Source organism: Pinus tabuliformis, chromosome X, assembly GCF_031772625.1.
Source record: "Pinus tabuliformis cultivar Carrire ecotype Pingquan chromosome X, CPIR1, whole genome shotgun sequence".
Classification (NCBI taxonomy): Eukaryota; Viridiplantae; Streptophyta; class Pinopsida; order Pinales; family Pinaceae; genus Pinus; species Pinus tabuliformis.
Genome location: NC_142308.1, coordinates 1,592,826,872 through 1,592,971,050, shown reverse-complemented (window position 1 = coordinate 1,592,971,050; position 144,179 = coordinate 1,592,826,872). Strand labels below are relative to the sequence as shown.

At 39.0% G+C, this 144,179-nt stretch overlaps 1 protein-coding gene and 1 pseudogene across 2 annotated transcripts; one reads left to right on the top strand and one right to left on the bottom strand.

Annotated features, from left to right (window-relative positions):
- The window catches only part of LOC149146115 (uncharacterized), a 3,837-nt pseudogene extending 2,362 nt beyond the window's left edge, over positions 1–1,475 (bottom strand).
- A 60,154-nt stretch (positions 1,476–61,629) lies between these two features.
- Positions 61,630–138,252, top strand: LOC149146114 (GDSL esterase/lipase At5g45910-like). Of its 2 annotated transcripts, none has more exons than XM_089448172.1 (6): positions 61,630–61,951; positions 62,078–62,272; positions 62,405–62,553; positions 62,798–63,074; positions 63,393–63,615; positions 137,763–138,252. In XM_089448172.1, the coding sequence occupies exons 1-6, from the start codon at positions 61,696–61,698 to the stop codon at positions 137,860–137,862; spliced, it is 1,200 nt and encodes a 399-aa protein (XP_089304298.1). In that variant the 5' UTR covers positions 61,630–61,695; the 3' UTR covers positions 137,863–138,252. The 2 variants fall into 2 exon arrangements, with proteins under 2 accessions (XP_089304298.1, XP_089304297.1); XM_089448171.1 differs by having other exon boundaries at positions 61,632–61,951; positions 62,051–62,272.
- The last annotated feature ends 5,927 nt before the right edge of the window (positions 138,253–144,179 follow it).

The following is a 144,179-nucleotide window of genomic DNA, read 5'->3' as shown; positions in this document are numbered from 1 at the left end:
CGCCGAATGACCCATTTTTCTTCGCGAAGCTTGCCAGAAGGAGCAGAAAGCAGTTTTGAAAGAAACAGAGGCTGAACAGCGGCCATTAATTTGTGAAAAAGACCCACAGCACGCCAGAACAACATCAAAGTTATTGGAAAAGAGTATCAGAGGAAGGAGGAGAGCCAAAGAGTATCACCCGAAGATTTTTTAGGGGCTCGAAGCACTTAAACATTGATGAGCCCCCCAGAAAGTCAAATCAACAGGAGTAAGCCCATCCTAGCTCTCAAATCATAGTCAGAGGCATTTAAAACCACCGAACAACAAGGGTACAAAGACCAATGCACAGTTATGACAGATGAAAATCACAAAGCCACAAGAACAGATATTAACTCATTTTGATACAATTGCCCCCAGCAAAGCTCAAAGATATTTTTTGGCATTTATTTCTGGATAGGATTAGGTTAAAGTAATCAATTTTCTGTCAGACCTGTTAGGTCGGTTGTAATAGATAATTTTGGATAAATCTTCCCTATATATACCACCCTCTATTTTGTTTAAAGGGTCGGTTGGTTTATAGTTTTTTCGGTGAAGACTCGCACTGTATACCTGATATGTTCTCTGTAATCAAAGACTGCTGAAAAGCTTGGAGGAAAGACTATCTGCTTGTGTTTAATGGTTTGAAGAAGTGAATCTGGAATTCATGTGCTGCAACATGACTCAATAAGTTTTCCTATCTCTGTTTTTTCCATTGATATACCGTCTAAATAGCAGAAAGAAAGAATAGTCTAGAATTGGTGTAATTGCCCTCTATGCTCATTTTCTGTTGTTTCTTTATGTTTTCCTCTGGATCAGTCATGAATATGAATTCCTTTCGGCTCATATTTCCCCTAATCCATTCATCTTTGACAGTTGTCTAGGAATTCTTAACTGCTCCTAGATAGAGCTCATTCACCTTCCCCCTTTAAGCATAGTGAGAGATTCTTTGTTGCCTCTCATTCCTTATCCCTCATTCCATCCTTTTAAGCTTTAAGTGTTGTTTCATGAGCAGCTACCTTGCTCCTTATTTCTCTTGTGACCAAGAAAACGCACCAGCAGTCCGACTCCTTGACTCGACGCCCAATGGTTTGAAACTTACCGGACTATGTTTTGCCTCTCTACCTGAAAACATCATCCTTCCTACCAAAAAACAAAACAAAACCCTTGAACTCAATAACTAGCCTAAAATCATTTTAAACAAAGCTAAATCATAAAGAGAGAGCCCTCTCTGATTGCAGGTTGGCTAGAACCTGCAGTCCAAAGTTGGTATGTGGTTACCTCGGCCGTATCCTTTTTCGGAGCTTAAGGACAACCTGAGTGATAACACTCGCAAAAGACCGCCCCAACTTTGTAATCTTCCCAAAAGCTTTATCGATCATAATCACATCCCCGCTCTAGACCTTCTCCTTGCTCAAACCTTCGATCATCTTACTCCCCAAATCATGCACAGTCTCCATCTCTGTCGTCTATCTGCTCCTCGAATATTGCCATATTGACATCAATGACAATCTGTGTCCAATAGTAGCCTCAGCTTGCATTCATTTAGACTCCCTTGCTTCTACTACTTTGGGGTGTCTTCCAAATGCACCAAAATAATCATCATAATGAGAACATGAAACTAAAGGATCACTGACACTATTTACCTGAGTTGTAGATTCTAGAGTGGGTGATGATGGTTTCACTAAGCCTGCTCTGCACCACAACCTTTCCAAGGCCTCTTTGGTGGCTTATAACTAAAGTTGCAAGCTTTGCTTCTCCGTTTATACTTCTTGTAGAAGTCTTCTCAGTTCAACATTCTTTACTTGAATGCTCTGGTGGTGGTGGTTCAAATTATTAGGAGAGTATGACGAAGAAAAACATTCACTTGAAGATGGAGATGGAGGTTCTCCTTCATTTACCAAAGTGTTTTCCTCTGCTTCCTCTTTTTTCTTATTCTCATTCTTTGTTATTTTCTTCTCATAATCTACAAATAATATATCTACAATGTCTACCATCCGATAAAAATCATTGTAGATATCTTTGTTATTGTCCATTTTCCTTCTTTGTGCTGCACGTTCAATCTTTGGTTATCAGTCACACTCGAAATTCACATAAGCAAGAAGACCACTCTAGTACTAAACATGATCCAAACTCTCTGATTTACTTGCATTATCCAAGATCTTTTCTTCAGTTGATGTTAGTCGAATTGAATGAAAGAGCATGTAAAAACCATGTAGAAAACACTTAAAGAAGAAGCAACATAAACAAGACCATAAACATAATGCAAACAAAATTTTGATAACCGAGTTCATTCAATGTGGATTATGTCTCTGGGATCTGCTTTAATAGTGGGGAGGTTGCTTCATTCATCTCATCAAAAGAAAGGCAAGTACATAACAAGATACATCCTTATACCTTCATTCATAGGAGTGACTTGAGATTTGTCTACTCAAAACACAACAATCACAACACTAGCAAGTTTGTCTCGTCCTCCTGATACTTTTGACTATAAACATGACCCACTTCTTGAAAGATGCATTGTTTTCTTAAACTTTGTGCCCAACAATTAATGAATAATGTGGGTTTTTACGATGACCCCTAAAAAATGTTTCTTAGATGCAAAATATTAGTGCACCATTGTGGTCCTCATGAAATTCCAGTTAAAATGAGTATAAAATTGACTATATTCCATCGCCTATAATTCTGGCCCCATAGGGAATCTTTTAGATTCCTCACAAATTTTCCATGGGAATATTCCTTCTTGATCTATGTGCCCATAACAGGGTTCTTCCTACAAGGTTCCCATTCTCGTGGTTCCACTATTCTGAGTTCCTCTCATTCTCCACTCTCGGTCCTGTTGGCCTCAAAATGCAATTTGCATGGGTTTAGAAATGTTTTGTATGAGAAAATATACCAAGAAAAATAGTTGGCATCTTGGTTGGCATGGATATAATAAGTTGTTTGTTGTTGAGGGAGGTCCATGGGTCCCTCCCTTTTTGGTTTGTAAATAAATATATATTGCATTAAATATATATATGAAATTAAGAAACCATATATAATCAAAAAAGTATGCCCATGTGATAATAAACCATATAGAACAAAAAATATGCCCACATGACCATAACATGCGACAAATTTGGAGGTTGTGCACATCCCAAGGCCACTTGGCCTATTTAAGGTGACACATGGCACCATGTGATTGGGCTATGTGGCATGCTCCCATTGGTCCAAAATTGCCCAGTCAACCTACCACATGTGTGCCCAATTAGTGGTCCTCTACCATGTGTTAGATCATCATGCTTGCATGTCAGTTGGATAGTCACTTCCACATAATGCCACATTACACTCTCTAGATGGTGCCACATGGTGTGCCTTGGTGGTGCCACATGGCATGCAATGATGGTCCCACATGGCACTTTTCTACTAGTCCATTTGGAAGTCAAAAAATGCCAAAAATAGGTGACACATGTCACACCCCAAGTTGCTACGCCATCTTTTTTATGTCAAAAATAGAAATTGTTGATGTCATAATCTCACTTTGACTTTTGCCTAGTTTGACTAAAACTTTAATTGAGCATAACTTTCACATATAAATTCAGATTGAGACATCGTTTGCGTCATTGGAAAACTTGCGATGAACTCTTGTATCCAATTCTAGTTTTCCTGAGCTTCAAGAACTTTTATTTTTGAGGTTTTCTATAGCCATCTGGATCACTATATGTTGTGGATAGTTTCTATACTTAAGGTTATTATCCATGTAAACCATGGTATCCTAAGTTTTGATCGGTGTGTGTGTGTGTGTGCCTTAAGGTGTCCAACCTATATAAACATACACCATTTTCAACCATTTATCACAATAATTAGGAACTTAATTCAAATCTCAATAGGAATAGCTATTTCTTCTAATATTTTCCATAACATGACCATAATAATAACATCACAAACTTTTCCAAAATTAAACGGTTGTTCATCTCTAAAGTCCTTTGAACAATAATGTCAGAGTATGCACAACAGAAACAAAATAAATCATACACACAGCAGAAATCATGAGACAACTAATTTAACTTGGTTCACCCAACCAATCTGGGCTACATCCACCAAATAGAGGCATCGGAAATCTTATTATTCAATAGGAGATTACAACACATAATTCCTCACACCCTCTTAGCACAAATATCCTCTACGGGCTTACATTTTATAGCTGGGAGTAGAAAAACTGAATCATAAATTCTCTCACAACAAATATAGGATGCAATAAATCCTCCTCAGGAATAACTGGAGCTAACTTAGCAACAAATCCTATTGTTGTCACATACATGAGATTTTTTCCAAAATTAATTAACAAAAAAATCTCAAAAATCTCCACCTTGACAACAATTAGCCTGATACCCTCTTCCTTTATTATTTTATCTTTTCTGCAAGCCAAGAGAAGCCAGACACCAATGTAGCTTCTCTAACAAAACTGGCTTCGTGAACATGTCTGCACAGTTTTCCTTTGTATGCACTTTTTCAAGAGAGACGCCCCTTTTAGTGATAACCTGTCTTACAAAATGGTACTTAATAGGTATATGATTTGATTACTATGATAAACCGGATTCTTAGCCAAATGAATTGCACTTTGACTATCACAAAATAACTTGATGTTGTCCTGTAACCTACCAAACTCACCAAACAAACCTTTCAACCAAATTGCCTCTTTGCAAGCATGTGAAGCAGCTATGTATTCTGCTTCAGTAGTGGATAAAGCAACAATGTTCTGTAGGTTTGACATCCAGCTAATAGCTCCACCTGCAAGAGTAAAGACATACCCTGAAGTTGACCTTCTCTTGTCCAAATCACCTGCAAAATTGGAATCAACATATCCGCAAACAAATTCACTACTCCTATTATAAGTGATACAATAATCACTTGTGCCTCTCAAATACCGAAGCACCCATTTCACTGCTGACCAGTGTTCTTTTCCTGGATTTTCCATATACCTGCTGACAACCCCAACTGCATGTGAAATATCTGGTCGAGTACAAACCATCACATACATCAAACAACCTACTATATTGGCATATGGAATTCGAGACATATATTCTTTTTCTTCATTTGTATTAGGACATAAACTAGAAGAAAGCTTAAAATGGGAAGCTAAAGGGATTGAAACAGGCTTCACATTGTTCATACCAAACCTCAAGAGTATTTTCTCAATATACTTCTATTGTGATAGCCACAGCTTACCATTGCCCCTGTCTCTGAAAATCTCCATGCCCAAAATCTGTCTTGCTGCTCCTAGATCATTCATATCAAATGTCCTAGCCATCTGAGCCTTTAACCTGTTGATTTCTATTATGCTTTTGCTTGCTAAAAGCATATTGTCAGCATACAACACTAATATAATGAACATGCCTTTACTTAATTTCTTAAAGTAAACACAATGATCATATTCACTTCTTATATAATTTTGAGTCATCATGAAAGAATCAAATTTCTTGTACCATTGTCAAGGCGACTGCTTCAGACCATACAATGATTTCTTGAGCCTACAGACAAATTTCTTGTTGCGATTTTGAACAAACCCTTCCAGTTGTTCCATGTAAATCTCCTCATCTAAATATCCATGTAAAAATGCGGTTTTAACATCTAGTTGCTGTAATTCTAAATCAAGTAAAGCAACTAATACTAATACAATTCGAATTGAAACAATTTTTACAACTGGTGAAAATATCTCATGAAAATCAATGCCTGCTTTCTGAGAAAAACCTTTTGCGACCAGCCTTGCTTTGTACCTGTCCTCTGTATCATCAAAACCCCTTTTCAATTTGTAAACCCATTTACATCCCACAGTTTTTCTATCTTTAGGAAGTTCTACTAGATCCCATGTGTCGTTCTTGACTAATGCCATCATCTCGTCCTTCATAGCTTCTTTCCACTTTTAACTGTTAGAACCTTCTACAGCTTCTTGATAGCATAAAGGTCCATCATCATTAGCGGTTAAAGCAATTGAAGTAACATAATCATCATACCTCTTAGGAGGACGTTTGATTCTTGTGGACCTCCTTAAATATGTTTCTGGTACTTCCACAATTTGCTGATTATTATCTGTAGGAACTTCTTCATGATCTGCATATAAAACATGTTCATGATCTGCATCTGAAACGTGTTCATGATCTGCATCTGAAACTTTTTCATCTTGACTATCATCAGTATTTGAACTGGTTTCAAACTGAATGTGTTGAAGCTTAGATGCATTATCCTGTTTCAATTTATCATCTACATCTGGATTTTCAAGAGAAGATTCATTAAATTTAACATCTTTGTTAATGATGATCTTGTGAGTAGTAGGATCCCACAATCTGTATCCCTTAGTCCCATCACCATATCCAACAAAGATATATATTTTTGATTTAGGATCTAATTTAGAACGCTGATGTTTCGGAACTAAAGCATATGCATCACAACCAAAAACTTTCAGTTTAGAATAATCACAAGCATGACCTTTCCATACCTCTTGAGGAATTTTTCATCATATTGCAGTTGATGGTGATCGATTTATCAAATAGCAAGCTATAGAAACCGCTTTTGTCCATAATTCCTTCTGCAAATTGGCGTTACTAAGCATACTTCTTGCTCTCTCTAAAAAAGTCTTGTTCATGCATTCAACAACTCCATTTTGCTGAGGAGTATATATAGTGGTTTTATGTCTTTCGATCCCAGCGTCCTTGCAATAATTATCAAATTCCTTTAAAGTAAACTCACCACCATTGTCAGTTCTTAAACATTTAATGGTTCTTCCAGTGATGTTTTCAACTAATGCTCTAAACTGTTTGAAAACTGTGAATACATCAGACTTCTTCTTTAACATGTAGACCCACACTTTTCTAGAGAAATCATCAATAAAAGATACAAAATATGATGATCCTCCATATGAGGTTGTAGGAGATGGACCCCAAACATCAGAATGGATATAATCAAGGATTCCCTTACTAGTATGTTTTCCAGTTTTAAACTTCTGCTTGCTTTGTTTCCCAAATAGACAATGTTTGCAGAAATCTAACTTAACAGACTTTAAATTAGGAAGTAACTTACGATCAGATAAAATCCTTAAACCTCTTTCGCTCATATGGCCCAACCTTTGATGCCATAAACGAATAGAATTACTGTCGTTTCAGATACTGTAGAAACATGATTTGACTCTGTTCTTCCTTCTAACTAAAAAAGATTTCCAACCTTCTTTGCTTTCATTACTAGTAAAATTCCTTTATAAACTTTCATTACTCCACCTTGAATAAAAGTTTTATATCCATTAGTGTCTAGTACTCCTAGTGAAATGAGGTTTTTTCTTAGTTCAGGTACATGTCTTACATCAGTTAGAATTTTATTTTCCATCAAACATTTTAAGCTGGATGCTTCCAATTCCCACAATGTTACATGTGACATCATTTCCCATGTAAACTACTCCATCATTGATTGATTTATAAGTTTTAAAACATTCTCTATGAATGCACATGTGATTTGATGCACCAGAATCTAACAGCCAACGTTGATCATGATTAGACAAACTAATTGATAACACTTCATCACTCATACCTGAAATGGATGTCAAACATGTATCTGTCGTGTTTGCTTCTTTCTTCTTTGTCGAAGAGTCTTCTTTGGATGTTTGTTGTCTCTTCCAATAGTCCTTCTTCAAATGTCCCATTTTGCCACAAAACCAGCACTTTACCTTACTCTTCTTCCCTTTCGATTTTGAACGCGAGTTGTTATGCTTATTGAAGCGTCTTTCTTTAGAATGACCTCTAACCATCATTGCTTCTGATGTAGAGGTTTCTAAATTTGACCTCTTCCTTGTTTCTTCGGACAACAAAGCTCCAACAACATCATCAAATTCAAGGGTTTCTGATGAACTAAGACTTATAGAAGTAACAAAATGATCCCATGACTCGGGCAACGAGCATAATAAAGTTATAGCTTTATCTTCTGATTCAAATTTTACTTCTATACTTTCTAACTGCACCAGGAGAGTATTAAAGGTATTCAAATGATCAGTAATAGATGTACCTTCCTTCATGCGCAAACTGTATAACTGTTGCTTCAGAAGAATCCTATTGGTTAAGGATTTTGTCATGTACAACTTTTCAAGCTTTGTCCACAAACCAACAACAGTTTTCTCTGACACGATGTTAAACAAAACATCATCCACCAAACACAGTGGAATGTCGTTCAGTGATCTTTCATCCAAGTCACTCCATTCATCATCTGTCATGGTGTAAGGTTGTTTGGCTTTTCCCAATAATGCCTTCGCTACGCCTTGTTGCACGAATAGATCATACATCTTCACTTTCCAGATATTGAAGTTGTTTTTTCCATTGAACTTCTCGATCTCAAATTGAGCACTTTGAGTTTTTGCCATGTTGTGTCACACAAAATCTCCAATTCCAACTTTTAATAAATGAAGTTTAAAAAAAAAAATTACCCTTCATACAAATCGTTTCTTTTTTGTTTTGTAAAAAACAAAAACAAAAAACATTTCATAACACCCGTCTCACCTTTTGGCTTCATTCTTAGCTACTAGCTCCATTCTTACTAATTATGTGAACATATATTGTAATCTTTGTAATTATGTGTTTGGTTCCCATTTGAAAATCGTACCCCGAAATTTCAAGTCATCTTCCCATATCAATAAAACAAAATGCAAGGGAGCCACATTGATGTAACAAACTTCTCGAATAAACTTTACTTTGTTACCTTAAATTAATGGATAAACATTACTCTGAATCGTAGAAGATAGTGAAATTCAGGAACATAACCAATGGTTGAAATCGTTTTTCAAACCTCCATCGGTTGCCGTGCCACGCAGTTCCAACCTCCAGTCCACCACCCTGATCAACGCTCAGTTCAACGCGCTGGTCCAACACACAGGTAGTCTACTGCTCCAACGCACAGGCAGTCTACTGCTCCAACGCACAGGCAGTCTACTGCTCCAACGCACAGGCAACAAACGCCACGGTATTGTGTAGTCGCTCAGCAGACTTGGCCTCTCAGGCTCTGATACCAATTGTCAGAGTATCCACAGCAGAAACAAAATAAATCATACACACAACAGAAATCATGAGACAACTAATTTAACGTGGTTCACCCAACCAATCTGGGCTACATCCACCAAACAGAGGCATCGGCAATCTTATTATTCAAGAGGAGATTACAACACATAATTCCTCACACCCTCTCAGCACAAATATCCTCTACGGGCTTACATTTTATAGCTGGGAGTAGAAAAACTGAATCATAAATTCTCTCACAACAAATATAGGATGCAATAACTCCTCCTCAGGAATAACTGGAGCTAACTTAGCAACAAATCCTATTGTTGTCACATACATGAGATTTTTTCCAAAATTAATTAACAGAAAAATCTCAACAAATAATTTTAAGGACTATAAAGATATCAATAGTAGCATGTTGATTTATAAAACCAACATGTCCTTTAGCCCTCTTATTCTTATCCTTAATTGGATGAGGAATAAAGTCAAATAACTTTATTTGTTATACTCTTGAGCTGCGAGAAATCCATAATACCATAAATACAAAGAAATATAGCCCAAAACACAAAATTATCACATGAAATGAGATAAACTACAAGATATTTTTTATTCATAAGCATATTACAATGTTCACTTGCCTCTTCAAGGGGGAAACCTCCAACAGAGCATAACTCAATTACAATAAGACACAATGATCTTTCCCTCACTAACTAGGACTATTTATAGCTTAATGACTTCCAAAACCCTAACTACTAGTGGTCCCTTGCATAACATGTGTTAACCACTTTAGTTATTAGCTATGACTCATTTACAACTAATTGTGGTCCCTTTTCTATAATGCAGGTCAACCACTTACAATTATTATTAATGTGGGCATTATTGACTCTTTAACTAACTATGACTCTGACTCAGCCCCTTGGGCTTATTACATAAATAAATGGGTTAGGGTTGGACCCTAACATGCCCCCCCCCCCCCATTAAAAGAAACCTTGTCCTCAAGTTTGAAGCTATGGAAACTACTGAAGAATAGTGGTTGGTTCTCAGGTTGCATCTTCTAGAGAAGTGTCTTTCCATTTGATGAGGACTTCCTTGATCATGCATCCATGGAGATTTCTTTCACAAGTATCGAGGACCTGTTCTGGTCAAAGCCAAAGTGAGCCTTCCTCATCCAATTCAGGTAGACTTTTTTGAACCCTGCAATTGTTCCCCACCTCTTTCTTGAAGCACGATACATGGAAGACTAGATGGATTCTTGAAGTAGGTGGCAAGGCCAGTTTGTAAGCAACTACTCCTATGTGCTGAAGTATTTGATAAGGCCCATAGAATTTTAGTGCTAGTTTATGGCAACCCTTCTCTTTGAGAGATGTTTGCTTATATGGTTGGAGTCACAGGAATACTTGATCCCCTTCTTGAAATGAGAACTAAGAACGATGTTGGTCAGCATATTGCTTCATTCTATTCTAAGATTGATGTAGATTATATTTGAGATGAGCGCTCATGGCAGCATGGTTCTGTAGGAGTTGATCAACTGGATGTACTTTAGAACATATAAGGATATAAGAAATTGATGAAGGTGGGAGTTCATCATACACTGCCTCATATAGAGTCATCTTGGTAGATTCATGATAGTTAGTATTATACCACAATTCAGCTAAAGGTAACCAACATACTCATTGATGTTGCTTGTCTGAAGTGAAGCACCTTAGATAGGTCTCCAAACATTTGTTAACCGCTTTTGTTTGACCATCGGTTTGGGGATGATAAGTGGTACTTAGTTGGATTTGCATGCCCTGTAGCTTGAAAAGTTGTTGCCAAAATTTGCTGGTGAAAGTGGGGTCTCAATTAGACATAATGGAAGTTGGCATGCCATGAACTTTGAATATATGGTCCAAGAAAAATTGAGCCACCAAAGAGGGGGTATATGGGTGTGGTAGAGTGAAAAAATGAGCATATTTGGAAAGCCTATCAACAACCACCATGATGACTGATTTGTTTCCTGACTTTGTGAGACCAATGATGAAATACATGGAAACAATCATCTCTATAGAAGTAGGGAATGGAAACGGTTGTAAAGTTCCCAGTAACTTGATTTTTTCCCCTTTTTTGTGTTGGCACACATCACATTCAGCTACAAAAGTAAGAATGTCGTTCTTCATGCCAATCCAAAAGAAAGAACGATGTGGTCAAGCATAAGTCTTCTGAAAGCCTGAATGTATTGTAATCAAAGATGAGTGCAACTCGTCCAAGATGCAGGTTTTGAGGGTGGACGTCGGGGATAACACTACTCGATCCTTGTAGGAAAAATCTCATCCTTCTAAGAGTAGTATGATGAGGAATTATGATCTTCTCTTAAGTTATTAATGAGTTGGGATAGAGAGGGGTGGGAAAACCATTCATTGCGGGCCTTTCAATCCAATTTGGTATGGGTAGAGAGAGTGATAGAAGGTTCTCTCATCCTCAAATTGGCGTGATAAGGCATCAACCACTACATTTCCATTCCCCTTCTTTTGAATTATATCACAATCATATCCTAGCATTTTGGCAAGCCACTTATTTTGTTGTGGCGATGATAGACTCTGCTCTAGAACATATTTTAGGCTATGATAATATGTGCAGATTTGGAAATGTCACCCCAATAAGTGTGGTCTCCATTTGTCCATTGCATGTAAGATGGTCATCATTTCTTTCTCACAAGTAGATTGACCCATATGTTTTCCATTGAGCTATTCACTAGTGAAAGTCAATGGTCTACCGTCTTGCATTAATACAACACCAATACCCGTACCTGAAGCATCACATTCAATCACAAAATATTTGGTGAAGTCGAGTAAGGCCAATACGAGAGTGGAGAACATGGCCCATTTGAGAGCCGAGAAGGACTGTTGAGTTGCATCAGTCTAGAGAAATGAATTTTTCATCATAAGATTAGTGAGGAGTCTATAAATGCATCCATAATTGCAGACAAATTTGCGATAGTAGCCAATGAGACCCAAGAATCCCCTCAAACTCTTCAAAGTTTTTGGTTGGGGCCAATCTTACATTTCCTGAATCTTTTTCGAATCAAACCTCACTCTTTCATGACCCACAATGTGTCCCAAGTACTCTCCTTATTCCACACCAAAGGAGCACTTGGATATTTTGACAAATAGTTTGTGCTCATGGAGTAGTTGCAATATCTAGTTTACATGCTGAAGATGTTTGTCCCAGGTTATGTTGTATATGAGAATGTCATCGAAGAATACCAAGACAAATTTTTTGAGATATGGTTTCAGAAGGTGGTTCATGAGGATTTGAAAAGTAGATGGAGCATTACAGAGACCAAATGGCATGACCAGGAATTCATAATGGTCTTCATGAGTTTGGAAGGCTATCTTGGGAATGTCTATTTCCTTCATGCGTATTTAGTGATAGCCCAAGCGGAGGTCTAGCTTGGTAAAGAATTTAGCACCATGCATTTCATCAAGCAGATCATCAATAACTGGAATAGGAAATTTGTCCTTGATAATGAGCTTGTTAAGGGCCCGAAAGTTCGCACACACGCGCCATTCTCCATCTTTCTTTAGATCCATGACCACTGGGGATGAATAAGGCTTGATGTTGGGATGAATAACATCGGCTTCGAGGAGTTCCTTAGTGATTTTTTCAATTCCATTCTTCTGCGAAAAATAATTTCGATATGGGAAGACATTAGGCAGCTAGGAACCCAAGTCCAAAGGGATGCTATGATCATGTTCACCCCTAGAGGGTGGAAGCTATTTAGGTTCTTGAAACACTTATTAGTGGCGATCTAATACCTGTGGCATATCAGGATGAATATGAGGAGTACTGGATTCAATGGCCTGGATGGCATTAAATTGGTCGACTACTCCTTGACGACCCTTTCTTAAAATATTCAACATTTGATGTGAGTCGATGATAGTAGGAGAACCTACCTGGAGTCCCCTCAATGTATGAATGTGGTCGTTCTACTTAAAGCTCGTATATAACTCTTGGAAATCCATTGTGATAGGGCCTAGTGTGTAAAGCCATTCAACACCAAGGACAATGTCTGATCCGAATTTAAACAAGAACACAAAAAATTATAGATATATTCATAAATACAAAGATGCAACAGAAATAACACTTCCTTTAATTAATGTCAAATAATGAAAAATGCTTACAAACAGAATGGAAATGAGACTAGCTCAGGTGATGGTAGCTTATCTCTAAGAAGAGATGTGGTAGCTTCATGCCTCTGAACTAAGTTACAGTGAGGCTCAAGGGCCTTTCTATTATTAACAATAAGAGAAAACCCTAAAAAATCAAAACCCTAATTCGAGAAGATGTAACACCAAGAGTTTATGGGCCCCGTTGGGGTTAGTTGGGCAACCAAATTCCTGGGGTCGTAACTTGGTCATATTATCTCCGATTGACACGCATGATAACTTGTTCGAAATATCTCTCCGAGGAATACAACTGAAAACATGATTTCAATGAAATCCCCCAAAGGAATATTGCCAAAAAAACGTCATTTAGGGCCTCAATATGGCTCCGGAAGTTCAGGACCCGAAAAACTACCAAGAATAGTAAAATGTGCTACAATTAAGGAAATTGAAAAAACAAACTGACAGAACAATGGTGAAGGTCCAAGTGGAATAGGTGGGTGGCTACCATATCCACCTGGATTATTCCTCCCCACTTAGGAAGCAATGGCCTCCATTACGTTGAGTTCCTCCATGAGATGAGGAAACTTCTACTGAACTTGGACCCTAGTTAGCCATTTTCCTTGGTGCAGGAGTTGGCCGGCTTTGACAACTCAAAATAGTTGGATCTTCTGTTGGTGAATGTTCTTGATCTATGTGTCCATGATCCGATTAGTTTTAGCTTGTTCCATGCAGTCTGGATTTAACTCTTTTGCTGTGAGTTATTCTGCAATGTCAGATGTGTCCAGTAATGGTGGAAAGTATGGTCGAAGGCGATCCACATTGAACACTTGCTGCAAGCCAATAAATGGGGGAATGATGAGCTCAAAATCATTATCTACCATAGCCTTGGTGATGGTGCATGGCCCATATCGAAGACGACGAATCTTGCAGTGGGGCCCAGTGAGGTGCTCCTTCTGCAAATGTAGCCAAACTTTTTCGCCCACCTGGAACTTATGTGGCACCTGATGTTGATCATGCTACTGCTTGTACTTAGCATTATATGTGTACAATATGTCATGGAACTATTGGCGGATGTGTTGAATTTAATTAATGAAGTTATTTTCCTTGTCAGCTTTAGACTCGACATGAGCCGAATCTACCGAAGTCGCTGCAAATGGTATGGCCACATCAATGGACATAGTGGTTGGAATCCCAAGCCCACCTGAAAAGGGTTGTGGCCAGTCAAGATGTGGAGAGCCTAGTTGTAGCTATGTTGGACATAGAGGAGGCTCTCATCCCATGTGCATGGATGCTTTGAGTTTTACATGCGTAGAATGTGTACGATCATCATGTTGACGACCTCTCTCTGGCCATCTGTTTGGGGATGGAAAGTTGTGGACTTAGTAAGCTTGGTGTCCAGCATCGATCAGAGACTGGACCAAAGTGTATTGAGGAACCTGCTATCCCGATCTGAGATGATAGACTTGTTAGAGTTGGTCTGGTCAGCCCTCCATCAGAGATCAAAACTCTTTGTGCATTTCAATTTTAGGTGTCCCGCTCCATTCACTTAGCTGCGTTTCGCTAGAGACATGCCATGATCTGACGGAGAAATTCATGCTAGTCATTTTCCCTCATGTCTGGCTCCTGCTGGCTCAGGTCTTTGTCCATAATCACCGAAGCTCATGACAGTCAAGGTCTGGTCCTTTACAGGACAAAGTCATTTTTATGTTTGGGTCTAGGAATTCATCAATTTGGTCTTTGAAAACATGTCCAGAACAAGCCATGCAGGCCAGAGGGAGGCCTTACACAGCTATGGTTCAGAAAGCTTCATCATCACCTGGAGAGACATCGACTCTTCTTCAAAACTCTATTTAGAAGAAAAGTCAAACAAGGTCAATTATGACAAAATTTTCCAAAAAATAACTAGTTGACTTTTCAGATGCAATTACGATTTACATGGCCAAATGCTCTGTCATACAACCCCTATAAAGAGGTGCCGAAAATTTCATCATTTGAGCCAAAATGTCAAAGGGAAAGTGAAAATCAATGTATTTAAAGGTCAATGAAAAAGAGCAAAACTCAACATTAGAAAAGGGGTTTTCAAAGAGACAAAAATCAAACCCATCTCCTCCAAGGCTATAAATACATGTTTTGACCCAAATCAAAAGCATTGTGCTCTTGCAAGACTTGGAGAAAGCATTTCAAAGGTGTGAGGCTGAGATTGGAGAAGTTTGAGTGAGCGGAAGCAGGTTTTGGGAGCGCACGGCGCATATAACCAGGGGCGCAGCGCACCCACCGGGTGCGACGCATACGCAGCCAGCCCGTCATTGAAAGATTACACGGGCGCGGCGCATACAAGGCGCACGACGCACTGGGAATTCTGTGTGGCGCACACAGTCAGCGGCCAAGAAACGGTGCCAAACCACTTCAAAAGTTGGGGAAGGCTATCAAATTGAGAGGTAAGCCTTATGACGTCACCTACTCATCAAGTTTTGTCACGTATATGGTGTTTTTGAAGAGGTCGAATGTCACCCAAAACGCATAATGTCACCCATGAGAAAATCAACAAGAAAACGAAGGCTGAGGTTATAAATTTGTGTTGATATTGCCAAGGTTTCACTCCACCCACTTATTTCCCTCACCTATCATTTTTCCCCATCCTCCCTTGTCATTTTTCCTAAACCCCTGCCCTAAGTCACTATCAAATACCCTTCCTTTTCCTCCACTGTTTGGTTAATGCAAAATCACCATAGGACCAGCTTATTGGGCAAGCAAAGCTTTGGGAAAGGGATGCATGGTCAAAGGGTCGAAGAGTTAAAGATTAGGAGAAAATTTGAGTGTTTTCATAGTGCGCGGCACACACACCAAAGAGCGCGGCGCACTCATTGTGCGCAGCGCACACAGGGCCCGCCCACTGTGTAAATACAACACTGGCGCGATGCATACCCGACGCGCGGCGCACTGGGCAGAGCACGCGACGCACAGAAATACAAGGCCAAGAAACTATCTAATCTACCTAAAAACTTTTGGATGCTCACCAATTTTGAAAGGTAGGCCACCTACCTCCATTCTTGCACAAAAATTGAAAGGGATAGCATGGTTGTAGGGGTAGAAATCAAATGCAAATTTTTTTTTGTAAAACAAACAAAAGGGAAACAAAGAAATCATTGATCCTAGGGTTTATGCTACAATGATAAAGCTGCGGATATATTTCAAACCCTACCCCATCAACCCTATACCCAAACTAGTCCCAAATCCCTGATAAATCTCTCCCTTTAAACCCCTATCCCTATTTTATCATTCCCCTCTTAATACTCCTTGTTTTATTGTCCCCTTGGTGGCAGATTTTCAGGGCAACTACCAACTTCATTAGAATTTCAAGGGCAGCATAAAACTCAGGGTACAAATAGCAGTAATGGCATCCGAAGTTTCATCAGAGTATGAGGAGGAGACCCACAATGACACAGCTTCGGGAGAAAGAGCCCAAAGGAGACATCACTGGAGTGGCAAACATCTTAGAGACGAGCCAAACACCCTCATCGAGTTGCAGGCATGCCCTCTTGCTATGTCTTGCTTCCAACACTTAGCATGTTTCGAATTTTGTCATACGGTGGCAAATGTCAGAGTTCATCATGAGTTGGCCCGACTTTTTGCACTTCACCTACATGGAGGACATTCCATCTTGGCTGGGGTCACTTTCACATTGACACCCGAGACCATATCAGTGGCAATAGACATACCAAACATTGGAGAGCAGTGGCATAAGAAAAAGAAGGTAGAGAGGTATCATTATGAGCCTTACATCAAAGACAACTGTTTGAGCCACCTCACGAGAGTTTTTCCGTTTAGATTTCTGAAAGATGAGTATGCCCCGCTCATGAAATTGATCATGAAATACTTCAATTGCGAGGGGAGGTTTTCTAACCTTTATGCCTATCACATCAGGTTGCTCATGCACTTTACCAGGGTGCGGATGATGAAGCTCCCATTTTTCATCTGTGGGAACATAGAGAGGATGAGAAATTTCATGCAGCACAAGACCCCTCGACTGCAGCTCAACAGTGTGTATCACTTTGCCCTTATTCGAATTTTGGTAGACCATCAGTTGGGATTGCAGGATATTGCTTGGGAGGACTTCATCTCCCGTGACTTCTTCAGCACTCCATAGGTGGTTTCAGAGGTAGAGCATGAGGTAGGGGGCCCATCTCATCAGTATGAGTGACATGAGACTGCCACTATGCCAGTATACATCACCTATCAGAAAGGCCGTAGACCCTATTTGCAGTCGCAAAGTGAGTGTTATCTCCAACTGGGGTGGAATGGGCCTCGTTTCTAACATCATCATCAAAGGAGCAGGGTAAGGGTAAGGACCCAGTGTAGGAGGAAGGGCCATCAGGTGAGCGAGAGACCGAGTTTGTTCTCCTCCAGGATGATGAGACAGATGCAGAACCAACAAATGAGGAGCTCACAGAGATCATCCAGGAGTAGCAGTCAGTGATTGACTCCTTGTCCCTTGACTTGGAGAGGGCCAAATGGAACATGAACTACCTGGAGCAGAGAAACAAACAGCTTGAGGACCAACAGACAATCATGGAGCTGCAGAACATCCGTGAGCATCACCAGGCTGCTCAAAGAAGAAGGGTTGCGCTCACATCTTTGGAGCAAGCAATCAATGAGGATCGGGAGGCCAACCTTGAGAGGGTCAACATTCATTTGGAGAGACTGCTAGACAAAGCCGACCAGGACCTTGCTCTATTGAGACATATGGTTTTCCGTTACAGGGTGCGAAACATGAGTGCACAGGCCCGGAAAAAGAACTTGAAAGCAAAACTGAGGAAAGCAACAAGAAGGGAAAAACGGGAAAAAGAACAAGATAGGCTTAGAATCTTGGCTGAGGCTTCCTTGGCTCAGCATGGCACCCCATAGAGAACTTCCAGCCCAAATTTCAAAAAAATTGGGCAATTTTTGGTCACAAGGAAATTTTTTGGGCAAAAAACAGGGATTTTCTCCCTATGCGGCGCGACGCTAAAATTCTAGGGCTCCAATTGAGAAATGGCTTGCAGATTTGGATTCAACATCGAAAATTATGACTACTGGTGTCCAGGCAAGAGATTTGGGCAAGATCTGTGTCTCCTAAAGGTCAAAAAACACCCAAAAATGGCCTGTCTGCCAAGCAGTCTTGGGAGAATGAAGATTTGGAAGGGCAAACGAGCACCAAATTTGAAAATTCTAGTTGGGTTAGGAAGTAGACAGGACAGGCTTTCCAGCAAGGCCACTTGGTCACATTTTTGACACCTAAAAGTGGCCCAAAATAGGTCCCAAAGTAGCGCGATGCATAGAGGAAAAAATTGCCAATTTTCTTCCGTTTCGCGAAATTTCGGTTCGCGACTTCTCCAAGTGGGCCTGATCATCTACACTTCGGTTTTTTGGCACCAAAGGCGGAATTTAAAGAGTTTTTTCTCCAGATTGACTTCTATCCAAGTGGCGAAGGAATACAAACGGTCACCCACTGCCAAATGTCATGTTTGCAACGCTGCACCTGTAGCTGATGGTTGGCTCTCCATCTCCATTTTGTAATGATTCGAGTAACTTCCCAACCCCTGGACGTTCTATCTCTTCCTCACACATTCTATATATTGTATGCAAGTTATTTGCAAAGGGTTGGTTGGCTTGTAACTTCTGGGAGACTGTGGGCAAGAAACTTTGTTTCTTCACTGTGTATTTTTGACAGAGAATTAATGAAAGGCAGCGGCTCTGTTTCATGAGATTCTTGTGGTTGTGAGTGTAAAAAATGTGTCTCTTATGTTTCCATATGTATTTCGTTATGTTTCCTAATTCGATTCATGTTCATTTCCAGTGAAATTTTCTGAGTGGGATTAGGTAGAATTCAATTTTATTGCTCTGCCTGTGGGAAAATTTCATGTTCAGTGTTATTCTTCTGTTGAAAGGGATTCATGTCACTATGGCCTTTTCACTTTCTTTAGCAATATTTTCATGCCACGGTAACTCAAACTAGCCTGTTACATTTTCCGCCTACCTTGCCTCATGGAATAATCTGTGCCTTTGTATTAAATTCTCTGTTCTTTGTTGAGCGCCAGTCCCATAACATCCCAGAAGCTTGGTCATTTCATAAAATTGTCTCCAGAATCCCTATTCACTTACTAGCCTAAGGTAAATATTGCATTGTAAGTCATCTCAGATCGTTTTCGATTATCTATTCACTAAGCGTGACTCAGAGAGAGCCCTCTCCTGCTCTGGTAGGGCTTGCTACCAGACTGAGCGTGGTTTGTGGTTACCCTAATTTTTTTCTTCCTTCAGCCTTAAGACAGATTTAGGTGCTAACATAGTGGCAACTCTGCTGGGGACAGTTGAAAATCAAATCCCCTTGTTTCATAATAATTCTAGGCTTCCGGATGATGAGCTTAGGATTGGAAAGGCTGAGTAAGTTGGTTGTGTCCTGTAATTTTTCTCAATAGCACAATGGCTTCGAGACGATATACCAGAGAAAATCTAGACCCGAATCCTCCTCATATTTACGAAAACCCAATTTGATCCCAAGACTCCTTCATCAAGAAAGTACCATAACTCCCGTGTTCAAATCCCATTCATGTCCCGACATTTTTTAGTATCTTGAAGAGCTTGAGTTTGACGAATGATTTGAGATATCATTGTTTGAGTGATCCAGGTGGATATTGGTGGCCACCTGCCAAGTCCACCTGGACCCCCCACCATTGTCTTTATCAGCATTTTCAGTTTCCTTAATTGTAGCACAACTTACTATTTTTAGCAGTTTTTCGGGTCCTGAACTTCCGGAGCCGTTTTGAGGCCCTAAACGATGTTTTTTGGGGAATCCGGGGGCAACATGGGTCCATAGAATGGACCGATGTTGCCCGTTCCAACAATGATAGTGCTCGGATAGATCTTTCTAATGAGCTATTGTACGCGTCAAACGGAGATCATATGCCAAAGTTACGACCCCGGGAAGTTGATGTACCAATTTACCCCAAACGGGGCCCACAGTTTGGCGTTTCATCTCCTAGGGTTAGGTTTTGGAATGTTAAGGGTTTTTCCATTGTTTCTCAACAATAAATAGGCCTTCGAGCCTCATTGTCACACAGTTCAGAGGCATGTAGCCATCACATCTCTTCTTAGAGATAAGCTACCATCGCCCTAGCTGGTTTATTTCCATTTCTGGTTGTAAGCATATTTCAGTATTTTCCATTAATGAAATGAAGTATTATTTCCGCTGCATCTTTGTATATATGGTTATCTCGGTAATTTTTTGCGTTCCTATTTAAATCCGGATCAGTGGTATCAGAGCGGTCTGCTTTTTCTCTGTTTTTCTTTGCCTGTCCCCAACAAAGTCGGGATATAAGGAGTTAGGGCTTGAACTGGTTGAACCTTTGCAAGACCAGCCTCACAAATCCCGACGGCCTCCCATGGCGGACGAGAAGAAAGACGAGGGGGCAGGAGATCCCATCAAAATCTTGCTCGAAGAAGCCCTCGAGTGACAACGGAACGCGATGATGGACAGCTTTGCCCAGATCCTTCAGCGGCTACCCAAAAGCGGCGCATCGGCTTCCAGCAGCTCCTCTGGAAACGCCACACCCTTTAAGGTACAAGTTAATTTTGAAATCCCCATATTCGAGGGTCAGATAGACGCCGATGCCGTAGATAAATGGTTAAATCTGCTAGAGGGTTATTTTTCTGTTCATAAATTTTCGAGTCGGGAAAAGATTGTTTTTGTTCTTCTCAAAGCAGCCCCCCACGTCAAGGACTGGTGGGAAACCAACTGCGAGCAGAAGGATGAAAGTACTGGCTCACTATTTTCAGCCGCACCCACCTGGGATTCGTTCCGGGATGCCATCAAGGAGCAGTACTACCCTGTCGGAAGCTATGAGGATGAATACATAAAGTGGACCACGCTGCGGCAGGGAAGGGACCAAGACATGCCGGAGTTCACCAATCTTTTCCATACCCTTCGCACAAAGTTGGGTATCAAGGATTCAGAGCAACATTTGATACTCAAATACCGTGGCTGCCTGCACAAGTACATCCAGGAAGAAATACAATTCCTAAACATCCCCTCGCTCAGCGCAGCATACCGATATGCCATCAAGGTCGAGCAGAAGTTTAAACAAAAGAAGTGAGACTTTGGATCTGTGAATCCAAAGCAGGGGAAAGGTGCCCCTAAACCACAGAACAAAGGACAGAGCCAAGGTGGGACAGCCCAAGACAACCAACCGAAGCTGCAAGCAAAGAACAACGCCGCGAAGCTGAGAAAGGACACTGGAAAATGGTGCGAGTTCCATAAGAGCTCCACTCACAACACAAGTGAGTGTCGGGCCAAGCAGTCACTGGTGGCTGAGCTAAAGGTTTCAGAATCAGATGCATGTTCCGACTCTGAGTCAGAACCTGATAAGGGGTATGAAAAAGGGAAGCAGATCATTGATGCGGATCCCAGCGCCATTGTTGCTACCGCAAAGATCCAGAAAAATGAACCCGAAGATCCAGAGGAGGAGGAGCGTCTCTTCCACTCCGAGATGTGGGTAAAGGGCTCCCCGATACAGTTCATTGTTGATACGGGAGTCAAAAGAACCTCATTTTGGTAGAGGTCGTGAAGCGGTTGGGCTTACCGACCACAGCACATCCACAACCATACACCATTGGGTGGCTTCACCAAGGGCGAGATCTTCGCGTGAGCCAGCAGTGTCGCCTTCCATACAACATCAAGCCCTTCACGGATGAGGTATTGTGTGACATTGCTCCCCTTGAAGTTTGTGATGTATTACTAGGACAACCATACTTGTGGAAGCGACATGCTGTGTATGAATCAAGGCCCCGTGCTGTTATTATTACATTGGGAAATAAGTTGTTCAGGATACCAGAGGTAGCACCACCTGCCGCCATCTCTTTGATTACTGCAAAACAATGCAGTAAGATCATTTCCAAAACTAGGAAATTTGTTTTCCTGATGATACGCCCTCAAGGGAAGAAGAAGACAGTGGCCGCGGCCTCCAAACGGGGTCCCTCTGCACGACAGCTACAGATGGACAAGATTGTGGGGGAGTACGAAGACATCTTCACCTCCCCGGTAGGGGTTCCTCTGCACTGTCAAGTCAAGCACTCCATCGATCTGACCCCAGGTGCGCCGCTACCCAATGGACCAATTTATCGGTGCTCCGTTCTAGAGAACAATGAAATCAAGAGGCAGATTCAGGATCTCCTGCAGAAAGGTCACATCCGTCCGAGTTCATCGCCCTGTGGGAGCCCGATCGTGTTGGTACAGAAGAAGGATGGGACGTGGAGACTCTGTATTGACTCTCGAGTGCTGAACAAGATCACTGTCCGTAATAGGTACCCGATCCTGCGGATTGATGACCTCCTAGACCAACTAAAGGGGGCGAAATATTTCAGCAAGATCGATCTGAAGTCAAGATATCACCAGGTACCAATCGAACCCTCAGATGTGTGGAAGACTGCCTTCAAATCCAAGGAGGGCCTCTTCGAATGGTTGGTCATGCCTTTCGGATTGACGAATGCTCCTGCAACCTTTATGAGGCTAATGGATGACATCTTGCGGCCATTCACCAACTCCTTTGTAGTAGTATACTTGGATGACATTCTGATCTTCAGCCAGAGTTGGGAAGAGCACCTCCACCACATCCGACAGGTTCTCCAAACACTGCGGCAACACAAGCTATGTGCCAATTTGGAGAAATGTACTTTTGGCATGACCGAGGTTCAGTATCTAGGATACATCATTGATGAATAGGGGGTGCATGTCGATCCAGCCAAGGTCCAAGTCATTCAGGATTGGCCCTCTCCAACCACTCTAACAGAGCTCCGCAGCTTTCTAGGTCTTGCCAACTTCTACCGCAGGTTTGTGCTGGGCTTTTCTCATATTTCTTGGCCCTTGAGTCAAGTCACCAAGGGAGGGGCGAAAGCGAAATTCTTTTGGTCTGAATCTCAACAGAAGGCATTCAGGGAATTGAAGGATCGCCTCTGCACGGAACCAGTGCTCGCGTTACCAGATTTACAACAACCATTTGAGGTCGAGACAAATGCCTCTGACTATGCTATTGGGGCAGTCCTTACTCAACATGGACATCCAGTGGCATATCACAGTGAAACGCTTTCAGACACAGTCCGGAAGTACCCCACTTATGATAAAGAGATGTATTCCATTGTACAGGCCTGCCGACAATGGAAGCATTACATTTTGGGGAAGGAAACGGTCATCCACACAGACCACCGACCCCTGCAGTTCATACATACCCAAGGGAAATTGCAGAATGATCGCCATCAGAAGTGGTCTACATACCTGCAACAGTTTCACTTGAATATCAAGTATAAAAAGGGCAGCCCCAATAATGTTGCAGATTGCCTCAGTCGACCACCGATCATGGCACTGACCATCGTGCTCAACTCATGTGGGCACGAGACTTCTGATTGGCCACTTCTCTACAAAAGCGACCTAGAATTCGGCCACACATACCAGAAACTCTTGGAGGGTCGGCATGTTCCTTCAAGCGAGCGTGCCAAGATGATTTGGGAAGCGCACTACAGTCGGGCTGCTGGGCATTTCGGGGTCGAGAAAACAGTGGCAGTACTGCAAAATTATTTCTATTGGCCGAATCTTCGACAGGATGTTGGGAAGTACATCCGATCATGTACTGCCTGTTCCATTGCCAAACCGACCATTAAGAAGCAAGGCCTCTATACCCCGTTGCCTACCCCTAGTCGACCTTGGGAATCCATCTCCATGGATTACATGTCAGGCCTTCCTTCCACTAAGCATGGAAATGACTGTGTTTTTGTGGTCATCGACAGGTTCTCGAAGATGGCCATTATGGTGGCCTGCAAGAAGAATATCACAGTAGAAGCCACTGCTAAACTCTTCTTTGAACGAGTGTGGGTGCACTTTGGGATCCCACAGTCTATCATCTCAGATCGGGATAGTCGGTTTCTCAGCACATTTTGGTCCAGTCTCTGGTCAATGCTGGACACCAAACTCACGAAGTCCACAACCTTCCATCCTCAAACTGATGACCAGACAGAGGTTGTCAATAGGATGATTGTGCACATTCTGTGCATGTATAACTCAAAGCATCCACGCACATGGGACGAGAGCCTCCCCTATGTTCAGCACAGCTACAACCGAGCTCTTCACAGCTCCATTGGCCATAGCCCTTTTCAGGTGGGTTTGGGATTCCAGCCACTATGCCCCATTGATGTGGCCATGCCACTTGCAGCTACTCACATGAATTCAGCTCATGTCCAGTCCGAAACAGATAAGGCCACCAGCTTCATTGAGCGCATCCAACATATTCGCCAGCAGGTCCATGACATTCTTGAGAAATCAAATGCCAAGTACAAGCAGCGACATGATCAACATCGGGTGCCACACAAGTTTCAGGTGGCCGACAAAGTCTGGTTGCATTTGCAAAAGGAACGCCTTACTGGAGCCTATCGGAAATTGAGACCACTCCGATATGGTCCTTACACCATTACTAAGGCTATGGGAGACAATGCATTTGAGCTCAGCATTCCCCCATTCCTTGGCCTGCACCCAGTGTTCGATGTGGACCGCCTTCGGCCATACTTCCCACCATTGCTAGACACATCCGACATTGAAGAACAGCTCAAACCCACAGAATTAAATCCAGATTGCATGGAACAAGCTGCAACTGATCGAATCATGGACACACAGATCAAGAACACTCGCCAACAGAATATCCAACTGTATCGAGTTGTCAAAGCAGGCCAACTCCTTCAGCAGGGCAAGTGGCTCACCAGGGAACAAGTTCAGCAGAAGTTTCCTCATCTCATGGAGGAGCTCAACGCAATGGGGACCATTGCTTCCTAAGGGGGGAGGAATGATCTAGGTGGATATTGGTGGCCACCTGCCAAGTCCACCTGGACCCCCCACCATTGTCTTTCTCAGCATTTTCAGTTTCCTTAATTGTAGCACAACTTACTATTTTTAGCAGTTTTTCGGGTCCTGAACTTCCGGAGCCGTTTTGAGGCCCTAAACAACGTTTTTTGGGGAATCCGGGGGCAACATGGGTCCAATGTTGCCTGTTCCAAATGTTGCCCGTTCCAACAATGATAGTGCTCGGATAGATCTTTCTAATGAGCTATTGTACGCGTCAAATGGAGATCATATGCCAAAGTTACGACCCCGGGAAGTTGATGTACCAATTTACCCCAAACGGGGCCCACAGTTTGGCGTTTCATCTCCTAGGGTTAGGTTTTGGAATGTTAAGGGTTTTTCCATTGTTTCTCAACAATAAATAGGCCTTCGAGCCTCATTGTAACACAGTTCAGAGGCATGTAGCCATCACATCTCTTCTCAGAGATAAGCTACCATCGCCCTAGCTGGTTTATTTCCATTTCTGGTTGTAAGCATATTTCAGTATTTTCCATTAATGAAATGAAGTATTATTTCCACTGCATCTTTGTATATATCGTTATCTCAGTAATTTGTTGCGTTCCTGTTTAAATCCGGATCATTGAGTCTAAATCCGAAAGGGCTATTGATTATATGGTCCCCAATCCGCAATTTCTTGTAGACCTCGAAACAGAAAGAGCTAATAGATTGATTGATAATTACATTGCAATGCAGCCCCAAACTCCAAATGCAAGTGCCTTGCAAACTGTGCACACTCCTCCAACACCTCCAAGGCCAAATCCACCAAGAATGATGGCTGCCTGTTTTGCACCCCTTGTTCTACCCCAAGTTCTAGATGATATGCCAATGGATTATCAAAGTAAAATCTCGGTTTTTGATGGCACTCTTAACAACATTATTTCTCAGCAACATGTAGACAAAATGGCAGACTTCTATGAACTTCATGAGATTGATGCAAAGAACGTGGCAATGAGGCTCTTTGTACAGACATTTGCAGGTGATGTGAGGAAATGGTTCAGAGGCTTGACGGCTGCAAGTATCACTACCTTGGCTAAACTACAAAGACAATTTTTTAACCGGTGGGAAGTGAAAAATAATCCCCTTCAAATTCTGGCCAAGTATGAACAAATCAAACGGAATGCCGGTGAGTCGGTCCAAGATTATTGTGTTATATTTAATGCAGTCTACAACAAAATTCCAGATCATCTAAAGCAACCTGTGGGACTAGAAATGATGAAGTTTCCAGATGGTTTTGATGCTGACATGGCGTACCAATTAAGAGAGATAGAACTAGCTACAATGGAAGACATGCAGGAAATTACGGTCAGCGTTGAGGCAAATCTGCTGTCCAAAAGAGCTAGAGCGAAAGCAGAGAAGAAAACCACTGTGAAAGAAGAATCTTCTTCAATGGATCAACTTCTCAAAAGGGTAGAGCAGATGCTTGAAAAGGTAAAACTTGACAAGCCAAAGCCACAAGTTAGGAATCCTAACTTTCATGGCCAGCAACAGCCACAATATAGAATAAGACAGAGAGATTAGTGAACTCAAGAGCAAACAGCACAACAGCTGGTACAAACACCTTTGAAACAGAATTTTGTGCATGGACCAGAGTCAGATGAGGAAGGGAATGTAATAGGCGAAGAAAACCATCTCTTTACTCCAAATGAGCTGCCTACTTACATTACCGAAGAGGAAGAATGTGCAGTGAATTCAGCTGCACACCAAGACATTGATTTTATTCTAGCTAGCGACACCGTGTTGGAAGAAGAATCAAAAGAATATCAAAGGGGGTATATGAATGCTTTTTCCGCACAATAGCAGTGATATTCTCTTAGAAACAAAGATGTGCCGGCCAAACCAATTCAGAAAAAGAAGGAGGGTGAAACAACAAAAAATGATCCATCAGCTACACAAAGAAAGGGAAAGGAGGCGGTTGTTCCGGAGAGCAGCAAATCAAAATCAGCAGAACAATCATAGCAACCAGCCACATCAAAATAAAATGAAAGAAAAGAGATCCCAGTCAAAGAGGTAGAAAAAAATCCTGCTTTTAGCTTAGAGAACGAGATTTCTAAGTTAAAGGTATCCATCCCCTTGACTGAAATAATGAAGAACAGCAGTTATAGAGGACAGATTTCTAAAATTTTGAATTTGGACCCAATTTCCGACATGGTAAATGTAGAAGATGATTAGCTTGAAATGATTTTTGGACCAGCAACGAATGGTGAGTCTCCTGATAGCGATGTGCCACCCTTCTATATCAGTTTACGATTGCATGATTTTGTGTTACACAATGCCATGTTCGATTCTGGAGCTTCTCACAATCTCATGCCCAAGGCTATCATGGATAAGCTTGGTATGGACATCACTCGGCAATATCATGATCTCTATTCATTCGATTCCAACAGAGTAAGGTGTATAGGACTCATCAAAGACTTAGTTGTGAGTTTAGATTAGCTTCCTATGAAAAATGTTTTGATGTATGTGGTGGTAGTAGATATTCCTCCATGGTTTGGCATGCTTCTTTCCAGGTCTTGGGTAGCAAAATTGAAAGGGACACTACAGCTGGATTTCTCCTATGCAACAATCTCGGTGTTTGGACAAATGAGGAAGTTATATTGGGAACAAAAAATGAAATATATCATCACAAGCAAGGCGAAACCTATAAATCATCCTATTAATTATGTACATACAGATTTAGAGTCTTTTGTTTTGTTTTCGGATAGTTTAAATGAGATAGATAGTCAGATAGTAGAAGCAGATGACATACCAGAAATAGCAGAAAATTTAAGAGAAATTTTGAAGAAAGAAGGACAATAAAAGCAGGAAAATGTTGGGCAATCAGCTGAAAGTACTGGACAGCAAGAAGACAAGGCACGACAAACAGATTTCCAGCACTTACAAGAGGAGGAAGAAGGCTTGTGGACCATGGATTTCGATGGAGCAGTAGGGAATGATGGTGCTGGAATTGGAATTTGGGTACGCAGTCCTTTCTCCGCCCCAAAAAAAGTGCTTAGTAGCGTGAGAGTTTGCTCTTACAAGCTAACCTTTGAATGTTCAAATAATGAAGCTGAGCATGAAGCTCTGATTGCTCGCCTGAAGATTCTTAGAAAGCTGAATGCAAAGAGGATTTTGGTATATGGCGACTCCGAGTTGGTAATAAAACAGGTCAGAGGTGAGTATCAAGCAAAACATCCTAGGATGCGGGCCTATTGTAATGCAGTTTTAGACATCTTGAAGTTATTTTCAGAATACACCTTGACATGTGTGCCTCGTATACAAAATAATATTGCTGATGCTCTTGCGAAGGTAGCGAGCAACTTGAAGATCCCCATGAACTCCAACAATAAATTTGAAATCCATGTCAAGCATCATCCAACCATTCCAGACAATCAACGATAGTGGCAAGTATTTCAAGATGATGAGGAGATTAAGGATTTTCTGCTCAACAAAGGCAAGTTCAAAGAAACCTCAATTGATGTAGAAAACGATGAGGGAAAAGGGAACGGTACAGATGAAGTGTAGATCAATAAAATGGACGTATTGCAGCTGAAGGATAACATCATTCCTAAAGGCTTGATACCCCTAGAGAAACTTTTTGATTAGGATGATGTATCCTGCAAGCCAACATTGTAGCCGATAGAGAAGGGTGTAGAAGAAGTCAACATCGGTACAGCTGCCAATCCAAAGTTGGTAAAATTGTCCAAAGCATTACCGCCAAAGATCAAGGACAAATACATCAGTTTGATGGCTTCATTTGCAGATGTGTTTGCTTGGGATTATTCTAATTTAAAGACCTATGATACAAATATTATTCAGCACACAATACCTATCAAACCCAATCAAAAACCATTTAGACAAAAGCTGAGAAGGATAAATCCAAAGTTGTTGCCATCTATCGAAAAGGAGGTAAATAGGTTGTACAAGTCAGGTATCATCGTACCCATCAGATTTTCAGATTGGATATCTAACTTAGTGCCTGTATGCAAGAAGACTGGTGAGATCCGCCTATGCATTAATTTCAGAAATCTAAATAAGGTCTCATTGAAGGACAACTATCCACTGCCCAATATGGACCATATACTTCAGCGAGTAGTGGGGGCATCTCGTATGTCACTGATTGATGGTTATTTCGGATATAACCAATTCCGTCCATGAAGGTGATAGAGACAAGACAACATTCACCACTCCATGGGGAACCTTTCACTATGCCAAAATGCCCTTCGGTTTAAAGAATGCAGGTGCCACATTTCAGTGGGCAATGGACTTGGCTTTTGCAAATGAGAAGGATGTGTTTTTGGTGGTGTACTTGGATGATTTGATGGTGTTTTCCAAATTTGATGAAGAGCACATGCATCACCTAAAGATTGTCTTTCAAAAATGCAGGAAATATGGTCTATCGTTGAATCCTACGAATAGCTTGTTCGCCATGGAGGAAGGCAAATTACTTGGGCACACCATTTAAAAGGATGGAATTCGTATAGACCCAGCACGTGTGCAAGAAATTCAGCAAATCGATCTGCCCAGGAACAAAAAGGAAATACAATCATTCAATGGTAAAATGAATTTTCTGCGTCGTTTTGTGCCTAATCTTGCAGAACACTTAAGAGAAATGACCAACATGCTCAAGAAGGACAGCCAGGTGAAATGGACAGAGGAGGCTGTAAAATCTTTCAACTTGGTCAAATTGGCCCTTTCTTCAGCTCCAGTTCTAGTCAACTCGGACTACACTCATGATTTCATATTGTTTTCATTTGCTTCTGAGCACACTATGGCAGCGGTATTATTGTAGAAGAGAGATGACCATGAAAGACCCATTGCATTCTTCAGCAGGGCTATAAGGGATGCATCTTTAAAGTACAACATCATTGAGAAGCAAGCCCTGGCATTGGTGAAGGCATTGAAGGATTTCCGGGTATATATCCTACATTCTCACATTTTGGCCTATGTCCTAATACTGCTATAAAGGATGTTTTAGTGCAAACCGATCTGGAAGGGAGAAGAGGCAAATGGATTGTAGCCTTGCTGGAATATGATGTGGAGATAAAGCCTACAAATCTGGTCAAAGGACAGGGGTTGGCGAAGCTAATGGCCGAATCAAACTTGCATGCCTTGGACATAAATCTGATCGCTGCCATGTCCGATGAGAATGAGGAAGGAACGTCAATTCAGGTATCCGAAATGTTTGCTTTGTCCCCATGGTATTCAGATATAATATATGTGCTGAAAAATCTATCACCACCGCCCGGCATGACTAGAAACAAAGCGAGAACACTCAAATTGAAGGCTGCCAAGTTTTGTATTTTGAATTCTGCACTGTATTGGAAAGATCCCGGTGGCATTTTGTTAAATTGTTTGGTGGAAGAGGAGGCAAAGAAAGTCATGGAGGATTTCCACGGAGGAGAGTGTGGTGGTCATCTTTTTTGGAAATCAACAACGAACAAAATTTTGAGAGCAGGATACTACTGGCCTACTTTGTTTCTTGATGTGCATAAGATGGTCAAGCATTGTCATAAATGTCAGATTTTCAAAGGAAAACAGAAATTACAGCCTTTGCCACTTAAGCCTATTGAAGTGAGCGCTCCCTTCAAACAGTGGGGGTTGGATTTCATTGGGGAAATTCATCCCGCTTCTTCCGGACAGCATAGATGGATCCTTATAGCGACAGACTATTTCACAAAATGGATTGAGGCAGCCCCTACCAGACAAGCCATGGACACGGTAATCATTTCATTTCTCGAAAATAACATCTTGTCTCGCTTTGGTTGTCCAAACGAATTAATCGCTGATAATGCAACAGCTTTCAAATCGAAAAGGATGGTAGAATTTTGTCATAAATATCACATAATTTTGGGTCATTCAACTGCCTATCATCCGCAAGGCAATGGATTGGTGGAATCTTCGAATAAATCTTTGGTCAACATCATCAAGAAGCTGTTGGAAATAAATAAGAAGAGCTGGAACAAAAGGTTGGTCCATGCGCTTTGGGCAGATCGGATCAGTCAAAAAAAGTCTATTGGTATGTCACCGTTTGAGCTTGTTTATGGAGTTGACACAGTATTCCCCACATCTCTTGCTGCCCCGGTGATCAGATTTCTTCAGGAGGCTGGCAGTGAAGAAGATCCCATGCAGAGAAGGCTTAATCAAATGATCCACTTGCAGCAAACAAGAGAAGAAGTTTTCAAGAACACATCCAAGTTGCAGGAGAAGATAAAGAAAATCTATGATAGAAAATCAAAAGCAGATAAATTTTAGTTAGAGGATGTGGTGTTGAAGTGGGATGCAAGGAATGAAGAGAAAGGCAAGCACGGAAAGTTCGAAAATATTTGGAAAGGTCCTTTCAAAATTGCAGCATATAGGGGTCAGAATGCCTTTCTTCTGAAGGAAATGAACGGGGAAGATTGTCCTGGAGGGCCGATCAATGGTCGGCTGCTCAAGCGGTATCACTGCTGATCTATTAATGCTGCTTCCACTGTCATTGTAAATACCATTTTTATTTCAGTTTGGTTTCAGTCTGTAAAGTTAGTTTTTGAGTTATTTCAATGTCAAGTAGAGCCAATTTCTTGGTCATTTCAGTTTCATAAATAAGTCAGAGTCCTGTGCTGTTTATCGAAATGATGACTCCATAGCCCAATGGACAAAAGGCACTGTCTAGCTCCTCCAGAGATCTGTTGTTCTTGGCACCTCCAAGGAGCTACCATCCCCCATTGGAGCCAATGTTAGAGTCGGTCTGGTTAGCCCTTCGTCAGAGATCAAAACTCTTTGTACATTTCAATTTTAGGTGTCCCGCTCCATTCACTCAGCTACATTTCGCTAGAGACATGCCATGATTTGACGGAGAAAGTCATGCTAGTCATTTTCCCTCATGTCTGGCTCCTGCTAGCTCAGGTCTTTGTCCATAATCACCGAAGCTCATGACAGTCAAGGTCTGGTACTTTACAGGACAAAGTCATTTTTATGTTTGGGTCTAGGAATTCATCAATTTGGTCTTTGAAAACATGTCCAGAACAAGCCATGCATGCCAAAGGGAGGCCTTACACAACTATGGTTCAGAAAGCTTCATCATCACCTGGAGAAACATCGACTCTTCTTCAAAACTCTGTTTTGAAGAAAAGTCAAACATGGTCAATTATGACAAAATTTTCCAAAAAATCACCAGTTGACTTTTCATATGCAGTTACGATTTACATGGCCAAATTCTCTGTCGTACAGTCCCTGCAAAGAGGTGCCGAAAATTTCATCATTTGAGCCAAAATGTCAAAGGGAAAGTGAAAATCAATGTGTTTAAAGGTCAATGAAAAAGTGCAAAACTCAACATTAGAAAAGGGGTTTTCAAAGAGACAAAAATCAAACCCATCTCCTCCAAGGCTATAAATACATGTTTTGATCCAAATCAAAAGCATTGTGCTCTTGCAAGACTTGGAGAAAGCATTTCAAAGGTGTGAGGGTGTGATTGGAGAAGTTTGAGTGAGCAGAAGCAAGTTTTGGGTGCGCACGACGCATATAACCTGGGGTGTGGCGCACTCATCGGGCGACGCATACGTAGCCAGCCCACCGTTGAAAGATTACATGGGCGCGGCGCATACAAGGCGCGCGGCGCATTGGGAATTCCGCGCAACGTACACAATCCAGCGGCCAAGAAACGGTGCCAAACCACTTCAAAAGTTGGGGAAGGCTATCAAATTGAGAGGTAAGCCTTATGACATCACCTGCTCATCAAGTTTTTTCAAGGATATGGTGTTTGTGAAGAGGTTGAATGTCACCCAAAATGCATAATGTCACCCATGAGAAAATCAACAAGAAAACGAAGGCTGAGGTTATAAATTTGTGTTGATATTGCCAAGGTTTCACTCCACCCACTTATTTCCCTCACCTATCATTTTTCCCCATCCTCCCTTGTCATTTTTCCTAAACCCCTGCCCTAAGTCACTACCAAACCCCCTCCCTTTTCCTCCACTGTTTGGTTAATGCAAAATCACCATAGGACCAGCTTATTGGGCAAGCAAAGCTTTGGGAAAGGGATGCATGGTCAAAGGGTCGAAGGGTTAAAGATTAGGAGAAAATTTGGGTGTTAACATAGTGCGCGGCGCACACAGGGCCCGCCCACTTTGTAAATACAACACTGGCGCGATGCATACCCGGCGCGTGGCACACTAGGCAGAGCGCGCGGTGCACAGAAATACAAGGCCCAGAAACTATCCAATCTGCCTAAAAACTTTTGGATGCTCACCAATTTTGAAAGGTAGGCCACCTACCTCCATTCTTGCACCAAAATTGAAAGGGATAGCATGGTTGTAGGGGTAGAAATCAAATGCGATTTTTTTTTTGTAAAACAAACAAAAGGGAAACAAAGAAATCATTGATCCTAGGGTTTATGCTATAGTGACAAAGCTACCGATATATTTCAAACCCTACCCCATCAACCCTATACCCAAACTACTCCCAAATCCCTGATAAATCTCTCCCTTTAAACCCCTATCCCTATTTCATCATTCCCCTCCTAATACTCCCTGTTTTATTGTCCCCTTGGTGGCAGATTTTCAGGGAAACTACCAGCTTCATTGGAATTCAAGGGCAGCATAAAACTCAGGGTACAAACAGCAGTAATGGCATCCGAAGTTTCATCAGAGTATGAGGAGGAGACCCACAGTGACACAACTTCAGGAGAAAGGGCCCAAAGGAGACATCACCAGAGTGGCAGACATCTTAGAGACGAGCCAAACTCCCTCACCGAGTTGCAGGCATGCCCTCTTGCTATGTCTTGCTTCTAGCTCTTAGCATGTTTCGAATTTTGTCAGAGGGTGGCAAATGTCAGAGTTCGTCATGAGTTGGCCCGACTTTTTTCACTTCACCTACATGGAGGACAGTCCATCTTGGTTGGGGTCACTTTCACATTGACACTCGAGACCATATCAGTGGCAACAGGGATACCAAACATTGGAGAGCAGTGGCATAAGAAAAAGAAGGTAGAGAGGCATCATTATGAGCCTTACAAGAGACAACTGTTTGAGCCACCTCACAAGAGTTTTTCCGTTCAGATTTCTGAAAGATGAGTATGCCCTGCTCATGAAATTGATCATGAAATACTTCAGTTGGGAGGGGAGGTTTTCTCGCCTTTATGCCTATCACATCAGGTTGCTCATGCACTTTACCAGGGTGCGGATGATGAACCTCCCATTTTTCATCTGTGGGAACATAGAGAGGATGAGAACTTTCATGCAGCACAAGACCCCTCGACAACAGCTCAATAGTGTGTAACACTTTGCCATTATCCGAATTTTGGTAGACCATCGGTTGGGATTGTAGGGTATTGCTTGGGAGGACTTCATCTCCCGTGACTTCTTCAGTGCTCCACAGGTGGTTTCAAAGGCAGAGCATAAGGTAGGGGGCCCATCTCATCAATGTGAGCGACATGAGATTGCCACTATGCCAGTATACATCACCTATCGGAAAGGTCATAGACCATTATTTGCAGCACCAAAGCGAGTGTTATCTCCACCCGAGGTGGAAGGGGCCTCGCTTCCGACATCAACATCATAGGAGCAGGGTAAGGGTAAGGAGCCAATGCAGGAGGAAGGGCCATCAGGTGAGCGAGAGACCGAGTTTGTTCTCCTCCAGGATGATGAGACAGATGCAGAACCAACAAATGAGGAGCTCACAGAGATCATCCAGGAGCAGCAGTCAGTGATTGACTCCTTGTCCCTTGAATTGGAGAGGTAAAAATGGAACATGAACTACCTGGAGCGGAGAAACAAATAGCTTGAGGACCAACAGACGATCATGGAGCTGCAGAACATCCGTGAGCATCGCCAGGCTGCTCAAAGAAGAAGGGTTGCGCTCACATCTTTGGAGCAAGCAATCAATGAGGATCAGGAGGCCAACCTTGAGAGGGTCAACATGCATTTGGAGAGACTGCTAGAGAAAGCTGACCAGGACCTTGCTCTATTGAGACATATGGCTTTTCGTTACAGGGTGCGAAACATGAGTGCACAGGCCTAGATAAGGAACTTGAAAGCAAAACTGAGGAAAGCAACAAGAAGGGAAAAACGGTCTAAAGAACAAGATAGGCTTAGAATCTTGGTTGAGGCTTCCTTGGCTTAGCATGGCACCCATAGAGAACTTTCAGCCCAAATTTCAAAAAAATTGGGCAATTTTTGGTCACACGGAAATTTTTTGGGCAAAAAACAGGGATTTTCTCCCTGTGCGCCGTGCCACTGGCGCAACGCTAAAATTCTAGGGCTCCAATTGAGAAATGGCTTGTAGATTTGGATTCAGCATCGAAAATTATGACTACTAGTGTCCGGGCAAGAGATTTGGGCAAGATCTGGGTCTCCTAAAGGTCAAAAAACACCCAAAAATGGCCTCTCTGCCACTTTTTTGACACACAGAAAGCAGTCTTGGGAGAATGAAGATTTTGAGGGGCAAATGAGCACCAAATTTGAAAATTCCAGTTGGGTTAGGAAGTAGATAGGATAGGCTTTCTAGCAAGCCCACTTGGACACATTTTGGACACCTGAAGGTGCCCCAAAAAATATCCCAAAGTAGTGTGACGCACAGAAAAAATGGCGCGGCGCACAAAGGAAAAAATTGCCAATTTGCTTCTGTTTCGCGAAATTTCGGTTCGCGACTTCTCCAAGTGGGCCCGATCATCTACACTTCAGTTTTTTGGCACCAAAGACGGCATTTAAAGAATTTTTTCTCCAGATTGGCTTCTATCCAAGTGGCAAAGGAAGGCAAACGGTCACCCACTGCCAAATGTCATGTTTGCAATGCTGCACCTGTAGCTGATGGTTGGTTCTCCATCTCCATTTTGTAATGATTCGAGTAACTTCCCAACCCCTGGACGTTCTATCTCTTCCTCACACATTCTATATATTGTATGCAAGTTATTTGCAAAGAGTTGGTTGGCTTGTAACTTCTGGGAGACTGTGGGCAAGAAACTTTGTTTCTTCAATGTGTATTTTTGACAGAGAATTAATGAAAGGCAACAACTCTGTTTCATGAGATTCTTGTGGTTGTGAGTGTAACAAATGTGTCTCTTATGTTTCCATATGTATTTCGTTATGTTTCCTAATTCGATTCATGTTCATTTCCAGTGAAATTTTCTGAGTAAGATTAGGTAGAATTCAATTTTATTGCTCTGCCTGTGGGAAAATTTCATGTTCAGTGTTATTCTTCTGTTGAAAGGGATTCATGTCACTATGCCCTTTTCACTTTCTTCAGCAATCTTTTCATGCTACGGTACCTCAAACTAGCTTGTTACATTTTCTACCTACCTTGCCTCACAGAATAATCTGTGCCTTTGTATTAAATTCTCTATTCTTTGCTGAGCGCCAGTCCCATAACATCCCAGAAGCTCGGTCATTTCATAAAATTGTTTCCAGAATCCCTATTCACTTACTAGCCTAAGGTAAATATTGCATTGTAAGTCATCTCAGACTGTTTTTGATTATCTATTCACTGAGTGTGACTCGGAGAGAGCCCTCTCCTGCTCTGGTAGGGCTAGCTACCAGACTGAGCGTGGTTTTTGGCTACCCTAACTTTTGCCTTCCTTCAGCCTTAAGGCAGATTTAGGTGCTAACAAGACTGTGGGATCCCAAAGTGTACCCACACTCATTCAAAGAAGATTTTAGCAATGGATTATGTTGTGATACTCTTCTTGCAGGCCACCATAATGGCGATCTTCGAGAATCTGTCAAAGACCACAAAAACACAGTTGTTGCCATGCTTAGTAGAAGGAAGGCCTGACATATAATCCATGGACATGGATTCCCAAGGTCGACTAGGGGTAGGCAGTGGAGTATAGAGACCTTGCTTCTTGATGGTCGGTTTGGCAATGGCGTAGGTAGTGCAGGATAAGATGTACTTCCCGACCTCCTGTCGAAGATTCAGCCAATAGAAATACTTCTGTAGTATTTCCACCATTTCCTCAACCCTGAAATGCCCAGCGGCCTGACTGTAGTGCGCTTCCCAAATCATCTTTGCACACTCGCTCGCAGGAACACAAAGGTGTCTCAGGTGGCATAACAAAGCATCGTGGAGGTGAAAATCTGGAACTTGTTGACCCTCCAAGAGCGTATGGTATGTGTGGCCAAATTCTGGGTCGATTTTGTAGAGAAGTGGCCAATCAGAGGTCTCGTGACCACAAGAGTTGAGCACGGTGGTTAATGCCATGATCGGTGGTCAGCTAAGGCAATCTGCAACATTATTTATGTTTCCCTTCTTGTACTTGATATTCAAATGGTACTGTTGCAGGTATGTGGACCACTTTTGATGGCGATCATTTTGTAACTTCCCTTGCGTCTGTATGAACTGCAGGGGTCGATGGTCTCTATGGATGACCGTTTCCTTCCCCAAAATGTAATGTTTCCATTGTCGGCAGGCCTGCACAATGGAATTGATCCAAAATGGATCCTAAAACCTCTAAGTCTAAGTATTTAAAACTATCAGAAAACATTATTGCAGCAAAAACACTAAGGAATGGCGGAAAAACCAAGTTCAACGGAGAACGAAGTAACGTTTCACAAGAGCCTTCGGATCGGACCGATCAACGGTCCAAATCAAATCGGCGGATTGCATCGGAGGGTTCGGCGATATCGCATCGGCGGAGTGTATCGGGGACGGCCCGAGGGGAAATGCGACTGAGATCAACGACACAGTACGAACCGTTGATCGAGCACGCAGATCAACTACTGTGATTACACCATCGCATCGCAGGTTTCCAAGGGAAGGACTTACCAAAGGCTCGGAGACACAACAATATGCAATTGCGATATATTGCATTGCGACAATCCAAGGGGTGATGCCAATAGGACCGCGGGTCATGCGATACGCGATGGGCCGATATCGGTGTTCGGCGATTGGCGAAGGAATGGGATCATAGCAATACAAAGGGGTTATGCCAATGCGACTTACGATTGCGATCGAGGCAGACTCGAAAGGGTTTATAGATACGGCTTTATAAAATTTGAGTTCTGATGAAGCTTTTGTTGGGTTTTTCGTTGTTTTAATGTATTTATGTATAACACTAAAATAAAATGGAGACCATGGCATATGGGCACTTGCAACTTGCGATAGCGATGCAACAACAGACCCGATAGGATTATAGGTTGGATTCAATATCATTTGAAGTCCAAATTGGAGGAAATTCTCACTGTTTTGACGTATTTCTCTGTGTAAATAGAGAAACATATTCCTGGGGATTTCACCCACGCCAGTAGTCCTTTCCGTTTGAAAACAGGTGGCCACCATACCTTAAGAATTTTACAATGATTGTTTAATGCTCAAGAGGGATTTGAATGGACAGCAGCCAGGAGCCAAAAATCCCAAGAATGGAGCTAAACCGACAGCACCGATAGGCTTAAAAGGAATTCAATGGCAGCACAGAAGGAGGAGGTCAGTTGAAGATAGTCACAAAAAGACAGTCATTCAGTCAAATTGAGGCAGATTGAATAGAGGAACAGGACAAAGCGAGAGTCTGTGCACTCTTTTAGACTCAAGGTTTTCGAGCAGATCCCTCTTTGATGTCACTATTGGTTGAGACTCTGTTTTGAGCTCACCCTTGTAAAAATCTATTCTTAAAGACTTAATATAGAGGTCGACACTAAAAGCTGGACTAGGAGACGTAGCCAGGAAGTCTGGTGAACTCCTTGATTATTTATTGTGTTGATGTGTGTGTCTGTTATGTTTTCTAACTACTCATTGTCTATATTATTCACAATCTTTTCGATCCGTTGCACTAAGTAATATAGGCATTCCTACACATGAGTCTGTAATACCTTAATATTGATTTAAGATCTCATTTTCAAATCAAGTGGTATCAGAGCATTTGGTTTTGGTTTTGTTAAGGTTAGACAAGCTTGTGCTAGATTTTGAATGCTAATTAGATTAAACCTCAAACTAGGAGAAGGAGAACTTGTTGAGGCTATAAAGAGATTGGAAGAGTCTATTCTCAGAGGAGAATGGCAAAAGAAACTCCATTGGGATTAGAATCTCAATTTATAGAAAGTTTTAAGACACTCCAAGCCATGGTGGAAGAGATGTATCTGGAATTTAAGAAGGGTAGAGGTGAAAGCACTTCAACACCTAAACCAGACAAAGGAGTAGAGGAACCTTTTCTAGTTGCCCCTCCAGAAGGCAAAGGGAAAGGGGAAATGCCTCCTCCACCATCTCCTCCATCATCACCTTCATCATCCTCATCATCTTCTAGCTCTTCTAAGAAGAAGAAGAAAACTTCTTTGATTAAATTAGATGTGAAGTTTTATTTTCCAATTTATAATGGAGAACTCAATGCAAAAAAGCTAGATAATTGGATAAGACAAATTGATGTATATTGCAGGGTACAAAACGTTGATTCAGAAGGGAAGAAGATTTAGTTGGCTAGCCTTCGACTTGGAGGAACTGCACTAGTATGTGGTAAGGAAAGACACAAGCTGATCTTCAAAAACATGGTAAAATCATTTCTACCCAGAATGAATTTGTTTATGCTATAAAAAATCAATTATGTCGCTTACATGCAGCAGGCAATGATGAGTTGGAAAACTCTTCGTCAGTTGATGGGTCAAAGTGTAAAAAGTTATACTCAGGAATTCAGAAAGAGATCTTTAACTCTAGGTATATCATTGGACTCACCTGAGACTTTATTGAAGTATATAGGTGGTCTTCATAGCTATTTAAAGCATACTATTCTCATGTTTAATCCCACTAGCTTAGATGATGTATTAGTTCAAGCTGCACATCTAGAAGCTAGAGGTAAGAATATAAACCCAGATGTTGGGGGAACATATAAATATTCTATAAGCAAGAGCAAGGAAAAGAAGAAACTGAAATGGAAGGAGAGGAAAGCAAACACTGTACAGAAGGATAAAGCTTCATGCACTCATTGCAAGAAAGAAGGACACGATGAGGCACACTGTTGGCTTTTGCATCCAGAACGGAGACCTAAGAAGTTCGGTGGAAAGAAGAAAATGAATGTTGCTGCTATTTAGTAGGACTTGGGATTAGATTCAGGTGATGAAACAATAGTTACAGCCACAGGTATTAAAGGTAAATATTCTGAAGCATCCACAAGTAATTTTGCACAATCTGTTGATAATGAAAATAATGAGAGAGAAAGAAATGAGCTTTTTCGTATTAGAGTAATTTCGAAGCATAATAAGATTGATACTTTGTTTGATAGTGGATAACAAGTAAATTTTATTCCTAAAACAATTGTAAAGAAGTTGGGATTACAAACAAAACCTCATGAGAAGCCATACCCATTAGGTTGGGTGTGTGATAAAACAAAGCTACAAGTAACGAGACAATGTAAGCATAGGTTTGCTATTGGATCAACATTTGTAGATGAGGTTGAGTTAGATATAGTTCTATTGGATATATGTGGTATTGTTTTGGGAAGTCCATACTTGTATGATAGGAAAGCTATTTTCTATAGAGCTGAGAATAAGTATCAACTCACTAAAAATGGAATAGAATACATTGTAAGAGCTCATAAACTCAAAGATAACTATTCTCTCATACACTCAGGACAGATGAAAAGAATTGTGAATTCAGGTAAGCAATTTTTACTAATGGTTGTAAAGGCAAAGGATCCTGAAAAATCCAATGCATTTGAAGGCTGTGATTCTAAACAGAAAGTTGATTTAGTTAAAGTTGTTTCAGAGTATGATGTTCTATTTCAAGAATGAAAAGGTCTACCACCCAAGTAAGAAATTGTACATGATATTTATTTGCAGCAAGATGCTCCATTACCTAACATTGGAATGTACAGGTTGTCAGCTTTAGAGAATGCAGAGATAAAGAAGCAGGTACAAGAGTTGCTCGATAAAGGGTTTATATGGCCAAGCACATCACCATGTGGATCTCCAATCGTGCTGAAAGAAAGATGGTTTGTGGAGAATGTGCATTGATTATAGAGCACTAAATAAAATAACGATGAAGAATCATTATCCTATTCCTTGTATTGATAATTTATTAGATCAATTGAAAGAAGCAGTTTACTTTTCTAAGTTAGACTTGCAAAGTGGATATCATCAGGTCAGAGTTGCAGAACAAGATGCATGGAAGACTGCTTTTAAGACAAAGTAAGGACTTTATGAATGGTTGGTTATGCCTTTTGGCTTAACTAATGCTCTTGCTACATTTATGAGAGTTATGAACGATGTACTCAGACCATTTATTGATGATTTTGTAATTGTTTATTTAGATGACATTCTTGTTTTTAGTAAGACATGGGAAGACCATGTAAAGCATGTAAAGTAGGCTTTAGATGTTTTAAAAAGAGAAAATCTCTATGTAAAACTGTCAAAATGTGAATTTGGCAAAACATCTTTAAATTATTTGGGTCATATTGTAGGGGGTGGTGAATTGAAGATAGATCCCTCTAAGGTTGAAGTCATTGTGAATTGGCCTAAACCAAAATCTACTACAGAGGTTAGGAGTTTCCTAGGGGAAACACAATATTGGAGAAAGTTTATTGCTAACTTTTCTTTGATTGCAGCTCCATTACATGCTTTAACAGAATTGAAATAGGTGTTTAAGTGGGGAGGCAAACAACAGAAAGCCTTCGACACCTTAAAAGAGAAAATAAGTACATCACTAGTACTAGCACTGCCAGATCTTGAACATCCATTTGAGATTGAGACAAATGCCAGTGACTATGCCACGGGAGCAGTGTTGATTCAACATGGAAAACCCATATGCTATCATTATGAGACATTTACTTTTGCAGGAGTTAATTATCCTACATATGATAAATAATTGTATGCATTAGTACAAAGTGTGAAAAAGTGGAAACATTACCTAATAGGTAAAGAAACAATCATACATACAAATCATCAACCACTTCAATATTTGCACTCACGAACTAAATTGCAGCAATCAAGACATTATAGATGGATGGGTTTTCTACAGCAATTTCATCTTGTCATCAGATATAAGAAGGGCATACACAATAAGGTTGTAGACATCTTATCAAGACCAATCATAAATGCATCTACTATACTTAAGCATAACTCAGTAATGCATGAAAGTTACATTGAACAATATGCTCAAGATATATATTTTAAAGATGTATATGCAACTTTAAGTCATGGCAAGCAAGTAGAAGACTTGGATTATTATGTAAAGGACCAACTCTTATATCATTTGGGAAAGTTATGCATTCCACAAACTGAAAGAGTTAACATAATTCAAGAAGCACATACTTCTCTTATATCAGGTCATTTCGGTGTAAGTAAAACAGTTGCGCAATTGCAAAGGTTCTGTTATTGGCCAAGAATGCATGAGACAGTTTCTAGATATATCAAAGGGTGTACTATGTGTGCTACAAGCAAGCCCAATAATTGGAAATTATGCTTGTACACTCCACTTCCAATTCCTTCTCGTCCTTGGGAAAGTGTTTCCATGGATTTTGTTGGGGGATTGCCAAAATCTAGGAAAGGTCATGATTATTTGTATGTTGTTGTGGATAGGTTTAGTAAAATGTGTATTTTGATACCATGTACCAAGCAGGTTACAGCTGAACAAACAACAGAGTTGTTCTTTCAGAATGTATGGGTTCATTTTAGGTTACCCACTTCTATTGTATCTGATCAAGATTCTCGATTTGTTGGGAAATTTTGGTCAAATCTATCAGAGTTGATGGACACCAGGTTGAAGAAGAGCACATCATTTCATCCACAAATAGATGGTCAAACAGAAGTGGTCAACAGGATAGTGATCCAGTTGATCAAAGGTTATTGCAGCAAGCATACCAAGCTTTGGGATGAGCATTTGTGTTATGTGCAGCATGCTTACAACCATGCCAAGCACTCTTCTACTCAGAGATCTCCTTTTGAGACTTGTTTTGGTTTTATACAAAAGTCTCCCTTGGATTTTGTCTTTGGTAAAGACATAGTAGTTGATGGACACAGTGATGTGGACAAAGCAACCAAGTTCATTGAACAAATCCAAGGAATTCACCAGGCAGTATAGGAACAGTTGGAAAGAAGTCAAGCCAAGTACAAGGTAAGACATGGCAAGCTTTGAGTTGAGTGTAGTTTTCAAGTTGGTGATCAAGTCTAGCTGTACATCAACAAAGACAAAATGTAAGGTGAAGGTAAGAAGCTAAAACCAATAAGGTATGGACCTTTCAAGATACTTGATAAAATTGGTGAAAATTCTTTTCACCTTGATTTACCAGCTTATATGCAGATCTATTCAGTCGTTAATGTAGAAAACTTGAGAGTGTATGAACCTTCATTGGTTGAAGATCCTAAAGAGCAAAGTTAGTTGCCTTTTATTGAGGATCTGTTGCTTGAGTATCTCAATGAGTTACAGGAAGACACAGTTCTGGACAGGAAGGTGAGAACTACGCGTTGAGGGGATGTTGAGTACCTGAGAGTGGGACTCAAAGGTTCAAATCCAAGCAAGGCACGATGGATAGAAATTGGACAAGTGAGGGAACTGTATCCTCACTTGATCGATGCCTAAAAACCAACTTTTGGTGGTCCAAAAGCTTTTCAGTGGGAAGGCATGATCCAAAATGGATCCTAAAACCTCTAAGTCTAAGTCTTTAAAACTATCAGAAAACATTATCGCAGCGAAAACACTAAGGAATGGTGGAAAACCAAGTTCAGCGGAGAACGAAGTAACGTTGAATAAGAGCCGTCGGATTGGACCGATCAACAGTCCAGATCAAATCAGCGGATCGCATCGGAGGGTTCGGCGATATCACATCGGCGGAGTGTATCGAGGATGGCTGGAGGGGAAATGTGACTGCGATCAGGGACACAGCGTGAACCGTTGATCGAGTGTGCAAATCAATGACTGCGATTACACCATCGCATCGTAGGTTTCCAAGGGAAGGACTTACCAAAGGCTCGGAGACACAGTGATATGCAATTGCGATATATCGCATTGCAATATCACATCGCAACAATGCAAAGGGGTGATGCCAATAGGACCGCAGGTCATGTGATATGCGATGGGCCAATGGCACCGATATTGGCGTTCAGCAATCGACTGAGGAATGAGATCGCAGCAATACAAAGGGGCTATGCCAATATGACTTGCGATTGCAATCAAGGCAGACCCAAAAGGGTTTATAGATGCGGCTTTATAAAATTTGAGTTCCGATGTAAGGCTTTTGTCAGGTTTTTCGTTGTTTTAATCTATTTTTGTATAACGCCGAAATATAAAGGAGACCATGGCATATGGGAGCTTGTGACTTGCGATAGCGATGCGACAATGGAACTAATAGGATTATAGGTCGGATTCAATATCATTTGAAGTCTGGCTTGGCGGAAATTCTCACTGTTTTGGTGTATTTCTCTATGTAAACAGAGAAACGTATTCCCGAGGATTTCACTCATGCCAGTAGTCCTTTCCATTTGAAAATAGGTGGCCACCATACCTTAAGTGTTTTATAATGATTGTTTAATGCTCAACATGGATTTCAATTGACAGCAGCCGAGAGCTAGAAAGCCCAAGAATGGAGCTAGACTGACAGTGCTGATAGGCTTAAAAGCCATTCAATGGTAGCACAGAAGGAGGAGGTCAATTGAAGACAGTCACAAAAAGATAGTCAGTCAGTCAGATTGAGGCAGATTGAATAGAGGAATAGGACAAAGGGAGAGTCTGTGCACTATTTTAGACTCGAGGTTTTCGGGCAGATCCCTCTTTGATGTCATTGTTGGTTGAGACTCTGTTTTGAGCTCACCCTCGTAATAATCTGTTCTTAAAGACTTAATATAGAGGTCGACACTAAAAGCTGGACCAGGAGACGTAGCCAAGAAGTCTAGTGAACTCCTTGATTATTTGTTGTGTTGATGTGTGTGTCTGTTATGTTTTCTAACTTCTCATTGTCTATATTATTCGCAATCTTTTCGATCCATTGCACTAAGTAATATAGGCATTCCTGCACATGAGTCTATAATACCTTAATATTGATTTAAGATCTCAATTGCAGATCAGGAATACATCTCTTTGTCATAAGTGAGATACTTCCAGACTGTTTCTGAAAGTATCTCACTGTGATATGGCACTGGATGCCCCTATTGAGTAAGGACTGCCCTAATAGCATAGTTAGAGGCATCTGTCTCGATCTAAAATGGTTGTTGCAAGTTTGTTAATCTGAGCATTGGTGTAGAGTAGAGGTGATGTTTCAACTTTACGAATGCCTTCTGTTGAGATTTATACCAAAAGAAATTTTCTTTCACTCCTCCTTTGGTGACTTGACTCAAGGGCTAAGTGATATGAGAGAACCCCAACACAAACCTGCGGTAGAAATTGGTAAGACCCAAAAATTTGTGGAGCTTTGTTAGAGTGGTTGGGACTGGCCAATCCCGAATGACTTGGATCCTGGATGGATCCATGTGCACCCCCCGTTCATTAATAATGTATCACAGATACTAAAACTAGGTCATGCCAGAAGTGCATTTCTCCAAATTGGTACACAGCTTGTGTTGCCGCAGTGTTTGGAGAACCTGTCGGATGTGGGGGAGGTGCTCTTCCCAACTCTAGCTAAAGATCATAAGGTCATCCAAGTATACCACTACAAATGATTTATTGAATGGAAGTAAGATGTCATCCATCAGCCTCTTGAAGGTTGCAGGGGCATTCGTAACCCGAAAGGCATAACCAACCATTTGAAAAGGCCCTCCTTGGCTTTGAAGACAGTCTTCCACACATCAGAGGGTTCGATTGGTACCTAGTGATATCTAGACTTCAAGTTGGTCTTGTTGAAGTATTTTCCCCCTTGATTTGGTCCAGAAGGTCATCAATCCATGGGATTGGGTACCTATTCCGGATAGTGATCTTGTTCAACGCCCGATAGTCAATACAGAGTCTCCAAGTCCCATCCTTCTTCTGTATCAACATGATTAAGCTCCCACAGGATGATGAACTCAACCAAATGTGACCTTTCTACAACAGCTTCTAAATTTGCCTCTTGATTTCATCGTTCTCGAGAACGAAGCGCCGATAGATTGGTCCATTGAGAAATGGTGCACCTGGGGCCAGATTGATGGAGTGCTTGACCTAACAATGCAGAGGCACCCTTGCGGGGGAGGTGAAGATGTCCTTTTACTCCTCCATGACCTTGTTCATCTGTTGTTTTCGTGCGGAGGGGCCCTGTCTGGAGGTCATGGCCACCGTCTTCTTCTTTCCTTGAGGGCGTATCATCAGGAAAACAAATTTTCCAGTTTTTCAAATGAGCTTACTGCATTATTTTGCAGTAACCAGAGAGATGGCGATAGGCGGTGCTACCTCCATTATCCTGTACAACTTATTTCCTAATGTAACAATAACAATGTGAGGCCTTGACTCATACGCAGAATGTCGCTTCCACAAGCATGGTTGGCCAAATAATACATCACAAACATCAAGGAGAGCAACGTCACATAATACTTCATTTGTGAAGGGCTTGATGTTGTATGGAAGGTGGCATTTTTGGCTCACATATAGATCTCTTCCTTGGTGAAGCCACCCGATGGTGTACAGTTGTGGGTGTGCTGTGCTCAGTAAGCCCAACCGCTTCACGACCTCTACTGCAATGAGGTTCTTTTGGCTCTCGCTGTCGACAATGAACTATAGCAGGGAACCCTTTACCCACATCTGGGAGTGGAAGAGATGCTCCTCCTCCTCTGGATCTTCAGGTTCCTCCTTCTAGATATTTGTGGTGGCAATGGTGGCATTGGGCTCCACATCAATAATCTGCTTCCCTTTTTCATTCCCCTTGTCAGGTTCTAGCTCAGAGTCCTTATTTGGCTTCATAGTGTTGTCCTTTGCTTGTGGCCTTGGCAAGTGGTCCTGGGTCGTCCCACCTTGGCTTTGTCCTTTGTTCTGCAGTTTGGGGGCACCTTTCCCTTGCTTCAAATTCATAGATCCAAAGTCTCGCTTCTTCTGTTTAAACTTTTGCTCAATCTTGATAGTGTATCAGTACGCCATGCCAAGCGAGGAGATGTCCAAGAACTCCATCTCGTCCTAGATGTATCTATGTAGGAAGCCGCAGTACTTGAGTACCAAATGTTTCTCAGAATCCTTGATACCCAATTTCGTGCGAAGGGTATGAAAAACATTGGTAAACTCTAACACATCTTGGTCCCTTCCCTACCATAGTGTGGTCCACTTTATGTATTTGTCCTTGTAGCTCGCGATAGGGTAGTACTGCTCCTTGATGGCATCCCGGAATGAATTCCAAGTGGGAGCGGCTGAAAATAGTGAGGTCGTATTTTCATCCTTCTGCTCACAATAGGTTTCCCACTAGTCCTTGACGTGGGGGGCGTCTTTGAGAAGAGAAAAAGTAATCTTTTCCCAGCTGGAAAAATCATGAACAAAAAAATATCCTCCTAGCAGATTCAACCATTTATCTACACTCTCTGAATCTATTTGGCCCTCAAATATGGGAATTTCAAAGTTTACTTGTACCTTAAAAGGTGTGGAGCCTCTAGAGTGGTTGTTGGATGTAGATGCGCCACCGGTGGGCAACCATTGAAGGATTTGGGCAAAGTTATCCATCATCATGTTCCTTTGTTTCTCGAGGGCCTCCTCGAGCAATATTTTGATAGGATCTCCTGCTCCTTCATCTTTCTTTTCTTCCCCCATGGGAGGCCGTCAGGATTTATGAGGCTGGTCTTGTAAATATTCGACCAGTTCGATCCCTAACTACTTATATCTCAACCTCGTTGGGGACATGCAAAGGAAAACAGAGAAAGAGCAGACCACTCTAATACCATTGATCCGAAAAGTATCCAATACGGAATGACCCTATCCCACTCTAAGGGTGATAGTACCTCAGCAACAATCAAAGCAAAGCTATCTAAGATTTCTTCTTTATGAAAGTAAAATAGGGGAGAAAGAGATCCACTAACCGATGTCTTTCGCTAATGGTTGATCCAATCTTCTCTCCTTGCTACTTGCTCCCAGCTCCTTGCTCTTTCACTGGCCCCAGCTACACCAAGATCCTGCAAAATGGCAAGAGAGGGAAACTACAAGAAGCATACATTCATAATTGATTCAAGGATTAGAATAAATCAAATACACAAGTATAAAAATACATCATTGAGACACATGCATATAGAAGAACCTCAAATGCTTTATTAATGGAAGAAGTAAAGTTCAGGAAGTGATACAACCATAAGAGGCCCAATCCAGCATCACCTTCCCAGCAAAAAGAAATCTCCTCTTCACCTCCTTCAAAGCAAATCACCCAATAGTTCTAAACTCAAACCAACAGCAATTCTTTACATTCACAAGATTCCAGCCTCCTTAGACCTCATGAGAGAGATCTATATATAGGAGTTTTGGAGAAAGGATGAGTCAGCTTGAGGCTGGCATGAAGCTGACTAGTGTCCTCTCTCACTTCAGTTATTCTTCAGTTCTTGAGTCCACTTGGAGGTTCTTGCTTCCACTTGGAGATCTAGAACCTCTTACTCATCACCAGTCGAATTCCTTGATCCAAGTGTTATTTTGGAAGCTTCCTGGGCATTGACACCTTGAGGAATGACTGTGCCACATGTCCAAACTCGCCCAGCGCAGGTAGCCTTCTTTGCAGTTGACATTCAACGCAGGTAGACAGTGGGGCAGTTGACATTCAGCGCAGATGCTCAGTGGAGCGGTTGACATGATCCAGAATTGCCTTGTTTTTGAGTGTTTTCAGGTGGAGAACTTTTATTCAGTGCTGTGGTCTGCTAACCTTGTTCCTCTAGGGGTAGGAACAACATGTTTAGGAACTTTGGATCCCTTAGATTATGGACATTTCATGCTTCATGCTGTAAGGCACAAAAATGTCTATAACAGTTGCCCCCTAAAGTATGAGGTCGTTTATCGGGTGAAATGCTTTATCAGGAGGATCCGAAGTTCATTCAATTGCTGAGAGGTGACCTGTAATAAGATACAATACAATACATTATTTTTCATACTGCTTTCATGATCTAGCTGAGGCGGGCATTCCCATGCTCAGCTTTATAAATACATTTTTCTGTACATAAAACAGACAATCGTCTGATGGTAGACTGATAATTTTGGTGAAAATTATCATCCTTTGAGTAGGATGATCATCTGCTGCACATGTCAATGTCTTTATTTCCTGAATATATATCGCAGCCCGGATGGATGAAACTAGATCCGGGGTCTTCAAACTCGTTCGATCTTCACTCTAAGTACAAGTCGATCCATGTGAGAATTGCGCTGAAGTCGAACATGGAAAGACATCGCTTGATTACCGGCCAATGATGTAAACCGTTAACAAGCACGAGAGGAATCATCGATAATGATAATGACCCTCAAGGTACTGCAGTACAATTCACGTGGTGTGAATAAAGGACTTGGCGTCGAACACCACGCAAAATCTTCTGGTCGAAGGTCATTGATGTATACCTGTCGCCAGAAGTGAGAAACTTGCCATTGAGGCATGCAAGCTTCAAAGTACTGAAGGGGTTGTTCCTAGATCAACTTCTTGGATAATGAGCTGAAGTCGACAAGAAGCGATCCGTCAAAGGAGGGCCTTAATGAATCCCACATCAGTGACACATAATGGAGCTAATGATTGTGATGGAGGTGAAAACGATCTGTGAAATATGATTCAGGGTGGCGGTCATGAAAGGATGAAAGATGATGTATGGTAGTGGATGGGACACGGTTGAATTTTTCTGAACAACATCTCTTGAACATATAACGACACTGATGCGATGGATCGGTAGCATTACCCCAAATGTGGATGGTTTGGTGAGACCATGGTGATGAGACCGGTGAATGAAACAACCCAACCCGATGTGGTACGGAGGAAAAGTGTCATGTTCAAGAGCGACTTGCTACCATTAAAGCTTTGAGGTTCTCCCAATTTTTCCCCAGTCATTTCTGACCAGTACCTCTTTATTTTTGTCAAGCTTGAGGAGGATAACATATGCTTGTTCTATAACCTGCCCTTCGGGCAAGCCCATCGCTATGTTTTAACGAGCCTAGCGATAGGGAAACTCGTTCTCGTCTAAAGACAAGTTTGTCGCTATTTAATCATTTTAACGAGTCTAACGACAAGGAAAACTCGGTCCTTTTCATTTTTAGAGAGTCTGAAAAGGTACATAAAGTTAACTCCACAATTCCTTTTTCGTCATCTAATCCCTTAAGTCCGAAAAAGTATAAAACAATACAAAAGGGATGAGTTTTCGATATCTTTTAACGAGCCGAATAAAACAAGCGCTCGATCTTTTTGTGCAATAATCCCTCAGGTCCAAAAAGATTAAAATCTAGAGGACGGATAGCTCTTCCGGTCCTTTTAACGAGCTGGAAGGCCAAAACTCGGCAATATTTTCATATTTTACGAGTCAGATGAAAAGAGCTTAAAGAAGACTCGTCTTTTGAGGAACGAGTGATAAACAGGGATAGTAGCAGATTTCAGGTACAGGTTGGAATTTTCCAATCACGGCAGTGTCACAAGGATGGCTAGGTGAAATCACTCTTTGCAGCTGTTCCTCAAAATGGGTAAACAATCGGTGAACGATCGGCCAAATGGAAAGTGGAGGTGGCAGGTGCAAACACGACCAAGGCTTTTATGGCAGATAAGGTTACATACACAATAATCATTTACCGGAATAGGTTCATTTTTTAATGAGCTTGAATGCACCAAACATTGCTCAAGCTTATGTTTTATTTTTTAACGAGCATGAATTCCGCGTTAAAACTGCTCGGATCTTGTGTTTATTTTTTAACGAGCATGAACTTTATGCTAAAACTGCTCGATGATAAGTTTGCATGCCCCCAGCATAATAACGCAAATCGAGGTGCACGCTCCCCAAGCTTCATTGCATTCAACTCAGTGGTTGGAATGAAGGTTTACCTTTGAGAAAGGGGATTTGTTTCATTTTTTAATGAGGTTGACACAAGATAAGAACCGTCCTCGGCGTCCAAATCCATTAGATGTAGAAGGTTTCATATTCCACTGTGGCCACTTCCGCCAGATTACTCGGAGGTGGTAGGGCAAAAGTACCCATTAAGGCAGGGTCTTTTAGGAGACCTACTCCGATATTTTGGAGCGAATGACTGCTTCCATGGATTATCGGAATGCTTCCCGTAACTTGTGAACTGTTGGGGAGAAAAGTTTGTTGGTCGACGATTGTAATTCCTCCTTGGAAGGGAAATGCAATCTTCCTGAAGTAGGTCGACACAACCGCGGCCATGGCATAGATCCAGGGCCTTCCCAGTAGGATGTTGTAATCGAGGTTTCCATCAATTACTTCAACATCAATTCCTACTGTTTTGCCCCCCAGTTCAACTTGCAAGTTACTTAAAATCCCGTATGGAGTGTATGATCGTCCATCAAATGCTTTTAACGTCGTTGAAGATTTCGACAAGGGTGGTGAGCCTAAATCTTTCCAGCAACTCATCGACATAAGACATGTAGATGCCCCCTCATCAATAATTGTTCGATGAACAGTTTTGTTGAGGGCTTTCACTTGAATAAGGAAAGCTAGTTGAGTTGGTAATTGAGGGTCATATCCTTTATGATCAAAGGCCACAAGATTGGAATCTATTGGGCCAATCCCACCTATTGCTGATAATAAAGCTTGCTCTTGGGAGAGGCAATTTTGCGGTACCTCAAGTGTCAACATAGCGGACGGCGATTGGGCCAGGTCCTCTATCTGTGCTATTTTTGCACAAGGATTAAATGTCGATTTGTGTACTGCTCCCTTTTGCGACTTTATCATTGGCTCAGGGACGATGGGTGGCACAACTTCGGTCAAAGTTGTTGTCGAACTACTAGGTTGTTCATTAGCCTTGTTGTTCGACAGCTTTGGATTCCTGTAATCCTTATTCTTCATCAAAGCATCATTTTGCTGCTTTGATACAGACAACATAAGCACTTGGGATCGGGAAGCATTTTGATTAGCAACCAGATTTTGACCTGGGTTGGGAAACGGATCAGTCAATACTGCTGGGGTTTTTGATCTCTTAAAGAGTTTCTTAACTTCAGCTATATGTGGACAATCTTTCGTCCAATGATCCTCATCGCATATATGACACCCTGCCGGGAGTTTCCTTTTTCTCCCTTTCTTTTTCTTCTTGCCCCCTGGTTGCTTCAGTTGTTTGCCCTTGTCGGTCGACATGGCATTTACTTCTGAGGCAAGAAGTTCTTCATTTGCATTTTGACTAGAAATTTTGTGCTTTCTAATCATGCCATCGCTGGTGTGAGAGCCATTGTTTGATTTAGGAGGAGAAGGAATTGAGAATTCCGGTCTAGGGGCGTCAGGTATTTTGTCTTAGAGCGTGCCGGACTGAGTATAGACCAAGTTCAGATATTGCGCACGAGCAATAACCTGCTCTTCCGTTACGACTCCCCCCTTTGCCACATCTTTCGTGATGGCAGGAAGTAATGACTTGATAAACCATTCAGCTAATAGCTGATCGGGAACGTACGTTTTTACCATCCTACGACGACGTCGCCACTCATGTATATGATCAGATATGTGGGTGGCAGTCGTCTATTTGAAGTTGGTAAGGAGTTCTGTTCCCGTTTCATACCTTATTGGTAATTGAAAATGGGTTAAAAAGGTTGTGGCTAAGGTACTGAAGTTGTCGAACGAAGCTCTAGGCAATTCAATGTACCATTTTGCCGCTGGACCCGTTAACGTCCTCTGAAAGAGGCGAAGTCTTATCGAATCATCATTCAGGGTGTTCGATGAACACCATAGATGGAATGTCATCACATGATTCGACGGGTCTTCACCCGGATTTCCATTAAATTTAGGAATATCTGACAGAAGTTTATGTGGAATCGCTGGCCACCAAGGGGCATAAGCAATTGGATCATTCGTCAGCCGGTTTAGATCTGGTAATTCTAGAGTTGCTACAAAGGGCAACTGTTGATTCAGGTTAGGCGAAGCATACCCAGGATAAGATGGGATCGCCTGAGCAATGGGTCTTTGAAAACCAACATAATGTTGGCAACTTTGACAAGGTTGATGGGCATAACCATTATAGTATGTTTGCCCATTACTTACAAAGACTTGTTGCTCAGGTCCTTGATATGATTGTTGGAATGGCGGTTGTTGAGATTGAACCAGCTCTGGTTGTTGGACCATTTGCTGCTGACCAATACTGGATGATTGACCAAGATGAGGAGTCACAGTACTTGTTTGAGCCTGAGTCGCTCCAGATAAGGAGGCACTACCCTGAGATTATGATTGAGTCGTTGAGACAAGAGGCTGTTGTATTGTAACCTGAGAAACCTGGGGTTGACATACAACAGGTAGCGCTTGTACTTGCGACGCATTCACCATAGCAGGTGTAGTGGTAATATTCGACACAGGGTGTACTGGTTGCATTGAATATACAACCCCTGGTTGTTGAGGCAGTATTGGTACCCAACCGCTGGATGTAATTCCAGTTTGACCTGAACCTTGTTGTAAACTCCCATATGGTTGTTCTTTAGGAGGGAACAATGAAAGAGCATACTGCCCTCCATATGGTGGAAATCCAGTACTTAAAGGGTAATTTGGCCTTTGAAGACACATTGGATCAATTTGTTGAGTTTCAACATAAGAAATACCAGATGATAATCCAGATGAAGAAATAGGAACTAACCATGTCGTCGTCCCTGATGGGAGTCCGGCTTGTTGTTGATAACTTGCCAGCTCAAATGGTATACCGACGTACATCGTTGGAGTAGCAGCAGGAGGCTCTGTTGTTGCTGTGTCGGACGACACAGTCCTAGATGTCGACGGTTGTTCAGACATATTGAGTCTATCCAATAGATTGCTTAGCGATTCTACAGGAACTTCACTGGTGATAGACTAACTTCGAAGATCAACGAGGGAAAGGTGATGATTATTCCGCTTAAAATAAATTTTAACGACGCTTGGACACAACTTGCTTTTTCAATTTTAAAGAGTCGAGAAAAAGCTAAAGATGACTCTAGTCTCCTTCGATGTTTTAACGAGCCCGAAGTGACAAATGCTCGGATGGACTTTTTCTGTTATAGAGTCTGAAAAAGGCCAAAAGAAACTGCTTTGGAGTTCTAGGCAGAGGGTGTGCCAAACTTTTCGCAAAACCACAGAATACGTTTTACGGTACGGGTAGTCAATCTTCGTGAATGCTGTGTTCACTACATTGCGATCAGTAGGGCGGCCGACACGTCTTCCTATGGATAAAGGCTTTATTCCTATAGGGGTCTCCCAATATATACGCGACGGTACGTGGGAGCACAAGTCCGTATTGATACTTATCGCTTCACCGTGGAGGAATCACCCAACCACTCAACGGTAAGATATCACGTTTAACGACGCCGGAACACGTCTCTAGCTTAGACCTCTATGTGTTTGCGTTATGTTTCAAAGCGTTGTTATGTAAATTCAATTTATTTTAGGTTGATCTTGTTTAGCAGTTTGCCTTTATGGATCACCACGAGATGTATGGTACAACTCCTAAATGCAGTCTAAAGATGATAAGCAAGCTTTTCAATCTTTTCAACATATGAAAATCTTAACTACTGAGAGAAAAGAAAGACATCATCTTTTCACACAGATCATAGAGCACACACTAATGCACTTTTTCCTAAATCAACATGCAAGCTGTCAAAATGCACATGCACAATGCAGGTATTTATTTTCTCTTTCTTAATGTTGATGTACTACAAAAAGAAAGCTGTTGTATAATTTTGAATTTAATTTCAAGTGAAAGCAAACAAGCTTTTGTCCAAAATCAAAAGACACCTTAAGATTTACTTGTTTCAACACTAGAAATACATAAATTCAAACCATATGGCGAAAGCAAAAGCTCAATCAGCTATGAACAGCAAACAAACTAACTCTTAAGATCAAAACGACACTTATCACAGGTCTAGATCTAAGAGGTCACAGCAAGACTAGTTCACTTTCGTTATGGGAAACTGCAAATGATATAAGAAATACACAAAGAAAAAATACAGTTTCTTTATACAACCGAGGCGGAATAGTGGCAAAGAAAGATGGTTTCAGATAGGTACATTGACTGATAACAGGCAGCAAAAACAGGGATGAAAACAGGGCAACAGAAAGCAGAGAACCCCAGTTGCACAAGGCCACACTGGTTCAGCGCAGGTAGAACACTGTCAGTTTGACATTCAGCGCAGGTAGCCCCTTCTGGAACTGTGATGAAATGCAGACTGCCTTCACAGTGCCTGCAATGAAGAGAGAAACTCTCGTTTCTCTTGGTTTCCGGGTTACAGATTGCTAAAAAATCAACAGTTTTTGGCCAAATAAAAGCTACCAATCAAGTACACACTAAAGGATGAAAAGGAGGATGAAAAGCTATCACTAAGAGCTGTTCAGAGTCCTTGTGGATCAGCTCTTCAAATCATAAACATGCCCAGAAATTGAGCTAGAGTAGCTGCCCTCTACTTTGCATTTGAAAGATCCAAATGCAGTTCGATTCGGTACTCCCTGTGTTTAGGAAATGAATAGCAAAAACACAAACAACCAACAAGATACGATCCCCAGTGGAGTCGCCAATTTGTTGTTGGGAAAAGTATCCAATACGGAATGACCCTATCCCACTCTAAGGGTGATAGTACCTCAGCAACAATCAAAGCAAAGCTATCTAAGATTTCTTCTTTATGAAAGTAAAATAGGGGAGAAAGAGATCCACTAACCGATGTCTTTCGCTAATGGTTGATCCAATCTTCTCTCCTTGCTACTTGCTCCCAGCTCCTTGCTCTTTCACTGGCCCCAGCTACACCAAGATCCTGCAAAATGGCAAGAGAGGGAAACTACAAGAAGCATACATTCATAATTGATTCAAGGATTAGAATAAATCAAATACACAAGTATAACAATACATCATTGAGACACATGCATATAGAAGAACCTCAAATGCTTTATTAATGGAAGAAGTAAAGTTCAGGAAGTGATACAACCATAAGAGGCCCAATCCAGCATCACCTTCCTAGCAGAAAGAAATCTCCTCTTCACCTCCTTCAAAGCAAATCACCCAATAGTTCTAAACTCAAACCAACAGCAATTCTTTACATTCACAAGATTCCAGCCTCCTTAGACCTCATGAGAGAGATCTATATATAGGAGTTTTGGAGAAAGGATGAGTCATCTTGAGGCTGGCATGAAGCTGACTAGTGTCCTCTCTCACTTCAGTTATTCTTCAGTTCTTGAGTCCACTTGGAGGTTCTTGCTTCCACTTGGAGATCTAGAACCTCTTACTCATCACCAGTCGAATTCCTTGATCCAAGTGTCATTTTGGAAGCTTCCTGGGCATTGACACCTTGAGGAATGACTGTGCCACATGTCCAAACTCGCCCAGCGCAGGTAGCCTTCTTTGTAGTTGACATTCAACGCAGGTAGACAGTGGGGCAGTTGACATTCAGCGTAGATGCTCAGTGGAGCAGTTGACATGATCCAGAATTGCCTTGTTTTTGAGTGTTTTCAGGTGGAGAACTTTTATTCAGTGCTGTGGTCTGTTGACCTTGTTCCTCTAGGGGTAGGAACAACATGTTTAGGAACTTTGGATCCCTTAGATTATGGACATTTCATGCTTCATGCTGTAAGGCACAAAAATGTCTATAACACCTAGATAACATTTTTGATACCACTTCCACCACTGCCATCTCTCTTGGTCCAAGTAAAGGGCTCCCACATGTAGTTTGGTCCCATCTTCACAGATATCATTAAGGGAGAAATAATGTTCCATTTGTGCTACCCATACTGCAGGGTTAGAACCATCAAATTTGTACATGTCCAACTTGGGTGTCCAGTAGCTCTAAGAGTGGTGATTTCCATGGAAGTGAATGTGATGGATGGATTATCCTTCTATGCGTGTATTAACACTAGGCTTCTCCCTACGAGACGTATTTATAACTTCTGCCAGTTGTGAGATATGGGAAAAAAAATTCGCCTTGAATTCCTCGAATTTTTTCTCAAGTTTGCCAACCTTCGTGACTACCCTTTTCGCAGCCATAACTTGAAATCTAGTACCTAGCATACACCAGCCCCAGTGAAAATTTTTAGCTTACTTAAGAGTAGTATCCTTGGGAAGAGGGCAAGTTCGGGAGTCTAGTGGAGTGGGTCACTTGAAGCCACATCGGGAAAAAAATTGGGACCGTCGAAAAATTGGGGGCTTATAAGTGAATAGTACCACTGCGACCAGCTCTTCATCATGGGCTAAGTCTCAATACTGCAGTGGCTAAATTCCAGAAAGCTTGATACTGCCAAATATCCGACGAAAATCAGGCCCAGTTTGTAGTAACAAAAACCCCAAGGTCTTCGTACTGTCGAATGTGTTACGACAATCTGATTTGGACTATGGTGGCCAAAACCCTCACTGCATAATGAGTCTGATATGTGTTGTGAAAACCCCAACTACTAAATCTGATCTGTATGGCGGCGGTAGAACCCCAACTGTTGGATCTAATCTAGATGGTGGTAGTCGAACCCCAACAACTGGATATGATCTGGAAGATAAGGTAGAGGGCGATCTTCAAATAACAGAGGGAACTATGGTCATGAGGAGTGTCAGGTGCTACAGATCACAATATAAGCAGGGGTCCAACAATAGTACTCGATCCAATCGTTCAAGGTGCTAAATAAGGAGAATTTACCATACCCTCAGTTGTACTACCCGACTACCCTATTGTACATGCGAGTAATCTCCTCAAGTGTTGTTCTCAGTGTATTGTAGCAACAAGATGTCTGACGACTTATCTAAGGATAGGTTTCATGTTATCATAAGGGGCTTCCGATATACCCAAGGGTACGTGGAAGTGCAGTCCGTGTGCGGTTCTGTCTAATGTGCTACAAATCGAACGGGTACCCATAGGGGTTACAAGGGAGTCCAACAAGCATGACCACCTCGTGTAGTTCTTGCACGCATGCCTCCCCAAATTTGCAAGTTTATGCACTCAATGACAAATCCCATGAATGTCTCTAGCCTAAAAAACCTCTGTGAAAATTGAAGGTACAACTAGCCCTAGAAAGTGCTATGATACCACTTGTTATACTCTTGACCTAGAAGAAATCCAAAATATGAGAAATACGAATAAATATAGCTCAAAACATAGAATTATCACATGAAATGTGACAAACTGCAAGATATTTTATCATTTAGAAGTATATTACAATGTTCACTTGCCTCTTCGAGGGGGAAACCTCCAACAAAGCATAGCTCAAATACAATAAGACGCACTGATCTTTCCCTTACTAACTAAGACTATTTATAGCTTAATGACATCCAAAACCATAACTAGTAGTGGTCCCTTGCATAACACGGGTTAACCACATTATTTATTAACTATGGCCCGTTTACAACTAATTGTGGTCCCTTTTCTATAATGCGGCTCAACCACTTACAATTATTATTAATGCGGGCTTTATTGACTCTTTAACTAACTATGACTCTTACTTGGCCCATTGGGTTTATTACATAAATAAAGGGGTTAGGATTGGACCCTAACATTATTAAACTAATCATGACATTATTTTCAACTTTTGAAAATACTTACAATTAAAATTTCACCCATATAAAGTCTTAAGAGTTTGATTGAAAATATGTTTAACATAGAGTACAATGATATGATTCTTAAACTTTATATTATTTTTTTATTTTATCTTATTAAAAAAAGTAAATTTTCATTTAAAATTTATAAATATAAATTTTGTAAAATAATAATAATTTAATTTAAAGTTGATATTGTATATGTCAAATTGATTGATAATGAATGAAGTTTTAGTTTTAGAAATATTTAAAAAAATTTACACAAATTTTCTCCATTTTTTTTCCTGGATTAGAAGAGCGCTTCATTAATCAAAAAAAAAATTACATGCAGCCTCGCTTTTAAAATTCCAAAAATTATTGTTTATCATAAAAGGATTACAAATATTGGTTTATCAACCAAAAATACTAGCAAATCTACTAATCAAAAGAAAACTATCAGAGATTGACAGTGATAGTAATTATAACAAGAACATACTTATTTTTTAAAGATTCAAATGAAAACTTCAAGTTTTTTTTGGATTGAGGGGGGAATGTCTTTGACATTAGCATGACTTTCAATGCCTTGACTAATTTTTTACCATCTTCGTGGATCAAGACTTTAATGCTTTTGTGTCCTTTTTTCTATCCTTGTAGACCATCTCAAGTGATCTTTGAAAGATTGCATATGAACTCTTCAATAGAGATTTGAAGAACTCAAACCAAATTGAGCATTATCTATATGACCCTTGGATTTGACATATTCTTTGTAAACAATATTGAAATGATGGCCTGACATGGATTGTTGATCTCTATCAAGGTAGGCTTTTGTCAGAGCAATCAATAGATGTGGATCATCCAAGCCCATGTCATTTGGGAGGTCTTGAGTCTCACCGTCTTCCATTATTGGGCTAGTTATCTCCTTTAGTAAAGAATTTTGCTAAATACCTTCTAGATTCTTTTTCTTAGGCTCTGTTGGGGGTGACAAAGATTTGAGAATATTTCTAGGAGTTAGTTGGGGATTGATAGATTATCTTCTTGCATTGGGGTCTCATCTAGAGAGGAGAGAGATGCAAACCTGATTCCAAATCTAGGGTTTTAGCCAAAACTTGGCCTCCCTAAGGTCTCAAATTCCTTTTCCTTTGGGGGATTTTTTCAAAACCCTCTTGCTCTTTATGATTTAATTGATCTGTTGGTAAATTTTTTGTAACCAGAGGACAATCTCTAAAAACATGTCCATATTGTTGACAACACCTGCATCTAAATGAGACATTTTTATAATAAAATGTTTGCTTCCATAGATTATCCCGATAATAAATGTTTACTGAAGTTGGAAGAGGCCACAAAATATCATATAGACATAGATTCTTACACAGGATGTGTATCTCCCTTTCATAATTGCCTCATAAACCTTAACAAAGCTACTGATGACATTGTCAATAACTTCAAGGTTTTCTTCCTCCGAATGTTCCTATGGAAGAGAAAAGAACCAAACCCCATACTAGGGCAACAAGGAAGTTTTCCTTCTCAAGATTGTACTGCTCTTTCCAAAACTACATGAAAAGCCCAACATTATTAAAAAAGTAAGGCCCTCAAGCGAAAACTCTCATTCTATTTTCCAAGCTAGAAAAAATTAATGTGAAGAACCCTTTTACCACTAGTTCCAAATCTTTTTCTCCCTTGAGGTTCCAATTATTTTGGATCCAACCCATCAATGACTTTTTAGAGGGCCATAATCCAATGAATTTGCTTATTAGAGCATGAACCTGCATATATTAGAAGTATTCTACAATCTTGTTGGATTTGATCTCATGCTTTGGATCTTGCACTCTTTTTGGCAAACAATGGCATTCAATTTTATTTTTCCAAAATGCTCTAAGCAATGATTCCTTTGAGTGTTGTCCATGTGCAATAATTCCTTTGAGTGATCTCCATGTCCTCTAGTCAAAGCTTTGAAAAAGACAAGAATGATGAGGAATTTAAGAGATAACTTAGTAATTTAATATTCCTACAAACTCCTAAAACAATCTCACTAGAAAAAAGAAAAAAAAGTTAATCCCCTCTTCAAAATTTATGTAAAAAAAATATTTTTTTAAAAAATTAAAAAATTCTTTAATATTATCTCTCTTTTCATTCTAAATCCATAATCTTTCCTAACATATTCTTATTATTAATTAATAAACATTTTGGAAAAAAAATATACACAAATAAATTGCTCAATTTTATTTTAAAATTCTAAATCCATAATCTTCCAAACATATTCTTATTATTAATTAATAAACATTTGGGAAAAAAAATATACAAATAAATAAGTTGCTCAACTTTATTTTAAATTGATACCAAAACTGTTCTTTTCAATGTGAGGCCAAATCTAAAGGGTGCCTTTCCGTATTTAACTTTAGTGTGGGCCTGGCCTTGTAAATTTAGGAAAAAGTTAATTCATTAATAAATATATTTGGTCAAATGATTCTTGCGCAGAACGGTGCACACATCGTAAAATGGAATCCGTCGCACAAAGTCACATGTTTTCTGAAAGGTAGATATGTATTCCTTTTTTTCAAATATATTTTAATAAAAATATAATAATAATGATAGTATAATTTGAATATTAATATATTAAATCAAGCCAAAGGCACATGTTTGGTGAAAAAATAATATGTAATGTTTTATTTTGGATTATAGTAAAAATAAAAGAATATCTCTGGAATCAGTATAAAAGTTGGGATTTAGTGTATTTTTTGGATTTGCTTAAAAAAATTGAAAATTTGATTTGTCATTTAAATTAGTTTATTTACGGTGTATACTCTGAAATTTTTTTTAGTTGATTTAAATTGTGTAGGGTTATTCATTTCAATAAATTTTCATAAAATTTTAGAAAAATTAAATTCAAGAAGAAAAAAAAAAAAAAAATTAAACCTAAAATAAAAAGAAAATTTCCAAAAAATCTAAAGACAACTGGCAAAACTGGGCTAAATTGAAACCTGAGTCTCACTAAAGACAACTGGCAAAACTGCGCTAAATTGAAGGCTGGGTTAGTTTTACAGTGTTTGGTGCACTGGCCCCGCATGATATACAGGTAATGTATAGTGACTGTATCGCAGCAGAGCATACTATTAGTGGATTCCAGGCACGGCAAATCATTGTCCTGAATCTTGATATAATTCTTCTCATCTTCAATACAATAACGATAGTCAGTGGTTTGAGAGTAATGGAGTTCACAGAGATTACTATTGTATTCTGTGTAGTCATAACATCATGGTCTCAGCTTTCTTGGACCGCTTATGCTTCTTGTTCCACTGCTATTTACAGCTTTGGAGATTCGCTCGCTGATACAGGAAATTATTTAACCTCAATAATATCAGATGGTTCTAAACCAGACTTCGATAATCTGCCATACGGCAAAACATATTTTGGCAAGCCGACGGGCCGCCTTTCCGACGGCCGACTAATCGTCGATTATATCGGTATGTTCTTCGAGCCTTTTCAAGGAAAATTTGTGAATGCTTTACAGATTCATGAACGACTGGCTTACTTTCTTTGGTTTTATTTTTTAATTTGTATAGCAAATGCTTCTGGTTTGCCGCTCTTAGATCCATACCTCAGTAATACGACTTCAACATTCGAATGCGGAGTTAACTTCGCAGTGGTCGGAGCCACGGCCTTAGATCCCGATTTCTTCACATCCAGGAATATTGAGTCGCTTGGGACTACATTTTCTCTGGACACGCAGATCCAGTGGTTTTTATCGCAAAGACAGATATTTTGTGCAACTTACCCAGGAACAGGTTCTCCTTCGTCTTCTTATTAAATATTTTCATTTTGTTTTTGAAATAATCTCATCGGTTGCCTTATTAACCTCCAACTGCTATTCGACTCGATTTCTGACACTTTAATTGATATTATTTTTAAATATGTAGCCTGTAACAAGCATTTTGCAAATGCATTGTTTCTGATGGGGGAGATCGGCGGAAACGACTACAATTATCCATTATTTCAGGGACGGTCGATGAAAGAAGTCCAAACCTTTGTCCCTTTAGTCGTTGATAAAATCATAAAAGCGCTGCAGGTAAGCGACTTTATCCAGGTTACTTCACATAAAGCTTAAGCTAAAATAAGGTCAAGTAACAGCATTTTTTAATTATTTTAAATTTCGAGTTGTATCCACCGCAACCTGCTAAGCTAAATTGAGGTAAAACAATAAAGATTACTTAATAAATTCAACTTTATGTTCTCTCCACGCTAATCTGCTCTAAACTATTATTTTGCTTTGCTGCAGCCCTTGATTGCACTATTATTTTGCTTTGCTGCAGACATTGATTACAGTGGGCGGCGCAAGAAAGATTTTGCTCCAGAACAACTTGCCGATTGGCTGTTCTGCTGCATACTTAACACAATATGCTACAGGACATGGAGAACCCCTGGATGAAATGGGGTGTATGCCGAGATTTAATATTTTTGCACAAAACGGAAACGATCTTCTTAGGGCTCGAGTGGAAGAGCTGCAAGCGAAACATCCAGATGTTAAATTCGTCTTTGCAGACTATTACAACGCAGCTCTCTCAGTCTTACAGTCTCCCCAATCTTTCGGTATGAGATACTTTTGATATTCTTCTGAGTTTTTCAGAAATTTCGGGCGTAGTTTAAGGAAGCAATTTTTGTCCAGGAATGCCGGCCATACGATTTGAGATTAGACGCGATCATGCAATGTTTAGTTATTTAAATTCTGTTATTAATGGAAAATACATTTAATATTTTGGGAAACCTCAAGAATATTTAAATTATATATAAACCTAATAATTTAAAACTCCAATTATTCTGTTTTAATCAAATTTCGAACAAATGCCCGTGCCAATATTTCGACCCTCATGTTTTTTATTTTTATTTTGGGTGAGCTGAACTGTGCAGGATTGCAGAAGAATGTTTTAGTGGCATGTTGTGGAGCAGGTGGGCCGTACAATTTCAATAACAGTATACCGTGTGGCCAGGAAGGAGCCGTTTCGTGTGCAAATCCTCAGCAGTATTTCAACTGGGATGGGGTTCATTTAACAGACGCTGCTTACGGCATGATAGCAAATTTATTTTTGGACGGAACATTCACAAGCCCGCCCCTGAACACGCTCTGCTCAAGGTAGTACACTCAACCCTAAACTAACCAGATATTTTTTTTGTTCAGAACGAAAAAAGCGTCAGAAATATAAGAGTCCAAAAAATTGATACATCTGAGATGGTCTATAGTTTATAAGTCAAATTATGTCTTATATGCTAGTATGATCTGCATCGATGATAAAACGGAATATCAAAATAACTACATAACTACTTATGTCCTATAACCAGTACAAGAACACATACATAAACCAGTACAAGAACACATAGTATAGAGGAGCATTATGAAAAAATAAAATAAAAAAACATATGCAGATGAGACAAAGTTATAAATCATATGAGACTAAAAATCCTGAAATGTAAATTCATGGATCTGGAATGTTACTCCCTCCGAGGATACTAAATTTTTAGCTTGGCGGAATTGTGCATAGGAAAAGGATACTGAATTTTTAGTTTCTCGGAATTGTGGTTAGGTAAAGTATTTTAACATATTTTTTTGTAAGAATACATCATATAGAATAGCTTCATTTGAATTAAAAGAATCGAGGTTCAAAACTTTGGGAGGGTGATGTCTTGGTTGAGCTATAAACCTTTGGGGTGATGTTGATTGTTATTTTGTGCTGGTTTAACTCCTGTCGCAGAGGAGGTAGTTTTTCATCGTGTCCGGTTGGGCGATACCGACATCAACGTTTGGCAGGAGTATTGTATGTGAATGCCAAGTATTTCTGTACAATATTCTACATGACAACTGTTGGTAGTCTTTATCGTTAACGGCCAAGCTCCGCTAGGCACCATACACCTTGCACGTGTGACGTATGTGAAAACTTGCGGAGTTCACAATTTCGCTCATATAAATCATTTTTATATGGAATTTGTTATTTTTAGTGCAGTGTTATTTTTTGGAAGTTTTTTCGATTTAATTTGTTTAAAATTTTGTAGGAATTTATTCAAATTACAAATTTGATGGGTAATCTTTATACAATTGAAGTGTCTTTGAGGTTTTTCAAGGTGCTGAATCCATTTATACAATAAAAAAAACAATTTAAATAACACAAATTAAGATTTTACCTTAAATTTTTCTATTTAATTTCAATATAGAAAAATCCAAAAAATCTCACTAAAAACAATTTTTTTATTTTTAAAAATTATGAATATAATAGTGTTTGAATAGTTTTTTTATGATTAAAATAGATTCAATACTATAAAAAATACCTGACCACCCAAAATCCTGGAACACCCAAAATGTTAAACTTAAACAGCTTTAACCCAAATTTCCTAAAATTTCTACTGAATTTTTACAAAAACATACCCAAATTTTCACTATTTTCCTTACAAAATTGTACAACACTCAGAACACTCTACAAACATACATGACAACAGTCCGTTAAGGTGTATAGCGAACTGTATCGTTCATGACCTTTTGGCAGTGACCATTGACCTTTGACGTATTAGGAAAGTCAGAAAGTCGTTAAACGGTCACATACCACTCTAAAAACATACATGACAACTGTCCGTTAAGGTGTTTGGCAGTGACCATACACCATTGACCTTTGACGTATTCGGAAAGTCGTTAAACGGTCACATACCAAGTTAATTTGGGCATATTTTTTCATGTAGTTTAAAGAGGCTATAATTTTGTTCAAAAAATAATAGGAATTTTGATAAGATTTTAAAAAAAATTGGCAGGATATTTTGAAAATCCAGGTTATAGTTATCAAGTTTCAAGATTTTGGGTGCTTCTGGGGTTTTGGATGGTACTGAATGCATTTCTGGCGTGAAAAAAAAATTTAAACTCCCATGATCAGATTTTCGACAAAGAAAAAAGTTTGTCAGATTTTGGCCAGAAATATTGGCCTTGGTAGACAATGCTATATTTTTCTGTCAATTATGTTGGAAATTGGTAGATATTTCTTAAAATTAAAATTATAGAAAATTAATATGTTGAATAAATTTATACAATTAAAAATAGATTTTTAAATAATTAAAAAGCATAAATTTATCATTAATTTTAAGAAAAAAATCTAAAACAAAATATAGTTATACATAATTATCAGTGAATTTCAAACCCCTGAAAATGCATGAAGGGTTCACCTAAAATTTTGAACAAACATATGTTTTTCAGCACAAAAAAAAAAACTATATATTTGTATTCCATGATTGATATACATACAATGACTATGTAACTACCTGTTGATAAACTGTAGATATAAGACATATCCCAATGTTGATAAACTGTAGATATAAGACATATCCCAACATTGAAACTGACAAAATAATGAGATATTCCAAGATACATACTCGGAAGCTGAGCGGAAAGCTGATTGGAAAACATATGAGATAGAGCTCAAAAAGATTCAAAAAACTGCAGTGTATGATGCGATAAGGAAGAAGTACCTATACTGCAATAAGACTATCAAATATGCATAAGACAATTATAAGATACCAAAATTTCTACCATATGTTAATGCTATATGTCCTGAAAATGGAAATCCTGGATCTAGAAAATATTGTTGTCTGCCTTTATCTGCATTCTCCATAAACCTTGGGGCAAGGTTAGACCCAATTTAGATAAAGCATCAACCTTTTTGTTTTTGTGCCTATTAATATGAGAGATAGAATAGTCCTTCCTGTTATTCCAAAAAGCTGCTATCATGTCCAACCATCCGGCAAGGTGAATGTTTTTTACGTTTTGCTTTGACAAAACATGATCAGTTATTACCTTGGAGTCTCCAAAGATTTGCAGTTTTGGAATATCAAGAAAATTGCTGAAGGAGAGGAGACCCGCTAAAGCCACAGCTTCTGCTCTGTTGTTTGTCCCCGGACCAGCATTCCAATAGATTTCTATAGCTTGTGCATTTGCTAATCTGATGAAAACACCACATGCACAAATACCTTGTTGGGCAACACCGTCAAAAAAAGCACATGGTGTTGTCCAAACAGTGGTCGACTTGGATCTACTTCCACTCTCATACCTGTCGATTGAAGACTCATAATTCCTTCCATTAATGTTGTTGTTCTTTCCATATATATCGAGAGCATTATATAGGGCTATTATAGAATCGGTGACAGAAGAACTTGTTACCACCTTTGAGCTAAAAATTTTGCCATTCCTCCATTTCCATATGCCCCAGATAGCCAATAAAGGAATGGCTCTCCATTCTTTCTTCATGGTGCTCCATACTTTAAATGCTTCAAAAATGGATGGAAAAGAGCCGAAGGAGAAACAAAGAGAGCCGCAAGACTCTGCCAGATTGGCCGCACCTGTTGACAGTTGAGGAATAGAAAATTATTTTCAGAGCTTTCTCTGCACAGCGGACATATGGCTGGCCCGTGCCAATTGCGTTTTTGTAAGTTTTCCCATGTAAGATTCCTATTATAAAATATCAACCAAGCAAAAATGATTATCTTGGTGGGGCATCCCGATTTCCACAGTGTGGGAGGGAAAACTTCCCTAGGGATATCGATCTTAGAACTTAGGAGCTACAGATAAACATGATTTACCTTCACATTCATGGAACCATCCATACCTCCCCAAATGAGCAGGTCTTTATCTGCCAATCGAAAAATCCCATGGCCATACAAAGAGGCTAAAACAAATTCCCACTGTGCCTTCATGTCTCCACAGAGTTGCAATTCTTCCGCGGTTTTCCAAATGGGAATGGCTCCTTCCCATTGTCGGATGGCACTGGCCCAATAGAAAATTCCTCTGTTATGGAGCGCTCTCAACAAGGGAAACTTGAATCTTGCCCGCTCCTCCCACAAACACGTCCCTGCCTATCAAGATCTGAGAGCCTGTCTGAAATTTCCAAATGATGTTCTTTCTAAAATAAGGTTCCAGCCTCTTGAACCCTCTCCAGATAGCCGATCCAAAAGGGGATCCAATATGATTCTTCCTAATCCAGTATGTCATGTCCCTGTTATACATATATTTTGTGCGAATTGCCAAGCTCCATAATGAGTCGCCCATGACAGCCTTCCACATCGATTTGCATAAAAGAGCTTTCCTGAATTGTGCCAATTCTAAAATGCCCCATCCTCCCAAATTTTTAGGCCGCGTTATTGCAGATAGTTTGGTTAAATGAAATTTATTATGATCTTTGTCACTTCCCCAGATGAAATTGGCAATCATCCTGTTCAAATTTTTGATAATAGCAGTTGGAATGAAGAACAAGTGCGCCCAATAAACTATCGTTTGAACAAGAACAACTTGTGTCAGGGTCATCCTACCACCTTTGGATAAGCACAAATTTTCCCAAGCTGCGATCTTCTTGTAAAATCTATCTATAATCCAAGACCAATCCGCCACCCTGTAACCTGAAGTTTTCAATTTAAAACCCAAGTACTTAAGCCCATTCCGAAGTGGAATAGCTTGTATGTTAAAGAGCTGAGAAAGAAATCGGATCAGATCCCCACTTGTATCTTCGACATAGAAGGAAGACTTCCCTTCATTAACAATCATGCCTGTTGCACTTTGAAATCTTCGCAATATTTCATGAAGACAAATCCATGTTGTCCTGCATAACATTGCAGTTAAAAGAATATCATCGACAAAAAAACTGTGAGATGAGTATATACCTCTGCAAATAGGAAGTGGACGACATGGATTTTGTTGGGTCGCCTTCTTGATATGGAGGCTGAGAGAGTCCATCACTAATATGAATAAGAGTGGGGACAAGGAGCATCCTTGCCTAAGCCCCCTGGCAGCTTTAAAAAAAGGAGAGGGTAATCCATTGATTAGAACAGCATAATTAACCTCCTCCACACACGCCATTATCCATCTTGAGCACCTGTAATTAAGACCGATCCTGGCAAGAAGACATCGCATGAATCCCCAATCCACGCTGTCGTACGCCTTTCTTAAATCTATCTTCAATACAACAGCCTCCAATCTCCTTGTATGAATAGAATGAAGTGACTCTTGAGTGATGGCCACCGCGTCCATAATATTTCTGTTCTTGAGGAAGCCGTGCTGCTCTGGGGTTAAATGCATTGATAACACACTTCTTATGCGAATAGCAATGATTTTGGAGATTGTCTTATATAAAACATTGCATAATGAAATTGGTCGATAATCTGAGAATGTTGTAGATAGAGGCTTTTTTGGAATCAGAGCTATGTATGTGGAGGTAATACGGTGATTAATGTAGCCCTTTAATCTTGATTCCTCAACCAAGTGCAGAATGTCATCCTTGAACAAATCAAAAAAATGGATAAAGAATTCAATGGACCACCCATCTGGTCCCGGACATTTATCCTTTTGGAATGATTTCATCGTGGCCAGAATTTCATCTTCAGTGACTTCTGAGAATAGGGTAGCATTTTGGTTTTCATCAAACATAGAGGGGTATAGATCAATGCCCCAAAGGATATCTTCAATGCAACTTCCGATCTCTCTGCTATATGCCTTTTTGAAGTAATTAACAGCTTCCCGAGTTATATCTTCTTGAGTATAAACAGATTTACCAGCATCATTCTTTATTTCCCAAATCATATTAGCCTGCCTTCTTCTGTTTGCAAATCTGTGAAAATACTTTGTATTTTTGTCACCTTCTTTGAGCCATATGGCGCGACTCTTAAGACGCCAAGTGGATTCCTCCTCTGCTAATATCTTTTGCTTCTTTTTCCCAAGTTCCCATATTCGTTTCCGGATATTTGAAGATATGGAATTACTTTTAAAACGAGTGGATAAGATTTGCAATTCTTTATCAATGTCTTTCAGCTCCTTCCTGTTCGATTCCGCTTTGTCACGCTGCCATTTTTTTACTTTGCTGCGGAGAAGTGCCATACGCTTAATAAAGTCCAGAGACTGATGCTGAGGCGAACTTGTGTGATGCTTCCACGACTCCTTAATAAACTGGTTGAAATGTTCATCCAAGAGCCATGTACAGTTGAATTTAAATGGATAGCCAAATTTACATCCGATATCATTCCATTGTATATATATTGGCTAATGATCAGATATGTGCTCAGGGACAATTTTCATCATTGGCGGACCAAATCTTTCTATCAGCTTCCTGTGAATGATATATCTATCCAGTCTTTTAGCCAAGAATGAGTCGCCTGACCGCCCGTTATCCCATGTAGGTCCCCGACATACTAGCTGGATATCTATAAAATTATTTTGGATAATTGCATTTCGGATCATGCGGCCGATCGGATCAATTTTCCTGCCATTGCCCCAGGTTTCGTCAGTACACAAAGTGCAATTAAAATCACCTCCTATCAATAAGGAATCGATATCCATGAGCTCAGATGAAAGAAACTTTTCCCAAAAAGGATAACAATGTCTATATGGGGCGTATATATTTAAAATATGCACCGGTTCATGACAATCTCGAAAATATGCTAAAATTAGAATGCCAGCAAAACAATGAAATGCAACAGCTTTGATCCATTTAGGGTCCCAGATAACCGCTAAGCCTCCAGACAAACCTACAGCGTCGGTAGCCACCATGTGCCAAGAAGGAAACATCCTTCTAAAATAAGAGATGGTTTGTGCTCGATCATGCATTGTTTCTTGGATTAGAAGCATTCTGGATTTAGTGGAGCAAAAAAGGTCCTTCAGGGCCATATATTTCGGGCCGGCACCTAGGCCCCAAATGTTCATGGATAAGATGTTATACATTACAGCCATCAATGGGCCGGCATGCTCTAAGAGGCCCTCTTGTGGAGAATTCTTCCTCGGCAATTTCTAATATAGGAATGTCAATCAGATTAAGTTCTTTGGGAGACATTGCCTTCCTACCTTTTCTCCCACGAAAATGCCTGCTGCCCCGTTTATCTTTTCGCCGGACCGTTATATTCCCTGCCGATCTAGGGCTGATAACTGGGGATGGGGATCGATCAGGTTTGTGAATAGTGAGGGGTTCCAGATTTAATGAAGCCCTTTGTAACAGCATATCTAAATCACATTCAAAGGAATTGATCTCAGAAGATCGCGGGGAGTTACATGGGGTGAATGATTCACATATAGCCTTCCCTTTTGGATCGGCTCTATGCATCCCAGCAGGAGAAGGGATCACAGAGGGAAGGTGGGGTAAGTTGACAGGAGACTGAGGCGAAGAAGAAATATAAAGGATGGATTTAGATGGCCTAGCCATCGGCGGTTTCTCCATCGTCGGGGTAAGGGAAATGGTTACATCAAGGGAGGGTTCAGGAGGATATGGGGGCAAGGTGAGGCCCAGCGGCGGAGAAAGCAAGTCATTGGATGGTCAGTGAGGGTGCTTAGGAGTATGGACAGATCGAGGGCGGCTTTCTACATGTGTATCAACCCGCCCCAGTGGACTAGCAGAAAGTGACCGCAAGCGTTGGTAGCCAGAAGATCGATTGGTGGATTTTTGATTACCATTTGAGCAAAGAGATTTAGGATTAAATCCCCGGAAAGGGTTAATATTGATATTTTGTTCCAAATGTTCACTAACAGATGAGACACCAGCACATTTCTCTGCTGTAACCTTGCTTCTATATCGAACAGAATGTCTGCAGGGGCATTGAGGAAGAAGGTGGCCAGTCCTATGGCACGCCGAGCACCGAAAAGGTACTCCCCAATAGTCTAAACGCTGGTGGACATTAGACATATTCCAATTCAAATCAATCGATTCAGGAAACCCACCCCTAAATCCCTTCTCAATAAGGACCCATGCGACCCGCTTATCCTTTGCGCCAATACAGCAGGGGTCGACGTAGATGAACTTCCCAACAGCATTACCAATTTTCTCCATAGATTCCTTATTCCATAGTTCGACAGGCAATCCCGGCAGCTTGAGCCAAATGTAGCTATTCTGAGGAGTGGATCTAAGAGGGTTGAAACCGATGTACCACCTGTGCAGAGCCAGAAAGCTTCGATCCCGGACCCAGGGCCTGGAGAAGATAAATTCTAGATCATGATCCCGAAGGAAGTGAAAACTGAACCAATTGTTCATAAGTTTGACAATGGTAGGGGCATATCCAAGAAGGGAAGACCATTTCGCTGCAATCCAGCTCCGGAACTGAGACTCCTCCATTGACGGAAAATGCCAGCGACCCACAAGGGCCTGCTTTTGCAAACTCGATATCCTGTCAAATAATAGGGGGCCATCCAAGTTGATAGCTTCAGGCGACAGAGTTGTTTTAACCGGCTTGTAATGTTTGCAGTTCGGGGGGTGACTCGGTTCATCACCGAAGGATGACTGTTCCTTCTGAGTAGGCGGAATAATATCCTCACGCAGCGTGGCAGCCAAAATATGTTCCATAAACCTTCATCATCAACCAGTGATACACACTTTTTATATATAAATAATTAGAGAAAAGTTTAAAGGTAAAGTAGATTGATCAATAAATAACCTTAACGCATAGCCACAAGTGTATAATGGGGTAGATTGAGCCTAACTTCCAAAGTAGAGGTGCACTTGCACTTCGCTTTGAATTACTGTATGAAGGGGCAGCACTTGCACTTCGATTTGAACCACTGTATGAAGGGGTAGATTGGGTCTAATTTCAAAAGAAAAAATGTATTTCGTTTTTTTCTTAATTTGCCCATAATATAAGAAGATATAAGCAATATCAAAACAAGTCTCCAGTCTTGAATTTTGGTGTTTAGAATAAATTTACAGTGATCCCACCCTGTTCAAATAAAATGAACATAACTGTGATATGATTTGAGTCGAAAGTCCACTTAATCTTCTTTTTTTTTTTTTTTTTTACGCAGATTGAGCCTAACTTCAAAAATAGAAGTGCATTTTTTTTTCTCTTAATTACGACTTTCAGTTGAGTTGCGAATGAGCTGTCTTTGCATTTTTGTTTTTCTCTTAATTGACTTTGAGTTGAGTTGCGAATGAACTGTCTTTAGAATATTTTTGGGCAGATTGGGCCTAACTTCAAAAGTGGAAGTGCTTTTCGGTTTTCTCTTAATTCAATGGACTGAGCATAACTTTGAGTTGGGAATATATTAGTTTTTAAATTTTTTGGGGTTTTGGATAGATCTACTAGTTTAGTTTAAATAGGTTTTAGATAAATGTGTATTAATCTAAATTGTTTTATTAATTTTTGGGTTTTAGTTGAATGCTTATTAATTTTCATTGTTTTATTATTATTTATTTATAAAAAAATTATATGAAAAATAAAATATAAATTAATTTAAATTATTTTATTAATGTAATTTTATAAAATAAATCTTTTTATATTTATAAGAAGAATATATATATTTTGATTTTTTTTTTTATAGATTATTTCAATTTAACAATAAGATTTAAAGTCATTTTAATAAACATTATTATATTATTTTAATTTTATTTTAGTTATAAATATTGATGTGTCGTGAAAATAAATTTATAATATATATGTTTTAATTTTGGATGACTTATTTCAATTCAACGAAATATGTGTGTTAGTTTAAAACAAAAATATTTATTAGCAATAAGTTGTATTTGTTTTTTTTAAGATTTAGGAGAATTACTAACTTGATGGGATTAACTAAGGAAGAAATTTTTAACTAGTTGGGATTATCAATGTGGGGTCCATATTCAAATCTGATTGGCTACAATTATTAAACGCTATTGCTAAACTTATGACTGATCTAGTTGGTTGCAACTATTATAGGCTAGTACTAGTAAGATATTTATGAGTTAGTAAGGATTAGGACATCCCAAAGTAGACCAAAGTGAACCATATTTATTATTGTCTTAAGAAATGTGTTACTATTTCAACAATGTAGATTTACTCTTGCCACATTGGTGGTCTTGGGTTATTAATGTATTTTCTTATATCTAAGGAAAACTGTCTTAACTAATAAGAAATTTTAGGTCTTAAAATAATAGTAATAATAATAATTTTAATGTTAGACAACAAATTAGTGTATGAGGCCCCTTTGTTTGTGGGACAAAAGCCCCATCTCCACATAACAATTTGACTACTAAAGTTTATGGAGGTGTAAATACTCTACCACCCTCTAGAATTGAATAGTGGATAGCTTAGGAGGAAACACATGTTTTTACTCTAGGACCAAAAGGTTGTCAACCTAGATAATATTCATGATAAAGCCAATATCTCTTGAGATCGTCACTTATGATATGTGCAGTAAAGTTATATGTGTTTTAATAATATTTATTCTTTAATATTACACAAAACAAAATATGGTGAATCATTATAGTTGACCTCACACTCAAAAAGAAATATTTCTAACCTTTATGTCAACAAATTCATTCACATAATATCATTTCTTTTCATTTTCCATTGCACTGGGAGGTGCTCTATAACCCATTATGGGGAGATGCTCTCACATAAGTCTTGAATACTAATAATAATAATACAATTTAAGCTTAAATGCACATATATTAATCCAATTAGTTTAATAGAGTGATGAACACCCAAATTATCCTTTCTATTCCAATTCACTACCTTGTTGAATACATTTTTCTCATGCCCATAGCATCTTATAATTCATTTTTCTAACAATGATGCATTTTTTGACCAAGGTACAACAATTCTTTGATTATGTCACTTTTAATGTTCATTCTTATGTATTAAGGAAATAATTTGTATTTTATGCTAACTAATGAAAATTGATAAGAAATATTCCAAACATACTCATACAAGTACCCCTGGAAGTGACATCAAAGTATTTGGAGAAGGTTAGTCATTGTAGCATCCTAGGTTGCATTATTGCAACACCTCTAACATGTATTGCTACAACATTTTTGTGTTGATAAAACACCCTATTGATCTTGCAACACATCCAGGAGAACTATTGTTGCAACATATACGAATACTGATGCTGCAAAATGTCTATGTAATGGTGTTGCGGCATGTCTAGAGTACTAATGCTACAACATGTCCAAAATGTTGTTGTTATAACATTTTTGTGCACCAATCACCAAACAACTTCTGCAAAACCTCACTTGTGATGCTACAACTTTGTGGACAACTATAGTAGTGCAATGTGAGCCAACTATTGGTTGAACAACTGTCATTATCAGTTGCACAATAGAGGGATCAACCACTTGATTACCCAATAGAGGAAACAACAAGGGTGGTTGGTTATTCAACATGGAGGGTTTGAATGCAATCGATTTGACTCAACCTCTTGCCTATCACAAAACATAAGTGAGTTAGTAGATGCCTGATCTTTCCATATTTTGGCTATTTTGATGTAACAAAGGGAGAACAACTTGAGATTAGAGATTCTCAAGGTTGTCCCTTGACTTCATGATTAAATTGAGAGATTGAAGCATTGTATAAATACCATGCTCTACTCGAGCCAAGGTAGTAATGGGGAGAAAACTAGTGTAATTACATTTTGATTGTTGATTAAATTAAAAATCTTGTTAGTTCCTATTCCATTTCCATTTTATGTGTGTGATGTGCTAATAGTGTAGGTGTGTCGCTACAAGTTTAACCAATCCCTTGTTTAAGGAGGTAGGCCCCCCTCTTTTTTCAAGTACTTCTTGCATTTTATTTAGGGTAGATTATAATTTTCTTCATGATTCATTTGATTTGATAGTTTACTATGTTTCCCAATTATTAATGCTACAACAAATCATTAAGTGATTTACTTTGTTTTCTAACGATGTTTATTAATTGAATAATGAATCATAAGTTATAACCATTTTAAATTAGGCTCATTTAATCCTACCACATCACTAGTCAATCCACATGACATTCAGTGTGGTGCCTACATAGTTGCTTTTCCACCATGGAAGAATCCACGTAGAATAGGAACATCCTCTGCATAGTCGGAATTCGGCTCGCTCGAGAAAAAAAAAAAACATGAACTCAACCAAAGTCCCAACCTTGACCTGGCCAGCCCAACCCAACTACACTACCAGCCCTAACTCATCATCAAGCCCTAACTAGCTTGATTTATTTCCTTGGTTGGGTGTGAAATCGCTTGAAAGCCACGTTCTGGTCAACTCACCCGAACCTCAACATGGTGGGTTCCGCCGATGAACTCAACCCTTCACATTTTGATTGCCTGATAGATAAGTGAACATACTTTTGTTGAGAACAAGGATTTGACTTCGAGATCTTGCATACTTTTCCAACACACCTTTGCTATGAAAGTCTTAGATCATTGTGCTCGTGCTACCATCTACACAATGTCGAAGCTCTCAAAATCTTATTCCCATAATTTGTTGGGAGAATAATGAAGACTCAGGTTGTTATCTTTCCTAATAAAATACAAAGAGATGTGCATTTAAGTGAACTTAACCGAATCCTAATCACAACATAAATATGCATTCCTATCAAATCACCACAACTCACATACACGTAGCATATAATGGAATTGATAGCAATTCATGCCAACACATTATATGCATCAACTTAATGAAATAAGAAAAGGGATTCACCTATATTTTATACTTATGCCATATGATTATCTCTCAACATAGCATGAGTAGGCAGGGCTAGTGGAATATGACCCCACTATTCAACTTACCTTGACTAGATAAGATCAGTCGAACAACTCAAACAAATCGACTTACCTCGATTAAAAATTATAGTTAAACATCTCAAACTAGTTGACTTACCTGACCTAACAAGACAAGTTGAACAACTCCAACTAGTCAACTTACCTCAACTAGAAAATATCAATCAAAACAACCCCAAAAATTAATCGACTTACCGTGACTAGACAATATCGGTTGAAATTTACCAAACTAGTCGACTCACTTGACTACATAAGATCAGTTGAAGCCTTCATCTAGTTGATTGTGATGTATGTATCCTATTCTCTTCAGGACCTCTACCCTATGTCAAAAACTTTATACATGTAAGTAAAGACCAAACCACAACCTCATTTGCTGATGAACTCAAATGAATAGCGTACGAAAAATCTATGTCCATCCAAAATGGACCCCACACTAGATACTAAGTGTCAACATGGAAGTCTAACACATTTCTAATTATGCACAAAGCATGATTTTTTAGCTTAACTTGAGCCTCAATTGACTATAGAATTTTAGTACCCTTTGGTTGACCTAGAGTGAGGCTACACCAAATTCTTCACCATCAGATCATGCCTTAGTTTCTTTCCACTAAAAATTTGACAATGCAATAAGCACCCTCTCAGGCCATCATTGACTGGATTAACCACTGAGGTATGCACACATTCTGACAACTTGGTCGACCACACTTTACTGCCTCATGGAACCATATGGACAATTCTGCACTTCTTGAACATATCAGCATAACACAAGGCCTTCCAACCCCTTATAATCATGATAATTATACATATACGTAAGGAATCTCATCATAGATAGATAAGTATAACATATTCCTACATTAACAATGTTAAAACATGAATGCATCACATAACAAAAATGTTCATATTTTCAATGCATAGAGTATACAATTAAAAAACTTATCTTATTAACTTCAAGTGAATGGAAATTGATATTAGGACTTCGACTCTTCACCTAACCTTAAACAAGATATAGAAAAATATTTCTTGTAGTTGTCACCTCGAGCCAGATTCCATAGCTTGAGGAGGAGTGCTTTTAGAGCAGCAAATCGATAATATCAGCCAAAACAGGGTGTTCCAAGGCTACACCTCCTTCACCCACCAACTATGAAATTAATCAAATAAAGGCAATGAACCACTTCGCTCACATAAACCATCATCTACTCAGGAAATTAAACCAACATCATCAATTTAAACCGGGTGTCTCAAGGCTACACTTTCTTCACCCACCAACTATTTAACAATTTCACATAAGGGTACACTTCCCTTTATTATATAAGGGAACTTATAATGCAACATCCCAACATCTATGGGGATTTAGACACAAAGATTCAAAATTCGGATGTGGAGATATCTATATATATATATCTAGATATATATATATATATATATATATATATATATATATATATATATAATTAATGGTAAGGTGGTTTATCAGCTATGTTACCTCTAAATGAATAAGAGTGCACTCTCCATCATCTTCTCAGTGGAACTTCCACCTTTTTTCTTAGCCCAACCCCATGTAACTACCATCAAGTGTTATCAACCCACTAGCCCTAGGTACCCCCACCTCTTTGAAGGGTTCAAATAGCATGGGCTCTAGTGGATTTATCAGCCCTATAAGACACTACCACTGTTTAATGATTATCATCCAACAAAACTCATGGGTTTCTCAGCTAGAATATCATCTGAGACTCTGTGATTGTGAGCTAACAAGCCTCCTAGGTTTTTCAATTAGGCTATCACCATAGTTATGCTCTATGATTATCAACCAACAAGTCTCATGGGTTTCTCATATGGGCTATCATCAAATTTATGCTTTGTGATTATCAACAACAAGCCTCATGGGTTTCACAATTACTCTATCATCAAAGCTTCTCCTCTCCATGAATTCTCTCAGTCTTGATATCCTTCTCTGCCCTCCCAATCATAAGATTGATCACCAAGAACTTAATGGCCTCCCCTTTTTCATATTCCCTTTGATGATTGATTCAATCCTCCATCGTGAATGAATAATCCACCAGGGCCTCTCGACATCCACTTCTTTCTATTTCCACAAACCAATCATTTACTTCCCCTAATGGTATACACAGACCAATATGTGGATAATGCAACCACTCTTTCCATTAATTCTTTTTTCCTTTTCTTATTGTATATTTTCCCAATAAGAACATGGGCATGCCCTTATTTTCAATTGAATTTAATACATAGTCAACTCTATTAAAAACATAGTAGTCAACCCATGGATGGAATTTATAACAACCAAGTTTCTCAAGTAACCTCCTTCCCCCTAAGATCTAGAATCTATGTCCCTTTCTCTAAGACTCCTTAATTTTATAGTTAGATAGTTACAAGGAATTATGCAAGTTTGTTCACAACACTTGATGGTAGCTCCATGGGCTAGCGGGATGATAACACCTGATGGTACAGACAAATGAGCCCATATTTTACCTCATAGATGATAAAACACCTAATGAAATAAATAAAATCTTTCCATTTGGTTTTAAGGGATTGGACACAAATACCTTTCAGATTATAGCTGAAATTTTTTGAGACCATAAACTTGTACCAAGGAACGTCACACATAGAGTGATTTTTAGACCAATTTTCACCTTCATTTGGAAGATGTGTCGCTTCAGCAATGAGACTAGCATCCACCCACATTTCTATATCACCAACCCTAACTTTGTGGTCATTGTAAGTGGAAGAGAAATATTTTATCACGTTATCATTGCAACCCTAAAAACTATGAATGAAATCCCACCATCCAACTTCTTGGAAGAGAGAAAGGTATTCCTCAAAGGACTCAACAATCTCACCTCCAACTAGTTCTATTCGAACTAAAGGAGCCATTCCAGTACATTCGAGAAGAGTTAATGATTATTTTTCTTAGAAGGGATTTCATGTAAGCATAGTGTAATGCCCACTTCCTACATTACCCAAGTAACCGGCCAACCAGGTTAAACATGTGACGAGTCATTACTATGGTATGATCTGACCTCCTAAGTCACCTTAAGGAAGTGGAATTGATGGAAACACACCATACAGACCTTCCACATCAGCAATTGGACTCTCAGGAACCATCCCAACCACTAAGGTAACCAACCCCTGGGTCCCACTAAGTTTTTAGACCAATAAACCCCCAAACTCTCCCTTGATATGGACAATCATTCATCCAGGAGGCTCCATATTCTCCCACAACATTGTGTGCATGCGTCCAGGGACTTTTCTACCCAGTGTTGTCCCTCCATCTCTGGGATTTGAGCCACTTTTTCAAGCCTAGAGCCCAGGTCACTGCCCAAAAACCAACGACACGTTCAGAATCAATAATTTACATAATGAAAAGACTTACATATCAAAGTTGACTCCAGGACTAGGCCTGACCATCCCCAACTAGGAATGACATTCTGTCAAACACTTGGCACCAATGAAATCTATAGGAAATGGATACAAGACAGAGCTAAATGATTAATAAATCATGTGGAACTTAACAAGAAGGATCACTGCCCTCTTCCCTTAACTATTTTGACATCAATTAGGTCTTACATCCATTATCCTTTCAGTCACAACTAAATACATGAAATAACCATGACAATAACCTGTCATATAACCGTGCTTATAACCAACATTAAACCATGAAAATAACAATGAGATAACAACCATTAAAGCCACATATTAACAAGTACAAAGTAAGATAACCTAGCTTTTGTTAAATGTAGGCAAATCTGACTAGGTTCGGGACTTCCACATATTACCCAACATAAACATGGATGAACCAATTATTTCTTTCAGCCAATCATCCCTGTGCCATATTCAAAGCATGAATGTGGGATCTCATGGATAAACCAATCCAAAAAAAGCCAAGGGAATCCAAAGTCTAAACCACCTCCACCCTCACCAAACCATGATCTCACCAAAACCGGCATTGAGAAAACAAAACCAAAACAAGCTTAAAATGCCTCCGGAATCCATCACTATCCTTGAGGAATTTTCCATCTCCTTGTCTCTCAGGATTTACTGCAATCCACACCCGATCACTGGGCCCTAAACCGAGACACCAGTCTCTCAATATTTACCACAATCCACACCAAATCACTAAGCCCTAAACCAAGACTCCACTCTCAGGACTTACCATGTATCCTGCCAAAACTGGTTAAGGGATTCCTAGGCCTTTCGGAATTTTCCTGAGACCACCCCCACCCTAGATTTTGAAGCCATCTAGCAATTCCAAAGATCAAAACCAAGAAAACAATCCCATCGCATCATGGCATTCTGTAAAAAGGCAAGGCAAGGTTGAAAACCATTATCATAACCAAGAAAAACCATGCCCCCGATAACAAGAGAACCATACACCAACATGCAATGCCATGCATGTCAAAACTAGCTAGGAAATCACACATGAAATGTGTTACCTCCAAGTATTCCCACTGAAACTACTTGATCTTGCTCTTCCTTGCTTGATATTTACTTTCCTTCATTTCCTTTTCTTGCTTTTTCCTTCCTTGATCCAAAGCTAGAGTGCTCCAAGAAAACTGTAAGTGTCAACAAGTGAGAGAGATAGAGAGGATAATGAGAGAGTTCCAAAACTGAACTGACAAAAGGTACCGACTGATCCTCCTAAGCCTTTTTATCAATTAAGCCTTTATTTTATTCATTTTTCCATTATTTTCCTCCATTTTCCTCCTCACATTCAAAATGTGACCTTTCACCTTCCTTTTCTCCTATTTTCATTTATTTTCATAAATAAATGTGCCAAAAATTCCATTTTTCCTTTTTAAGGCCTTAGCCATTTCCTTTGCCAATTTCCCTTAGCCATAAACACATCCAGTGATGCCCACTAGGATATATTTTTCCCAACATTCAGCTTGGAATAAGTTTCCCTTAACTGTGGTCTTATTTTTCCTTTTTTAACTTTTATTACATGAACTTTTAACCAGGGGATGTTACAAACCCCTTCCCCTTGGGGAAGACTGTCCTCAATGTTAAACCACACCAAGACCTCAACAAAACTGCTAAAAAGCATACATACTTCCCATGGAGATTTATAACTTAGCTCGTTGCAATATTTACAATGAATGACCTGCTCAAAAGAAAAACATCATGACAACATGACAAGATAACAACCATACCACTTATTGGAGCTTTATAACACAACTCGTTGTGGTATTTACATCCATATACATATGTACATATACCAAAACATCAACAAAACATATGGAAAACATATACTAAACATCAAACCAAAACTGCTTTGCCTCAACCGGCAAATAATGAAGGATACATGGCTCACATCTGATCTGCCATCTCCCATGTAGCTTCTTTGGGCCCAAAGTGCTTCCACTACACTTTAAATTTCTCTATGGCTCTATTCCTAAGCATGAGCTGCTTCCATTGCAATATGCACTGAGGCTCCGACTGGAATTCTCCTTCTTGCTCCACCTGCAATACAGACCAATCAATAACATGATCAACATCCTTTATATACCTCTTAAGCAATGAAACATGGAAAACATCATGGAATTTCACTGTTGGAGGCAGTGCAAGTCAATAGGCCACTGGTCCAATCCTCTCAAGGATCTCAAAAGGCCTGCAATACTGTGGTGTCAACTTGGCACATGATCCAATCCTCAAAGAGCTCTTCTTGGGCTTGATGCGTAAATACACATTCTCCCCAACCTGAAAATCCTTGAATTCCCTGTGCTGATATGCATAACTCTTCTGTCTATCTTATGTTTCTTTTAGATTCTTCTTTATAACCTTCATTTCTTGTTCCATTTCCACCAACATATCCGATCTAATAAGTACCTTGTTCATTGGATCACTCCAGCTGATGGGAGTATTACAACTTCATCCATACAATGCCTCGAAAGGACTCATCCTCAATGACTCCTAGTAACCATTGTTGTATGCAAACTCAACCAATGGAACATACTCCTCCCATCTTTTCTACTGGTGAATCACGTACACCCTTAGCATATCCTCCAAGACCTTGTTGACCCTCTCTGTTTGTCCATCTTTCTGCGAATGATTAGATGTACTGAAGGCCAACTCTGTGCCCAAAACTGCAAATAGATCCTTCCAAAACTTGGAATTGAACTTCACATCCTTTTCCAACACAATATTCTTCGGAACACTATGTAATCTCATGATCTCCTTGATAAAAACCTATGCCACCTCACTAGTTGAGTATGTAATCTTTACTGGAATGAAGTGAGCTATCTTGCTCAACCTAGCGACCACGACCATAATAGAATCATGTTGTCTCGCTGTCCTCGGAATACCTGTAATTAAATCCATGGAAATGACCTCCTATTTCCATTATGGAATTGGAATAGGTTGTGTTGACCACCTGGATGCTTACATTCTGCCTTTACCTGTTGACAATCCAAACATCTAGCCACGAACTCTGCCACTTCCTTCTTCAGATTCAACCAATAGTAGAATTTATTTATTGCCATCAATGTCTTCTAATATCCTGGGTGACTCGAGTATGGATTCACGTGAAACTCCCTCAAAATAAGCTTCTTGAGCTCACTGCAATCTAACACATAGATCCTGTCCCTGAATCTCACCAAATCATTTATCATGAGATGATAATATGGATCTTGATCAGATGTACCTATACCTGTACTTGTACTGTAACTTATGCATAATCTCCATATACCTGTCATCTCGATTTCTTGCCTGCAAGATCCTATTCTGTAACTCAGTCCCATAAGAGCTTATAGATGTTGTATGATTCACCTGTACCTTCCTACTAAGAGCATGTGAAACCCGGTTCTCCTTTCCCTTAATTTAATGATCTTGAAGTCAAACTCACTAAGGGTAGCCAACCATCTAGCTTGACTGGCTTTTAGGTTTGGCTAGTCAAACAAGTATCTCAACCCACCATGATCTCTCATTAATACAAATATCCTTCTGAGAAGATAATGCCTCCATATCTTCAAGGCATGAATAATCGCTTCCAACTCAAGATCACGAGTCACATAGTTCTACTCGTGCTCATTCAACTTCCTGGACTCATAGCACACCACCTATTCCTCTTGCATAAGGACTCCACCAACTCCTCTTTCACATGCATATGTACACACTACAAACTCTTTATTCAGATCTGCAATCTTAAGGACTGGAGCATTTGTCAACAACTTCTTTAGCTACTTAAAACTAGCTGCACATTCTTCTTTTCATTCAAACTTCTTACCTTTCCTATGCAAGGATGTCATAGGATATGCAATGCATGAGAAGTTCTTGATGAACATCCTGTAGTAACTAACCAATCCCATGAATGATCTCACCTCATCCACATTCTTAGAAGCTGCCCACTCCATGATGGCTCTTATCTTTTCTGGATCTATTGCTATACCTTCCTTGGATACAACATGTCCCAAGTAATGTACCTTTGTTTGAAAGAATATGCACTTGCTAAGCTTGGCATACAACTGATGCTCTCTTAGAAATATCAACACTGCTTCTAAATTATCGACATGCTCTTCTCATTCTTGGAGTATATCAAGACGTCATCAATGAATACAATAACAAACTTGTCTAGATAAGGACACAATACACTATTCATCAAACACATAAATGTAGCTGGGGAATTAGTCAAACCGAATGGAACTACAACAAACTCATAATGCCCATACCTAATCCTAAAGGAAGTCTTATAGATATCCTCTTCCTTAATGCGTACCTAATGGTATCTTGATCTCATGTTGATCTTAGAGAACACTATTGCTCCCTCCAACTGATCAAACAAATCATCAATCCTTGGTAATGGGTACTTGTTCTTGATTGTTACGTTATTCAACTACCTATAATCAATGCACAATATGAGAGTACCATATTTCTTCTTTATGAACAACACTAGTGCACCCCAAGGCAATACACTTGGCCTAATGTATCCCTTGTCAAGCATCTCCTTTAACTACAATTTCAACTCTACTAGCTCTGGAGTGCTCATCCTATAAGATTTTTTTTATGTTGGTGTTGTCCCTGGCACCAACTCAATAGATAAATCTAATTTCTTGTGAGGAGGTAGCTCTGGAATCTCTGCTGGAAACACATCCTAATACTGCTGCAATACAAGGTACCTCTTGAATATTTCTGCATCCTCAACATCTTTACCCTTGTCACTAGATATATGCACTGCAAACATCACACAACCTTTTCTACAACTATGCTTACCCTGCATAGTGGTAATCATCCTCACTCATGTAGGCTTCTTTCCTAAAAAAATTCTCTTTTCCCTACTATCATCCAAGCACTCAATGGCCTTGTCGAAGTAATCCAATTTGGTCTTGTGAAGGTACAACAAATCCATACCCAAAATCATGCTATAGGCATACCATTTAACTCAAATGCACAAGCTCTTACCCAATGGTGAAATCTCTTCTTTGTACCTATACCAACCAATATTCTGCATGCACTTCTTTTCTCAAACCACACATATCCACCAAGTCAAGATTAATATAACTATAATTAGATCTAGGATCAATCAAAATAGAAACAACTTGATCACAAAGCTTATCATCCATCTCAATAACATATGTCTGATGATCCGCCTTCCTGTTGTCCACAACTGCATAAATCTGAGGAATGCTATGACCAACATCCCCAACTATATCGCTTGTTGAGTACTATAGATCTAGGGTCTACCACCCTGGTACTGTGAACAATCCCTCTTACAATGATCCTTGCCACATATCCAACACTGCAAAGGTGCTCTACTATCACCTCTAGTCTGTTGCTCTCCATGTCCCTTCTCAACTGTATTTAACTTCTTGTAAGGGACTACATTTTATTTCTCACCTACATCTTGAGGTCTTCCTTACTTTGGTGGCCATTTTCCTTTAAATTTCTCATTTCCTTTCAAGTCACGCTTATTCTTAACTTTGCACTTTGACTTCTCATAAAAATATTTCAACTTTTGTATCGCCTCCAACGATCTAGGCTCATCGAACTCAATCTGGTCTCTGTATGCTACTGGCAATCCACTGCTAAATATTTGAACCTTGGCCTTCTCCTCCTTGAGGTAAGGCACATATCTCAACAACTCCAAGAACTTGCTAGTATACTCATCATTTGGCATGGAACCCATCTGTAACTCATAAAAGTCCTTCCCTTTGTCATCATAGTACCTTTTTGACAAATACTTCTTCTTAAAGAGCCTCTCAAACTCATTCCAAGTCAAGTCATATTCTCGAATACCTTTAACATTCTTCACATCCTCCCACTAGATATCTTCTTTCCCTTTAAGATTGAAAGTTGCTATCTTTTCTTTCATGTTCTCTGAATAATCATGCAATCTGAAGAACTTCCTCACACTAAGCAACCATGTCTCTGCATCCTGTGATTTCTTCATCTCTCCATCAAATGTAGGTGATTTTTCTTTCTTAAACTTATCCAGAAAATACCCCTTGTCACTCCTCCTGTAAGGATGATAACGATGATGATCATACTGCCTGTTAAAACCAGAACTAGAATAGTACCTGTGTCTATCACCCCTCATATCCGAAGTATCCAAGGACCTTCCATCTCTAATCATGTCCTCTCCATCTAGCTTGTACTCACCATGAGACCTACTGCCATATGCCTTGTTAGTTCTGTTGTCCTTCTCATTGTTGATCCGAAGTAGTCCCTGTCGTTGAAATTATGACAAACTCTGAAGTATCATTGCGTTTACCTTTTCTTGTTTCTCTTGTGCCTGTATGATTCTTTCATTGTTTGCCTTGCAACTCCTTATTTCTTCCTTTAAGCTTCTTAGTGTCTCTTCCAAATCAGAAGAGTTCCCAACACCATATTGCTCATCTGATCCATAAGGAGAGTCTCGGGAATTATAGTCTACCATCTTGCTAGTCATCTTTTATATTCTTCCTACAAGGTATATCATGCCAGCTAAACCAAATCACAATAAACCAATGTACCTCAACATAATTTGGGGAGGATACCTCATCTGCAAGATCAACAAATCAACATAATACATGTATAACATAATCATGAAAACATATATAAATATAACACATAAGCATCTAGCCATATAACTATCATCCTAGCTAGAGTTCAGTCATCAATGCATGGCCATATCAACTACACATACCATGACCTCATGTATGAAAGAAACCACCACATCACTGTACACTTGACCACAAGTGAATACTAAAGTGCATAAACAACAAGTAACCAATCATACACTCATGAAGCCACACTTCGCAAAAGCAACATCCTCTTTCACATGGAGACATCATTACAACCATGATCGACACCATGCGTATGAAACAAACATATAGACAACAATAATTATTAACACATGTACAACTGACATGAATGCATGACCAACACATAGCCCATCTAGTCTGAGGAGCGAAATATGTTCTGATACCACTCTGTAACACCCTCCTCCCACATCTACCCAAGTTACTAGCCAATTGGGGTAAACATGTGGCGAGAAGTTACTATGGTATGATCCAACCTCCTAAGTCACCTTAAGGAAGTGGAATCGATGGAAACACACCATATTGTTGGGTGTGTTATATTCTTTCCACGACTATTTGCACGTACGGGGGGCAATAGACCCCCCTTTTCGTTGCGTCGAGCGCAGCAGGGGGGTCACAGGGGGGACGCAACCCCCCTTTTTGGGGGGTTTTAGGGGGGAGGTCTATTGTTGGGGTTTTTAGGGGCAAACTATGTTCTGATACCACTCTGTAACACCCTCCTCCCACATCTACCCAAGTTACTAGCCAACTAGGGTAAACATGTGGCGAGAAGTTACTATGGTATGATCCAACCTCCTAAGTCACCTTAAGGAAGTGAAATTGATGGAACCACACCATACTGTTGGGTGTGTGTTATATTCTTTCCACGACTATTTGCACGCACTGGGGGGCAATAGACCCCCCTTTTTGTTGCATCGAGCGTAGTAGGGGGCTCACAGGGGGGCGCAACCCCCCTTGTTGGGGGGTTTTAGCTGTCCAAACCTATAATTTCCAAGTTGAAAACGTAAGCCCATGTCATCACTTGGATGTATGATCCATTCAGTAACACATAATCCCAAGTGTTAATTGTACAATTACAATGGATCCATCGCATAAGCACATCATGATTTTACCCATCAAAAAATTAATAATGAAAAGAATGAATGCACATGGAGTTAATTTAAGTCACCTCAAGTTATAATAACAACCACTACAATCATAGTTATTGAAATAAATAACACACTGTGATGTTATAAGTTTTAAGGCCAAATCTTTTAATATAACATGGAGTATAAACAACATAGAATATGTTTACATGTTACATGTTATAACATGGTCCCAAAAAGAATTAAATGATTCATAATTCATAAACATATAGTATATAAAAACACCATGCCACAAGAAAATTTCAATCCGTAACTAATGAAAAATGTCTATATAGGAGCAAAATCAAACAATAGTTTTACATGTGATCACGACCAGAAAGATATATGATGTTATAAAGCTTCTAATGAGCACACAAAAGGATCGTGATGTGAATAATTTTATGGAGATGACTTTGGATAGTCCAAACAATAAAGACATATATCAACCAATTGTGGCTAGGATTTGGGATCTTCCCTTAAGTTCTTTTGAGATAATTATCAAATAATGTAGTGATGAAAAGAAAACAATGTTAAAGTCTAACAAAAATCAACACACTCATCACACAAGAAAGTTTCTCTTCTTAGAAAATTTAATCATTGTTCTAGGTTACAAAAGCAAAGTAGCAAAACCCAAAAAAAACAGGGGGCCCATATCATTTGAAAAAAGAAATGTAAGGGCAGTCTATTGGGTGGCCAACAATTGGAAACTCACTAGGTGAACCGATTGTCTCTAACTAGAAACCTATACAAAACTAAGCAAAAAAAAAGGATCAGATGTCGGATAAACTAGATGCCAAATAGACTGAAAATTGGTTGCTCTGATTCAATTTGGAACTAATTTAAATTTTTTGTTTACAAATACTTGTGCATAATTTTCATCACACACAAACTTAAATAGAAAATTTATTATTTACAAAAATCCAGGGAATTTAAAAACAACAGATTAAGAAAATCTAGTAGTTAAACATGAAAGTAGCGTAAACATGACCAATACTACAAGCATTTCCTATGTTGCGAATAAAGCATACATAGCCTTGACAATGATACCTTTTAACATGACTTAAGATACTTTTATCCCACTTTTAGGATTATAACTCGTAGATTTTCTTAATTTCTTTTTGTTATTCAAGGTTCAACTGAAGACCAATGTATTGGTTTGGTGGCCAAATGGTGGCACTACCATTCAAAGAAGACTAGGAAGTGAACAAGCATGCTCATGATGAGACCTCTTTTCTTACAGTCTAGTGATTGAAAGCCATCACCTTGGTTTGGTGACCATATATGGTGATGTCATTTCCTAATCATCCATGACCATGGTAGGCCAACTCATTATGAGAGCTCCTATCCCTCAACCAACTTTGCCAACAATGATTTCACTTACTCCAGGAGTAACCCCAAAATGGATCTTCCAATAGGTGGGGAAGTAGATCTGAACAAAAAATTCCTTAAGAGTAGCAGATGATGTGAGAAATTTAATTATCACCAATCAATTTGATTATCAATTTCTGTTGACTAAATCATTGATCCCTTTAAACATGAAGGAAATTATGATCAATTACCATAATGATGATATAATCTTTTTTGGCTTGGTTGGGATTGACCTAGGTTCAGCTTGTACTTCGCACCAACAAAACCCTCAGACACAGGCCCTTCTGGAAACGACCTGCAAGCAAGTCGAAGTCTCACTCGAGGTTGCTATGGGTGATTGCAAAACCAGGTTTCTGCAACCTTGAGTGACTGCGCAGATTGGCTCTTAACTTAGTTTTTCTGTACTTTAATTGTCCTGTTGTCACTCACTACTTTATAAGGTTATTAGTTGCCCAAAGTGCAAAAAGTCAGTCAAGTTTGAAGTCATTTCCTAAGCCACTGAAGCTTGCAGTGTCAAATTGGACCCTCTCCACTGCATAGTGCTCATGCAAGCTTTCCAACGATATATAGAAGTCAAAAAATGGAATTCTAGATCAGAAGTTAAAGAAGTTTGAAGATGGGGGCTCTATTGCCTTGAAATGAAAGAGTGGAGCACATTGGAGGGCCTCGGGCACAACAAGTCCTACATCTCACAAGTCCCACATCCCGCATCTCACATATCGGTGATCCCACAGTCCCACAATCCCACATATCAGTGACTCTGTAGTCCTCCAGTCCCATAGTACTGCGATCTCACAGTCCTGCAATACTGTGATCCCACAGTCCCGTAGTACCACAATCTTGCAATCCGACATCCGTAGGTCCCACATCCTGCATCCCGTATATCAGCGATCTCGCAGTCCCGTAATCCCGCATATCGGTGAATTAGCAGTCCCTAGTACCGCGATCTTGTAGTCCCGCATTACCATGATCCCGCTGTTGTTGGGAAAAGTATCCAATTCGGAATGCCCCTATCCCACTCTAAGAGGTGATAGTGCCTTAGCAACAAACGAAGCAAACTAATTGAGTATTCTTCTTTATGAGATGTAAATGAGGAAGCAGGATCTAACTAACCTGTGTCTTTCACAAGTTTGTTGATCCAATCGCTCCTCTCTTCAGTAGCTCCCAGCTCCCGACTCTCTCACCGGCCCAGCTTCACAGAATTCCTGCAAGATCACAAGAGAGAGAAACTACAAGAAGATACAGATATACATTCATAAAAAGCTCAAGATCAGATTAAGCTAAACATGTAAGCATAACAAAACATCATTGGTATACAACATGTAGGAGAAACTCAAATAGTTTATTGATAGAGTAAATAAAGTCCAAGAGGAGATACAACCAAGTGAGGCCCGATCTAGCATCTACCTCCCAGCAATGGAATCTCTTCCTCTCCTCCAACAAAGCATAAATCACCCAATGTACTAATCTCAATCTCAAACCAACAGCAATTCTCTGCAAATACAAAATTCCAGCCCCCTGAACCTCTGGGTGAGAGATCCATATATAGATGTGAGCAGAGAGGATGAGTCAGCTCATGTTTTGACTTGTGGCTTCTCTCTGTCAGTTCTTGCTTCCACTTGGAGGTTGAGAACCTCTTACTCATCACTAGTCGGATTCATTGAGGCAAGTGTCATTGGAGAAGATTCTGGAAGCTTCCAGGGTCTTTCCACCTCGTTGAATGAGCTTGCCATTTGTCATTTCCCGCTCAGCGCACCCTGGTAGTGCTTCCACCTGCGTTGCAGTGCACCTAGCCAGTGCAGACTTTGACATTCAACGCGGGCAGCTAGTGGAGCTCTTGAATTGATCCTGAATTGACTGTTTTTGAGTGGTTTTTGGTGGAGAACTTCTGGGAGAAGCTGTCATTGGTTGACCTTGTTCCTTTAGGAGCTGTAACAACATCTTTAGGGACTTTGGATCCATTGAATTATGGACATTTCATGCTTATAGTTGTAAGGCACAAAAATGTCTATAACAGTTGCCCCCTAAAGTATGAGGCCGTTTATCGGGTGAAATGCTTTATTAGGAGGATCTGAAGTTCTTCCAATGCTGGGAGGAGACCTGTAATAAGATACAATACAATACATTATTTTTCATACTGCTTTCATGATCTAGCTGAGGCGGGCATTCCCATGCTCAGCTTTATAAATTCATTTTTCTGTACATAGAACAGACAATCATCTGATGGTAGACTGATGATTTTTTATGAAATCATCATCCTTTTGGTAGGATGATTATCTGCTGCAATGCTGTACATGTCAATGTCTTTATTTTTCCTGAATATATATCGCAGCCCAGATGGATGAAATTAGATCCGGGGTATTCAAACTCGTTCGATCTTCACTCTAAGTACAAGTCGATCCATGTGAGAAATGTTCTGAAGTCGAACATGGAAAGACATCGCTTGATTACCGGTCAATGAGGTAAACCGTTAACAAGCGCGAGAGGAATCACCGATAATGATAATGATCCTCAAGGTACTGCAGTACAATTCACGTGGTGTGAATAAAGGACTTGGCTTCGAACACCACGCAAAATATTTCGGTCGAAGGTCAATGATGTATACCTGTCGCCGGAAGTGAGAAACTTTCCATTGAGGCATGCAAGCTTCAAAGTACTGAAGGGGTTGTTCCTAGATCAACTTCTTGGATAATGAGCTGATGTCGACAAGAAGCGATCCATCAAAGGAGGGCCTTGATGTATCCCACATCAGTGACACGGAACAGAGCAAATGATTTTGATGGAGGTGAAAACTATCTGATGATATATGGTTCAGGGTGGCGGTCATGAAAGGATGAAGGATAATGTATGGTAGTGGATGGGACACGGTTGACTGCTCTGGATGACTTCTCTTGAACATATCGGCGACACTTGTGTGATGGATTGGTAGCATTTACCCCAAAGATGGATGGTATGGCGAGACCATGGCGATGTGACCGGTGAATGAAACAACCCAACCCGACTCAGGCACGGAGTGGAAGTGTCATGTTCAAGAGCGACTTGCTACCAATAAAGTTCTTTGAGTTTCTTCCCAATTTTTCCCCAGTCATTGCTGACCAGTACCTCTTTATTTTTGTCAAGCTTGAGGAGGATAACATATGCTTGTTCTATAATTTGCCCTTCGGGCAAACCCATCGCTATGTTTTAACGAGCCTAGCGATAGTGAAACTCGTTCTCGTCTAAAGACAAGTTTGTCGCTATTTAATGTTTTTAACGAGTCTAACGACAAAGATAACTCGGTCCTTTTCATTTTTAGAGAGTCTGAAAAGGTACGTAAAGTCAACTCCGAAAGCCCTTTTTCGTCATCTAATCCCTTAAGTCCGAAAAAGTATAAAACAATACAGAAGGGATGAGCTTTCAATAGTTTTAACGAGCTGAACAAAACAAGCGCTCGATCTTTTTGTGCAATAATCCCTCAGGTCCAAAAAGATTAAAATCTAGAGGAGGGATAGCTCTTCCGGTCGCTTTAACGAGCTGGGAGGCCAAAACTCGGCAATCTTTTGATATTTTACGAGTCAGATGAAAAGAGCTTAAAGAAGACTCGTCTTTTGAGGAACGAGTGATAAAACGGGTTAGCAGCTGATTCCAGGTAAGGTTTGGAATTTTCTAATCATGGCAGTGTCACAAGGATGGCTAGTGAAATCACTCTTTGCAGCTGTTCCTCAAAATGGGTAAACAATCAATATGGAGGTGAATGATCGGCCAATGGAAAAGTGGAGGTGACGGTGCAAACACGACCAAGGCTTTAATGGCTGATAATGTTACATTCACGGTGGTTATTTACCGGAGAGTAGTTCATTTTTAACGAGCTTAAACGCGGGAAAACACTGCCCGATCTTATGTTTATTTTTTAACGAGCATGAACTATGTGCTAAAACTGCTCGATCTTATGTTTATTTTTTAACGAGCATGAACTATGTGCTAAAACTGCTCGATCTTATGTTTATTTTTTAACGAGCATGAACTATGTGCTAAAACTGCTCGATCTTATGTTTATTTTTTAACGAGCATGAACTATGTGCTAAAACTACTCGATTTTCCAGTCATATGATAAGAACGTCTCATGTGAGATTCCATTTTTTATGGAGCTTGCGCCTCACAAAGCTATGCTCCTAAAATCCTTTCTTTATGCAAGTTTGGAAACGACTAATCCTACGAGTTTAAAGGGTTAGAGGTCCTAAAAATTTAAAAAATAAATAGCCGCCCCCTGCTTGCACTCCAAAAGGTTTGCATGCCCCCAGGTATAAAGCACGATTTCAAGGTTACCCCTCAATTTGCAAGTAAAACATTTGTTCTACCAGGAAAGGCTTACCTCTTTCAGGCTACCCAAAGATTGTTCCATTAATCTTTCAAACAAAACACTTCTTCGGCAATGTCTACCGAAATAGACAAGGGTGAGAGACTCCGTCTGTCAACTCACATAACTTTGACAAAAGAATCTTATTCTAGAATAACCCTCTTCTAGCATGGACGGGGTACAGACTAGTCATATTCTCCCACGGAAACCTACCCTATACCCAAAGTTTTCCTGCCGAAGCAGACCTGGACGCATGCCCCCTGGGTTCCAGTCATATCCTTCCGAATCATTCACGCTCATCGGGAGGACGAACCGTGGGTTGAGACATTTCTTGCTTGAAGAGACCATTTAGGGAAGGTATATGACTATTTGTGATGCGTGATCCGAGAAATGAAAGCTGGTCCACGAGCTTGACCATTCTTCCTTCGTGCGGAAAACACATTACTCTAAAGAGTGAGGAGACGATGGCTCCCATGCAATATATATAGTCTCGTCCAAGGAGTAGGTTATAATCCAAGGGTCCTTGAACGACCATCACGTTCATTTGAACGGTCTTCCCTCTCAATGTTATGGGCACATTGGGGAGGATCCCTAAAGGTCGACTGGTTCCTTTATCAAAGCCTGTCAGATTTCTCATTTCAGGCAAAAGCGCTGGCGAACCAAGCGCTTTCCAAGCAATAGAGGAAAGGATACTCACAGATGCCCCCTCATCAATGATGGTGCCAGCCATGACCATTCTGTATATTTGGACGATAATTCTGAATGGTATGCTTGCTGGTAAACGGGGTCTGCCTAGTTGGTTCCAGTCGAAGGAGACAACTAGGTTGCTTGGTGGTGGGACCGAGTAAACGGCCGGGTATCGCTCTGACGAACTTCCTTCCTGCGATAAAGGAATGGGGGGAGTGCCCCCATGCTCGTCAGAGTCTGTGTTGATGAAGAGAATTTGGATGGTGTCATCTTTATCCTCTTCAGTGACTGTATCATTTGAAGATAAATCCTCTGAAGGCAAGACCGGGTCAACTGCCGCCTCGACCTTTTGACTTTCGTCGGGTATGGATTCAGCTGGTTCATCTTCAATGACCGGTGCTTCAGCTGACCACTTGAGCGGGCCAGCTGGATTTTCAACTAACGAAGGACTCGGCAAGAGTTTTTTATATCCAGGAGGAAGTCGTAACGGTGAAACCGGACGATCATCCAAAACTCTTTTTGCTTCGTCTAAGAAGGGACAACGGTGGATGGCATGGTCGCCTTCGCACAGTCTACAGGGAGATCTAGCTCTCCCTTTTTGTCCAAGGACTTCACTTTCGCTAGTTGACGGTATGCATTCAACATGGCTATCAGAGGTTGATGCCACCGGATTGTGCAAATGGGGATACCAGTCCCTTAGTATCCGAGGGATGCAGGGACAATCTCTGTGGAAGTGGTCTCCCTTGCATATGACACATGGCGATTTAGGCCCAGTCAGTGCTGTGTGTGGATTTTTGTTAGACGACACTTGTTTTCCCCCAGTCGCTTTTGGCTCCTTCTTCTTCTTTTCTTTCTTCTTCTTTTCCTTCTTCTCCTTAGGAACTTGGTTTTTTGTTTTACCAGTTCCGTAAAGCGAAGAGGAAGGAGGAGAGGAAGAATTAGAGGAAGTAGAAGGCTGGTGGGCAACTCTGGACTGGTCTAACTGTTGATTCGACTGTTCAAGAATAGTGGTGTTCTGAACAACATTGGTTGAGAAGAGCCAGACCGGCAAGCCAATTGTCAGTCCTGGAAGCGACAATGTGGCGATATGGGGCGCCAACATCTCCCCAAGAGGAGAAGGGACTAGGATTTCCACCAAGGGGAATTCCTTGGTTGGTGGGCTCCATTTTCTCAACCTAAAGATCAACGCAGGAAAAAGGGGTGATTGTTCCGTTTAAAATAAATTTTAACGACTCTTTAGACACAACTTGCTTTTTCAGTTTTAAAGAGTCGAGAAAAAGCTAAAGATGACTCTAGTCTCCTTCGATGTTTTAACGAGCCCGAAGTGACAAATGCTCGGATGGACTTTTTCCGTTATAGAGTCTGAAAAAGGCCAAAAGGAATTGCTCTGGAGTTCTAGGTAGAGGGTGTGCCAAACTTTTCGCAAAACCGCAGAATACTTTTTAAGGTACAGGCGGTCAATCTTCCTGAACGCTGTGTTCAGTGCATTGCGATCAGTAGGGCGGCTGACACGGTTTCCTAAGGATAAAGGTTTTATGCCTATAGGGGTCTCCCAATATATACTCGACGGTACGTGGGAGCACAATCCGTACTGGCACTATCGTCCCTCAGGAGGAATCACCCACCATCAGCGAGATCGACAGTCACCAGGCTTTACGACGCCGGAACACGTCTCTAGCCTAGACCTCTATGTTGTGCGTTAAGTTACAAAGCGTTGTTAAGTTCATTCAATTTATTTTAGGTTGATCTTTCTTAGAAGTTTGCCTTTTTGGATCACCACGAGATGTATGATACAATTCCTAAATGCAGTCTAAAGATGATAAGCAAGCTTTTTATATCTTTTCAACAATGAAAATCCTAGCTACAAAGGGAAAAGGAAGACACAAACTTTTCTCAAAGAGCATAGAGCACACTGTAATGCACTTTTCCCTAAATCAAAGCATGCAAACTATCAAAATGCAAATGCACAAATGCATGTATTTCTTTTCGCTTTCTTAATATTGATGCCTAAAAAGAAAGCTGTTGTACAAATTTGAATTCGATTTCAAGTGAAAACATAAACAAGTTCCTTTTTCAAAATCAAAAAGACGATTACGACACTTTATGATTTACTTGTTTCGACACTAGAAATGCATAAATTCAAACCAAACGACAAAAGTAAAAGCTCAATCAACTGTGAACAGCAAACAAACTCACTCCTAAGATCAAAACGACACTTATGACAGGTCTAGATCTAAGGGCGACAGTATGACCAGTTTACTTTTGTAATGGGAAACTGCAAATGATGTAACAAATACACAAAGAACAAATACAGTTTCTTTATACAACTGAGGTGGAATTGAGGCAAAGAAAAGGGGTTTCAGATAGGTACACTGACTTATAACAGGCTGCAAAAAACAGAGATAAAACTGAGCAAAAGGAATCAGGGAACCACAGCTGCACAAGGCAAATACTGTTCAGCGCACTCCCAACACAGAGGTTTTGACATTCAGCGCAGGTAGCCTTCACGGGACCTGCATTGAAATGCAGAACCTCTTCACAGAGTCTGCGCTGAAGCAGAAACGAGAGTTGTTTCTGGGTTCTGGGTTACGGTTTGCAGTTAAATCAACAGTTTTTGGCCGAATCAAAGCTATCAATTAGGTACAATTAGGAGGATGACTTATAGGAGGACTAAGATCTATCACAAAGGGCTGTTAGAGCACTTGTGGATCAATTTGTTTAGATCATAAAAACAGGCCCAGTGAGTGGACTAGAGTGGCAGATCTCTACTTTGCATTTGAAAATGGCAAATGCATTTCGATTCGACACTCCTGAGTTTATGAGAAGAACAAGAATAGAAACACAAATAAACCAACAAGATACGTTCCCCAGTGGAGTCGCCAATTTGTTGTTGGGAAAAGTATCCAATTTGGAATGCCCCTATCCCACTCTAAGAGGTGATAGTGCCTTAGCAACAAACGAAGTAAACTAATTGAGTATTCTTCTTTATGAGATGTAAATGAGGAAGCAAGATCTAACTAACCTGTGTCTTTCGCAAGTTTGTTGATCCAATCGCTCCTCTCTTCAGTAGCTCCCAGCTCCCGGCTTTCTCACCGGCCCAGCTTCACAGAATTCCTGCAAGATCACAAGAGAGAGAAACTACAAGAAGATACAGATATACATTCATAAAAAGCTCAAGATCAGATTAAGCTAAACATGTAAGCATAACAAAATATCATTGGTATACAACATGTAGGAGAAACTCAAATAGTTTATTGATAGAGTAAATAAAGTCCAAGAGGAGATACAACCAAGTGAGGCCTGATCCAGCATCTACCTCCCAGCAATGGAATCCCTTCCTCTCCTCCAACAAAGCATAAATCACCCAATGTACTAATCTCAATCTCAAACCAACAACAATTCTCTGCAAATACAAAATTCCAGCCCCCTGAACCTTTGGCTGAGAGATCCATATATAGATGTGAGCAGAGAGGATGAGTCAGCTCATGTTTTGACTTGTGGCTTCTCTCTGTCAGTTCTTGCTTCCACTTGGAGGTTGAGAACCTCTTACTCATCACTAGTCAGATTCATTGAGGCAAGTGTCATTGGAGAAGATTCTGGAAGCTTCCAGGGTCTTTCCACCTCGTTGAATGAGCTTGCCATTTGTCATTTCCCGCTCAGCGTACCCTGGTAGTGCTTCCACCTGCGTTGCAGTGCACCTAGCCAGTGCAGACTTTGACATTCAACGCAGGCAGCTAGTGGAGCTCTTGAATTGATCCTGAATTGACTGTTTTTGAGTGGTTTTTGGTGGAGAACTTCTGGGAGAAGCTGTCATTGGTTGACCTTGTTCCTTTAGGAGCTGTAACAACATCTTTAGGGACTTTGGATCCCTTGAATTATGGACATTTCATGCTTATAGCTGTAAGGCACAAAAATGTCTATAACACCCGCAGTCCCATAGTATCGTGATCTCTCAGTCTCGTAGTCCTGTAGTCATGCATTCCCGCAATCCCGCAATCCCACGATCCCGCAGTCCCGCGATCCCGCAATACTGCGATGGGCCATCCTTAAGAAATTATGCGGGGTGAAACACACCAACAACGCAAATCGTCGATAATTTGGGCCCTGCAAGGTTAAATCGCCGAGGAAGGCCTAAGTCAGTTTAGAAAGGAAATCCCTGCACAAACAGGGCTGAGTAGAGCATTTTCTCTCTCCTCTAGGGGGACCACATGGTGGCATATGATTGGTCCCCAATGCTGACATGGCAGTTGACATCATTGCTGATCTGGCAGTATGCGTGGACACTTGTCACTCAGTTTCGGCATTTTTAGGGGTCTTATGCGACCATTTTTGGGTGACATGTGTCACCAGTCACTGAGTGACACGTGGCAGTGATGATGTCACCCCATAGATCGGCGATCGGTGATCGTACAAAGTGTAAGATTCTTTCCCCCGCCAATACTCCTCCTCGGCTGCAATTGTGATAAGTAAAAGGGTCCCCGAATGTGATGTTTCATAGGTTGTATTTCATAAGGATTTCACGTCTGGGATATCGACCGATGTGGTATAAAGAGTTATCAAAGGCATTCCATGTTACAATGGAAAGGGTCCCCTAGACAGTAGTGGAAAGCCTGAGTGTGTAAAGGGCTAAGCACTTGGTTCAAGCCCTCGGTCATATGAAGGAAGTCGTAGAAAGGGGCTAAAAGCATGAGGGCTTAAAGGGAAGTCAGAACTCGCCTACTTCGTCTTATTTCTGTTTAAAGACCCGCACCCAACAGACTACTTGTTACATCATAAAACGCATCCCCAGCTGTATCAGAGAGCCGAAAAGGATTGCACAGAGCTTTAAAGGACGTATGGGTCGGCAGCTGGGGTGTTGAATGGAAGTATGGAGCATTCAAACCATGTATGGGCACATTCAAGATAGGCCCTCTCATAGCACGCATCCAGAGTTAGCGACGAAGGCATTTAAGGGAGAATGGACAGTGAACCGCCTCAGCAGAAGAAAAGGGCACGATGATAAAGACGTGGCTTGATCATAATCCTTTACAAGAACTCCAAAAGACCTCTTCCTCCATCTTCCTCCTGTTTCTTATTATTTTTTGTAGTTTCTTATTTCCAAGAAAGGGAGAAGATCCCGATTGTAATCTTTGGGCAACAAAACCTTACACTGGCTGAGATAGCTAGTCTAGCAGACACATGGAGCTCAGGCCAAGATATTTGTTTCAACTGTAACCCAAGCTCTTCCCTTATTCTTATAAATAGGGGAAAGAAACATTATACAGAGGTTCTAGAATTTCTCACCCAATGGGTCTAAACTCTGTAATACCAATTTGGCTCATAAGTCTATAAGGGAATGACTTGTATTTCATATTATATTACTTTACACAGAAAAATCTTTTAGACTAAGCAAAGAAATGGTGGTTATTCCCCCTTATAATTATTATGGTATGTTATTCTCCTTGTTTAATTCCATTATGTTCATATTATTCTCTGCACTCATGCTATAATAGCTGCTAGAAATGATTTCATGCTTCCTTGCAAATCCATGTGTGTTGATTTATTAATGCATATGCCTGAATGAAGGGCTGAAATTATATCTTTAAACTGCACTATATGAATCATAGCACCCTACCTCTCTTTAGTCCATTATCTCTGCTTGTAACTCAAACGAGTGTAGAATTTCCCATTGCTTGCAGCTCTATGTGTTCACTATATAATTTTGGATGTTTTGGGCTCTATATGATGAGTTATTCTTTCTCCCAATCCTCTCTCATTTACTCAACAAAGCCTATTAAGTTTTATTCCCCTTTGAAGTAATCGACCTTCGTTGTTCTATATGATAATTCTGGGAACTGTGTGTGTGAGGAAGTACCTGAAATACATAACTCATACCTTTGGAGGAATGAACCAAGACCCCTTATTATCTTTCATTACAAGACAATTGAAGTGTTGCAAACCCCTCACATATAACCTTTCATGCACTCCTCTATTTAATATGTCCTAGGCACTGGTCTACAATCAACGCAGAGGCTGTCTCTGGGAGGATTTCTATTTCCCCTGCAACACTTGTGCTACTGGTGCGATTTGAAGCGACAACATCTTTCTAGCACCATTGCCGAGGAACGGATTAGAATATTTTTCCTTGGGTACGACAAAGAATTACATTTCCTCTGTTAGATGAGCATGATAAGTATGGGTTGAAGATCTCTCATGTTGGCGACTCCACTGTCAATTTTATGGTAAACATCCTAGCGAATCCACTGTCCATTTCTCTAGTTGATCATCCTAGTTGTCGAGCAGCCCAATACTCACTCTAATGCTACAAAAATCGAAGCTTTCCCTACTTTTGAAACTGAAATCACTCATATAGGGAGGTTTTCGAGATGGCCCTTCCTGCATTTCTATCCAACCAATTTGCCCCACTAGATTTCTCTTCTATTGCTGGTTATCCCAATCATGTCCCTGCATATCATGAGTGGAATACCTAGTTGCCTAGATTCAGTGGAAATGCAGAGAGAAGACCTGATCAACACCTCAAAGACTTGCACGAATGCATGGAGCAACAAGGTATTTTTCTTGAAGATGTACAAATGAAGTTGTTCAAGTGGTCTTTAGATGAGGATGCTAGAGTTTGCTTTAAAACGATACCTCATGGCAACGTATATTCCTTGAAATGTTTTCATACAACATTCTATCAATATTTCAAAATATTTTACCCATCGAATTCTCTATTTGAAGATTGTTGAGAGTAATTTAACGATGAAGACATTCCCAAGGTCGACGACCCTGTTGAAGATGTTTATGGAGCTCCACTCCAAGAAAACATCCTCTCACATCAAGAAGCATCACCTAATGAGCAAGAAAGAGAAGAAGGGAATGTCATCGAGCTGCCAACAAACCCTTAGGGGTATGTTTCGGTTGAATGTGATGTTTCCCCTTCCTATGATGAATGCGACTCTGGTGAAGAGTCAAGTGATGCAGAGCCACCACGCTCCCAATCATGGGAAGCTGTGCAAGAAGAGGAAGACCACCAGGAAGTCAGCGAAGAGCCTCCAGTTTACAATTCTCATCTTTCACCTAGAGAACAAGGCCAAGGCTCTCCTCCAAAGCATGATTCATATTGTTCAGAGGAGGAAGAGATGGTCCCTTGGGTCAAAAAGGGTTGTTTACCAGCAAGTGGGGAGAAGGCTCCCAACAACAAATATTTCAAGTAGAGACCGAAGTTGAAGGAACAAGTTGTGTCTATGATTATTTATCACACAAAGATTCCTGTTGGGAATTCTCAAGGGGCCCTCCAGTCCATGACTCTTACAGTTCAGAAGCTAAAGACTCCATTGCAGATTTCCAAGAGGGTTGGCCCATTGAAAAACGGGTAGTAAAATATCAACAACAAGTTATTCTTGAAAAAGTTAAAGTTGAGGAGCTGGACAATGTTTGTGGTTGCCCTGGCCAAGAGGATATTGGTCAGCAGATTGTTCATGAAAAAGAGGCAGCTGAAAATTTTCCCAGTCCATTCCATGACCCTGTGGATGAGTACATGGGCATATTCTTTGATCAGCAGCAAAGGTTATGTCTAGAGCATGCATCAAGATTTTCAATTGCATACTTTTTATGGTGCATGTCTGCTTTAATTTTTAAATTTCAACAGCATGAAGGTATAAGGCCCAATACTCTAATGTTGGCCTGGCTCCATTGGAGGTTTGAAATCACCTAGGTGGATTAAGCTCTAGTGCATAAGTAGGAATGTACATAAATAAACTCACTAGTTGAGCATTTTCTTTTCAGTTGTTAGAATTTTTATTTCTGCATTTTTAGATTGATGAGGAAAGTCCCATGGATATTTTGCTGGTTAAAAAGTTCATATATTTCTGACTCCATGCCCAATGGTGAAGGATATTGGTCTGCATGTTCTCAGCACCTTGCCAGCAAGGCATTTTCCCCAGTTGGAACCAATGTTGTCACTCACTGCTTTATAAGGTTATCAATTTCCCAGATTGCAGAAAAGAAGTCAAGTTTGAAGCCATTTCCTAAGCTACTGAAGCTCTCAAAGTCAAATCATACCCTCTCCACTGCATAGTGCTCGTGATAAGCTTTCCAACAATATATAAAATTCCAAAAATGGACTTCTAGATCAGAAGTTAGAGCAGTTTGAAGATGGGGGTTTTGTTGCCTTGAAATGAAAGAGTGGAGCACATTAGAGGGCCCTGGGCACAAGAAGTCCCGCATCCCATAGGTCCCACATCCCACATCCCGCATATAGGGGACCCCACAGTCCCGCAATCTCGCATATCGGTGACCCCGCAGTCCTGCAGTCCTGCAATCCCGCAGTACCGTGATCCCGCAGTACCGCGATCCCGAGGTCCCACATCCCACATCCTGCATATCGGCGACCCACAGTCCCTAAATCCTGCATATCGATGACCTCGCAGTCCTACAGTCCCGCAGTACCGCGATCTCGCAGTACCATAATCCCGCAGTCCTGCAGTACCATGGTCCCGTAGTTAGGTAGTGTTGCGATCCCGTAGTCCCGTGATCCCGCAGTCCCACAGTACCGCGGTCCCGTAGTCACGCAGTGCCGCGATCCCACAATCCCGTAGTCTCACAGTCCTGCGATGGGCCATCCTTAAGAAATTGTGAGGGGTGAAACATGCTGATAGCACAAATCACCAATAATTTGGGCCTTGTAGTGTTAAATCATTGGGGAAGGCCTAAAAGTTTACAAAGGAAAGGCCTGTGCAAACAGGACCAATCAAGCCATTTTCTCTCTCCTCTAAGGGGCCACGTGGCGGCATATGATCAGTCCTTAGAGTTGACATGGTATCTGATGTCATTGTTGATGTGGCAGTACAAACGCTGATGTGGCAGTATGGGTGGACACATGTCACTCAGTTTCGACATTTTTAGGGGTTTTATGCGGCCATTTTCAGGTGACACATGTCACCACTCACCGGGTGACATGTGGCAGTGATGACGTCACCCCTTAGATTGGTGATCGACAATCACACAAAGTATAATATTCTTTCCCCCATCGATACTCCTCCCCAGCTGCGATTGCGATAAGGAAAAGGGTCCCTGGATGCGATGTTTCATAGGTTATATTTCATAAGGATTTCACATCCGAGATATCAACCGATGCGGTATAAAGATTTATCAAAGGCATTCCATGTTACAAAGGAAAGGGTCCTCCAGATAGTAGTGGAAAGCCTTAACGCCTGAAGGGCTAAGCACTTCGTTCAAGCCCCCGGTCATATGAAGGAAGTCATTGAAAGGGGCTTAAAGCATGAGGGCTTAAAGCAAATTTGGAACTCACCCGCTTCGTCTTATTTCTGTGTTAAATGCCTGCACCCGACAGACTGCTTATTACATCATAAAACACATCCCCAGGTGTATCAAAGTGTTGAAAAGGATTGTGCAAAGCTTTAAAGGACGTATGGGTTGGAAGCTAGGGTGTTGAATGGAAGTATGGAGCATTCAAGCTAGGTATGGGCACATTCAAGATAAGGCCCTCTTGTAGCACACATCCAGAGTCAGCGGCGAAGGAATTTAAGGGAGAATGGATAGTGAACTGCCTCAGTAGCAGAAAAGAGCATAATGATAGAGACGTGTCTTGATCAAAAGCCTTCACAGGAACCGTAGAGGACCTCTTCCTCCATCTTCTTCCTGTTTCTTAATATTTTTTGTAGTTTCTTATTTCCAAGAAAGGGAGAAAATCTGGATTGTAATATTTCGGCACCAGAGCCTTACACTGGCCAAGATAGCTAGTCTAGTAGACAGTTGGAACTCGGGCCAAGATATTATTTCCAACTGTAACCCAAGCTCTTCCCCTCTTCTTATAAATAGGGGAAAGCAACATTATACATAGGTTCCAAAATTTCTCACCGAATGGGTCTGAACTCTGTTATACCGATTTGGCTCATAAATCTGTATGGGAATGACTTGTATTTCAGACTGTATTACTTTACACAGACAGACCTTTCAGACTAAGAAAATAAATGGTGGTGATTCCCCCTTCTAAGTATTACAATATGTTATCTTCATGTTTAATTTCGTTATGTTCATATTCTCCTCTGAACTCATGCTATAATAGCTGTTAGAAATGATTTCATGCTTCCTTGTAGATCCATGTGTGTTGATTTATTAATTCATATGCCTGAATTAAGGGCTGAAATTATATCTTTAAACTGCTCTATATGAATCATTGCACCCATCCTCTCTTCAGTCCATTATCTCTACTTGTAACTCAAACAAGTGTAGAATTTCCCATTGCTTGGAGCTTTATGTGTTCACTATAGAATTCTAGATGTTTTGGTCTCTATATGATGAGTTATTCTTTCTTCTAATCCTCTCTCATTTACTCAACAATGCCTATTAAGTTGTAATCCCCTTTAAAGTAATCAGCCTCTGCTATTCTATGTGATACTTATGGGAACTGTGTGTGTGAGGAAGTGCCTTCAATACATAACTCATACCTTTGGAGGAATGAACCAAGCCCCCTTATTATCTTTCATTACGTGACAATTGGAGTGCTGTAAACCCCGCACATATAACCTTTCATGCACTCCTCTATTTAAGATGTCCTAGGCACTTCATAAGATAATGGACTTAGTAACTTACTTGAACCTTTGAAGTGGACGCTGGACTCAAAACTTCCTCACATCAACCAGAGATATGCGTGGACTGCGCGACTCCCTTTCGCTTCTCCAACACGCCTTACAATCTCAACAACTCAGATGATCTTGGAAACAAACAGTCCTTAGACTGGCGGCCCATCAGGCTTCAATATTAATTCAAAATAAGATTACACACCATAGATAGTCTCAAGTCGAGAGCTTGTCTAGCCTCTAATCTTTGAGAGCTTCCGATTACAACTCGAACACTCACACACAACTCAAACAAAACCGTCCCTAGACTAACTATCTCACACTTATTTATAATACATTTGAGAATAGATGAGGGTCCTTGTCTGACATTACTTAGTCATGACGGTGTCTACTCAAATATTCTCGGGTACAATAATGCAATTTACTATTACAAAATAAAGCAAGCGCACTATCTGAGTGCCGACAACTTTTAATCAGTATCATAATCTAGTTCAAAATCTGAATCAGGTGGAGTCTTTTCCCTTTCCCATGAATATGTCAGTTTTGACAATATGTCTTGTGGCTTTTCCCAGGAAGATGTAAGCCACGATAGATATTCTTTCTCCCAAGTGGGGTCGTTTTGTACCTGAGCATCTTGATAAACATCGACAAATACGGTTTCTTTTTCTTCGTCCACTTTTGCTTTTCCTTTTGAGTCATGGATTGCTATTGAAGATGCTTCTTTTTGTGGTGCATGTGAACTTTGTCCTGTGTCATAAGAAAATTTTATTGAATCTGCAGTTTTCCGTAGGCTCTTTGATGGAAAGAGATAATCATCTTTATTCCATCTGTTCACATATGCAAATGGATCAATTTCAATTCCAAGAAAAGAATCTTTTTTACTTTTTCTAAAGTCTGGCAAGGACTGCACTGCCAACTCAACCCCATCTAACAAATCCCATCTGAAAATTTGAAACATACTGACTGACTGTTCGATGGCTGCTTGCACCCATAATTTGCACTGATGACTGACGTGTCCTTGATCTTGCCATCCAACTTCAAATATCATTGATGAACATACCCTGTTTGATAATAGCAGATTTATAAGACATACAAAATCTTCTGTCCAACTTCCTAATGAGACACTGATTGTTATTAATGCCTTTTGATTAATAATTAATCGTAACACTCCATGTTTTCCTTGCATCGGCTCCAGTGTTTTGATCATTGAGATTTTTTCTGGTAATTTTAATGAATGGAATTCTTGAAGCCACATAGAAATCTTTTTTATCTGCTCTGGGTTTTCTGCCAATGTGGATTCTAGCACACTATCCGTACCATACATTTGTGCAAACGGATTAGGCTCTATTGGATTACAGAATTCCATACTCTGATAGTCCCAAGGTTCTGTAAAAGTTCTGAGATACTGGAGAGTTCTCATAACGCACTGGGATGCTCTGAGTTGAACTTTCTTTTGACATCTGCCATTCTTTATCTCCCAATCAGCAAAAGGCTGAAACAATTCATACTGTGGAAAAGAATCTGTGGATACAAAGTTTTCATCACGCTGTTGTAGAAAGGCGGCATCCAATTCTTCAAATAAATCAGGAATCCGTAAAGATTTTAAGAAATTTTGAACTCCTCTATTCATATTAATTTCTTCAAGGTCCAACTTTTTTGCCGAAACATATACAGCCACTGAAAAATCTATTCCCCCGATTATTTGATAATAATTCAGAATTCTAAAAACTTGTATCATAGCATCTGTAAAGTAATTGTCCCAAGTGTTGTCAAGTAATTTGAAATAGACCTTCACCTTTAAATTTGGCAGAGGATAAACCTTCACCAATTCTTCATCAAGATTCAGATAAATACCAACATTTTTGTGCTGCCATGCCTGGCAACGTTGAATCCATTGATTTCTTCTTAATCGAAGACCAACTACCTTTTTTATTTCTTCAACAATATCAGATAAGAGAAATTCTAGAATTTTGAAACGTTGTACAAAAGTCTCAAAATAATCATCAGAAGCAGATTTACCTGAAATATCAAACATACTTTGTTTGTGTACATGAACCTTATTCATTTCTCTTGTTAAAGCATCTGCCAAAAAGTTAGAATTTCCTGGGATCCATTCGACATCAAATTCATACATTTGAAACCACATTTGCCAAGCTAACAATCTTCCACGAGCTAACTGTTTTGAAATCTTTGCATTTAGGAAGTATTTAAAATTCATGGAATCAGTACGAATTAAGAATTTTGCAGGGGCAAGATAGATTTCAAATTTCTGAATTCCATTGAAAATAGCAAGGGTTTCTTTTTTTGCAGGAAAATAACCTTTTTGATGTTTCTGGAATTCTCCCGAGGCATATGCACAAAGAACTTCTTCAATCTCTTCTCCCTCACCTCTTCTTTCAAGAAGTGTAGCTGCCCAAAAATTATCTGAAGCATCTGTTTGTAAAATCAAAAATCCATTACCTGGCGGTTTTAATGCTGGAAGATTTTGGCATTCTTTCTTAAGCAACTGAACCGCTGTAGTAGCTTCATCTGACCAGCCACCATTAATATATTGTCGAATTGGAGAAGTTTTTCAGAGAGATTTGGGATATATTTATGTACATAATTTAAAATCCCTATGAATATCTGAATCATGTGTTTATCTGTCAACTGATCAGGGAATTCAGACAATTTTTTTAAAACATGCGGCTGCATCTAAATTTTCCCATTACTGATATGGATTCCAAGAAAATCAACATTTTCTTGAAAGAGGATCATTTTCTTTTCCGACAAAGCAAGACCATGTGCCTTGGCTTCTTCAAGAAATATTTGCAAGTGTTTTAAATGAGATTCTAAATCTGAGCTATGTACAAGAATATCATCAATATATACAACAATAAAATCATATTTACTGAAGATATGATCCATTCTTCTCTGAAAGAAGGCAGGAGCATTCTTCAATCCGAAAGGAACAACTTTCCACTGGAAGAAACCTGCAGGACATGTGAAGGCAGTTTTATGGCGATCTTCTTCTGCAATTTGAATCTGATAATAGCCTGATTTCATGTCAAATTTGCTAAAAATCTTACTTCCTTGAATTTTCTGCATAATGGTTTCCTGTCTAGGCATAGGATAATTAAAACTTTTTGTTATTGCATTTGAGGGCTTGTAGTTAATAACCATCCTATCTTTTCCACGAACAATTTCTGAATGATTCCTGACAAGGAATGCAGAACAGGAGTCATTAGATTCACTTCTTTCAATCAACTGAAGATCTAACAATTCTTGAATCTGCTTTCTCATTTCTTTTTCTTTAGCAGGGGTGCATGGTATCAATTTACAGGTTACCCCATTATCATGCAATGTAGTAATTTCTTGTTTAGGACTTTCTGTAGTCCAGAATGCCTGAGGGTTGTTTGAACAACACTTTAACAATTCCTCATATAGACTGATTTGTTCAGAAGACCAATTAGGATCTCTATTAGCTTTCTGAGTAGGTTGTGATTTAGCCTCATACATCATTAATACTTCTTTCCAATCATGAGACTCGTTTTTGGTTTTTCTGGAACTTACTTTCTTCTGGCTCTGCTCTCTTCTGGCTTCGGAATTTGCCATTGTTAATCTTGGAACTGCTACTGCTTTCTTCTTAACATTACAACTGATTTTGTCTTCACTTATTGTTACTGGCAGTACTGAATTAATAAATGGCATGCCTGAAAATAGACTTGCCGAGGCATCATAGTGCTGAATAGCAGAGATTTTAATAGTAACCCCCCCAAGTTTCAAAGAAATGTTATCTACATAATGGGTAAGGTTAACAGATCCACCAATAGTTTCTGAAACAATAATATGCTGCGAAGGTTTCCATAATCCTTTGAAAAGAGATGGTCGGGCAAGATTATTGGAACCACCAGTATCAATGAACGCATCAACACTAATCCATTCACCACGGACTTGAACTTCAACTGGAATGTACAAAAGATTATTGGATTTGACCATGTTTTTGAGAAAAGCATTTTCTTCATCTAAAACAGAACTATTTACAAGGAGTGATGATGATGAAGACGCAACTGTTTTAGGATATGGACAGAAAGAACTCACAGGTGGCTATGGAGGCAAGGAATTTAAACTGGGAGATGAGTCCTTTAAGTCTGCTATAGTAACAGTTCCAATAGAAGAATTATCTGAGTATTCTTCTGTAAAGTCTTCGGTATCTGTCTCATCACTATAATGATTATCATCTTCATGTTCAAATTCACTTGGTTCACTTTCAAAACCAGAGAAACAAACATTCATCTTTTGGCTGACATCATTAAGAGATTCAATGTCAGATAATGAAGCATCAGTCAAAATATATACATCAGATACTTCATCATTGGAATCGACTACTGACCAATTATCTGCAAATTCATCAATCTCAAAACAGGCTTTCAATTTATTAAAGGAACTCTTTGGGCATTTTCAAGCAAAATGTCCTTCTTGCTTACATATGAAGCAAGCATTATCTCTTTTTGGTTGTTTCCTCTTTCTAACATATCTGAATTTTCTGAATGGTCTTTTGGGATTTACAACTCTTTTTGGTCTGTATTTACCATACTTTTTTGTTCTTCTTTTTCTGAAGGGGGTCCAGGGTAATACAGAACGACAAACATTCAGATTTGGAGAAACATTATGAACCTGTTTTTGCCAGCACAAATATTTGACTTTTTCTTGACATCTAAATAGAAGATCTATCCAATAGATTTGTTCAATCTTTTTATTTTGAACTTCAATATCTTTCATAATCATGTCTCCTAAATTTCCAGACAATTTTGATAAGAAAGAAACTTTTTGAGTAGGATCATTATTTAAGCTCGCTTTAAAAACTTTTGCCATAAAATCTGAGCCAAACTGATCTAGATCTTTTAGATCTTTTAACTCCATCCTAGTTAGATCAGTTATTATTTGCTTTCTTTCATCTGTAGGTTCAGGGAAAAATTGGGTAAGTAACAAAACTTCTAAAGTAGCTAGACCCAATGCTGCAACATTCTGTCTTTCTTCATTTGAACCAGCCATCCACCAATCCCACACAATACCTGCCATACGGTTTTTTGCTAGCAAGAAGATTGAGAAATTATCCAATTTGGACACTACTTGCATTTGGTACAAAGCACCAATCCATATTCTGATTGATTCAGCTGGATTTTTAGATTTATCCAAATCTAGAACATATCTAGATGAATTAGTAGCAAATAGATCCTCTTCTATTCTTGGATATTTTGGTTCTTTATACATATTAGCTTTCTGCAGGGAGGGCATTATGAATGATGGAAATAGAGTAGCAACATTTTCAAAAGTAGACAATTCAATTTTATTTCTGTGAACTGTGGTTGGCTTTGGCTTGTCTATTCTGAAACCAATTTGGCTACTACTAGACTCAGCTACATCTTCTTGGGAATCACTAGTTTCCCATTTCTGTGGAATTTCCATAGTTTTAGAAAACTTTGGAGGTTGTGATTCCTTTTTCTTCTTTTCTCTTCTTCTTCTCTCTCTTTCTTCTCTGTGTTGCCGATCGGTTGTTTGCTCATCATGTAGAAGTTTAAGATTAGCCAGAATTAATTCACTTTGGCATCCCAAATCATCTAAAACTTCTTCTGCATGGGCGCACCATGTAGTCAGATAATTGCCGATCTGAAATGTTTGATCAAGATCATTTGTGTTTTGAGCATTATGCTCAATCAATGGAGCACAATCTGCATGAGTAGCGGGTTGTCGAGAGGATGAAGAAGTAGTACAAAACTTTGTACGAGGAGGCCATTTGCCACCCTTGAAAAATCTATGATTGGCATATTGCCATTCTTCAACAGGAGGAAAATAACCTATACGATGCATCTTATTTACAGTGGGTAAAAACGGTTTAGACTCTGGTATGTACAATTCAGTAGATGACAATACAGGCTCATTTTGACTGGCTTCTTGAATGGTATACAAATCAAGACTACTTGACGGAACCTCAGTTGGAGCAATAGGGAACACATATGTTTTCTGCCTGGTAATTGGACGAGGTACTTTTGGCCTTGGAGGAATCAATTTTACTTGGCCATTATCAATAGCAACTCGTTTTACTTTTAGTTCAGGCTTCTTCTCATCAGCTATGGATTTATATTGGAAATACCAATTTCCAGGTAACTCAGTGGGGTCATACAATACACCCTCAACTTGGGCATTAGATAAGCCAACAGTTACACAATATTTCAGTACAGGCTGTTTAAGCTTTGGATGTGCAGTGTTGGTAAGCTGAAATGAAGCTTGTCCTATTACAAAAAGATATTCACTTTCTTCTGCCATGGTTAACCCTTGTACCCCAGTTAACAATTTCCAACAATATTTTAAGTGTACATCATTCAGGCTGATGGCATAGTCGGGATAGATTGTCCCATATTGGCAACCTGTTGACAGGTTTCCCATAATAGTACCAATCCTAGCATGATCATAATTCTGATGGCGAGTATCAAATAACTCAACAATGCAAGGTGTGTTTATTCCATGACGAAACAATGGTGCAAGGCCTATCCTTATACCTCCAAAATGAAGATAAAAATACTTTCCCTCTTTTGCATACTGACGAAATTTTTTAATTTCATCATCAGAAAACAAGTTTAACGCCAGAATTTGGGTAGAAGGTCCAGAGAATTTTTTAGTTATTTCTACTTCTTTCAGAAAGGTTTTTCGCTTCAGAACAAAGGTCATGGGAAGTTTATAGATATCTGTAGCATGTAAAGCAGGAGGAGTCCATTTGGACGGATCTTCTACTATCTCATGATTTTCATTTTCATTTGTTTCAGACTCAGCAGATCTAGAAGAAACTTCAGTGATTACTTTTCTATCTATTGAAGAAAATGAGCGTAAGAGATTAGCCATTTGAACAACATCGAACTCGAAGAATCTCAGGACTAGAACAGGGCTCTGATACCAATATTAGATGGACTTCATAAGATAATGGACTTAGTAACTTACTTGAACCTTTGAAGTGGACACTGGACTCAAAACTTCCTCACATCAACCAGAGATATGCGTGGACTGCGCGACTCCTTTGAAGTGGACGCTGGACTCAAAACTTCCTCACATCAACCAGAGATATGCGTGGACTGCGCGACTTCCTTTCACTTCTCCAACACGCCTTACAATCTCAACAACTCAGATGATCTTGGAAACAAACAGTCCTCAGACTAAAGGCCCAGCAGGCTTCAATATTAATTCAAAATAAGATTACACACCATAGATAGTCTCAAGTCGAGAGCTTGTCTAGCCTCTAATCTTTGAGAGCTTCCGATTACAACTCAAACACTCACACACAACTCAAACAAAACCGTGCCTAGATTAACTATCACACACTTATTTATAATACATTTGAGAATAGATGAGGGTCCTTGTCTGACATTACTTAGTCATGACGGTGTCTACTCAAATATTCTCGGGTACAATAATGCAATTTACTATTACAAAATAAAGCAAGCGCACTATCTGAGTGCCGACAACTTTTAATCAGTATCATAATCTAGTTCAAAATCTGAATCAGGTGGAGTCTTTTCCCTTTCCCATGAATATGTCAGTTTTGACAATATGTCTTGTGGCTTTTCCCAGGAAGATGTAAGCCACGATAGATATTCTTTCTCCCAAGTGGGGTCGTTTTGTACCTGAGCATCTTGATAAACATCGACAAATACAGTTTCTTTTTCTTCGTCCACTTTTGCTTTTCCTTTTGAGTCATGGATTTCTATTGAAGATGCTTCTTTTTGTGGTGCATGTGAACTTTGTCCTGTGTCATAAGAAAATCTTATTGAATCTGCAGTTTTCCGTAGGCTCTTTGATGGAAAGAGATAATCAGCTTTATTCCATCTGTTCACATATGCAAATGGGTCAATTTCAATTCCAAGAAAAGAATCTTTTTTACTTTTTCTAAAGTCTCGCAAGGACTGCACTGCCAACTCAACCCCATCTAACAAATCCCATCTGAAAATTTGAAACATACTGACTGACTGTTCGATGGCTGCTTGCACCCATAATTTGCACTGATGACTGACGTGTCCTTGATCTTGCCATCCAACTTCAAATATCATTGATGAACATACCCTGTTTGATAATAGCAGATTGATAAGACATACAAAATCTTCTGTCCAACTTCCTGATGAGACACTGATTGTTATTAATGCCTTTTGATTAATAATTAATCGTAACACTCCATGTTTTCCTTGCATCGGCTCCAGTGTTTTAATCATTGAGATTTTTTCTGGTAATTTTAATGAATGGAATTCTTGAAGCCACATAGAAACCCTTTTTATCTGCTCTGGGTTTTCTGCCAATGTGGATTCTAGCACACTATCCGTACCATACATTTGTGCAAACGGATTAGGCTCTATTGGATTACGGAATTCCATACTCTGATAGTCCCAAGGTTCTGTAAACGTTCTGAGATACTGGAGAGTTCTCATAACGCACTGTGATGCTCTGAGTTGAACTTTCTTTTGACATCTGCCATTCTTTATCTCCCAATCAGCAAAAGGCTGAAACAATTCATACTGTGGAAAAGAATATGTGGATACAAAGTTTTCATCGGGCTGTTGTAGAAAGGCGGCATCCAATTCTTCAAATAAATCAGGAATCCTTAAAGATTTTAAGAAATTTTGAACTCCTCTATTCATATTAATTTCTTCAAGGTCCAACATTTTTGCCGAAACATATACAGCCACTGAAAAATCTATTCCCCCGATTATTTGATAATAATTCAGAATTCTGAAAACTTGTATCATAGCATCTGTAAAGTGATTGTCCCAAGTGTTGTCAAGTAATTTGAAATAGACCTTCACCTTTAAATTTGGCAGAGGATAAACCTTCACCAATTCTTCATCAAGATTCAGAAAAATACCAACATTTTTGTGCTGCCATGCATGGCAACGTTGAATCCATTGATTTCTTCTTAATCGCAGACCAACTACCTTTTTTATTTCTTCAACAAGATCAGATAAGAGAAATTCTAGAATTTTGAAACGCTGTACAAAAGTCTCAAAATTATCATTAGAAGCAGATTGACCTGAAATATCAAACATACTCTGTTTGTGTACATGAACCTTATTCATTTCTCTTGTTAAAGCATCTGCCAAAAAGTTAGAATTTCCTGGGATCCATTCGACATCAACTTCATATATTTGAAACCACATTTTCCAAGCTAACAATCTTCCACGAGCTAACTGTTTTGAAATCTTTGCATTTAGGAAGTATTTAAAATTCATGGAATCAGTACGAATTGAGAATTTTGCAGGGGCAAGATAGATTTCAAATTTCTGAATTCCATTGAAAATAGCAAGGGTTTCTTTTTCTGCAAGAAAATAACCTTTTTGATGTTTCTGGAATTCTCTCGAGGCATATGCACAAAGAACTTCTTCAATCTCTTCTCCCTCTCCTCTTCTTTCAAGAAGTGTAGCTGCCCAAAAATTATCTGAAGCATCTGTTTGTAAAATCAGAAATCCATTACCTGGCGGTTTTAATGCTGGAAGATTTTGGCATTCTTTCTTAAGTAACTGAACCACTGTAGTAGCTTCATCTGACCAGCCACCATTAATATATTGTCGAATTGGAGAAGTTTTTTCAGAGAGATTTGGGATATATTTATGTACATAATTTAAAATCCCTATGAATCTCTGAATCATGTGTTTATCTGTCAACTGATCAGGGAATTCAGACAATTTTGTTAAAACATGCGGCTGCATCTGAATTTTCCCATTACTGATATGGATTCCAATAAAATCAACATTTTCTTGAAAGAGGATCATTTTCTTTTCCGACAAAGCAAGACCATGTGCCTTGGCTTCTTCAAGAAATATTTGCAAGTGTTTTAAATGAGATTCTAAATCTGAGCTATGTACAAGAATATCATCAATATATACAACAATAAATCCATATTTACTGAAGATATGATCCATTCTTCTCTGAAAGAAGGCAGGAGCATTCTTCAATCCGAAAGGAACAACTTTCCACTGGAAGAAACCCGCAGGACATGTGAAGGCAGTTTTATGGCGATCTTCTTCTGCAATTTGAATCTGATAATAGCCTGATTTCATGTCAAATTTGCTAAAAATCTTACTTCCTTGAATTTTCTGCATAATGGTTTCCTGTCTAGGCATAGGATAATTAAAAAATTTTGTTATTGCATTTAAGGGCTTGTAGTTAATAACCATCCTATCTTTTCCACGAACAATTTCTGAATGATTCCTGACAAGGAATGCAGAACAGGAGTAATGAGATTCACTTCTTTCAATCAACTGAAGATCTAACAATTCTTGAATCTGCTTTCTCATTTCTTTTTCTTCAGCAGGGGTGCATGGTATCAATTTACCGGTTACCCCATTATCATGCAATGTAGTAATTTCTTGTTTAGGACTTTCTGTAGTCCAGAATGCCTGAGGGTTGTTTGAAGAACACTTTAACAATTCCTCATATAGACTGATTTGTTCAGAAGACCAATTAGGATCTCTATTAGCTTTATGAGTAGGTTGTGATTTAGCCTCATACATGATTAATACTTCTTTCCAATCATGAGACTCGTTTTTGGTTTTTCTGGAACCTACTTTCTTCTGGCTCTGCTCTCTTCTGGCTTCGGAATTTTCCATTGTTAATCTTGGAACTGCTACTGCTTTCTTCTTAACATTACAAATGATTTTGTCTTCACTTATTGTTACTGGCAGTACTGAATTAATAAATGGCATGCCTAAAAATAGACTTGCAGAAGCATCATAGTGCTGAATAGCAGAGATTTTAATAGTAACCCCCCCAAGTTTCAAAGAAATGTTATCTACATAATGGGTAAGGTTAACAGATCCACCAATAGTTTCTGAAACAATAATATGCTGCAAAGGTTTCCATAATCCTTTGAAAAGAGATGGTCGAGCAAGATTATTGGAACCACCAGTATCAATGAACGCATCAACACTAATCCATTCACCATGGACTTGAACATCAACTGGAATGTACAAAAGATTATTGGATTTGACCATCTTTTTTAGAAAAGCATTTTCTTCATCTAAAACAGAACTATTTACAGGGAGTGATGATGATGAAGACGCAACTGTTTTAGGATATGGACAGAAAGAACTCACAGGTGGCTATGGAGGCAAGGAATTTAAACTGGGAAATGAGTCCTTTAAGTCTGCTATAGTAACAGTTTCAATAGAAGAATTATCTGAGTATTCTTCTGTAAAGTCTTCGGTATCTGTCTCATCACTATAATGATTCTCATCTTCATGTTCAAATTCACTTGGTTCACTTTCAAAACCAGAGAAACAAACATTCATCTTTTGGCTGACACCATTAAGAGATTCAGTGTCAGATAATGAAGCATCAGTCAAAATATATACATCAGATACTTCATCATTGGAATCTACTACTGACCAATTATCTGCAAATTCATCAATCTCAAAACAGGCTTTAAATTTATTAGAGGAACTCTTTGGGCATTTTCGAGCAAAATGTCCTTCTTGCTTACATATGAAGCAAGCATTATCTCTTTTTGGTTGTTTCCTCTTTTTAACATATCTGAATTTTCTGAATGGTCTTTTGGGATTTACAGCTCTTTTTGGTCTGTATTTACCATACTTTTTTGTTCTTCTTTTTCTGAAGGGGGTCCAGGGTAATACAGAACGACAAACATTTAGATTTGGAGAAACATTATGAACTTGTTTTTGCCAGCACAAATATTTGACTTTTTCTTGACATCTAAATAGGAGATCTATCCAATAGATTTGTTCAATCTTTTTATTTTGAACTTCAATATCTTTCATAATCATGTCTCCTAAATTTCCAGGCAATTTTGATAAGAAAGCAACTTTTTGAGTAGGATCATTATTTAAGCTTGCTTTAAAAACTTTTGCCATAAAATCTGAGCCAAACTGATCTAGATCTTTTAGATCTTTTAACTCCATCCTAGTTAGATCAGTTATTATTTGCTTTCTTTCATCTGTAGGTTCAGGGACAAATTGGGTAAGTAACAAAACTTCTAAAGTAGCTAGACCCAATGCTGCAACATTCTGTCTTTCTTCATTTGAACCAGCCATCCACCAATCCCACACAATACCTGCCATACATTTTTCTGCTAGCAAGAAGATTGAGAAATTATCCAATTTGGACACTACTTGCATTTGGTACAAAGCACCAATCCATATTCTGATTGATTCAGCTGGATTTTTAGATTTATCCAAATCTAGAACATATCCAGATGAATTAGTAGCAAATAGATCCTCTTCTACTCTTGGATATTTTGGTTCTTTATACATATTAGCTTTCTACAGGGAGGGCATTATGAATGATGGAAATAGAGTAGCAGCATTTTCAAAAGTAGCCAATTCACTTTTATTGCTGTGAACTGTGGTTGGCTTTGGCTTGTCTATTCTGAAACCAATTTGACTACTACTATACTCAGCTACATCTTCTTGGGAGTCACTAGTTTCCCATTTCTGTGGAATTTCCATAGTTTTAGAAAACTTTGGAGGTTGTGATTCCTTTTTCTTCTTTTCTCTTCTTCTTCTCTCTCTTTCTTCTCTGTGTTGCCGATCGGCTGTTTGCTCATCATGTAGAAGTTTAAGATTAGCCAGAATTAATTCACTTTGGCATCCCAAATCATCTAAAACTTCTTCTGCATGGGCGCACCATGTAGTCAGATAATTGCCGATCTGATATGTTTGATCAAGATCATTTGTGTTTTGAGCATTATGCTCAATCAATGGAGCACAATCTGCACGAGTAGCGGGTTGTCGAGAGGATGAAGAAGTAGTACAAAAAATTGTACGAGGAGGCCATTTGCCACCCTTGACAAATCTATGATTGGCATATTGCCATTCTTCAACAGGAGGAAAATAACCTATACGATGCATCTTATTTACAGTGGGTAAAAACGATTTAGACTCTGGTATGTACAATTCAGTAGATGACAATACAGGCTCATTCTGACTGGCATCTTGAATGGTAGACAAATCATGACTACTTGACGAAACCTCATTTGGAGCAATAGGGAACACATATGTTTTCTGCCTGGTAATTGGACGAGGTACTTTTGGCCTTGGAGGAATCAATTTTACTTGGCCATTATCAATAGCAACTCGTTTTACTTTTAGTTCAGGCTTCTTCTCATCAGCTACTGATTTATATTGGAAATACCAATTTCCGGGTAACTCAGTGGGGTCATACAATACACCCTCAACTTGGGCATTAGATAAGCCAACAGTTACACAATCTTTCAGTACAGGCTGTTTAAGCTTTGGATGTGCAGTGTTGGTAAGCTGAAATGAAGCTTGTCCTATTACAGAAAGATATTCACTTTCTTCTGCCATGGTTAACCCTTGTACCCCAGTTAACAATTTCCAACAATCTTTTAAGTGTACATCATTCAGGCTGATGGCATAGTCGGGATAGATTGTCCCATATTGGCAACCTGTTGACAGGTTTCCCATAATAGTACCAATCCTAGCATGATCATAATTCTGATGGCGAGTATCAAATAACTCAGCAATGCAAGTTGTGTTTATTCCATGACGAAACAATGGTGCAAGGCCTATCCTTATACCTCCAAAATGAAGATAAAAATACTTTCCCTCTTTTGCATACTGACGAAATTTTTTAATTTCATCATCAGAAAACAAGTTTAACGCCAGAATTTGGGTAGAAGGTCCAGAGAATTTTATAGTTATTTCTACTTCTTTCAGAAAGGTTTTTCGCTTCAGAACAAAGGTCATGGGAAGTTTATAGATATCTGTAGCATGTAAAGCAGGAGGAGTCCATTTGGACGGATCTTCTACTATCTCATGATTTTCATTTTCATTTGTTTCAGACTCAGCAGATCTAGAAGAAACTTCAGTGATTACTTTTCTATCTATTGAAGAAAATGAGCGTAAGAGATTAGCCATTTGAACAACAGCGAACTCGCAGAATCTCAGGAATATTAGATGGAATTCATAAGATAATAGACTTATTATATTAGACGGACTTCATAAGATAATGGACTTAGTAACTTACTTGAACCTTTGAAGTGGACGTTGGACTCAAAACTTCCTCACATCAACCAGAGATATGCGTGGACTGCGCGACTCCCTTTCGCTTCTCCAACACGCCTTACAATCTCAACAACTCAGATGATCTTGGAAACAAACAGTCCTCAGACAGGCAGCCCAGCAGGCTTCAATATTAATTCAAAATAAGATTACACACCATCGATAGTCTCAAGTCGAGAGCTTGTCTAGCCTCTACTCTTTGAGAGCTTCCGATTACAACTCAAACACTCACACACAACTCAAACAAAACCGTGCCTAGACTAACTATCACACACTTATTTATAATACATTTGAGAATAGATGAGGGTCCTTGTCTGACATTACTTAGTCATGACGGTGTCTACTCAAATATTCTCGGGTACAATAATGCAATTTACTATTACAAAATAAAGCAAGCGCACTATCTGAGTGCCGACAACTTTTAATCAGTATCATAATCTAGTTCAAAATCTGAATCAGGTGGAGTCTTTTCCCTTTCCCATGAATATGTCAGTTTTGACAATATGTCTTGTGGCTTTTCCCAGGAAGATGTAAGCCACGATAGATATTCTTTCTCCCAAGTGGGGTCGTTTTGTACCTGAGCATCTTGATAAACATCGACAAATACGGTTTCTTTTTCTTCGTCCACTTTTGCTTTTCCTTTTGAGTCATGGATTGCTATTGAAGATGCTTCTTTTTGTGTGCATGTGAACTTTGTCCTGTGTCATAAGAAAATCTTATTGAATCTGCAGTTTTCCGTAGGCTCTTTGATGGAAAGAGATAATCATCTTTTTTCCATCTGTTCACATATGCAAATGGATCAATTTCAATAACAAGAAAAGAATCCTTTTTACTTTTTCTAAAGTCTGGCAAGGACTGCACTGCCAACTCAACCCCATCTAACAAATCCCATCTGAAAATTTGAAACATACTGACTGACTGTTCGATGGCTGCTTGCACCCATAATTTGCACTGATGACTGACGTGTCCTTGATCTTGCCATCCAACTTCAAATATCATTGATGAACATACCCTGTTTGATAATAGCAGATTTATAAGACATACAGAATCTTCTGTCCAACTTCCTGATGAGACACTGATTGTTATTAATGCCTTTTGATTAATAATTAATCGTAACACTCCATGTTTTCCTTGCATCGGCTCCAGTGTTTTAATCATTGAGATTTTTTCTAGTAATTTTAATGAATGGAATTCTTGAAGCCACATAGAAACCTTTTTTATCTGCTCTGGGTTTTCCGCCAATGTGGATTCTAGCACACTATTCGTACCATACATTTGTGCAAACGGATTAGGCTCTATTGGATTACGGAATTCCATACTCTGATAGTCCCCAGGTTCTGTAAAAGTTCTGAGATACTGGAGAGTTCTCATAACGCACTGGGATGCTCTGAGTTGAACTTTCTTTTGACATCTGCCATTCTTTATCTCCCAATCAGCAAAAGGCTGAAACAATTCATACTGTGGAAAAGAATCTGTGGATACAAAGTTTTCATCAGGCTGTTGTAGAAAGGCGGCATCCAATTCTTCAAATAAGTCAGGAATCCGTAAAGATTTTAAGAAATTTTGAACTCCTCTATTCATATTAATTTCTTCGAGGTCCAACATTTTTGCCGAAACATATACAGCCACTGAAAAATCTATTCCCCCGATTATTTGATAATAATTCAGAATTCTGAAAACTTGTATCATAGCATCTGTAAAGTGATTGTCCCAAGTGTTGTCAAGTAATTTGAAATAGACCTTCACCTTTAAATTTGGCAGAGGATAAACCTTCACCAATTCTTCATCAAGATTCAGAAAAATACCAACATTTTTGTGCTGCCATGCCTGGCAACGTTGAATCCATTGATTTCTTCTTAATCGCAGACCAACTACCTTTTTTATTTCTTCAACAAGATCGATAAGAGAAATTCTAGAATTTTGAAACGCTGTACAAAAGTCTCAAAATTATCGTCAGAAGCAGATTTACCTGAAATATCAAACATACTCTGTTTGTGTACATGAACCTTATTCATTTCTCTTGTTAAAGCTTCTGCCAAAAAGTTAGAATTTCCTGGGATCCATTAGACATCAAATTCATACATTTGAAACCACATTTGCCAAGCTAACAATCTTCCACGAGCTAACTATTTTGAAATCTTTGCATTTGGGAAGTATTTAAAATTCATGGAATCAGTACGAATTAAGAATTTTGCAGGGGCAAGATAGATTTCAAATTTCTGAATTCCATTGAAAATAGCAAGGGTTTCTTTTTCTGCAGGAAAATAACCTTTTTGATGTTTCTGGAATTCTCCCGAGGCATATGCACAAAGAACTTCTTCAATCTCTTCTCCCTCTCCTCTTCTTTCAAGAAGTGTAGCTGCCCAAAAATTATCTGAAGCATCTGTTTGTAAAATCAGAAATCCATTACCTGGCGGTTTTAATGCTGGAAGAATTTGGCATTCTTTCTTAAGCAACTGAACCGTTGTAGTAGCTTCATCTGACCAGACACCATTAATATATTGTTGAATTGGAGAAGTTTTTTCAGAGAGATTTTTGATATATTTATGTACATAATTTAAAATCCCTATGAATCTCTGAATCATGTGTTTATCTGTTAACTGATCAGGGAATTCAGACAATTTTGTTAAAACATGCGGCTGCATCTGAATTTTCCCATTACTGATATGGATTCCAAGAAAATCAACATTTTCTTGAAAGAGGATCATTTTCTTTTCCAACAAAGCAAGACCATGTGCCTTGGCTTCTTCAAGAAATATTTGCAAGTGTTTTAAATGAGATTCTAAATCTGAGCTATGTACAAGAATATCATCAATATATACAACAATAAAATAATATTTACTGAAGATATGATCCATTCTTCTCTGAAAGAAGGCAGGAGCATCCTTCAATCCGAAAGGAACAACTTTCCACTGGAAGAAACCTGCAGGACATGTGAAGGCAGTTTTATGGCGATCTTCTTCTGCAATTTGAATCTGATAATAGCCTGATTTCATGTCAAATTTGCTAAAAATCTTACTTCCTTGAATTTTTTGCATAATGGTTTCCTGTCTAGGCATAGGATAATTAAAACTTTTTGTTATTGCATTTAAGGGCTTGTAGTTAATAACCATCCTATCTTTTCCACGAACAATTTCTGAATGATTCCTGACAAGGAATGCAGAACAGGAGTAATGAGATTCACTTCTTTCAATCAACTGAAGATATAACAATTCTTGAATCTGCTTTCTCATTTCTTTTTCTTTAGCAGGGGTGCATGGTATCAATTTACCGGTTACCCCATTATCATGCAATGTAGTAATTTCTTGTTTAGGACTTTCTGTAGTCCAGAATGCCTGAGGGTTGTTTGAACAACACTTTAACAATTCCTCATGTAGACTGATTTGTTCAGAAGACCAATTAGGATCTCTATTAGCTTTCTGAGTAGGTTGTGATTTAGCCTCATACATCATTAATACTTCTTTCCAATCATGAGACTCGTTTTTGGTTTTTCTGGAACCTACTTTCTTCTGGCTCTGCTCTCTTCTGGCTTCGGAATTTTCCATTGTTAATCTTGGAACTGCTACTGCTTTCTTCTTAACATTACAAATGATTTTGTCTTCACTTATTGTTACTGGCAGTACTGAATTAATAAATGGCATGCCTAAAAATAGACTTGTCGAAGCATCATAGTGCTGAATAGCAGAGATTTTAATAGTAACCCCCCCAAGTTTCAAAGAAATGTTATCTACATAATGGGTAAGGTTAACAGATCCACCAATAGTTTCTGAAACAATAATATGCTGCAAAGGTTTCCATAATCCTTTGAAAAGAGATGGTCGGGCAAGATTATTGGAACCACCAGTATCAATGAAAGCATCAACACTAATCCATTCACCACGGACTTGAACTTCAACTGGAATGTACAAAAGATTATTGGATTTGACCATCTTTTTGAGAAAAGCATTTTCTTCATCTAAAACAGAACTATTTACAGGGAGTGATGATGATGAAGACGCAACTGTTTTAGGATATGGACAGAAAGAACTCACAGGTGGTTGTGGAGGCAAGGAATTTAAACTGGGAAATGAGTCCTTTAAGTCTGCTATAATAACAGTTTCAATAGAAGAACTATCTGAGTATTCTTCTGTAAAGTCTTCGGTATCTGTCTCATCACTATAATGATTTTCATCATCATGTTCAAATTCACTTGGTTCACTTTCAAAACCAGAGAAACAAACATTCATCTTTTGGCTGACATAATTAAGAGATTCAGTGTCAGATAATGAAGCATCAGTCAAAATATATACATCAGATACTTCATCATTGGAATCGACTACTGACCAATTATCTGCAAATTCATCAATCTCAAAACAGGCTTTCAAATTATTAGAGGAACTCTTTGGGCATTTTCGAGAAAAATGTCCTTCTTGCTTACATATGAAGCAAGCATTATCTCTTTTTGGTTGTTTCCTCTTTTTAACATATCTGAATTTTCTGAATGGTCTTTTGGGATTTACAACTCTTTTTGGTCTGTATTTACCATACTTTTTTGTTCTTCTTTTTCTGAAGGGGGTCCAGGGTAATATAGAACAACAAACATTCAGATTTGGAGAAACATTATGAACCTGTTTTTGCCAGCACAAATATTTGACTTTTTCTTGACATCTAAATAGGAGATCTATCCAATAGATTTGTTCAATCTTTTTATTTTGAACTTCAATATCTTTCATAATCATGTCTCCTAAATTTCCTAGGCAATTTTGATAAGAAAGCAACTTTTTGAGTAGGATCATTATTTAAGCTCGCTTTAAAAACTTTTGCCATAAAATCTGAGCCAAACTGATCTAGATCTTTTAGATCTTTTAACTCCATCCTAGTTAGATCAGTTATTATTTGCTTTCTTTCATCTGTAGGTTCAGGGACAAATTGGGTAAATAACAAAACTTCTAAAGTAGCTAGACCCAATGCTGCAACATTCTGTCTTTCTTCATTTGAACCAGCCATCCACCAATCCCACACAATACCTGCCATACATTTTTCTGCTAGCAAGAAGATTGAGAAATTATCCAATTTGGACACTACTTGCATTTGGTACAAAGCACCAATCCATATTCTGATTGATTCAGCTGGATTTTTAGATTTATCCAAATCTAGAACATATCCAGATGAATTAGTAGCAAATAGATCCTCTTCTACTCTTGGATATTTTGGTTCTTTATACATATTAGCTTTCTGCAGGGAGGGCATTATGAATGATGGAAATAGAGTAGCAGCATTTTCAAAAGTAGCCAATTCACTTTTATTTCTGTGAACTGTGGTTGACTTTGGCTTGTCTATTCTGAAACCAATTTGGCTACTACTAGACTCAGCTACATCTTCTTAGGAATCACTAGTTTCCCATTTCTATGGAATTTCCATAGTTTTAGAAAACTTTGGAGGTTGTGATTCCTTTTTCTTCTTTTCTCTTCTTCTTCTCTCTCTTTCTTCTCTGTGTTGCCGATCGGCTGTTTTCTCATCATGTAGAAGTTTAAGATTAGCCAGAATTAATTCACTTTGGCATCCCAAATCATCTAAAACTTCTTCTGCATGGGCGCACCATGTAGTCAGATAATTTCCGATCTGATATGTTTGATCAAGATCATTTGTGTTTTGAGCATTATGCTCAATCAATGGAGCACAATCTGCACGAGTAGCAGGTTGTCGAGAGGATGAAGAAGTAGTACAAAACTTTGTACAAGGAGGCCATTTGCCACCCTTGACAAATCTACGATTGGCATATTGCCATTCTTCAACAGGAGGAAAATAACCTATACAATGCATCTTATTTACAGTGGGTAAAAATGGTTTAGACTCTAGTATGTACAATTCAGTAGATGACAATACAGGCTCATTATGACTGGCTTCTTGAATGGTAGAAAAATCATGACTACTTGACGAAACCTCAGTTGGAGCAATAGGGAACACATATCTTTTCTGCCTGGTAATTGGACAAGGTACTTTTGGCCTTGGAGGAATCAATTTTACTTGGCCATTATCAATAGCAACTCGTTTTACTTTTAGTTCAGGCTTCTTCTCATCAGCTGTGGATTTATATTGGAAATACCAATTTCCAGGTAACTCAGTGGGGTCATACAATACACCCTCAACTTGGGCATTAGATAAACCAACAGTTACACAATCTTTCAATACAGTTGTTTAAGCTTTGGATGTGTAGTGTTGGTAAGCCGAAATGAAGCTTGTCCTATTACAAAAAGATATTCACTTTCTTCTGCCATGGTTAACCCTTTTACCCCAGTTAACAATTTCCAACAATCTTTTAAGTGTACATCATTCAGGCTAATGGCATAGTCGGGATAGATTGTCCCATATTGGAAACCTGTTGACAGGTTTCCCATAATAGTACCAATCCTAGCATGATTATAATTCTGATGGCGAGTATCAAATAACTCAGCAATGCAAGGTGTGTTTATTCCATGACGAAACAATGGTGCAAGGCCTATCCTTATACCTCCAAAATGAAGATAAAAATACTTTCCCTCTTTTGCATACTGACGAAATTTTTTAATTTCATCATCAAGAAAACAAGTTTAACGCCAGAATTTGGGTAGAAGGTCCAGAGATTTTTATAGTTATTTCTACTTCTTTCAGAAAGGTTTTTCGCTTCAGAACAAAGGTCATGGGAAGTTTATAGATATCTGTAGCATGTAAAGCAGGAGGAGTCCATTTGGACGGATCTTCTACTATCTCATGATTTTCATTTTCATTTGTTTCAGACTCAGCAGATCTAGAAGAAACTTCATTGATTACTTTTCTATCTATTGAAGAAAATGAGCATAAGAGATTAGCCATTTGAACAACAACGAACTCGCAGAATCTCAGGACTAGAACAGGGCTCTGATACCAATATTAGACGGACTTCATAAGATAATGGACTTAGTAACTTACTTGAACCTTTGAAGTGGACGCTGGACTCAAAACTTCCTCACATCAACCAGAGATATGCGTGGACTGCGCGACTCCCTTTCGCTTCTCCAACACGCCTTACAATCTCAACAACTCAGATGATCTTGGAAACAAACAGTCCTCAGACTGGCGGCCGAGCAGGCTTCAATATTAATTCAAAATAAGATTACACACCATAGATAGTCTCAAGTCAAGAGCTTGTCTAGCCTCTAATCTTTGAGAGCTTCCGATTACAACTCAAACACTCACACACAACTCAAACAAAAACCGTGCCTAGACTAACTATCACACACTTATTTATAATACATTTGAGAATAGATGAGGGTCCTTGTCTGACATTACTTAGTCATGACAGTGTCTACTCAAATATTCTTGGGTACAATAATGCAATTTACTATTACAAAATAAAGCAAGCGCACTATCTGAGTGGGGACAACTTTTAATCAGTATCATAATCTAGTTCAAAATCTGAATCAGGTGGAGTCTTTTCCCTTTCCCATGAATATGTTAGTTTTCACAATATGTCTTGTGGCTTTTCCCAGGAAGATGTAAGCCACGATAGATATTCTTTCTCCCAAGTGGGGTCGTTTTGTACCTGAGCATCTTGATAAACATCGACAAATACGGTTTCTTTTTCTTTGTCCACTTTTGCTTTTCCTTTTGAGTCATGGATTGCTATTGAAGATGCTTCTTTTTTTGGTGCATGTGAACTTTGTCCTGTGTCATAAGAAAATCTTATTGAATCTGCAGTTTTCCGTAGGCTCTTTGATGGAAAGAGATAATCATCTTTATTCCATCTGTTCACATATGCAAATGGATCAATTTCAATTCCAAGAAAAGAATCTTTTTTACTTTTTCTAAAGTCTGGCAAGGACTGCACTGCCAACTCAACCCCATCTAACAAATCCCATCTGAAAATTTGAAACATACTGACTGACTGTTCGATGGTTGCTTGCACCCATAATTTGCACTGATGACTGACGTGTCCTTGATCTTGCATCCAACTTCAAATATCATTGATGAACATACCCTGTTTGATAATAGCAGATTGATAAGACATACAGAATCTTCTGTCCAACTTCCTAATGAGACACTGATTGTTATTAATGCCTTTTGATTAATAATTAATCGTAACACTCCATGTTTTCCTTGCATCGGCTCCAGTGTTTTAATCATTGAGATTTTTTCTGGTAATTTTAATGAATGGAATTCTTGAAGCCACATAGAAACCCTTTTTATCTGCTCTGGGTTTTCTGCCAATGTGGATTCTAGCACACTATCTGTACCATACATTTGTGCAAATAGATTAGGCTCTATTGGATTACAGAATTCCATACTCTTATAGTCCCAAGGTTCTGTAAAAGTTCTGAGGTACTGGAGAGTTCTCATAACGCACTGGGATGCTCTGAGTTGAACTTTCTTTTGACATCTGCCATTCTTTATCTCCCAATCAGCAAAAGGCTGAAACAATTCATACTGTGGAAAAGAATCTGTGGATACAAAGTTTTCATCAGGCTATTATAGAAAGGCGGCATCCAATTCTTCAAATAAATCAGGAATCCGTAAAGATTTTAAGAAATTTTGAACTCCTCTATTCATATTAATTTCTTCAAGGTCCAACATTTTTGCCGAAACATATACAGCCACTGAAAAATCTATTCCCCCGATTATTTGATAATAATTCAGAATTCTGAAAACTTGTATCATAGCATCTGTAAAGTGATTGTCCCAAGTGTTGTCAAGTAATTTGAAATAGACCTTCACCTTTAAATTTGGCAGAGGATAAACCTTCACCAATTCTTCATCAAGATTCAGAAAAATACCAACATTTTTGTGCTGCCATGCATGGCAACGTTGAATCCATTGATTTCTTCTTAATCGCAGACCAACTACCTTTTTTATTTCTTCAACAATATCAGATAAGAGTAATTCTAGAATTTTGAAACGCTATACAAAAGTCTCAAAATTATCATCAGAAGCAGATTTACCTGAAATATCAAACATACTCTGTTTGTGTACATGAACCTTATTCATTTCTCTTGTTAAAGCATCTGCCAAAAAGTTAGAATTTCCTGGGATCCATTCGACATCAAATTCATACATTTGAAACCACATTTGCCAAGCTAACAATCTTCCACGAGCTAACTGTTTTGAAATCTTTGCATTTAGGAAGTATTTAAAATTCATGGAATCAGTACGAATTAAGAATTTTGCAGGGGCAAGATAGATTTCAAATTTCTGAATTCCATTGAAAATAGCAAGGGTTTCTTTTTCTGCAGGAAAATAACCTTTTTAATGTTTCTGGAATTCTCCCGAGGCATATGCACAAAGAACTTCTTCAATCTCTTCTCCCTCTCCTCTTTTTTCAAGAAGTGTAGCTACCCAAAAATTATCTGAAGCATCTGTTTGTAAAATCAGAAATCCATTACCTGGCGGTTTTAATGCTGGAAGATTTTGGCATTCTTTCTTAAGAAACTGAACCGATGTAGTAGCTTCATCTGACCAGCCACCATTAATATATTGTCGAATTGGAGAAGTTTTTTCAGAGAGATTTGGGATATATTTATGTACATAATTTAAAATCCCTATGAATCTCTGAATCATGTGTTTATCTATCAACTGATCAGGGAATTCAGACAATTTTGTTAAAACATGCGGCTGCATCTGAATTTTCCCATTACTGATATGGATTCCAAGAAAATCAACATTTTCTTGAAAGAGGATCATTTTCTTTTCCAACAAAGCAAGACCATGTGCCTTGGCTTCTTCAAGAAATATTTGCAAGTGTTTTAAATAAGATTCTAAATCTGAGCTATGTACAAGAATATCATCAATATATACAACAATAAAATCATATTTACTGAAGATATGATCCATTCTTCTCTGAGAGAAGGAAGGAGCATTCTTCAATCCGAAAGGAACAACTTTCCACTGGAAGAAACCTGCAGGACATGTGAAGGCAGTTTTATGGCGATCTTCTTCTGCAATTTGAATCTGATAATAGCCTGATTTCATGTCAAATTTGCTAAATATCTTACTTCCTTGAATTTTTTGCATAATGGTTTCCTGTCTAGGCATAGGATAGTTAAAACCTTTTGTTATTGCATTTAAGGGCTTGTAGTTAATAACCGTCCTATCTTTTCCATGAACAATTTCTGAATGATTCCTGACAAGGAATGCAGAATAGGAGTAATGAGATTCACTTCTTTCAATCAACTGAAGATCTAACAATTCTTGAATCTGCTTTCTCATTTCTTTTTCTTCAGCAGGGGTGCATGGTATCAATTTACCGGTTACCCCATTATCATGCAATGTAGTAATTTCTTGTTTAGGACTTTCTGTAGTCCAAAATGCCTGAGGGTTGTTTGAACATCACTTTAACAATTCCTCATATAGACTGATTTGTTCAGAAGACCAATTATGATCTCTATTAGCTTTCTGAGTAGGTTGTGATTTAGCCTCATACATCATTAATACTTCTTTCCAATCATGAGACTCATTTTTGGTTTTTCTGGAACCTACTTTCTTCTGGCTCTGCTCTCTTCTGGCTTCGGAATTTGCCATTTTTAATCTTGGAACTGCTACTGCTTTCTTCTTAACATTACAAATGATTTTGTCCTCACTTATTGTTACTGGCAGTATTGAATTAATAAATGGCATGCCTAAAAATAGACTTGCCGAAGCATCATAGTGCTGAATAGCAGAGATTTTAATAGTAACCCCCCCAAGTTTCAAAGAAATGTTATCTACATAATGGGTAAGGTTAACAGATCCACCAATAGTTTCTGAAACAATAATATGCTGCAAAGGTTTCCATAATCCTTTGAAAAGAGATGGTCGGGCAAGATTATTGGAACCACCAGTATCAATGAACGCATCAACACTAATCCATTCACCACGGACTTGAACTTCAACTGGAATGTACAAAAGATTATTGGATTTGACCATCTTTTTGAGAAAAGCATTTTCTTCATCTAAAATGGAACTATTTACAGGGAGTGATGATGATGAAGACGCAACTGTTTTAGGATATGGGCAGAAAGAACTCACAGGTGGTTGTGGAGGCAAGGAATTTAAACTGGGAAATGAGTCCTTTAAGTCTGTTATAGTAACAGTTTCAATAGAAGAACTATCTGAGTATTCTTCTGTAAAGTCTTCGGTATCTGTCTCATCACTATAATGATTCTCATCATCATGTTCAAATTCACTTGGTTCACTTTCAAAACCAGAGAAACAAACATTCATCTTTTGGCTGACATCATTAAGAGATTCAGTGTCAGATAATGAAGCATCAGTCAAAATATATACATCAGATACTTCATCATTGGAATCGACTACTGACCAATTATCTGCAAATTCATCAATCTCAAAACAGGCTTTCAATTTATTAGAGGAACTCTTTGGGCATTTTCGAGCAAAATGTCCTTCTTGCTTACATATGAAGCAAGCATTATCTCTTTTTGGTTGTTTCCTCTTTTTAACATATCTGAATTTTCTGAATGGTCTTTTGGGATTTACAACTCTTTTTGGTCTGTATTTACCATACTTTTTTGTTCTTCTTTTTCTGAAGGGGGTCCAGGATAATACAGAACGACAAACATTCAGATTTGGAGAAACATTATGAACCTGTTTTTGCCAGCACAAATATTTGACTTTTTCTTGACATCTAAATAGGAGATCTATCCAATAGATTTGTTCAATCTTTTTATTTTGAACTTCAATATCTTTCATAATCATGTCTCCTAAATTTCCAGGCAATTTTGATAAGAAAGCAACTTTTTGAGTAGGATCATTATTTAAGCTCGCTTTAAAAACTTTTGCCATAAAATCTGAGCCAAACTGATCTAGATCTTTTAGATCTTTTAACTCCACCCTAGTTAGATTAGTTATTATTTGCTTTCTTTCATCTGTAGGTTCAGGGACATCTGATTTATTTGAAGAGGAAAATTATCTTTTTGACAGGCTTTGTTAAGGTTCCGAAAGTCAATGCAAATCCTAATATCTCTGTTTTTCTTTCTAACATGTACCATATTGGAGACCCATTTGGAATGTCTGACGGGAAAGATTATCCTGGCTTTCAATAACTTATTGAGCTCAGTTTTTATCTGATTTTCTAAATTAGGGTGGATCTTTCTCAGCTTTTGTTGGACAGGTTTTTCATTATCGATCATGGGAATAGTATGCTGGATGATGGAAGTGTCGTATGTTTTCAACTCATCATAATTCCAGGAAAAAACATTTTTATATTGTCTCAAAAGACGAATATACACTAGTTTCTCTTCAGGGGCTAGGCCGAGGCCTAGATTAATGTTTTGTGGTTTAGCATCGGTCCCTAGGTTTACTAATTCGTAGTTCAAGGTTGAACTTTGGAGTTTTGAATTGGTAGACCTCTTAAACTGATCTTTGAAATCGTACAAGTCTTCTAACTTGACCACCGACTTAGGTATAGCATTATTAGTGCTATTTTGTTGCAATAGTCGATCATGTTGGTCTTCGTCAATTATTTGATTGGAGTAGGATCCTTCAGACGTGAGGAAATTTACGATATCAGGATCGTGATTGAATACTCTCCAATTTGTGATGTTGTCAGGAATGGATGGTCTAAAGATTAATTCTATTGAGAATCTATCTGGACTAAAATCTTCAGACGGAATAAGCTTAGAAGCTACGTTAGCCAAAAGGTCTGCACTTGCGTTTTGGAGTCTGGGGATTGAAGAGATATTAAACGCTATGAAATGCTCAGTCAAATCTTGTACTAAGGATTGATAATGTTTTAAATGACCTGATAAGCAATGTATAGTGTTACGTACCTGTTTAACCACAATCTCAGAGTCTCCAAAAACTTGAAGATACTTGACGTCTAACCCGATTGCTTTGTACAGGCCTTGAACCAAAGCCTCATATTCTGCTATATTGTTTGTGCAATCGAATTCGAGTCTGCATGTGAGCATGATTTTATCTCCTTCTGGACTAATCAAAATGCATCCTGCTCCTGCTCCTTAGTTAGATCTAGAACCATCAAAAAATAATTTCCAAAACAAAGATTTATTTACAGGTTTATCTAAAAAATTGATACATTTCGAACTATCAGTTCGAGAAAAATTTTCGACTTGGGACAAAACAGAGTGTTCTAAATAGGGTGATGCGTGAGCATTGAAATTTCCAAGGAAATAATCTACCGAGTAATTGCCAATAATGCTACTGTTATACGCTACTGGTTCATTTTCTCCCTCTAACTCCGTTACTATGTACTTCTAGTGTAGCTCTCGTTCAACTTTTATTTGATTCGGTTTACCATTGTAGGGCAGCCACATGTGCGACCAGTCGGTTGCGAAGTATCCATGGAGTTTTTCTGACCAATCCCTGCTAAGAATTAAGCCATAGAATTCTGGGATATCGGCAACTAGAATGTCAATAACCTGACATACCTTCGGGTTGGATGACAACCTTATGGTTACTTGATTTAGTTCACCAATCACTTCGACTTGAGATCGATCTAGCTAAACTATGCGGACTGCGGATTTCTGTGGTTGAAAATTTAACTTGGCACATATAGATTTGGGTAAAATATTCGATGAAGCACCGGAATCTACCAAACAATTGTGCACATTTTTATTGAAGATTTCATAAGTAAGGAGAAACAGGGGAGTATGAGATCTTGATCTTCCTCCAATCAGAGCGATGTCATTTGGATCAATCTTATTGATCGCTTTAGTTGGAGGTCTTCCCATGTTATGGGAAGCTTGAGAAAGTACAGCGGCAGGCAAAGGTGCAACTGGCATGGCATGTAATTATTTCATCATTATCTTCTGTTGATGTTTCAACTTGCTCAGTTCGTAAAGGGTGATGTTAGCCCTAGTCTTCTTCATGTCTTCAATAATATTGTACTCCATTTCATCTGACATTATCAGTGTTTTCGATGGAGTCGTTTCATCTGTTTGGACTGGGCTGGTTTGAGTCGCTTTAGATGTCGTTTTCTTTGTTGCGACTTTATCCTTTGTTGCAGAGCTTGCGCTCTTCGGCTTAGGGGTAGTTTGGGGAGGATCAATCTGATTTTTACTTCGTATGCTAACTGGAAATACTTCTTGATCTTCTTCTTGTGGGAGGATGAAATCCCACATTCCTTGTAATTCCACAAATTCTTCGTCATCAGTCTGCCCTTCAGTGCCAATTTCCTCTTCCTCTTCCTCGGATTCAACATTTGAAATGGCATTGGGTGGCTTTGCATTCGTTGAAGGACCTCTTTTAAAAGCTCTGTAGGGCTTTTTTGAAGAAGTTTCTGCTACTTGCTTTTTTATGTCGACCATTTCATTGGACATGGTCTTTAGAACTTTCTGCAATCCTTCCAAATCAAATGGATCTTTTGCTTGTTTCTTCTTGGAGTCTTCCTTGAAGGTGACTTTTTTGGATTTACGTTCCTCTATCGCGGATTTCTTTTCCAGGGCTATTATTTGTTTCTCTACCGCTATTGCTTCCTTCATGTTCTCGACTAGGGCCGTTTTATTGGCCTTGTCCACAAAGATTGCTATGTTTGATGGTAGAGCGGTGATATACCATTCACATCGTACTTCTTCGCTGGGCTGGGAAGCAGTAGGAATTTTGTTGAAACGTAAATTGAAATCCTTGATAGGCTCTCTAGTTTTGGCTTTAAGATTGGATAGGTCATTGATTAACATTGCCGTAGACCTGTCATCACCAAACTTGGTCAGGAATTGCTCCTGAAAGATGTCCCAACTTCTGATGGATCCGGAGGGTAATGAAAAGTACCATGACCCGGCTGTTCCTTGCAGTGTATAAGGAAAAAGCCGAACAACAACATCTTCATTAGTAACCCCATTGAGATTAATGGAAAGCATGAAGTTGTTTATGTGCTCTTCTGCTAGCATGCCTGCCTCAGGATTGAATTTAGGCAGCCATTTCTCAGGATGGGCCGGTATTTGACTCAAGGGTGCAGGCATTAAGACTGCCCCAGGGTTATTCCATGGAGACTGGGCCATTGTTGAACTGCTAACAGAGGAAAGTGCAGAAGATGATCCCTGCGGCTGGGAGGATGAGGATACTACGATTGTAGATGATTGAAGAGGGGTTGTGGGGGTTCCAATGGACGGATGGACGATGATCTGGAGTGGAGGTGTGGATGGTTGACTTCGCGGTGAAGTAGTTGAGATGGATGATGTTGACGAAAGAGTCTCACTGTCAGACTCTTTAGGTGATTTCCTCGCTCTTTTCCTAGTGGGAAGAGGTAATTCGGTTGGCTGGACGCCAAACTTTTCACTCTTTAGCCTAGTCAGGGGATGAGCAGGGTTGTACTGCGAAGTCACGCTGCCTTGAGATTTATCAGACCTCTGAGGAGAAATGGAAAATCGTTGAAGTTTGTGAATCAGGGATTCGACTTCAAGAAGTTCAACAGTAGATTGTTCTGAAATATCAGGGTGTGTAGCAGCGGTTGATACTCGAGCAACTTCTGACTCTGGATTTAAATGTAATGGAGAAGTCGAGGGAGATGATGAGGGTGATTTACTCTCAGAATGGTATTCAGATTTGGATTTACTTGCCATTCATAGTTCAGGCCCTCCTAGCGCCAAATATGTTGAAGCCCCAAAAATCGGGTCGACAACAAGGGGGATACCCGCCCGGTCCGGACCTTGGTCGGCAGCTCCTTATCCGTTTGGTATAGCGGGTCCGACTGGGGATAATGGGACCAGTTTCCCAATCTATGAGTGTGTGTGTGTAGAATTTGATGTTGCTGATCTAACAGTTCCTATCTAAGATATTCTAATTCAAACTTTAATCTAATTCTATGCTATTGTAATCTAATAAATAGAACATCTAAATCTATACTAATCCGGGATGTAATTCTTCTATTATGCGATCTAAAGAGATTTCAAATAAAAACTGGTAATAAAGATCATTCAGCGATTATAAGAAAGGAAATCAATCAAGATGAACCACTTCGCATAAAAAGTTAAAGGAAACAGTTGTGAAAAGCATATCGCATAATGAGCTATTCATACTTTAGGCATAAATAAATAGCTATCACTGTACAAAAGTGCCAAATGATAACTCAAGCATTCATGCACTAATACATAAACAACTAAAAATTGTATATCACTTTAACATATAAGTAGAAATGGTCAAGAGATAAAAGTACCATTTATGACTAGTCCTACTCATAAGCTTCAAGCAACAATGATTTATTTCTCCTTGCTCTAACATCCACTAAGAGTACAGAAGTGCAACATCAGTAGCAGATATCAAATGCAAACATCAAAAAATCTTGATCCATTCATTCACCAAAACCTCCTCTGAGGGTGCAAAAGTGCATGTTCTGAGGACAAGTTTTTGATAAATTTCTGGACCCTTCTCTAAATGCATGAGAAGGGTTTAAATACTACTAACTAAATAACTTAATTACATAGATTCAGGATACGGTTTAAATGACCGCCCTTTTTCTAAGCAAATCTATTTCTAAAAACTAAATCTAATATCTAACTATTTTTGCATTTGCTCCTTAATGTTGCGAGCATTCAATATTAGCCTGGGTAGAGTCGGCTGACTGTCTTCCACTTTTGGTTGAGCTAAGCAAACAAAAATGGTAAGAGCTGGCACCATCTTTTCAGCAAAATCGATGATATACTCGAGAGTCATCCTCTGGCTATGTGGATTTACCGTGTATGCCCAATAATAATCCAAGTTCCACTTGGTTAATCCTTGAATTGCTTCTGCCTTTACTTTCTTGCGTTTTCCGGGCTTACAAGTGACTGAGTAGTTAGAGGCTTTGCTTTTTGAGGAAACTGCCTCCGTTCTTTGATCTGGGCCTCTCTGATGCGTTTTTTGTCTTTAGCGCCTTTTCCTTCACCGGGTATAAGCTTCAAAATTTGTAAAAATACTGCTTTCATGAGCTTCTGACCTTGAACGTTAAACCGCCTATTGATATCAGCATTGTTCAACTACTCATTCAACCATGACTGTGAATGAAAGATCTGTAATGGATAGCTCAGCAGCGTTCTGTGAATCTGCAGCTCTGTTGCATGCGGTATCCGTTTATGAGGGCATCTCTTCTCTGTCTCTGAGCATTGGAACTTTACCCTTTTCCTTCATGGCTTCCTGTACATTGCTTTGTGTTACTTCTGTTTTTTCGTTCCTGCAATTCACACATGAGGAGAGAGTAATGATAATAAAAAAAAAATTGACATGAAAGCTTTAAACTCTACGGATGTACAAAAACATGCCACCTGACTTGAACTGACTCTTCGAAAAACACAAAACCGTATTTCATTAACAACTGGCATATCATTCATTAATTATCATTAAAGCGTGTATCCAATTTTTGGTTTATGGAAAGCTTTTCTTGAATGTTGAGCCGGGGAAAATCTGCGATGGAATGTTTCTGCGATTCGCATCGCAGTATCGCGTTACCGCAAATTTCACTAAGATGTGCTATCGCAAGGTTGCTTGATCGTGCTATCGCAAGATCACGGATCGCAGTATCGCGCTATCGCAAAATCGCAGATTGTTACAATCGTTAAATGGTTATGTGTTTTTCATGTGACATTGCGATATGCGATATCGCATATCAGATATCGGCGATTTTTTAAAGTTTTCCAATGTGAGTGTTTCTTAATGCATGCGATGCGATGGAATTCGCGTCGCATTCTCGCAGTTTATTATTTTTACTCATAAGGAAATGTCCTATGATTCTTTGCGCGATGCGATGTTTTCTTAAGGAGTAAAATACATGAGCCTTAATTAAATTTTTTTGAATTTTTTTACTAAGGGTCCCCACTTACCTAGTGTTATTGCTAATACTAAATAAGGAGGGGGGTTGTTGGTGGCCACAACACAACCTTTTGGCAAGTTTCACACATCCCTACAATTATTTTCATCTTAATATCATCTCCCAATCCTAAATTAACTAGATTCAATTCTTACCTTTTTCTAATCACCTTTAGGCATTGGAATGTCACCCTCATTAGTGCATCCCACTCCTCCCTCGAGACTATTAGGAATTTATTGAAGCACATAGACTCTACGCATAGAACACCACCCATAATAATGTGGAAATGTCCCTTGCTAAAAACAATAAATTTTCACTATCTCCACCCTTATAGAAGCACAAAAACCTACCTAGTCACGACCATGGACAAGACAACATTTTCTAGCTTTGTGCGCATATGGCTCCCAAAAGTGAAGATTTTAAATCCATAATTGGATTAAAAACATATGGTTTTACATAACCCTACATATGGTCGTACATGACCCTATGAAAATGGAACATAAAAAAATAATCAAACTTCAATACCCATTAAAACCCTAATCATACAAATAACAAAAAACTACCAATGCTCAAATAACTAGATTTAGGATTACATGATGAACTTACCCAATTTAGTTGATGCAAAACCAATGGGATGGCTGAGGAATTGATTAAAGGTATAATTGGACTTTTCTTAACCACGTTGTATCCCCCAATGGTTCATAGGATGATAATTTCCACTCTTGCATGCAATATAAGAGCGTCATAATTCCCAATATTTATCACCAGTACTTCTTGATTCCTATCAAGACTAATTTTAAAACTCTTAGACATATAAATTGATGATATGGGCCTCAAATTAAAATTGATTTAAATACCATTAATTTTAACCAAATAATCCCAATGCATGGGTGACATTACCCTTATTTCTTGTGCTTCAAGGAGAACTAGTGATAAATTAACCTCGTCCAACTCTATTGACCACCATTCCACACCATCCATGGTTTACTTACATGAAATTTCAACCAAATATGTCCTAATTAATTTCATTTTCCTTAAAGTGTTATAAATTAACTTATGGTTCATTTCCTGAAAAGATTTTTTCATATCCAATTTAGCGAGTGTTTCCCACCTCGTCCTTTATTGGCTACTTTGGAGGCTCCCTTTTAAACAATGATTTTCCAAAGATTTTCTTATATGATACAAAACCCCCTTGTGCTTTTAATATGAGTTTATTGATGATTCTTTTTAGTATATTCACTATTATTATTGTTGAGTTTTTTAATATCCAATTTAGTGAGTGTTTCCCACCTCTTCCTTTATTGGATACTTTGTAGGCTCCCCTTTAAACAAGTTTTTTTCAAATATTTTCGTATATGATACAAAACCCCCTTGTGCTTTTTAATATGAGGTTATTGATGATTATTTTTAGTGTATCCACTACCATAGTTGTCGAGTTTTTATTATATTGTTGTTGAGATTATGTTGGAGATATTAGACAATGAATTAGTCTAAGCTCATTTTTGATATTTTATAAGATACATTACAAAATGAAATTGGTCTAAATCTATGAATTGTTGATAATAGATATTGAATATTGAAACTAATCACCATTAAAGAAACATTACACCATAAAATTGGTATACATCTTGATAACGTAGGTATATTTTTTTTTATTTTTGAATTTTTCTCCTAACTTCTTCCACATAATTAAGGCTTGATCTTTTTTAATGATAAGTCATTATATCCTTTAGAATTATGTTTTTTTAAGCTTCTTTGAATTGATCAAAATTGTCTACAACTACTCCATTTAGTAAGTTAGTTTTAAAGATGATGGTATTGTTTCTTCTTGAATTTGCATACTTATGGTCTTTTTTTTGTTTTGCAGCTTTATGCCATGTATTTCTGGATTTAAGCCTCCAACACTATTCTCTCTATTACAATTATTTTGGGTAATATTTGTTAGTGTCTTGCTCTTGAACCCATAGGTGAGGTGGCATATCTTCATTTTCTATTGTTATTTCAATTTCCTCCAATTTTTTAAAGGTTTTAATATTTTGTTCTCGAACGAATGGTATTTACACATGTTTTACAAGTTTATTGTAGATCATTTTTACAAGCACCTCAAGCCTTGTACATCATACTAGGATGGTTTAAAGCTAAAAGAGAGAATAGTTTTTATATGTTCACCTAGAGAGATTATCCTATTGTCATCCCAAATTAGAGATGATACCCAAGCTTAAGTGCACATTTTCATTCAAAAAAGGGTCATGTATTACTAGGAATCAATGGATTCTTTATGAATTGGGACATTATTATTTTGTTGGTCAAAGTGTATTTTCCCAGTTTTGGCTTAATATCTATCAAATTCAAACTAAGGGAGAATTTAGTTCCTCTATTATATATTTGCATGGTCCACTTATGAAATATCTCCTTGGCTTAACACTTTTTAATTCAATGACCTAGTTGAAATGGTTGTCAAGGATTTTGTTAAAATCAATTTTAAATTAGGAGAGCAATTTAAAATTCCTAAAAACTCCCATTAGTTTTTTCCCCACAGTTATTTTGGGAGTATAGATTTGCAATTTGAAATGATTGTTTAAATTAACACCACCATAAAGAAACAATAAATATAGTAGTACTTTATAATTTTTTTTTCTAATGTCAAGATGGTTACATCCATAAGGTTGTCAAAGCTTTAGAGGAACCCTTGAATTCTTTGAGGGATGTGAACACTGCACACGACCTAATGACAATTAAAACTAAACCATTTAAAAAGAAGCCCTTATGATACTGTGATCTATGAACTTCAACAAATATTACAATAGAATAATTTGTGACAACAAATCTTACAACATTATGAAATATATTATTATATTATGTATTATTTAGATTCTAGATTTAATGATAATAGATTAATGCATAAAATACCAAATAAAATGAAACCAAAATGAAATTAAAATGCAAATAACACACCACCTACACAATGGATTCAAGATGTGCCATAGGAAAACCAAATACAAGATAATCCAAACTAGAAGGTGAAGTCAATGCTCTATAGTTTTCTTTTCAATCATGAAATGCTAGTACAAAGAAAGAGACACTCAATGTATAGTTCCCATTGACACAATGGATAATATGGTTGCTACATGAACTTCTTCTTCCTCTATTATGATTTAATATCTCACTCCCATATGTTATGCTAAACTATGGAACAATACAAAATAAAATAAGAACGAAACCCTTCCTTACCTAGTAACTCAATATTTCATATAGCATAATAACTGTCTATGGTCAAGGTCAGGGTTTTTACAAACCTCATAACTTTATTAATTTTAGTTTTTGGAGCCTCTAAATATTCTTGAAAGTACTCGTGTGACCAACTCCACATATGTGAGTAATGGAAGCTAATGTGACATACACATAATACCATGGTGTTCAATAGGATACGCCAACTTATGGGAGGTATAACTTTTGTATATGAACTTAAAATGAGGCAATCTTCACATTATTGGAAATTTCTTGAGTGCATAACAATATCAAGAAGTTGAAAGGTAACATCACAAATTTTTGACTCAAAAAATGACGATTTAATGCCTCAAATGGGTTTTAGGGGTTTTCAACCTCAAATTGCCAAAGTGCAACCCACCCATACAATGTATTCTACAACCATTACCTAGAAAGTCTCAAAATAAATGTAAAATTATATAATTATCCATTTTATGTCATATCTCACCATTTAGGGAGGGTTTTTGTACCCAAAATATTTGACTAAATGAGGTTAATTTTTTTTCTTATGCCTTCTCCCTGATGTACCATTTGTCCTTTCCTAGAAGTCCCCTTTTAATCCAACTCACTAGCTTTCACACTACCCTTGTCTAGTTATTTGGATTTCAATTAACTATGCCTTTCTAACTCTTCTATGGTAGGTAAGATTTGCTCATCTTTTTTTGGTCCAACATGGAAGGATCATAGAGTTTCCCATTTTCCACATTCACCATTGAGTAAATGTGCATATATGGTGGTAGAATAAGTTTGTTAGCATTATCACCCACCTTCTCCAACACTTCAGAATTATCATACCATAGAGCCTTGATTTTCTTACCATAACCCTATAGGCCTCCTTTGTTTAGATATGACCAAACTTTGTCTGCCACCTTGAATGTTTTCTTAATTATGTATTGATTATGCTAGGCCATTCCCTTTTCTTGTGAATTCTTCACTATATTCTTGCAAATGGATTTCCTACCATATAAAAATATAATAAGATAAGAGAGTTGTCACACACAATTATATTGATTGTCTAAATCACTAGTGTAATTGTACATACCTAAAGACATGAAGGCTTTGCCTAATGATAGACACACTCCCTTATCACAATCATAACAAGTTGAAAGAAATCTCAACCACATACTAAATTTGGAGTTAATATAGTTCTCATCCATTAACATCCTAAAACAACTCCAAAAGGCTACTCATGTAGAGACATTATCTACTTAACATGAATAACCATTATTGTAACAAATATGTGACTAAATACTAGCACACAAGACAAGTATGAATTAACAACTATATTAATACACAATTTATCTTAACCATTGTACATTATCTTCGTGTTGCAATATTAACCCTTAAGGAAATTCTTAAAGTAATGTAACCCTTGTTGAACATCATAATGCGACATAACCATTGAGGAATGTACAATTTGACATTAGTAAAAGAAGAGAAAATCATAATGCAACATAACCATTGGAAACATCACATTCAAACATACCCTTTTGGAATGTCTAAATGGGACAAACCCTTTTACAGATGTTGCAATGTAACACTATCAGTAAGGAATATAGTAATGAAATGTAACACTATCATTAAGGAACATAGCAATTCAATTTAAGTAAATCAACATGAACATCGCAATGTAACACAAGCATAGTCAAACTTGGTCAACCATAGAAATATAGGCAGCGATGTGTTGTGGAAGATAGATTTCCATGACTCAATATTAGTAATTAAATCCAAGAAAGTGTCTCAATTAAATTTTACACTATATGTGATGGAATAATTCTCTAAATTATGGCTGGGCATCTCTTCAATAGGATTTATAAATTAGTTTGTAAATATTTTTTCATTTTTTTCTTTTTTCAAATATTTCTTACAATATATTAAATGCACTGACTATTTAATCCAAACAAAAAAGTTTAACTTCAAAATAAGTTTATGAAACATAACAATAAAAACAATAAATGAAAACAATCATGTAACTTTATTTATCGATCATGTAACTTTATTTATCGAAGAAACAATTCAACCAAGACACGTTACTATAGGATGGATATCATAAACTACAAACTATTCTATTGTAGAAAAGGGAAAACCTATAAGAACATAGCACAAACTTTTGTCATATGATCCAAACCGATTATGAAAATAGTTCCACAATGCATAATGTATTAAACAACAAAATAAAGATTATGAGAAACAAGAAATTTGATAAAGCACATGTAACCGTTCACTAAGATTTAACAAAACGGTAATTTAATCGATCACACAAGAAAAATTGATAGAATGAAAATCAAATAATAATCCACAATTTAGAATGGATTCACATAGAAATCTTCAAACTCTAAAAAGAGAATTTCTTAATAATGAAATAATAATCCATAAACTCTAAAAAGAGAGTTTCTTAATTAACTTTGATGTAATTCTCTGTTACGGTTCTTCAATCATTCATCCGAGAGAGAGCCAAAGATCCTTTCTCTATAGTTGGCCTACGTTTTTATAAGGAAAAAATAGTATAATAATATACTAAAAGGCAACCATGCACAAAACTACGTATCTCATCCATCACATCTTATACGAATTGGGAGTTCTCGCTTAAGGATGATCCTAATTATACTTTGCTAATTGATCAATTAACTTATCACATAGATTTTGATGAGTGAACATATGCTACTTTGTGGGTAAACTCAAAAAGGTTTCTCACAATAAATTTTTGATGTATTTTTCCATTTTAGGAATAACAAATTCTAAATGAGTTCATGATCTAACTTTAGTAGTGAGTAACCTTGGTGATGCACAAATTTTAATGAAGAAATACTTTTGAATTAAGAAATACTTTTGAATTTTGTTTCTTATTTTGAAACACTTTTTTTTTAAGTTGTAAATATATTTCTATTAATAAAAAAAAGATACATCTACATTTTCCAACTTTTGCCAAAATATTCTCCAACATAAAAAATGTTACTTTTAGACCAAGAAAGACAAGATTACAAAGCCAAAATGACTAGACCATTATCCTTGATAGCCCAGAGGCAATGGATACACTACTACAACAAAAAAACTCCTTTGACAAAGACAAATACAAACACAAAAATAGAGTTAGCCTCTGTAAAGCGAGTCATATCAACCACTGTGTTCAAAACCGACCAACCACCCTGCCAACTTATTGTGGACCCAAAGGCCTAAAGAAGGAAATACCCACAATAAGGAGCAAATAACCAACGTGATAGAGAACAAAAAAGAGGTAAAAACTAATCAGCTCACATGCATAAAACACAACTGTCAAATTATCCATTAAGCCCACAAAAGAGAGAGGGTGCAATACTGGCCACACCCTCTTGACAAGAAGCACCTCCAAACCATAAATAGGAAAAGCGACTAATGAGCTCCATGATTTAAGCAACCAAACAAGAGAGAGACCTTGCCTATAGGTAGCGTAGGAAGCTCCAAAAAGAGACCAAGGAGTACCAACATATTGGTGCCATAAAATTTAATCTTGATTGGATGAAAGATAGTGAGGTCCTAAACGCTATCAATAGGTAGGTCAATATGATCATTGGAATAACCAGGAGGGTTGGTGAGATCGCCAGATGAAGAATCTGACACGAGAAAAATTTCCACTATAGCCAGCCTAAAATCAACATTATCAAGACAGAACTGTTGATTTCTCAACTCACGCTTAATATCCTCCAGTCCAGAAAAAAGATTATAACTTTCAACCTATTTGTCTTTCAATATTAAACAAACTAATGTATCCATTTGTTGACGCAAAGAGAGAGAGTACAAGAAATGTAGTCTCTTATTATGAAATGTACTTGAGTCTAGGACCCTTTTCAGATCCGAACCCATCACCTGAATTTCTAAATCAAAATGGTAGGGACATTCCTCAATCTCTTTTGCCTCCAAAAGAATATTTTCTCTCCTCACTTCAAGGGGAACTACATAAAAAAATGTTCCGAAAAAATAAAATGCAAAAGGTTGAGTTCACTTGAAGCTAACCTTACCCATACCACCCCTCCTACTCATCATTCTTTGATGAGGAGGCATGTTGATAGAAATAAGAGAGCGGACTAAACAAGTACACAAGCTATGACCAACAAAATAAGAGGACGAACAAATGATAAACCCTTACTCCTCTAACTGCATAACCATCAAATCATCCCCCCAGCGCCATAACAAAGGGCCAAATTCAAGCAAATAACCCAATTTAGGACAACTCAAAGACATAGTAGTCTGAAGCCCCCATAACCAAACCAAACTATGATAAACCCCAATATTGAATCTCACAATTGGATCAGTTTCCTCCCCTAGAGAACATAACGTGCTGCCCAAATTGGGATCGAAACAAAATAAGTGGAGTAGCCCCAAGATAAGCACCAAGGGTTCCCATAAGAGGAACCATCTAAAACCCAATAGATATGACACTTTTTAAAGCAAGAAAACACCCTTATGAAATGTAAAGACACAATTAAACATAACTGGGTTGAAGATCAAATACACGAAGAATATGCACTAGCTGTAACCCAAGAAAACTCGATAGGGATATGTTGATGGCCAAAAATGACCCCATAAACATTTGAGAAGATCATCTAGTCAGAGTCCCAAATCAGACTCTTATCTGTTTAAATGATGGCTCCAACTAGTTCTATTGGGTCCAGTTACCCCCTGTCTCTCCTCACTGACTTGTGATATTTCTATTACATACCAAACAAGAAGATAGATATTGAAATTACTCCCTTGTTGTGCATGAGCAAGAAAAAAACCCTTTAACCAAATTAATGGCTCAACCAAGGCACACTAAAATTTTCCCCTAGGTAAGAGGACTTCGAAGAATACAATGTTAAAATCTGAATGCAAATTAACTTTAAAATGCTAGTAAAAGGAAAGAAATCCTAAGCATATCTTGATTAGGAAGATGTAGATCTAATCCCAACCGAGAGAATTGTAATTAAGTTTGGACCAACTATGAATTCAGAATAAAAATGAAGTTAGTAAGCCAAGAAAATAGTTCCAATACCCAGTGCTC

Coding starts and splice junctions, on each gene's coding strand:
- LOC149146114 (XM_089448171.1), top strand. CDS start 61,696: ATGGAGTTCACAGAGATTACTATTGTATTCTGTGTAGTCATAACATCA. Junction 62,554..62,797: donor AAATCATAAAAGCGCTGCAG/GTAAGCGACTTT, acceptor GCTTTGCTGCAG/ACATTGATTACAGTGGGCGG. Junction 63,075..63,392: donor ACAGTCTCCCCAATCTTTCG/GTATGAGATACT, acceptor TGAACTGTGCAG/GATTGCAGAAGAATGTTTTA.